Source organism: Drosophila novamexicana, unplaced genomic scaffold, assembly GCF_003285875.2.
Source record: "Drosophila novamexicana strain 15010-1031.04,08,12 unplaced genomic scaffold, DnovRS2.1 tig00000564-arrow-pilon, whole genome shotgun sequence".
Taxonomy (NCBI): domain Eukaryota; kingdom Metazoa; phylum Arthropoda; class Insecta; order Diptera; family Drosophilidae; genus Drosophila; species Drosophila novamexicana.
In genome coordinates, this window is record NW_020824810.1 from 4258256 (window position 1) to 4402434 (window position 144179).

Genomic DNA, 144179 nt, shown 5'->3' on the forward strand with positions numbered 1-144179 from the left:
TGTGCACATACAGGGGAAACTTCCACATTTCCAGCTTCTGAAACCCGATCTCGAAACGAGTTGCTTGCCCTTACTGTGTGCCATAAAATTAAAAATGCTGATTATTTTTGCTGTGGTTTTGGTGAGGACCTATTTTTGTTTGTTATGGTGGCTTCACTCAGTTAGCTGTTTTTTGCTTGGATTGACCATTTCAATCTCCTCGAACGGATTACCTCTAACATAGCCCTATCTAACGTCCTATCTAACGCCAACTACAACTTCACTAATAAGCGCTTAAATTACAGAGCAGTATGTATGAACAAACAACAGCACAGTAAGCATACGTAGAAGGATAAAATGTTAAAAGTCTGCGGAATGTGAGGAGCTCACAAGAAGTGGCCCAGCTTTAAAAGCTCAAACTAAAGCTGTCATCATCGTCTCGAACTCGTGCGTTGCTTTGGACATTGTTACTGTTGATTCTGTTGTTTTTGCTGCTATGTGCGTAGCAGCGTTTGAAATTGCACCCAAAAGGACAATTAAGCATGAAGTATTTATGTGCTGACTCGCTTCTTAGCCGGAAAATCAGCAACAGTGACAACAACAGCAGCAACGCAAAAGTGGCAGCGATGCGTCGCCGAGCCAGAGAAATAATTTCATTATGCTTGCAACTTAATGCCAACTTACTGTTTTACAGCCTGGCAGCGGTAGCAAAAGCAGCTCCTTCTCACTTCTCGGCACTCGGCACGCTTTTCATTACTGCCGGCCGCATGACTTTGCTTTTAGTTTTTTAGCCCTTTGCTTATGACCAGCTGGAATGGCATCAACTTGGAGACTGAGTCTGGGGCCAGAGCCTTCTTCTTGTCATGACTGACTTTATTATGCGCGCTCAGCACTAAATTTTATTGTCAGTTCATGTCATGCTGAATTATGTAGCGCGGCAGCAGCAATAGCAGCAAAAGCAACAACATAATCATTGTAATGCATTTTGCCTTTGCCACTCTGACTTGGACCCTTATTAAATGCATCATAGCTGGGAAGGCTATGAAGGGGATGAGGGTTATGTCATAATTAACATTTGTCACACTGCGAACAAAGCCGATTTTATGGGACCAGGTCAGAGGTCTCAAATTGTATTGTGCATTGACCTGAATCGAACTAAAACCCCCTGCAACATAATGAGTAACAGCCTCACAGCCTTTCGACCGCACAAATTCTAGCATATTTTAGTAAACAATTTTAATTAAAATCCATCGCCAATGCCAACAACAACTATGTACATTAATTTGCGGCATTTGTGGAAGCACGCCGTCAACTTTTTAATTCAATCTCAAGGAGGAAAGTTGCGTCCCGACTTTGGGCCGTTTAGCCCAAAATAACAGCAGCGCAACGACGACCTCTATACATGCAATTTAATTTGACAAATTTTGGTGCAAATAGTTTATGGGCTTCCACAAAAGTTATCCATAAAGGGACGAAGGAAGTGAAAAAACAAATCTTACATCCTGCTGTTGAATACCAGCTCATAAAATTTGTTTGCTCTGCAGCAAATAGCAATTCCAGTCCAATTCCATATTTCCAGTGGAGCCAAGAGCGAAAAGTAATCAAAAGTCAATAGCAACACTTAAAATGCAGATTTTGTTCCAATATGTTCACTGCTGATTTATTTATTGCACGACGGCAGAAAAGCTGACTGAGAATTAATCTTTGGGGACCTAATATGCATTAAGGCAAAACAAACAGAGTTCGTATACCCTGCTGCTATTTAATTGATTAATAAAAAGAATAAAAAATTATTACCATGTATGATCGAGTTCGACAAAGTAGGCAATTTTCATTGAAGCCTTGAAAACGACCGAATTGTTTGCTTTGGGCTTTTATCTATCTACGTCGACCAGCATATGTTTAAACTTATAAATTTGAATTGGTTTACATTAGATTACTAGATTTATAAACGTATCCTTACAATAATATCGGTTAAATAATTATACAAGGTAGTGTATTTCAAACCTCGATGCTCCTTAGTCTGTTGTCCACTCGTGTTACTTTTGAAATTAGCGTTAAAAGGAGAAATAACTATTTGTATACATATATCCAAAAGGAATAAAGCCTTAAGTTACATTTTTGGGTGAGACGATTTGCGCTTGCTGGTCACGATTCCATAGAATTTTTATATTAGGCTTTCGTTTATGGGAAAATTATGTGCAACGTCGCCAGGTTGCCCGCTCTGTGTGATATTGACACACACACACTCACATAAGGCGTTTGCAGCTGAGGAATTGTAGCCGAAAGTGCCAAAGTGACAAACCTGGGCGACTGACTGCAACTCTCCATCTTTTTGCTGGTTGTTGGTTTTCTGCTAGTTGGCCACGTACACCAGCGCTCAATAACAGCGCCTGGGAAGCGGCAATGGCGAACAGAAATCCAAGCACGTAATTTTAAATGGCTTTTACTGGCAGTGAACTTAAACTTTATGCTGGCGTACATTAGCTGTGTCTGACAGTCCGAAGGAAACATTCGTCGAGTGTTAAACGCAGCTGCCAACTGCCTGCAAACGCAGCAACATGATAGTCGTGACCACGCCTCCAAGTAGATATTGGCTGTAGGCACTGCGACTACGTAAAATAGACCTAGCCGCAGTGTGAAATGGCGTATTAATGCCACTTTTTTCCTTTATGTCTCGTCTATATATGTTATATGGACTGCTGATAGCCTGAAAAATGACTTATTCCAACAGTTACTGCTGCTTGACTTTAATTACATGCATCAGAGATGGAATAGCAGTACCCATCGTTTGGTTGCATAATTTGCAGTGCGACACGTTCTGCTGCGGTCATATTTAAACAGTTTGAAGCTCTCATTCAACATTACGTATGAGCATTATAAATGCCCCATTGAGAGAACAGTAAACAGATCTGGCGAAAGACAGAGTTGGCACTTAACATATACGAAAAAGTTTCTATCATATTTTATCTAAACTGGTTTAATAGATTCAGTCAGAAGTTGACTTATGTGTAAAAGCATAGCGTATCTGTATCTACCTGCAAGTATATTTAGTGTTCGTTTGATCCAATAAAAAGATGCTTCTAGTCTTATTGTAAACTCGTAAAACAAATACGATGATATTGAAAAGTTGGGTTGTTCATACGTAAATAACTAATAGTCATGACTACATCAAATATAATCAATATTTTTTTAAGCAAAGACTTAAATAAATTCTTCATAGAGATCTGGACTTTAGTGACTACTACTATATAAATCAACTTTAAGGTACGCAATTACGCTCGATGCATTTGCTAGTCTGTTTTCAATCGCAGCTCGCACCAAAATCCCCAGGATGTGAAACATGTCGAGTGCATCATTTGTTATGGCACAAACGTGGCCAGACAAGACAATGCCACGGGTCAGAGACTGCAACTGGGCTACAAATACGTGTCGTGCGGAATGCAAAGTGAGCATGTCATGAATTATGAAACGCGGGTTAAAAGCGCACGCCAAAAAATGCAAAACGAGCGGCTGAGATCGATGCTTTTCACTGTTTGCATTGAATACACCAGCTTGCCGAGGAATAGATAGTGACTATAATTTCGAGGCGATGATATCGAGCCGCATCCCGAATATACTGTATACTTGGCCGTCCGGCTCTTTGGGCAACGGTACGTTGTCTGGGTAACATATGCTCATCAAAAAGAAGTTAATTTCTGTGCTCTGTGTGTTTGTGTTTGTCTTGTGTCGACTGACATTAAGCTGCTTGTTTGCACAACATCTCAAAGGACAATGACAAGGCGAGCCATACAGCCAGTCAGAACAGCCAGGCAGTCAAGTTGTGTCCGTGCGACATCGTACATGTTTGTAATCCCAGTGCAACTTGAAGCCAAAGATGGAGGCCATAGGCAGAGATACGGGCGAGAGACGTTGAAGCTGCAAAAGTAGCAGACAGTATAGGGATAGTCAGCTGAAGTTGGCTTTTTTGTGTTATTCGTGTTGGGTGTGCACTGCTTTTATTATATGTTGCATGTATCCTTAAGGGAAGTTAATTAAATTTACTGACCATGCTATTAAGCAAACAGAGGCTGCAGCTGCATATCACCCACAGTGTCTGCTTTCCATTGGTGACTGTGTGCAACAAGGATAATACTCAATTAAGCATAAAGCAGTTGGGTCGCATGTGTTAAAGTGTCACTAGCAAATACGATGTGGGTGTGCTCACCAAACGCTGCTCAATGTTCAGGACGCCTGCCATATGGCCAGGTTAAAGTTAATCGAAAGAGGCAACGTCACTAGACATTGAACTGGATTTAATAATGATTGGCACCAACTGTTCAATTTAATTTACTGCATCGGTGGTACTGCATAAAAGCACAATCTTATGAGAATAATCAGGCTAATGTGATAGCTTAATTGCATCGACTAAGGGACTATCGAAGAAGACATTCAAGAAATTTCATTTGATTTGGAGCATCGCGTTGTAGTTTTGAACGAATTTCAGCTAAATATATAAACCATTCTATTTAACACAGGAGTAACTGGAAGCTAAGGTCAAATTACTGTGTTTGGTACCAACTTAAACGAAATCAGTTCACGTTGCAGAAAAAAATTTTTTATTTTCATTTTTTCTTGGCACTTTAAACTTTAGCCATGCAGCAACGTATATATTTATTTGTATGTTTTGTTTATTTTATCTATGCTTCGTTACACACCAGCACACACATATACACATACACAAGGCTTACACACATTCAGCACTTCCTCAAATTCACATGCTTGTAGTTGCAGTAGTTGTGCTTTAGATAGTTTCCCCCTAGTTATCCTTTTGGCAGTGGCACTGCCAACTGCCAAAAACCTAAACCGAAACCCGTTCAACGAAACGAACAAAATTCTACTTACGAGTGGAATTGGCCATTTGTGCAATTGCTTTGCCTGAGTGAACTTGCCTATTTTGGCATGACGATGGCAACGTAGGACACACAAAAGCCCCCGCCAAAAGGGTTCTTGAATGCTGTTATCATATGGCCAACAGTTCTACGGCTGCCCCAACTTTAACTTCTGTTCCAGCTCCTCGTAGCTGGCAAAAAGTTAACTGTAAGGGCGCAAGAGGGAAATGAGAATGCGAACTGACGCTGAATGCTGTTTATTTAAATGTGCTCACACACACATGCGCTCACCTGTGCCTCATGTGTTAGTATTGAGTATTTGTCTGGCACGCCCACTAGGTTGCTCCTCCTTTACATTGCTTCCATGAATTATTTAGTTTGCACTGCGCTCGAGTGAAAGTTACTTGAAAATTTAATTTCAAAATATTTTTACTTGCTTGTGAGTGCTCCCTTGCTCCGTGGCGCAATAGTAGCGTGTTAGTAGTGGAAAAAAGAAGCAAAAAAGCAAATGCATTTTTTGTAAATAAATAACCACGCCAAATGAGATTAAAAAAAAGAAAGAAATCAGTTACTTCTTTTGCTACTACTGCTGAAGTTTACGAAATCAATGAACGTGGCATGAAGCTGTTGTCGTTGAGTGCATAGACAGGTAAATGGATTTACGTTTGCAGATAATTTGGCCTGTGCATAAAAAGCCAAAGCCAAGTAGATGATAATCCAATCACTCTGAACTTTTTGCTAAATGGGCGCAACTTTCAAAAAAAAGAAACCTGCAAACTAAGAGGATACATTGTCTAGGCTCGTGTTTGGCTTAAAGGACACTGCCATGTCGAACTAAAAGACCCGACCACGCATGCTAAAGACCAAAACCAGAATGAGACAGGGACAACGATGAGAAGGACGACGGCAGCTCTTCTGTATTAAAATTCAATTTTGAAGTGACGCATGATGTAGAAAAGTGTTTGTTTTTGGGCTGACCAAACTCGCAGACAAAGCAAGAAGCAGATAATAGGCTAAAATGCATTTGTCTTTAAAATGATAAAAGTAGTAGTTAATTATACCCTGTGTCCATTAAAAATGGAAAATTAAGATATGAAGCTTTACAAAATGCAAGTCATACTGAAATGTCGTTGAACTGTCATTGGGATTGTGTGTTGTGGGCTTTTATGACCCTGGGCACAGCTATGGGAAACATCAAAAGGATAGGTAAACTGTTTTTCAAAATCCACTAGAGGATATTCTGACCGACAATCCTGGTTGCGGTTGCGTGTCACTAATGTGCGTCTTGTGACAGCATATGGATTATGCCGGAAGCATTATCTTAGTTGCTCATATTTCACAAAGTTGCTGCAATGACTTTTGCACATCCCAAGCCGTCTCATGTTTGGGATTTTAAATAATGCTGATACTGTGTCGAAAATAGGTTTAACGTTACTCAACACTGCCGTCAACGTGACGCACACTCCAGCACTGATTCCCAGCTGCTCCACGTGGTACATCGTCAGTAGGCAGTCACCACGTTTACTTCCAAACAAGGAAATAGCCAAAATACCTTCTGCATGGTCTTCAAAGTGAATGTTGCCAAAGATGAGAAAATATGTGTGCTAAATTATTTTAAATGTTTCTGGCATCACATCCTGTTAGTGAGCGCAGCTATTTCTCTTGCCAGGTCAGAATCCACTGTCTGCTGCATCGTTGACGGGCACAAATATTTAAAATAAATTTTAAATCCTTGCTGACTACACACTGGAAACCATCTGCACATAGTCTTCTTCGTCCTTAGTGCAGTCCACAGCTTCTGGCCATTGGCATTCCAGGTGAAGGTCAAATAGAATTCCTCCTGCGACTAAAAGGACATTTGCCGCTTACAACAGTTACAACATTTTTATACCGCTTAAATGCTAAGCGAACTCTAAGCGGCTATTTTGCTAATTTTTCAGCATGCTGTGCGGTGTCCCAGCAGCTGCTACCCCTTTCGCAAGTGAAGGACTTTAAAATCAATACAAGAAATGGTTAATGCTGGCTGGAAGCAAATTTATTAGGTTTATACAAAATTCACAAATCCACCCCTTATAATATTAAAAAGAGTAGTGGAAAAATGTTGGGAGCTGTAAATTGAATGCGTTCGAAAAATTGTCTCACGCGACCATCTCTAAGAAAGCAGATTTGTGGTTTCAAACTTAAAGTAAAAAGTTTACCTTAAAGGTTTGTCATAAGCTTGCGATGCACCTACTAAATTTTATCAACTCGTAAAATGTCAGTCAGCTCCTATCTTAATTGACCTGTTCAATTTTTGCTTGGTGTTTTCTATTCGTGTCGTCCCCTGGAATGCACATGTGTCGTGTTAAGCAACTACCAGTTGTGTGTTTTGCCAAATTCAACCACTCCAGAAAGAAAGAAAAAGGCAACTTGGCAAAGTAGCAAATTATTAATTGTGTGTAACAACGTTATGGGCTCATAGTTGCCCAACCTTTTCTCCGTGCCTGTTTGGCTTTCTGACTTAGCATGGTAGTGACTGGTTCTTCCTGAGCCTGTGCCAAGAAATTTTAAACCAGTTCAAATCAAACAAGCTTCAAAGCATGCTGAAAACGAAAAATAAAGAAAACTAATGCAAGTAGCCAAACATAAAAATAGACACATAAAAGGGAAAAAAGTTAAACCTATAAAGGACCAAATAATGGCGAGCAAGCTAAATACCTTATAGCTAAAGAAATGTAATTTAGGCAAAAAATTTTGTTTCAAATTTTAATTTCAATTCTAAATCGGTTTAGTTATGACAGAGTTATTTATAAATAGCATTGCAGTGCAGAGATATGCACACCCGCGACACACAGACATAGCTTAATCTGTTTATTAGCCTCTCCTTGTCTCTGATTCTCTTCCAATACCAGCAGCGGTAGGTCGCAGGTTTCTTTTTAATGTGTAGCCTGCTTATATTTATGCCGCTTTTAGTGCCAATGAGTGTGTGCTTAAATACGGTCCAGACATTGTTGTTGTGTCTGGTTTACCTGCCGCTTGTCGCCTGCTTTTTATTTGTTGCTGTAGTGCGATGCCTGTTGTTGATTTTAAATCTGTACCTAGGTAATGGTAATAGTATACTATATGGGCGAGGGCGGTGTTGGTCGTTTCTTTTTGGAATCTGTTCAACCTTAGTAGGCACTTTAGCAAATTGACTGCGCCAATCGAGTGCATCACCAATTACGGCACCGACACACCCCGCACTTTTACAAGTATGTCAAATAAGAATTATGGGCTTAAAGTACTTGTATACGAATCTGCTCTGGCAACAACAAAATATGAGGGCGTCAATTATTATTATTCTAGATAATAGGAAATAAATGTGTATCGTTATATATCAGTTGCGTATAATTAATTTATGAGTATTTTATTATTTCCTAAAATGACATTTTAATATAGAGCCCAAGTCAATTTTATGCTATATCTGATTATTTAAGCGCAACTCTACTCCTAACTCAACCTTAGCACTTTAACGCAACCACGAAGCTGTTAAAAGAATTTTATGTTATTTTTATGGTGATGACAATTGCGTTCGCGTTTGTTTGCCCCTCCTGTTATTCTTGCTTACTCAACATAGATTTATGCACATATCCACCAACAAACCATCCACACACGCCACTATCACACTTGCTCTAGTATTCTCCACACAAACTGCTTCTATATTTGGGGCTCTTTTGTCTCTGCTTCTGGAGCTTTGCTTCAGTACCACGAGCACGAGCACTGCAAACGCAAGTGTCAAATTATTGGCTATAGCGAAATCCATACAAATTCGATACACTTCAAGTGCACTTGCTGCCAGTTGCCAAAATGCAACCCATGTCGCGCCTGCTGCACGCTGTGCACCTGCGGTCGTCGGTTTGATTCGATGCGATTTAATTTGATTTCCTCGTTTTGATTTCCTTCTCGGGTAGCAAACATTTCAATGGGCGAAGACCGACAGCAAAGTGCAAATAAGCAATACACTGCATTTGGCCATTTAAAATGAGGGCCAATTGAAATTAAAAAAATTTACCTACTCTAACATTGTTGTCAATGCAAATATTGCGGATTTTGTGCCTTGGTTTAACATTTTTAGCCGTTTCATATGGGAATGGTCATATCGATGTTACTTGGCAATTGTAAATTGACATAACCGTTACCTTATGTTTAAAGATGAAAGTGTACTCGAATTTATAATAACTAAACTGCTCTCATCGCATGAAAACGATTTCTTATTTCCTTGGCTTCAAAAGCATGGTCTCGTGTTCTATGGTTTAATGCGCATGCGTGTGTACTCTAACAATGCCCAGACAGAACTGTCTCTTGAATTCATACCCAGTTTGTACTCTGTAGCCATTTTATTATGTGCCATTTTCTATCGTCTGCAGTTGATGTCATTGTCATTGACAGTTGCTGGCTGTATGTTATCTTATGAGAGTGTGCTTCTTTGAATATATGTGTGTGCCACTTGCCACAAGCGACACCCACTCATTTACCCCCTTACAAGACGTGTCTTTCCAGCACTATTATAATCCAATTTGTTTGACTTGACTCAAACTAAAGCGTTCCATACACGTTATACTGCAAATATTATAGAAAATGTCGAGCTGTGAGTTTTAATCATGATTTTTTATCGGTTTACGTCAAAGGAGACCGGTATACACATCAGCCACAACACAACATGGTTGGTATGCGTACAATCGTGTATATCTGCGTGCGTACAAGTATGTGACGAAGAAAACCGAAAACTTTTTAAAAATTATAGCCCCCGCGCGCCATTCACAAAGTGGTTTGAACTTTAGAAACAATTTTGATAAAGATGCAGCGGGAAACCAGAAGATGCGGCTTCATTGAGTGCTATCAGCCGGTTCTACACTGAGAATCCGTGATTAAAAAACTAGTACACTATGTTAGACGGGTAGAAAGGACCCAACTACATAGTTCTTTTAGGTATTCATGGTAATCAATGTAAATGTAGTGCTGCCACTTGAACGTTAAAATAGCAAACTGGTTATATATATATATATATATGTAAAACGGTAATTCTATACATACATACACCAGTAAGCTGTTATTTGAGATTCTCTAGTGTATTCATGCAGACACAGGCACATGTAGAGGGGTTGTCAACATGTCTGCTAGTCATGTACGCAATTAGAAGTTTTGCTGCTAGCAGAGAGTTAGCAGAACAAAATTAAGAATATGAAAACTTTTCTTGTCCATTTTGTTACCACAAAAACTCTTCGAAACGGGTAAAAATAAAGGGCTTTACGTCTGCTCTCTCTGCAAGGTGGCTAGAATTAAAGGGAGAATCGATCCGTAGGAATATGGTGGGACAGACAAAGTCCTGTAACTGTGGAAAGATAAATTATTATGTGGGAACCGAGACTTATAGTCGCACTTTCCTTATTAAGAAAGTCAATGAAAAATCAGCTTAATTTGACAAAACCAAAAAACAAGATTAACGCTGCCAGATTTAGATGCCAAATTGATATGGGGGTCAAGCCATGAACATAGAGCAAAACCTCGTAAAAGTCATATGAGATTTAAACGAGTTATGGGGGTGGGGAATTATGACCTATGTATATTCAGGATACAAGCGGGTATTCCCCGGCCTTGTCCATGGCACGTATTAAATAAATTTTTGATCGGTTGGTCAACATAAAACTTTCAAACATCCGTACCTTAAGTAACGTTTTCCTTACGTGTGCCGTCACGTTTTTCTTACTTGGGCAGCAAATTATACGAAAATCTATTTTTAAATTCGCCTTACTATGCAATTATCATTAATTAAATTTTGATTGTAAGTATTTTAGTATATTAATAAACGGATTTCTCGTCTCATACTATTATCTATCATCTTTTCTTTTTCGCATGCTTTTATTTTAAGCCGCTTTTTAATTTGTGCCAACTTCCGCACCATAATGGGCTTACGAATTGCATATATATAAATTGGTAGTATTATCTGCTGTGTAATTGCTGCCTGATGATTGCAGTAGTGAGTAGCTGATAATAAAGTTGGAGGGTCTCAACAGCTGGCAATTTGTAATTATTAGTACAGAAAAAATGAAAATTTACATACGTGTTATAAAGTAAAATTTATGCACGTGCAAATGCAGGTCGTCGAAATTGCATGAATTGCAATGTTACAGTTATTGTTATCCTTATTGCTGTTGCAAGCCATTCCTTCGGGGCTAATGATGTGAATTGTTTGTTCAGCGCCGCCTGCAATCACAAAAGTCAAATATACTACCTACCCCTATCGCTATTTCTCATTACCCAGACAAAGTCAACATTATTAAAATGCATCAACAATTTATTTGTTTTTCTTGTTTGTGTTAACATCGACATGCGTCAGCCCAGAATCGATATTTCCACTTATTTTTACCCATAAATAAATATCAATTGTTTTGTTTAAATTTTCTGCACAAGCGGTCAAGTAGTTTTGTTTTTTAATACGATAGCATTGTTCCTGATGCCATTTTACTTATTTACATGCATATTTATTTAAATTGTATGTTAAGTTTACCTGTGCTGAAACTTTTGAATTATGATATCAATTACGCGCCTTAAGTATCCAATTTAATTTAAATTTTGTTTGTATATGCAGAGGCTAACTCACATTTCACAAAAAAGCTAAATTAAGATCTTTTTAAAAATCTATATAAATCACCAGTTGCTGCTGACCAAACATACGCTTATAATGCGCAAGTAAAGACTGTATTTCGATGATTTATCCAGCCTGTATCTATTAACTTAGACGTTTAATACAAAATGCCTAGTCTTAATATAGATGCTTCGCATGCTTCTCCAACTCATCAGTTTTTAATTCTTATTTCCTAATACATACACAACATTTAAATATGTCCTTTGCCATACACTGTTTTACATATAAATACATTTATTGTGTTTATAATGGTTATTTTGATTTTCCATTCGAGTTTATTTAACATTAAACTATTTAATTTCACTAAACTATACACACAATGCTTATATTGCTATATAAGACGTTTACATTTAATCAAATATGGTATAGCAATATATATAGCTGTACTGCCATGCACGTTACAAGTCGTTTTTTAGTTATTCATATTAACTAAGTATTTATGTCGGTTTTGCCTAAATCATAGTTTAAAAATTTGCCAAGCACTATGCAAACAAAAATATAAAGAAATTATTTGTATTTATTTTCGAGTAATATTTACCAAAAATTCTACCCAATATTATTGCTAAGCTGTAAATCTATAGAAAATGTGTAGGGAATTATGCTGTGATCTTCCGTCTTGTCTTGAGTTTTGTGCTTTTTGTATATATAATTTAACTGTTAAATTGAGACAGTAATACATGTGTTCATAATCAGTATGTGTATGTTGGTTTTATTATTATTATTTTTGTTGTTGTTGTTAGTACTCTCTAGACTCACATTCAGCGTTTCTTAAAATTCGTACTTTATTAACATTACGGTTAGCTTTACGTATGTTTAGTATTAAACAATATATTAATACATATTAGCCTTTGCAAAATGGGTCAGTGGACTGTTTATGCAGTCAAAAATAAGTTACAAGCGCGCGTGCTCAACTTGAACTTCGAATCGATCAAGCTTAACTAGTTCAAATATGCGTTTGCTAGTGTATTTGATGGGCTTAGCAATACGCTAAGGATCTTTTGAATAAATGTTTTCATTTGGATTTGTTTTGAGTTTAATTCCCTTCTACTTGGTATTTTTTAATTTTGTTTACTTTTGTTGCAATTGTTGTATAAACGCGGAACACCTCGTTGACCAGTCTTTTATTGTGTTTTAATGCTTACTGAATTATGTATTAAAGTTTAGTTTAGCTTTGTTTTTAAAATACAATTTTCGTTTACGATTTGAATTTTGGATTGTAAAATACATTCATAATTACTTATTTATTATTCACATTTAGGCCCCCACGCATTATAATCTAAATGGTAGTTGTTGGATTTAGTTTTTATTTATAAGGATTTTCTATACAAAATATTCCATTTGGGCTTGGTTTTTAATCTTTCTCAAAAGTTGTAGTAAACTGATTGAAGTTTTTTGACACATCGTACACATTGTTGTTTTATTGGGTTTTAATAATATTTATAGTTGTGTTATCAACATCATAACCATTTTCAGTGCGTTTTCTTGGGTTTTTTTTTCGCATGGAAGCCGAAAAAGATACTGGAAATTCAAAGCCAGTATAATTGTACGTTTTTATTAATAATATGATCTTAAAGGGAACTTTTAGTTTGTAACTTCTTAATCATATTTGAAACTATAATTAATTCTTAACATTGAGATGACACATAGCACAAACCACACACAAACCTTCAAAAAAGTGATTAATCTCACTTCACAATCATTGAGAATTATGTTAGAAATCAGGTGTCAACTTTGAAAGGCATATATTAACGTATACCTTATAATTGAGTTCCATTACAAACTCTAGCACGCCTGACAGACGGCAACGCAATGTATATAATGATAGGTGACTTTTCCGTTTGTTTTTCATAGATATTTCTTGTTCTCTGGATCACAGAATATCTCTTCGCACAAACCATAATGCCGTATGTACAATATATATGCTCGATCATGTTGTATACCTTGATATCGTGTTGTTTTGTCGTGCAAATAAATAAGAAAAATAAGAGTAATAAAAATATATGAAAAACGTTTTGCTCTTGTTTTCAAAATATTTATTTTGTTACAAGTATTTAAAAATAATCAAATAATAAACGAAATAATTGGTTCATTATAGTATAGGCAGCAAATAAAAACGAACAAAAACATTAGCACACATTGTGGAAAATAAAAAACAATTCTACATGTTTTCCAGAAGTCATTTCCTCTGCATTTTCAGAAATTAATTCTTGGAACTTGTGTAAATACTTTAAGCTTTGTTAATTGTGACCTGCTAAAATTAAGCAGTGTTTTTTTTTTTTTGAATACGTCTAAATTTGTAATATAAAAAATAGTTTAAATTATTTATTTATATAATTATTTTAAATTAATGAGGCACATTAAGAAGAATTTGTAAAAAAAATGGTCAAAAATATATTCGTCACAAAACAGAAAATTAGCTTTTTGATTTTCTCAAATAAAAAATTCTTCGTAATACTTTTCATCACAAAACAAAAGTGTGCGATATAAATACAACTAAGTTAACAAAACTTCTTTTGAAAATATCAATTTGTAGTGCCAAAAAATTGTATTCATTAGGCATTTCGATTTGCTCGACATACATACTCACGTAATCAACCTTTACAACAGTTATATTACAAATTTAAAATATATTTAAATTAATGTAAGAAAATATAAGCATTTGATTTATTGTTTAAAACATATTTTGCACTTGTGTTTTTTTGTATTTTGTTGTACCTATGCCAGTACGATGAATATTCTTAACGTTAAATCTTTGTATATGTATGCATGTATGTTAACATTTTGTATTATTTTAATAATTATTAAATTTTTCGTATTTTTGTTTTGGCAGTGTTTACAATATTTGTTGTTTTTGCTCAAACAAAATAAAAATATATGTATATATATATATTTCATACAATTTTCATATATTCATTGTGCTTTATAAGTTCATTTATGACTGCTATTTTGTTCAGTTTTTTTTCTTGATGCTTTACTGAAAAAAATTATTTTGCTTTGGTAAATATTTTATGTTGAGAGTTTAAATGCATATGGAAGTTATTTTGATAAATGCTTATACGATAAAATGAAATTAAACCAAAAAGATATGGAAGCGAAACGATAATGAAATGGAATAAGACGTTAAGCACTAACAGCAACAAACACACAATTTTATATCGAATTTGAAGTTCTTAAATATTTTTCAGTTGCTTGTGCTGTTATGTGAGTTTTGTTAATTAGCACTATAGCAGCTTGTGATGGCACACAATTGCACTTCCATTTAGATTTCACCTCACATATGGCGCTTCATGTGGAGGGCCAGGTGATCAGAGCGTGAGAAGCAGCGATCGCAACTGCGGCACTTAAAGGGTTTGGCTCCAGTGTGTTTGCGATAGTGACGGGTTAGCTCATCGCTCCTAGCGAAACGCCATTCGCAGCCATCCCAAGAGCATTTGTATGGCTTCTCACCTGCAATGATAGAAATTTGTAGAAAAGAGTTAATGAAAACGCATAGAAAAACCGCAAGTATCTGTTTATCCAATAAGCTGCTCTGATAAAATTCATCAAATATTGTATGCAGTGTAAGTTGCTTACATTTCGGCTACTGCAGACAACGAAAAGATAAAGCACAGAAATGTGCGTACCAAGGGACGAAACGAAGGAGCTGGCGAAAAAAAGGTACAGAGGATAGTGTGCCATTACCTTCTTATATACCGGGAGCAAAATGCAAAAAGTTTTTCTTTATCAGCTAGGTAGGTTCGCACTGCTGCAGTGGCTCATAACCAAGTCCGTCAATTTGAACTTTTATTGATTAAATGTCGGGTTAACAATATTTAAAAAAATTCTCTTATAAATATTGACATTTACAGGAGCAATAATCCGAGTGCTCTAAAACTAGGTTTTATTTAAAAATCACATAACCTATTTTTTGAAAGCTAAAAATTATAGAATAAGTTTATGATCTCTAAGCTAGTGTGCAAAAGTTATAAAGTATTAAAAAATGCAAACGAATATTTAAAAGGCAAAAATTGAAGACATTAAAAAAAAAAAATGATGGGTTTGGAGTATGAAAAGTATAAAAAAATGTACGTGGAGATCGAATTCAGTAAAACTGTTTGCCAAATCGCGCATCGGTTTGCCAACAGTTTTTATGCGTGCCAAAAGCCTCAAAAGATGCGGCATAAACAGTAGCCATTGCGCCGAAGCCAAACAGAGCGCCAGTGCCCGTTACAGAAGCTCAATAATGGCATGCAGACAAAAAGGAAAAGGAAATGCAGAAGTTGTAATTTCACACAAAAGTGTAAAACCTAAGCATGCACACAGAGTCGAGCATAGGACAGTACAAAGTTGTGCCAGAAAAAATGATAAAATTATTTGCGTTTAAAAGACAAACAGGAGCAAAGGCAGGAAATTGCCGGCGTTGCCTTCGTAGTTAGTTGCCGCTGTAGAAAACAGCAGTGGAAAATGGAGCCAGATAACCTGCAAAGTAGACGACAGCCAAGAAAAATATATAAAGCTGAGTGGAAAACTTTGTAACGCACACCACAGCAGCTTAACATGTATGTACATATATATACAGCTTAAAACTTAATGCATGCGGAAATGTGTGATATTTCCGTGCTCAATTTCACATTATGCACTTGCGGCCAACTTGCTTGCCTGACGAAACAAACGAGTCACCACCGACCCACTGACCAGTGCTCTCTTAATTTCCATTTGTTTACTCTCTACCGATTGTTGAAGTGAGACGCCCTGTCCAGCGATGCGTCACGACGGTGCAACATGGGACATTTCACTCCTTGTTTGTGGGTGTCGTACTGCCGCTTGCACTTTGGCATGTTGTCAGAACTGTGAGCGAGCCATCGAAGTAACGGCTGTAAATAAAAGGGGTGCCTGAAAAACACTTACACCCACAAGAAGTTTGACTGTGTGTATGAAATGCTTTAGCATTGACTTTTGGCATTTTTTATTGGTCACTTTTTGGCTTTAGCCTGCGTAAATCAGCGTCAAGTGCACAAAGCACTGGGCGTACAATGCAGACAGGACCCAAGAGTCTCGTATTAAACTGCATTCGAGCGACACACACAACGCCATGACTAACCATAAAACCCACACACAGATACAGTCTCTGACACAAAACTGCTCGTGTTATCTGGTAAACTAACGAAACTTAATCGTTATCAAAAATAAAATGGACAGCCTGCTAGCTCGCTGGAAAAGCAAGTATAATTATATGTTGGACATGCCATAAGATTAATCAGTTTCATTGTTATATATGTTGGTATTAAGAGTTTTTAAAAAGTTATCACCGCGACGATGCTGACATGTCAAAAAGGCACCAATTGGAAATAGGACAGCGGCGGTTATTTCTATGAATTGATAAATAAATTTGCATACCCAAAAACACTTTGGAGTAATCCAATATAAAACGATTGCGTCATATAAAACGTAATTAACCGTTCGAGGAAATTTTTTCTTTCCTGTCGCCTCTGCTAATTTATAATAGCGAACTTAGTTAAAACTTAACCTTAGCTATATGTTTGTATATGTATGTGTACACAGACTCCTTTCTTTCCATATTTTTAGATTCAGTTTCAATAGCGCACATCTAAATTGTTAAAGGGAGGGGTGTTGCAATTGCAGCCAACAGCAGAAGCATGGTCAGCTGCCGCTTAACGCAGAGCCGGGAGCTAGTTAATATTTTATAAATTTTGCTGGCGTTGGTTTTTAATGTCAGCAGCCAATAGAAAGAATATTCCGGCGAGACATGCAACGTACGGGGTAGAAGTCTCAGCATTCCTTTCACTGCACGCCATTCCTTAGCTTTTCTTTTATGCGCTGTGCGCCTTCTTGGCTTTTGCACTCAACACAATTTTTATGGTCTGGTTGCGTCTATCCGCTTGATTGCACTAGTAATCTTTTCTTAACAGCCTTTCGTCCGCCAGCTATTTCAAACCTCAGAGTTCCCGCAAGTCTGTTGTTTTAATAGCCACAGCGTTTAACTAATTGAAATCTTTTGCGCACTGCGCACATTTACGTTTAACTTTTATGCGGAGCAGTGTAATTGATTATCAATTGTAAAATTTTCGCACGATTTTTATTTAAACCACCCCGTTGGTATTCTAATTAATTTAATTTCAGTTTCAATAATAAAGTTATTCCATAAAATGTGCTCAAATTTGTACAAAAATGTTAATGATTAAGATGTTTCTTCGTTTTCTATAGGGACCTTTAAATAATTACATTCTATTTAGAGTATTTTTACAACTTTGGGAAGAAATATCTACATTTTGTAAAAAGCTGTCTGCTTGTTGGGCAATCAAATGTTACAATCTTTTATCGCATGAAAAACCTTTCCTTTTGATTTATTCGGTCTATTTTATCCGTGTACCTTAAAAAAAGCTTAATTAATTATACATTTTTTTTCAACAACCTATTTTGCATGACTTAGTTCAGAACCATTAGATTTCACATTCACATAACATGTGTACACATGCACCATGTGATAAATCTAAACCTTATTTTGGCTTAATATTTTCTGGGTTAAGTGCATGCTGCCAAAACTCTTTAGTAACGCATTAATACAGACACACATACAACAATGCATATGAATACGCATGTGTGCGAAAGTTTCCATGGCGCAAATCAATAGATTCGACATGATTCTCTTCCTCTCAATCTCTGTTGCTGACTGTGGCGGCATTAAAATTACATTTCATCGCTAGGATTAATCTGTGTCTTAGAGCATGAGTTTGTGTACGTGTTCCCAATAATTCATTATTGAATTATGCGATTTTTATTGAAATTCAAGCCTCGTCTACTGTCATTCGAGACTGTTTTTGGTTTCCCGCTCGTTTCCCTGAACCCATTGAAAATGGGTAAAAAGGGTATAATTTTGCAAATATATGTAACAGGCAGAAAGAAGCATTTCCGACACCATAAAGCATATATATAGTTGATCAGTATCAACAGCCGAGTCGATCTAGCCATGTCCGTTTGTCCGTTTGTCCGTCCGTCCGTCCGTATGTATGAACTCAAGGAACTTAGAAACTATAAGAGCTAGAGACTTGAAATTTTAGCTGTAGTCGTAGTCCATGCGCAGATCGAGTTTGTTTCCGATAATCGATGACTTACTCCGGCTCAAAGCAATCGATAATAATCGATATCGAAATCCTGTTTTTTAAGAAAATTGGGTAAATAATAAAAGCTAGAGTCCACCTAAAGTGATATGTTTACTCTAGAATAGTATATATATATATATATATATATATATATATTCTAGTGCGGTTAGTTGCAAGTTCGAACCCTGCAAAGGGAACTTATTTTGACTTTTAATTTATCTTTGTTACTACCGACTAGATTTTCTCTAGTCTCTTGTTTGTTTTTTATGGTAATGGTCGTGGCTGTGAGGATATTGGGGCAATGGCAAAAAAACAATGCAACGTATCACTTGTGTCCTGTCCTGTGCTCTAGTGTTCAGGTCACCGGCGCTGTTGCTTTGATTAATAAATGAAAAGCAATACGAGCTAAGTTTATTTATTTTCAGCCAGGAAATTGTTGGCTTGGTATTAATCCTGTAGTCAACATAATGCTGTCATTAACTTTTGTAATGTGCAGAATCTGCATTGGATTTCATTTTCTGCGTTTACTACTTTGACGATTCCCAAATATGACAGAAAGGGCGTATTGGGTATAGTTTGTGGGCTGAGTACGTTATTCCTTCTTACCTGTATGGGTTCTTTGATGTGCCTTCAGATGTGAACTCTTCGTATAGACCTTTTTGCAGCCCAGAAATTGGCACTTGTGTATGCGTCGTTTGGCATCCGGACTGTGATCGCTATGATGCTGGCGCGGGTGATGATTTTTGCTGGAAGCTGTGGAATTAAGTTGATTACCCATCGGTGACTTGTTAAGATAGAATCTATGATCTCTAATACGCACCAGTTATTGATTTTTCAGGGAGCGACGTAACAACGGCAACTATTTGTGGTGTCTGCTGCAGATGTTGTGAAGCCGATTGCTGTTGCATGGATGTTGTTGTACCAGGATTGGTGCTGCTGTTGTTGTTACTGTTAACATTGTTGGCGGCAGCGGCGCTGAGAACGGCAGCAACATTAGCATTGCCATTGTTTTGCATTTGTATGACACGTGCTAGGCTAATGCCAGCGGCTCCAGGTGTTCCATTGGCTGTGGTCAATCGCACGATTGTACTGCGCGGAATGTTGTTATGGTTACTCGGGGACTGATCTGTGCTGCTGCTACTGCTGTTGCTAATGTTATTGTTGTTGTTGCTTGCCGAGCTGTTGCTACTGCTAGTTTTGCTAAGCCCCTGAGGCGATATGCTTAAATGTTGCACTGCTAACTGCTGCTGTTGCTGTTGCAGCTGCAACGTTGTGGCTTGCGTCAATGAGGAATTTTTGGTGCCGATCGTTTGGCTGCTGAAATGCAGAACGGTGGACGCGGGTGTGGAACTTGCTGCTGCTGAAGTCTGCTGCTGCTGGCGTTGTTGCTGCTTGAGGATCGCCGCCAGCTCACTGGCATCGATCTGCTGCGGCCGCTGGAGTTGCTGATGTGGCGGCTGTGCATAGTTATGGCTGCGAAGGTTAGATTCAGGTGATGATGGCGGAGTTAACGGGGGAAGCACAAAGTCATGCCCATGACCCTGACCCAAATGATAACGACGCTGACTCTTGGCCTGTACCACCCGCACTTTAATACCCGGTGCTGTACTGCTACTTGAGCTCAGGGTGATAGTATTGCAGTTGCTGCTGCTGTTGCTTATGTTAACGCTACTATTGCTGCTTGAGCAGTTGCTATTGCTGGTAGGCGTCATATTGCCGGCACTGCTAATACTTGGATTGGGCGATATGGCTGAGGGCGGCGCTGCAAATAGCACGTCCAATTTCTCATTACATGATAGTCTATGTGTTGCTTCTTCGTCATCCTCGTCGATGCGCTCTTGCTTAACTAACACTGCACAGCTAAGCGCCTGTGAACCATTGCTGTCCCACGATATGCCTGAACAGTTTGACGACACAGATGAGGTCGTCGATATCGTATCCAGACTCTCTTTTATTTTCAGTTCCTCCAGAAGGCGTGCGGGCGTTGAAAATATGTCCCAGGCTGTGTCCAGATCAGTGTGCATCTTTTTATAGCTCTGCAGCTTAGGCTCGTCACGCAAATAGCGCTCCAGTTCATAGCAGGTCTGCAAGATAGATCGAAAGCGAAAAATATAAGTAACTCGACAACGGATAGCGACAATATTTCTTCTTATAATAAGTACACAATAAATTAAAAGTCTTTAATATGGAGTCAAGTCCGCCAAAAACAAAGAAGCTATTTAGAATGCGCTAGCAAAATTCACTATATTTTGCCTTTTAAAATTACATTGAAGAATTCTCAATGTAATTAAATAATTTTTAGTGACCTCAGTCGGTGTTGTTATGTTGTGCTCTGTTATTGGTGTGCTCTGTACTGGCTGCTGGCGTCAAAGCGAAACCCATTAATTGTGAATTATCCCTTATGTTCTGAAGCAATTATATGTACAAATTTCTACAGAAGATTTATAAACATTGCATCCTTTTAGTTACACGTTCAGCAAAACTAACGTTTACACAAACGTACTAATATCTGACGTCCATACGTAGATTACTTCAAGGCATTACTTTGTTGTAAACTCAAATGAGTGCACTCCTTGACAAACAAGCCGTTAACAACTATAAACAAATATATTTTAATTCATCGCATCGATTCTAAAAGCAACATGTCATTTAAATGTCTTTATCAAGGTCTTAAAATTAGTTTTCCTTATCCCTTCCCTGGATCAGTTAAGATCTGCGAATCAGACAAGCACTGCAAGGCACCGCAAATTGCACACATGACCAACAATATGGTTTGTAAAGTTTTCCCAAAAAGGGAAACCCCTTTCTTTTAGCAAATCGTATTAAGTGCAACAATAGCGTAAAATTAAATGACCTGGAATAAATAGAATAGCCGCAGGATCGACACATTGGGTAGTTGAAGCTGCGCATTCCACATTGGCTAAGGTTTGCTATTTTACTTTCCGTTCCGACCCCTGCCATGCTCGGTAAATCACTTAAAGTGTTATATCAAGAAAATAATTGCAACACATAAATTTCTTAACCCTTTCAACTCGCCAAGCAAGTTGCGTGTGCGATTTACGAACAGAGCAAAAACAACAGAAAACTATAAATGGTTTATGAATCAGTACTGCAGCGTTGGCGTCTCAACACGTTTTCAGGGGGTGGGGATGAGGCGGAGAAGCAGGCCATGATTAATGTGCGGCCGTTGCACTTAGTTTCCATTTCCTGGCCAGCATTACTACTTCAGTCAGACAATGCAGCTCTATCTTTGTGCAAAAATCTAAATAAAATGTAACATGCATGCCCGGTGTTCGGAATTTGATATATTGCTTAAACACTTTCGACAAAACATACACAAAACACGCGAGACACAGTCAAAACAAATGCAAATGCCAGCTGAGCAGAGCTGAGACTGAGGCTGCAGGATGCTATCAGAAATGGCATTTTGAATTATGCGCTCTGCCACCAATGGCGTCGCAAACAAATCACCTGGTCAACGAAGAGCAGCACAAGGATTAGGACGCGATTTTCAAATTGCTCATGGCGGCCAGCCAAAGAGAAACAGAAGCCAAACGCGAATGGCTGCAGGCGAGTCACATAAGAGTAAATGGAGTACCTTGGGCCAATGATTGATGTGAAGTGGGTGCACAGTTCGGGCACTTGCCAATTAATATAACAGCCGTCTGCCTGTAGAAGTACTGAAACTAAGTGGGAAGCATTTCAAGTTAATTAGTTCCAAAAACAGTAATTTCAAAAAATACTTTCAACTGTTTTATTTAAAAAATAAACTTTTGTTTCATTTATAAATAATGTTATGACTAAAAAGGCATCAGTCCTTAAAGTTGTCCGATGTTTGGATACTTTGCGGTGCTCGAAATGTTTTAGGGTGTAATTCTGTTAAAATGCTTCAAGTTACGTTTTTTTTCTATTCTGGCGCGAGTAATAAACAAATGTGTATTTGCTAAGATTCGAAAGCTGGTGTCAATCTACAATCGCATAGATGGGGGACCCCAAAAAAGTCTGGGCAAAATAACTTTTGCGGTGCTCATTTGTATTTAATAAGAATTTATTGGCGGCGTTGATGGGTTGTATCTTTGCTGCTGAACTTTGCACACATTTTGATGGCAATTTATGGGCCAAGTGCACAATAAGGGCGTATCTGAACGAAGGATATGTCAGTGCCAAATGGCCTAATCTATGGCACAAGTTGGATTCGTAAAAAAATCGTAATTTCTTATGCGTTCATTTTAACGGTTTTTTTCTGTAACCGTCCGTTATTTTCTGTAACGTCGTTTTTGCTCTTATATTGCGGTTTTTATTTCGCATTATATAAGATACTGACTGTTTCGCACCTTATGTACGACATTGTGCCACATAATTTATTTTTTTGGCTTAGTTCTACTCATTTTTGCGATTTCTAATAGTTAAGAATATTTAAACAAATACTTTTTATTGAATGAAAATATATTCTGTTATAACTTCTAGTTTTACATTAAGCAACCACTCCTACCAACGCGGATTTCAAGTGGTTCAAAATATTGGTTAAATTTTTTTTTCTTTTAGCCCATACAATTCTCTAAAGCAATAAATATTTAGCAGCACGAAATAATTGCACAAATTGAAACTCTCAAGCTTTTCTTTACACTTAAAGCGTTTCTATTCAAATTAAATTGAATTCGGCCCACAGCAAATACAGTTTGAAAACAGACATGAGTAGAAAAGGCGAATGCTAATATTAAATACAATCATACAATTTAATTTAATTATCAGCATGTTTATTAAAATCTACAAAATGGTATATGAGCTAAGGCTGAGTCCATTGCACAATTGGGACAGATTTAAAGTATTTGCTGTCGCATCCGCATACGCACACTGTATGTAATGTTTACCTAGGCTGTCACACGCTTCCCGGGATTTAACGCCTACACATAGTGAGTAAGAGACAGACGGAACATATTTAATTATGTGTGTAATTGAAAAAGACGCTGCGGCAGTTAAGAGGCACGTCAAAGACGACGACTATGCCTAAAAATCTTGTTAAGGCTTTTATGCGGCATATGTCTTACGCTCCCTACTGTCTTTTTTTTTTTGAGCTCTGGGATTGTGCTTATGTATATTCACTGCATGTATGTGTATTAGAAAGATATACGCCAGCTAGCAGCGGCATCAACTGCGGTTTCTTTTTCTACCCTGAGAACCAGCTGCTTACTTGCTGGAAAGCATGCTATGCACAAGCACACAATGTTCCAAATTTTGAGTTTGTATGTATGTTCTTCTGCATTATGTCATTTAATGAGCCATAATTCCACAGGGTTTCGCTTCATAAGCCCCTGGGATGTGTTCAGCATTTCATTCCTTTAATTTTTGCGCCTCTTTTGGGGACTGCCATTTTGAAAGTTTTAATGAACGAAACGTAATGAAATTATAGCCACTGTTAATGTCATCGTGACCAGGAACTTTAAGCTTAACCATTTAGGAAGCTTTTAAGCAGAGCAAGACGAGCCGAACAATGCGAAAGGGAGAAAGAGACATACAAAAATGAGATAGACTTACAGACATTTCCAACTGTCTTTCCAGTCAGTTACTACTGGGTTACTTACTTACTTACTTACTAATCTGAAGCATTTTCCTAATGAGTAACAAATGCATAACAAAATAGTCGTTGTATAAAATGTAAAGTTTGAGGTTGGCAAAGTTTGTTTATTTGCTCTTATTTGTTATTATCATAGTAAGAAACTAGGACTCTATCACAGCAATTGATAAATTATGTGCCTTTTTGGATTATTGTAACAATTATTTTCATTGACGTCTTACTGTGTGGCTTCTACTTATTATCTGGCTGTTATTAACTGCTTAATACAAGTACATCATCAGGAGTTGCAAAACCAATATCAGCTAGCCAGTTGGTTTGGCAATAACAATAAGCCAAACACAAACGACAGCCGACTAACAACTAGAGCAGCATAGCAAGAGAAAGCAACACGGATAATTGAATTATTGGCATTATCAGAGCTTTGTGCAGAAGCGTATACATACACTCATACATCACCTCACCCCCTGTACCCACTGAAAGCCACATTACAAAGTGTAATGCGTTGATTTACTTCTGGGCTCTCGTCTGGACCTAGCTAACGCCCCCTGCTGATGTCGCGCTGTTATTGTTGTTGGGTTTGCTGCTGCAACTGTTGTTTGTTTTTGTGGCGCAAAGTGCACTTAAAGTGGCACAACATCAACAGCAGAAACAACTGGAAACCAACTTAAGTGTCTGACACAAAAGGCGCTGCATAATTTCAGGCATTATGCTAATTTAAAAAGTTGCCGACTGCTCAAGCAGCAACAGCGGCAACAGCCTCTCACATAAGTAGTTTCAAAAAAAGAAACAGCTGCGAGAAACTGAGAAATGAAAAACGACGTTGATCACTTTCGCCCAGGAACGGAATTCGCTCTTAAGCAATCGAGAAGCACTTTAATGCGAAAAAGTGTCGCAGTAGCAGTGCCAAAAAGTATGCTACACACAACAAAAGCAGCAGCAGATACTCGAGGGTTGCTGGATGATGTGTTGGTGGTTGGGTGGTGGGGAGGTAGAAAGCTTGACGCAACTACTGCTTCGTACGCGCCGTTGAATTTAAATGAGGAATTAATGCGTACATTATTTCTGGTCGCCTTTCGGCTCCAGCGTCACCCCTCATAACAGCTACGCCAATAGCGCCAAGCTCCTTCGAACTGTCCGTGCTTTTACTTTTGTTAGCTATACAAACAGCTTTGCCACTTGCCATATGCATTCAGTGTTCCCTTTTCGGTTCTGTTCGATTCCACCAAGGCTTTCCAGTCGTTGTATCCACGAATTCTGGGATCCGCCACAACGCCCTAGCCATTAGCTTTGAACTTAATGGCAGTCGTGCGCCTTACGCAAATTGCGACGTTCTCGGTGCCTGTTTTGTTTTACGCTTCGTTTTGTCATTTTGCGGCATGTTGCCTTCTTGTTTCCGTTGCCATGGTTGCTGCTGTTGTTTCTTTTACCTAAATGACATTTTGTGCAAATGATGATGCTGACAATGATAATATATAAATTGAACGCTCTACGAGGACGCAAGTTTCGACCACTTTGTGGGTGTGAAATATTTCCTATCCTTAGTTTTTAAAGTCATTGCATTTTTTCAGTGATGTAACTAAGACTAGGCTTATTGGCAATAAATCATTTTCTGGCTCTGATACATATACTTCAGTCTCAGCCTTTACTGAATTTACTGGCATGTGCGTTAGTCTCGAAGGTGAAAACATCTAAGCTTTGCCAACATATTGGTATTCAACAATTGATAGAGAAATTGAGCGTACAACTTCACTTGTTAAAGAAAAGTCAGTATATTATTAAATATTTGAGTCAATGCGTAAATTGCTATCGCAAAATTGTACACAAAGCAGGTTTCACTTTCCTTTAGTGTCTGAAAATATCTGAAAGGCAATTCAGTTGGAATATCAGTCCCAAAAATGGTCTAATTGCCTTCTACAAAACAACGTGTGAGTCAGGAGTTAGGTAGTTTAAGAAACATATTGCTTGTATGCATAATTTTTTGATGGTTTTCACAAATGAGCCTAAATTGCACAACGGGTTGTTTGCCTACAGACGTTAATATTAATGAGAGTTCCAGTACCAGGCTCCTGCCAGCCATAGCAGACACGCGGCAATCAATAAATGGCAATAAGCAGGATAACATTGCCGACACATAGCGGGTAACACAAATAAAAATAGGCAAAAGATTACATAACAACAATATAAAATTGCTTTAGTGTTCGTCTTCTTTGTCGCTCAGTGAACGCAAAAATTTGAGATAGACATAAAAACGGTTACATACTGGCCATTGTGTGTAAACCTAGAAATAGTTCCCCCACCTTAAAATTTGCATACATTTTGGGTTGCTCAGTTGTAACAGGAGGAGCAGGAGTGGGCGATAGCTTATGCTAGTGGTTGTTTTTCATCTAAAATATGATTTTATTTAACGCAGCTTGACATGAAATGTGTTTATGTATATGAAGCTGTTGCTGTTTCTGGCATTTCACACTCACATGAACATAAGAATTTAATTTTCCAGGTAGTTTAAGCACATACATACTCTTAAAAGGAAACAACAGACACGTCACCTATTCTTTTGGCAGATGAATTTTTGATAATAATTCGTTAGCTCTGCTTCGACTTTTGCCCATAAATATAAATATTGTTCTATGAACCAACAACCAATTCTGTATTTGTGCTAGGAAGAAAGAAGCTCGAATATCAGCTACGCTGATATTGACCGTCAAAGTAAGCAACACTAGTGTACTTAGTCACAGTAGAAACAAAATTGAAACCCCTTTACCATGCTGCGCCTTCATTTTGCTCCATTCTGCTGGCTACACAAGGGTTTAATAAATCGTAAAGATGAGTAATCGTTGAAAAAGTGCCGAAAGTCTAAAACGTCAACAGTTGGTTGCTGCTAAGGCAATAAATAGGGCAATGCAAGTAAGATTTACCTGATCTGTAGTAGTGGATGCATCAGCTGAAGAGTATTGTATTTGTTGTTTCTGGCGATGATATGCTGAGTAGAAGTTAGAAAGTATCAGCTTGCAGTTTTTCAGATTTATTTGCACCTCCGATTGGTGCTTTAACTAGAATTTAATTCCCAAGACAACAAAGCCATAGAAAAGCGTGTGAGCCGATTGTCACAATAAACTTAACGCTTAAATAGACATAGCAAAGAAAATGCAACTAGTTTAAATGCACGACAGAGTACAAAGTACCTGACGGTCAATGCTTATGCAATAATGTTACTTAGCTTCGACTCAGCACTTGGGCCTTAAAGACAGGTCAACAGCATACAACAACGTCATCCTATACAATAATACTGGCCACTTGTAGGCAGTTTATAGTTGTACAAAATATATGTTCTGTCGTAGTTATAAACTGGCACTAAGTATTTCAGCTTACACCAATAAAAGTGCAATCGAAATCACCTTTCAACTCAAGTACTGCCAACAGTAGCTCAACGGCTTTGCATATTCGGCTTTAATATAAATATGTATGTGTGTTTGAGGATGTGTATGAAACACTTAAATGTACCAATTGGTAGGCAACTGTCTCTGACCATTCACAACTGGCCAAGCCTTGCATACATTTTGCATTCATTTTGGCAACAGTAACTACTGGGAAAAACAACTACACTAAGCCTCTTAACAGCAACTGATAAGGTACCCAATTAATTTTTTAATTTTATTGTTGCTGTCGTGTGGACAACAAAACTCAATTGCAATGATGAGATTGAGCTAACTTCCTAGCTCTTATGCGTCAAAAATACCAATTTGACTCGATGGTTTGAATGGCGCAAACTATAACCCATGTTATTAATCAAAGCCCTTTCCTTGCTAGTAGGCTGTAATGAAACAGGTTAGTCACAAGATAATGGTATTCATTTTCAGTGGTACTCAGTGATATCGAGCTCTGCAATATATTTTTAAAATATGTAATCGCCTAGTACGTGCACAACACATTACAACCTTATAGTGTTCCAGAAATGTTATTCTGGTTTGTGCTGGCGAAACAATCATTTAATGCCTCATGTGAACGGATTCAGTTACTTTTACCTTTTTTTCGTACGTCATAGGATGTCCTATCATATGTTCACTTTTTTTTAGCCAACAATCATTTGAGCATAAAATGATCTAAGTGTCGTCATTATTTTATCATCTTTGTAGTGGTAGCGTGCGATTAAACATTAGTTTTTCAAAATTGCAACCGTTATAAAAATACGCCCGTTTTTACGCAAGGAGTCGACACTTGTTTATTATTGCAGAATGAAATACAGTGTCTTCTTTTCCCATCTCAACTATCTGCCCTCCGTACCGACCATTTGCTCTATTACAGCAGCTCAAAAAATAATGCAGCCAAACAGCAAACAACAAAGATTGCACCGAGGAAAAAACAGTCGAAAAATGGCAGTGACCATTGGGAGTTTTTGTTGTTGTTGTTGGTTCTGCCATATGGATTTGACCCCAATCAAACGTGTAGCCTTTTCTGTTGTGGTTTTTGCTATTGCTATGAGCTATCGTTACCGGCTCGCATTACACATTGCATACGTTACGGCGCATATAGCATGGTGAGGCATTGGACCAAGGCACTCGATATGCTCCGTGTATCTTTATTTATGCAGGGGCAAGCGACTACGCCACAGACTGACCAATTCGCTGACACTTATTTGGTTTTTGCATACGCACGACATTGCATTCGGTTATTTGGTTACAAGTGCTTAAAATTATATAAGTTTCACTTTAAGCTGGCCTTAAAGCTAAACAAAAAATTCAAGTTATAAATTATAAATTATTCTGACTATGCCAGAGTTTTGGGTCAATATCACAATATTTGGTATGCACAGTCAGTGCCCAAAGGCGCATAAATATAAAAAGTAAATATACATACATAAATGAAAAGGCTGCCTTTTAAAAATGTTAAGCCAAAAAAAAGAAAGAAATCCCGAAGCCAAAAGCCAACTCAGGGAACAGTTCACAGACCGAACAGTCCGTAGCACAATGTTGAAAAGGAAGTTGCTTAATTAAAGGCGGATATTAGTAATTACAAACCGCAGAACGGCAGAGATACAGAGTCCGAATCTCAGGATCCATACCAATAAAACGGAAGCTAACGGAATGGCATTGAAAAGCAGCTCTTGGGACGAAATTGAAAAGGAAGCAGTGATAAACGGTGTGGAAATTAAAAATGCGTATGCTTTGGATACACAAAAAAGTGGAATGGGATGCAAAGATGGAATCATTTTGTTGTTGTTGTTATAATGCTCTTTGTTTTGATTTAAGTTATTATGACTAACCCAGTAACATTAGCAGCATTGACTTTGGCAAAGTTTCCTGTATAAGTTGGATAAAATTGTTTGACAATTTCTTTTTGTATTTTTGTTGTAGCAGTTCCACTTAATTGTTATTGTTCTTACTTCACTGCCAAAAGAAAACGGACCATTTTCCATAAAGGCCCGAAACACCAAACCCTGCAATCTACATGGTAATGGGTCATACTTCTCTCAGCCTTTTTATTTTATTCAGTTGCATTGATTCAGAATATCTTATTTTAAATGAATATTATGCTGATTAGGTCTGTCTTTCAAACATATTTGCGGAGAGGGATTTGATAAAGCAAATAATTATTTACTGCAAATGTACGGCAATGAAATAGTGCTTAGGATTAACCGGAGAACCATTAATTTCTCTTCGAGATAAAAAAAGTGAAATTATAAATGATTCCAATATATTTATCATCAATCACAGTTTAATAATCTTGTAAAGGAAAAAGACGCCTAGTATATGCTTCAAGTCCCTCAGCGTTCAAAAAGATTATTGTGCTTAAGCCTTTGGCTCTTTCAAATATTTTCTAAACGGTTATATATTTTTATACCCTGAAATGTATGTAACAGGCAGGGGGAAGCATCTCGGACCCCATGAAGTACAAATAGCCACATAAAGTCGATCTAGCCATGTCCGTCCGTCCGTTCGTATGTATGAACGCAAGGATCTTAGAAACTATAAGAGCTAAAGACTTGAAATTTTAGCTGTAGGTCCTCAAAGCCCATGCACAGATCGAGTCCGATAATCGATAAATTACTCCGTTTCCAAGCCATAGATAAAAATCGATGTCAAATTCCTGTTTTTTTGAGCAAATTGGGTATATAATAAGAGCTAGAGTCACCAAAAGTAATATGTTTACTCTAGAATTGTATATATATATATCAAGTATCTTTCACTTTACACCTATGGCCACCTCCCCGCTATTGCCTTATAGCTATAAATTAAGTTAATAACCCAACTTATATTGCCCACCGATTTAAGCTACAATTTTAATACAATACACTTTTTAAGAATACACAAATATTCTAAGATATACTATAGATAATTTCAGGAAGACCGGTTAAGAAACACGTGTTTGTGGCACCAGCGCGAATTGCAAGAATTTCACGCGCGTATGCTTCGAATTATATCAACAGCATTGCAAATTCGATTGTTTTGTTTTCTGTGCTTCTATTTTAATTGTTTTTTTTTCTCATGAAGACTCAATTATTGGGGTGGTTGTTGAGTAGAGGCGGTGGAAAGTGGTGTTCTCTGTCGCGAGTTCGAGACCTACCTAGGACACTATTTGTTTTTGCAGCTGGTGTGGCTGTTGAGTAGAGACGGCGGCAAATAGTGCGGTTATTTGCGAGTTCGAACCCTGCCAAGGGAAGTTATTATTTTTTTTTTATACCCTTGCAGAGGGTATTATAATTTTGTCGTGAAATGTGTCACGCATAGAAGGAGACATCTTCGCCGCATAAAGTATATTTATTCTTGATCATATACTTTATCATATAGTTATATCATATAGCTGCCATAGGAACGATAGGTCGAAAATTAAGTTTTTGTATGAACAAACATTAAGTTTCTCAAGACATCTCGACCAAACTCGGCATTTATTAGTTTTACTATGCTCCTCATAAATAGGCGAAATCATTAAGATCGGACCAATATATCATATAGCTGCCATAGGAACGATCGATCGAAAAACGGCATTTAAAGATTTCACTATGCTCCCTTCATATTTACAAAATCTTATTTACATCGGACTACTAAATCATATATCTGCCATAGGAACGATCGGTCGAAAACTAGGTTTCTAATTAAAAACCTTTTTTGTTTATGAAGATATCTTGACCAAACTCGGCATTAACTATTTTCCCTGTGCTTCTTAGGTGCGGGCAAAGCACTTTAAGCATTATAAAAAGGGTGGGTCTACAAGGGTCTTAGATCTTCGGCATGCCGAAGATAGACTTTCTCGTTAAATTTATCTTTGTCACTACTTAAGCAAAACAGCGCGTAGCGAGAGCTGAAATTAGTGTTGGAATAAGAGGGTTCAGCGCATTGTCGAGAGCTCCCGACTATAACCTCTTACTTGTTATTAATTGTTATGATAGTTTTTCGACACCATCAAAAGTATTTTGTGCAGTGACCAACTCCACTTTTTCTTTCGCCGTACTTTCGGCAATTGTCAAACGCAAATGTTTTTCGGAGTTTTACTTTAGGTTAACCATTGCCTTCACCACCGGCACCACAAAACCGCCGCCAGAATTAGTTGTAATTGTTGTTCGCCATTTTTGCTGCTGTTGGACTAAAATTTCCCACTCGCAAAATTACCTTTTTGCGTTGCACCGCTATCGTGTGGTTGTTATTGCTGTTGCTTTTGTTTCTGTAGTTGTCGCCGCACTTAATTTATATGGCATTCACATTCGGTACACATGGGAAACGCTTGCGCGGCATCGCCTGAAAATTGTACAAATTTTTGGCACTCGCTTGCATGTAAAGTCGTCGCAAACGAATGCCAGCAACAACGACAATGACAGAGGCAATTCCCGCTGTGGTTTATTTTCCCACAACAACAACAGCTGAATAGACAGTGGGTGAGCTTAATGCTAACAATGAAATTTGCTCCAATGCCAACATGGTAAAAAGGTAATTACCGTAAAATTGTCCACCTGGAGAGTGTACGTGTGTGTTTCTGTTACCATGACTGTCTGCGATGTATGTCGGCAACAGCTAAGCACATTTTATCTGCAATTGGGCGATGTTTCATTGTGGTCGTTTTGACAGAATTTTTAATATTTTATTTAAGCGAACGTATGACACAAGAAAATAGTAAGTTAAAAATTTGTAACTGTTCACACCAAAAGCAATTAAAAAACCGGAAATTGAAAATCAATAGCCTCTAAAGAATGAATGGAATATTATATATATTCTATGTAGAGTCAGAGACACGCCCAGTTCCTGTTGTAAATGTGGATTTGCACAGCTAGATTTTTTTATTTTGTATATGATAATCATTTATATGATATAGTTTTATTCCGTTTAAAAAAAAAACAGTCAGTAAAATAGCAAATTGCAGAGTTCAGCACATACTCACACACACAACAAAATGCAACAACGAATACATATGTTTAGGTTGAGTGGATGATGCATACGTTGTTGTGCTGCTATTGGCCGTCCCATTTTTATACCCTGAACCCATTGAAAATGGGTTAAAAGGGTATAATGTATTTGTGCGAAATGTATATGTATGTAACAGGCAGAAGGAAGCATCTCCGACCCCATAAAGTATATAGATCAGCATCACAAGCCAAATCGATCTCGTCATGTGTGTCTGTCTGTCCGTACTCCAGAATAGTAAATATATATCAAGTATCTTTCATTTTATACCTATTGCTACCTTCCCGCTGCGACGCAAAATCCAGGAATGCATGTGCACACACACATTCATGCGCGTCTGCTTCCACTTCGATTGTATTGTTTTCACTGCTGCTATCTCAATTAGTTTTTTTTCTATGTGGCTGTTGAATAGAGGCGGTGGCAAGTTATGCGGTTAGTTGCGAGTTCGAGCCCTGCCAAAGGAGCGTTTTCTATTTTAATTTTCTTTATTACCACAAACGAGCGCGTAGCGCGTGCTGCATTTGGTGTTGGAATAAGAGGGTTCATGGTATCCCCTAGTCGGGAACTCCCGTCTTGAACCTCTTACTTGTTAAGACTAAAAAACCGCAAAATGTTGAATTTAATTTTCGCTCTCGGACGCATGCCAATTTCATCAACTCAAACCAGCAGCCCGTCCGCCCTCACTTGTAGAATTTGTTTCGCTAGCCAGTTAATGTTGCATATACGTTATATTTGTTAACTGCAATGAAAGCAGAAAACCAGGACTACGACAACCATATGTGATATGCAATTACACACATGCTGCTTGGGTAAGGATTTTAGATGACTCTGCGGCAGTCACGAATACCACAATAAGTAAATGACACATCATTTTCTCTCTTCCATATAAGCACGAGTTTAGTTCGCGAGTATATGAGCGAGCTAGATGTTTTGTAAATATAAATGTGAATTTTCTGCTATATAAGTGCGGCCTGCCTTGAATTAAAAACGGGCAGGCAACACGATCTCTTGCCCAGTGACTCATTTTTTGCTAATAAGTTTTTGTTTAAGTTACAGACGGGTCTGCGTACGTAGCTTAAAACAAGTTTTTTTATACTCTGATCCCATTAAAAATGGGTAAAAAGGGTATAATGTTTTTGTGCAAATGTATGTAACAGGCAGAAGGAAGCATCTCCGTCCCAATTAAGTATAAATAGCCCCATAAAGGCGATCTAGCCATGTCCGTATGTCTGTCCGGATGTCCGTCTGACCGTCCGTATGTATGACCGCAAATATCTTAGAACCCGTATTAGTTGTGCTGCTATTTTAATTCGTAAAAAACTCAATTATTGGTGTGGCTGTTGAGTAGAGTCGTTAGCAAGTAATGCGGTTTGTTTCGTATTCGAACCCTGCCAAGGGAACTTATTTTTTGTTTAATTAAACTTTATTATTTCAAACGAACGCGTAGCACGAACCGCATTTGGTGTTAGAATAAGAGGGTTCAGGGTATTCCTTAGTCGGAAGCTCCCGACTAGAACCTCTTACTTGCTTAGTTATGGAGAAACTTACAATTTTGGAGTTATTGTATCAGTGCAATGCCACTTGGCTCATATTCATCACACTTACACTTTGTTTTTTTTCCTTATTTAATCTTTGTATTAATGTACATCGATCAATTCAATAATTCCCTTTCAACAGCTCGTTGAAATTCATCAAAGTTCCTGCCTTGTTTTTGCTCGGATGGCTGCCCCATAGGCACTCTGAGAAGAGGCCATTGTAAAGGGAATTTCGTCCATAGCCATTTCCCTGAACAGCTGTGCGCCCCAGTTGCCCTTTTTTTTATTTAGTCCTGTCGTTTTTTCGTGTTTTTTTAGCCAATATTTTTTCCATATCGATACCGTTTGTGTGTAGTTGTGTCTATGTGTGAGTGTGTGTGTATGTAAGTGTGCGAGTTTTCGTTTCGATGTGTCCATAATTTATTTTATTTGAAGTGCCATCTGCGAATTATTGTAAGCGATTTGTTACCAATTTAAGGTATTAAATGGCTTCTACGTGTAAATCGTCGAACCGACAAACAAATTGTTGTTATGTAAAATAAAATAATTGTGCATTAATTATACTTGATGTTTTTAAAATAACCTATTGTTAGACTACTTTACTATAAAAGTTAATACAATGTGAATATAAGCTTGTCTGTGGCCAATTGTAAAGGGCAATTACAATGTGCAGTTCACATAAACTTTAAAAATTCGACAAATTCCAAGTAAAATTTTTCATTTACAATTGAAAATATATATAACTGACAACAATAAAAGATCTTCCACAATGTAGTATTCTAATTTTTTGCATACATTGCATAAAAATTAAACGAACTAACCCAAAAAGAAAATTGATATTGTACAGCTCAACCTGTTGGCTTCACAAATGGTATGTAAGCAATTTGCTCCATGACATCAAATATGCAATAAATCTAACTGCTAAACCAACAATAAGAATAACTACAATATGCAGCTGCGAATAAAACAATCTACAATTTTGCTACTGAAATTTTAACAGAGTTCAGCCTTTGGGTATGTATGAGTGTCTGGTGTAGAGCGCCCATAATCTGACTTACCATAAAGTAGAAAATTCTATTCTTTTTTTTGGGGCGTAAACAAAATTGCATAACCCAGGGCGTTGTCAACTGACAAATCGTCAAACGGGCAAACGGAGCTCTTATATTGCACAACGCTATATTTGCTTACATTTACATTTTTTTATATTGCTGCAATTGTATTTCTAAAATATGCTCATATGTTACAATTTGTTGTTCGTAAGTAAAACATGCTCTGTTGTAATAGTTATATTGTTATGTGACCAGTTTATTTTGGCTTCGTGTTTCAAAGTAAAGGAGCATTGAGATTTTATACAAATTCATTATTCTTTTTCATCTGCCTTTAGAACCAACCAATACTCTTAACATATTTTTTTTGGCCTTTTATAACCCGTTGATAATAGCCCATGTTTGTATATAATGATGATTGATAATCCCAACTTTTTGTCTTTATAACATTTTACAAATGGTGCATGATTCTGAGTCACCTGTGCAGTATGCAAGTGGAAATAGGAAAGACACGGAAAGTGGATGCAGTATCTGTTGTTGGATTGTTGTTGTTGCTGCCATCGTCAGGTAGCAATTGACAGCAATTGCATTTGGCAGTTGGCAGTCCATCAAGATAAGCACGACGTGCAAAATCAGCAGGGCTTATACGTAAAACAACACGAAACCAGAGCCCGCCCACACCGAATCCAAACAAAGTGGGCGTCATGTTGCGAGTTGCTGTTGCTTGTTTGCCTGTCCCCGATTGCCTGGCTGCATACGCATTCACGTGGCCGAGTGCAAACAATGCAGATTCCCTATTGGAGGGGGTAGGTAAAAGAGTCAAGCTCTGCGTGCAATTATTGCAAGGTCCTCTGGCGCTACGCTACCTCTCTGTATGACTGTCTTTCCTGGGACTGCTCATGTTTGTCTTAGGTGTTTCAGGCGATTAACAGTTTAGCTTGGCTTTGTTTGCATTAAGTGGGTTGCACTAATAAGCTAAGTGTGCCATTTGAAAAGCAAGCACCAAAAAACATTGAATAAGCAAACATGGTTTCCTGTTTCTGTTGCTCGTAATTTGGTTGAACGTGAATGATGAAGAGGAGGCACTTTTAAAGCTTTCTAAAGAGCGTACAAATTATTATGATATAAAAAATGTAAAATTATGTGTGTGCCGCGGGCACTCGCCTAATTACGGGTGTTGGGGTTTTGATTAAATGTTTAAATGATTCTTCTATATCAAATAAAACAATATAGGTCTAAATAAATTTGTTACCATTGTTGGATTTAATTGTTTTATACTAGCATATTGTTTGGCATAATAGGCTTTGGTTCTTGGCAGCCTGACCCACCGCCTTTGTTTTTTTCTGTAGATGATTTATAAAGCTTCAAGTGGTTTACATCTTTTGTATTCTATTACCTGCAATGAAACAGAATAAAGTATAAAGTTAGTCCCATTAAAAAAATGTTTATAAACTGTATATAACACCAACTATGAATGCTTTAGTATGCTCGATGGCCTATGTCTTAAAGCTGGTAAATAAATATTAAAAAAAAAAAAATTCATGAAAGCCAGTGGATGAAAACTTCATATCCTTTCAGTGAAAGAAAACGAACTACTTATGAAAGCAAAACATTATGCGTTATCTTATCTACTGGAATATAAAAAAAATTCATAAAAATGGTTGCCATTGAAAATTTGGTTGTGAAATATAGTTGCTCGCCTAGACGGGAGCTAAACAGCCCCAACAACGCCAATGCCACCAGTAGCAAAACCGGCGGAAACATTTTGTTGGGTGCGTTGTAATAAAATAACCACCATGTCTGATGCTAATTTACTGTGCTTATATGGCCGTTAGGCCGCCTTTTTCTCTCTAAGTAGGGGAGCCCTTTTATTTTAATGACCTTCCTAGTACCACCTGCCGACACAAAATAAATTGGAAAATTTATGCGGTCCACATTAAAGGTCTGCCCGGGGCGTTGCCTTGGTAGCCCCAGAAACTTAATTTGCGTCTAAAATGAGTACAAATTTGCAACATTCACCTTCATTTTTGTTTGTGCTTCAAAAGTTACGGACATTTGTTACGTGTTTACTTTTTGTCGAATTGTGCAGTAAATACCTGAGGAGCTTATAAATGGTTGAAGCAATGCTTGCAAATATTAAGCATTTCTACAATTTATTTTATAATTTATAAGCACTCTTAAATGGGTTGGTCTCGGGATAGTAAGATCATAATTTTTCACGAAATATTGCGATTAAAGAATAAATCATCAAGAAAATCGCTTTAGTTTTGACAAAGTTGAAAATGGGTATTTCTATGGGCGTGGTTTACCATGATTTTTACGGATGACTGCGCTTCCAAGCTTAATAATAAAAATTCTAAGCCAACTACATAAAGTCAACATAAAAAAATCTGTTAGGCCTTAACAAAATGGGAGTTTTTAAACATGTTTTTTACGTACTTATTTAAGAATTGCCGCCAAACGAGGCTATAGGAGGTACATTTAATTACAAGCAACTCACGCAACAACTGACCACCGAATTATTACAGCAGCAGCGGCGATGCCGGTCACCATAACTTTCTGCTTTTGAAGTTCGTCCCCATGTAATTTTTATGCATTTGAAAGACACTGACACGTACCAAGAGCCACTTCCCTCTCCTTTCCCAATTCACGGCCCGCCACGGACAATGACAATTAATCAAGCGATAACAAGATGTAAATGCAATGCATTGAATATTTTTCCAGACCTTTACCATGCATATTTTTTTAAGAGACTGTCTGAAAACAGGGAGTTATGCTAGCGGCAAAGCCCTTCTGGCGCATTGCAGTTTATTTGAAAATTAAATTTACGCCAAATTTGCGCAAACAGCCGGCTGCGTTTTCTCTCTTAACTCCCCCGGAACTCTTCACTGGGGCAACTTCTTGAATTGGATTACAGTGCGGGTTCTCGCTACGTTTACCAAGTCTCAAGCCATGCTATGCCCGCAGGCAAGAGACGTTGCATAGTTTTTAAGTAGCTGCGTAAATTTTGGTTCGCTCAGATTTGTGGGTGGGCCCAAAAATTTCAACAAAAATGTTCGCCAGCAGCAGAAAATTTGATGCAGCAGCCGCTACGGCGAGTTTCATAGACTAAAGGGAGGAACAACCTCTGTCCTTGCTTTTGTGTAACGAATAAAAGAGTTTAAGTGCTTTGGAAATCTTGACGCTTGATGATGTTAATGATGATGCACGCGCCATCTGATTATCTATGCAATATAAATTTGTTTTTGCAAAGTACTTATCAGTTTGATTTTGTAGCGGTACAGAATTCTGCCTTCAATTACCCCCGCGGGTAGGCCAACAAATTAATAAATAAGCCAAACAGAAGCAACTGCTTTTCCAAAAATGAATTAAGTAAAAACCAATAACCAACGGCGCTATATTTAAGCTGGCAACTCATTTTTAAGCACCAACACCCAACAAATTTATTATGGTCTTAAATTAGATTTTACATTGCCCTTAAGTCCCAAATGATTAATACACATATGCAGGTATATTCATATCTTTGTACATATATGTATATAAGTTACTCTGTATGTACATGTTCCCATATGTATTACAGTCTGCACCCGTTGGTAAAGATTTGTATTGCATATATTACAAGGCGCGAAAAGCCGTCGCATTAACGAAAATATTTAAGAATTGGCCAATCACCATTTGCCAAAAGCCGCTTAAGAGCCTCAAGGCTAGGCTGTATTCACAAGGCACACCAAAAGTATAGAATACTTAATAGGGCACTATGCTCACATATGCGACGAAGGATTTTTTCTTTTGTTTTATTTGCCGCAAAGCCTATTAGACGCTTACAAATACAAATGCACACAACACAGGAATTCTAAAAACATGGCGTCATATTAAATTTAACTTTTCCAGCAAAAGCATTCGTGTCTTTTATCTGCAGTGAGTCGACATTTTGGGCACAAAACGAAAGTTTCAGATCCTCTTTTAAGTAAAGATATAAAACACCATTCCTTCGATTATAAAAGTCCAATAGCTAACAAATTATTACAAATTACGAATACCATTTTAAATCAGCAATCCTCGTAGGTTGTTGTCATGGCAAATAAGTACGTCGAAATTTATTTTGTAAACAAGCTTATCACAACGGACTTTTAACAGCTTTTAAGCACACACAATTGCGACCTATATCTTAGGCAATCATTGAGCCGATATCTGCAGAACATTAATTTAACAACTTAAATTCTTTTCATTAAAAAACTTGAATGTGTTTTACTTCACATAGCAGCTTGATTTTTAATTATTGACCTGCTAGACAGTCAGGTTTGCAGTCTGCAGGAGAGACGGTCTATATTATTTATGTCAATTTTGATTTATGTTAAAATTTAATATGTATGCAGAGAAATATAAAAAGTAATTGAAAAGACATTTCCAGCTGCAATCGTGCAAAGCAAAGTTTAAAACTATATGGCAGGAACAAAAGAATTTGTCAATAGTTTGGGGAAAAATTCCAAAATATTTTAAACAATGGATGGGATGCTCACTAAAGTTAACTTCTATTTATTTATGAATTAATATAAAAAAAAAAAATAAAATGACAATATATTCCGTCGATCTAGATTAATTTTTAAAGGTCACCAATGGGCCAAAATATAAAACAGACGCCTTACGCACAAAGTGGCGACTACCAGTCTAACAATGCTCAAGTGTGAACAAAAACAACCTGCCCGTGCTGGGCTGCAATGAAAATCGATTATAAGGGATTTCTGTAGTAACAATAACCAACAACAACGGCTAAAAAATCATCAATAACAATTGTCAGGCGAAAAAGTTGTATCGAAGACGAACAGCTTAACAACATTATAAAAAAGAGGACAATAAAACAAACTGGAAAAAGAAAGCAGTCAACTAGGTATAGCAAAGAAAAGCCAATACAAGCCAAAGTGGAGAGTTGCGAGTGGCCAAACAAATGGGTAGAAGTGTGGAAATATTTTCACAGATTGTTATAAATACATAAAAATATGTCCATGTAGGAAACTTCCTACGTTGTCGCAAATGTTCGACTAAGTAGACACCCACTCATCAACTTTTCTAGAAAACAACATATTCAACAACTATTTTATTTTGATTCTAGTTGCTTGGTAATTTCGCCCAACTAGACAATGAATTCCACCAAGTTTGGATATGTCATCGATAATACGAATTCCTTTACGTGCTTGTTGCTGATATATAGCTGGTTAAGGTTAGTTTTTATATATATATAGGCAATGAATGTAAATTATTAAATGTAGAAAATGTTTTACGGATGGTCATAAAACCAGCAAGGCAGTTAAAATACATCTTCCATTCCACAAGACATGCATTTTCTTAATCAATATCATAATCCGAGTCAATCTTGGCATATTCATTTGTCAGTCTGCAGAACAAGCCGTGTCTTCAATATTTTTATTAAAATTGAAAACTTTTTCACTACACTCAAGTTCGCATAATCCAATCGAACTTTGCTTGGCAACATTTAAAGTTTCCTGAAGTTTGAAGGCCTATAAGTTCAACTAGCGCATTTAAGCAATCGAATTATCAGGCTTTTAAGTGGCCACGCCAATCTGATTAAGGTCACGCTAATTGTTTGCTCTGCGTCTGACAAATGCAAACGGCCTACTACAAAACGTTATATCCCAGATATATTCTCTTTCACTCGCATCTCTCTCACATTTCTTGTTTACTGTTTGCTGGCGCATGCAGAGCAAGATGAATGAGTTTTGGTTGAATGGACGATGGCGTAGGACTGCAAAAAAGCGCAACGTAAAGCTCCAGCACCCTAACCCTCACAGGCAAATAAAAGAGCATCCCTTGTGAGAGATGTGCTTTCTCTCTCTGTGTATGCCGCCTTCTCTAATGTACATAAATTCCAACATTTGCTCATTTTAATGGGCATATTTTTGTCATTTAACAAAAGTTTTCGCAAATGCAAAGAGGAAATATAGCATTCAGAGTGACTGTGTTTGTATATGTATATATATATACATGTGTGTTTGTATATATATATATATATATATTTGCGTGTATGTGTGAGTGTTTATACTGTGTGAATGTGCAGCGTACTTAAAAATATTTTAGAGCGCAGGGATTTGCCATAAGCACAAACATGCAGCACCGTACGGCTGCCGCTACACATGAATGCTGCACATGGGGTAAAAAAAAAGTGTAGGGAGGAAGGTGAGCCATACAATAAGGGTTGACTTGTGGTTGGGTGTATGTGTTTGCCACAGAAAGCGCTACAAAACCTCTTTAAGGCATGCGCCTCTTCCATACACACATATTTAGAGACCGAAGCAGACCTCAGACAGACAAACAGACTGAGAGGCTGAGTCAGACAGATAGGACAGAAAAACAGACAGGGCTGGCAGTTGGTCCATACAGTTTTCCACGGCTTTGTCTACTGCGCTGTATGTGGCTAGGGTGCGGCTGCGGATGCCTTTATTTAAAAATGTGGTTTTTATTTCAGTGCATTTTGCATTTAATAGGATTCGCCGACTGTCTTTAAAGGCCATAATGATGCTAGATTAAAAATTCCTCAACGAAATGTTGATTGAAGACTCACGAATATTTTAATAGAAAATTACATATTTGTAGGAGTCTAAAATTGTAAATAAAGACAATATAGAGAATAACTTTAATCTGGAATCCTTTAGATAATATACCAAGGCACAATCCTTTTATAAATCATCACATTTAATTCTAATATATTATGCAGAAGTTAGGGCTAAGCAACAGATGGCATATGGCAGTTGGCGTGTGCGTAGTGAGTGGCCTGTCTCTTATTAAATATCTTGTGGGTGCAAGCAATGTGCAGATTAGAGCTGCGACTGCTGTAAAACTGTTAGGTGCAATGAACGCACAATCGAGCGTGGAGCAAGGGGAGCATGCAGGTTTGTTCTCGGGTGGTGCTTGAACAAAACAACAAAACAACAGACAGCTACTGTACCGGCGCGGATCAGAGCCACATGGGGTTTATTTGAAAAGTTGAAACTGCTGCCAGTTGATAGCTCGTCGACTAATGATTTTTGTTGCTGTAGTAGCTGTAGTTACTAATGTTGTTGGTATTGACGCTGGTGTTGCTGCAATTTCATTTTTGTTGCGTTTCCATTGCTATTGTAGGCAGGCGTAATTATTGTAACGGCATTACTAGAACTTTTCTTTCTTTTAGATTTTGTATCTAGCTAAGAGAAGGAGTAATCGTTAATGAATGTGTTCGTATTCGCCTTGCATAAAAGCAACAGCATCAGGATGTGCTGCTAATACCTATGCCTCCCGTGGAAAAAGCGGCATAGTAGTTTAAAGACTGACAGGACCATAACACTCGATATATTCAATAATGTAAACAATATAAACCAAAAATATTGAATCGCAAATGAATATCTTCGTGTGTGTACGTTGTATATAAATTTACAATCAAGTACGTTGCATTTCATATTTGGTGATATTTGGTTCTTTTGAGATCACTGTTATTTTTTGTGTCCACTCCACCTACCGATAATAAAATGCACATTTTCAAAGAAATGTTGAATGACCGTATTGCTGAATTTCTCAATTTAAGAACGTCATTATTTACCATATTCATTTATTTTCTGTGTGTACACTTCTATTAATTGAACAAAGCAAAAACGATGAACAATTAAAAAATGCCCTCATGCAGCGCATGTAGCTGTAGTTGCCATAAAATGCGGACATAATTGAAAAGCCTGGTCACAATTAAAAGCCACGTACAAGGGAGTTATCCACCATCCAATAAATATTCAAATCGCATTTCTATATTCACAATATTAATAAATACTTTTTGAAAATGACAAAAATTTTACAATAACAGCAATAACAACTCTCAATTGGTAGTTGTATTGATAAATTGAAAGGACGGAATGCTTTGGGTTCATTAAACTTCTTGGACTAATATGGCTCATAGGCCGCCTACGCAAAGTCAGATATAAAGACATGGAAAGAGAGGCTTGCCATACACGCATACACACACATTCCACTTGCCACTTGACTTTGGCTTCACGACCTACTTAAGCATTCTACACATGATTTTTAGCTCGCGGCAAATTATTGTTGACTGTCTGCCAAGAGGCAACGCAGTAGCCGTATTAAGGTATTCGCTTCGGTCAGGCACGTATTTTAGCTGCCATATCGGCTGAACAACTTCCCTCCTTCGCGCACTTCTAAAGACAGAGAACATTTAAATTAAACAGGGGCCAAGTCAGCAAACGAACCAAGACAATGACTGGGTTCTGTGTCCATGTCAAGATATGCGTTTTGTATACATAAATACGACTGGATCGGCATTTGTATCGTTTTATTTTCTGTGATAGTATTGCCCTGCCACGACCCTTTTAGTTTAAGCGTTTGGAATTTAAATTGTCCACCCCAAACAATTATTTGAGTAGTATACAAAAATGAAAAGCCAAGTGCAAAAGAACATAACTTTGTTTTGAATATACCTTGTTTACTTGTTAATGTTTTAATTCAGCTAAAATATATTAATTTACAAGAAATAAAATTTTCAACTTCCCCATAAAATAGTATTAAATTAAAAACATTTTTAGAGTTATTTCTAAGCCAAGAGTAGTACTTCAATATACATTTCTATTTTCAAATATGTACTGTGTTAGGCTACAACAGTATGTTGATAGGGCTGTAATACAAATGAGAGGTTATGCCCTGACCATTACTCGAAATTGCGCACATTAATAATGGGTTGGGCTTACAAATAGGATTACAACCGAATTCCTCTTTCAACTGCAATTGCAATTTCAATAATTAATTATGCAAAATGCAAGCTGTCGTTTACGAATCTTTTAAAAAGGGGAACCAAACTAAAAAAATTTGTAATTTCGGAGCAGATTTGAAAAGCGTATCTTCAATGAATGTTATAGATTTCAGGTTCGTTGAGTAAACGAGTCAAAGCAGAAATCGAAAAGCATTTAAGATACCAAGTGAAGTATGGTAAACCTCAAAAGACGGAAGGAGTCGGCATCAGCCATCAGCCTGCCACGAATCGTATCGGCAATGCACAACAGATACAAATTTAGATAGAATAAGCGACCTGACGCGGTGGTACTTAACGATACCGTGCTGATTGATGGCGTCAAAGCGCTTATGGCATGCAAGTAAAACGCATTCAATGCAATACCAAGAGGCGTTTCCATTCAAGTGAACCGATGGTGAGTTCAGTATAAAAAAGTGCGTTGCCCCACCCATCTTATTCTATGATGAACGCCCAGCATAATAAATATGTACTTTCAAAATGTATTTGCATTGGAAGCCTTTTACTGTGGCACTCGAGAGTTGGAATATTTGCGGCGCCGGGTAAGCAAATACAAAATATGATGATAGATTGGGCAGGTTGGACCGCTGTTTGGCTCTGTGGGTGGCTGAGTAGCGAAAATGAAATTTAATATAAAATATAGTGGTACTTGCCAATCGCAGAATGATTGAAATATATCAACGCTAATTAAGGTTTGATCTAAGTAAAAATAATTTGATTGCTACAAAATATCAGTGTCAGTATCTCAAAAAAAAAAAAAAAAAAAAAAAAAACAAGAAAGCATAATACTCTCTTAAACCAGCATCCGTAGACGTACCGTACTTGAGACGACTGAGCAATAAATTAAAATACATGCAGGGAAATAACATTTTACTGCATTATAATGTGATTCGCAATTACAAGCCTCTCATGTTGATGACAACAGCAAAGGCAGCAGCTTCAGATCAGAGTACATTATAAATAGGCAAAGCGAAAGAACGGATATCCTTCTTAAGAAGCACCGAATCCAAAGATAACGAACTTGAAATGCTGCAAATTATTAACAGCACGAGACAAGTGGACTGCAGTTGCTTGGTCTGTTGATGATGACAATAGCCCAGCACAATGCAATTACCGTGCGGCCAAGCAATTGTCCGCCTCTGCCCAGCTGCAAATTCTGCTCTCTGCGTGCAGCCTTGAACCGACTTGCGGCATTTTTACATTCACAAAAACCTATAGGTGGCCTTAACAGAGACAGAAACACAACCACACACAGGCCTGCAAATATTTTTGCAATTATCGTTCCAATTTGAGTTTCACACGCAGCTACAGAAACGGAAATTTTTATTTATTTATTTTATTTATTTATTATTATTGGTCGAGACTTGGCTTGCGTGCTTCTTCATACTTGCATAGAATTGGGAATGGTAAATGTTTGAATGCAGATAATAATGATGCTCAAACTGATCTTAAAATGATGATGTTTGCATTTACGAAGCTTTTTATGTTGCAATTGCGGGCGTTTTAAGTCATTGATCTTTAAATAGGTTTGTGGGCCAAGTGTGAAAATGGAAGTGCAAGTGCCGCCAGCAAAACATACACACACCAGCTCAATTTCCCACCGCATCTTAATCATGTTAACACACTTGACAATGCAGCGTGAAAAATCTCACGGCCCACATCAATTTTCATTTTCTGGGTCGCCATTGTCGCCAGGTAGGACAAACAGCCTCAAAATGAGCGAATAAAGCATTGTCCCGAGGGCTGCAGTGTGCTGTGTGTTAGACAAGATGTATGTGGCACCGCGTGTTGCCGAAAGTCTGGGTGGCATAAAAAATTCAACAACTAATTTGTACTGCAACAACAATCCAAAAGCAAAAAAAAAACATTTATATATATATATATATATATATATATACAGAGGTCTACGACTAAGTAAAGCCCTGTACCCAGCTTCGGATGACGATAACGTAAACTCATTGCTTTTTTATATATGTGCAGAAACATTTGGTTGCTCCCCTCTTATAATCAGAATCAAATACAAACAGAAAAGCAAGCTGACAGTCACATACATACCAAAAGACTTAGATAGATAGACTCAATTTGAGCAGAATCAAGAATATACTTCATTTAAAGGACCAATTTTCATGCTTGTAGGGTATAAGCCCTTCTCCTAACATTATGACAAACGGCGAGACAGACATTTCAGCTGCTACGTGCACGTATCGTATAGTAACTTGGATATGGGGGAGCCGTCACAGCTAAAGAAATAAAATGTGCGTATGCCTAAGCATAGAGGGTACAGTTGCCTCTTATAATCTGTGACATGTAAAATGCCCAAATCGAATTTACATGTTAGTTAAATGTTTGTATTTTTTCACCCTGAACCAGAATGAACCTGAATGCAAATGGGTAAAAAGGGTATGTAACAGGCAGAAGGAAGCATCTCCGTCCCCATAAAGTCTATATATTCTTGATCAGCACCAACAGCCAAGTCGATCAGAAAAACAATGACTCTTTAAAAATGTTAACAACAACAATCGAGGGTAGCCAAAACAGAAATCAAAACAATGTGATAAACAGGCATTATTATATGGCTTAACTATTTTCACATTAACACGCTGACACCCACCAATCTAAGTACATAATATACCTTTGGGATTACTTGGTTTGGCTACAAGCAAATATAAAGTTTTCTTTTATTTTAATTAAGCCTGGAAAAGCCCTTACTTAAGGCTTCTCACTAAAATTAAAGTGATTGGTATCCATTTAGTAGTCACTGACGTACATTCGAATAATTGGCTCATTTAAATGCAATTAACTTACCAAAATGTCAACAATTTACATGTGTACAAGACAAACAACAAGTTTACTTTAGCTCTGCCTAAGTTCATCGGCAGAGGTTACTTTAGCTCTGCCTAAGTTCAGCAACAGGCTGCAAATCGGATAGCAAAGCTATATACATATATTAACTTTAATAACAAAAAAAGAGCGCCTCATATCAAATTTTTTATGTTCAGCTATGAATTCTGCAATGTTTATGAGCCACCCGCTATCTCCTATCTGCCTTTCGGTAGCATCAATATCTAAGAGTGCCCCAAAGAAGAGTAACAACTGGAAATTTAAAAAAAAAAAGAGTGCGCACATTTATGACGACTGGGCATAAGAATATAGTATAAAGATTAAAAACTACTCCCTTTCGAAGCACTGTAAGGAAAAACTGTTTTGCCATGCGCATGGTATTACTAAATTTAAAGCAAAATACCATTGAAGCCGAAAATTAAATAAAAATTAAGTACTCATTTTCGCACATTGCATGCTGTAATTGAAACTTTACCTGTTTGCGGCTAACATAACAGACAATCAATATTTTAAGATAGAATCACACACTTTTCAGGCACTTAAAATGTGCTGTAAAAGGTGAAAAAGTATTGAAGATAGGAAAGCTCCAGAGCCCCAAGGAAGCGTAGCGGAAACTGACGTGAGTTGACATAACATGCATTAGAAGCTATTAGAACGGTATGAAGAGATGCCGATGCTGCTGCTCGTGCCTGCTCCCTGCAGTGCCTGACGTGCAGTATCAAACAGGACCAACCTTACGCTGATGGTTGTTGTAATCGTCGGGGCATAGATAGCAAAGCTGTGAAAAGTGAACGGAAGAGCCAGAACCAACCCAGAGAACCAGCCACATGTGGAGAGGTTGTCAGACGAGTTGGAAAAAGTTTCCATGGCGCGCACTTTACCGTGTCATTGAACGTTGTAATGGCTTTAGCTGGTTCTGTATGCTATGGTCTATTCATCGACCCACGGATGGTGGAACATCTGTGTGGTAACTCTCTAACATCTGAGTGTGTGTGAGTGGGTGGAATTTAAATAAATTAATACACTGTATTAGACACATATTAGCACTAGGCGAGCGCCAGTTCCCAGGTTCAAAAAGTCGTTTCCTTACTAAAAATCATCTGAAAGTAAAAGGTGAAAGTTCATGTGCGCCATCCGCTGGAGTGTTAGTTACGGCTGAGCGCGCTGAAGTATGGTTCAGAAATTTTTAATGGTACATGTGCGAGGGCCACATAACTGACAGGGACGTGCTGACACCTGCTACTTAAATTCAATAACAAATGCATATTTAAGCATGCGGTGCTCAGTATGGAAACCATACAAGTGCATGCAGCAAGCTTACCAGAATTTGCAACCGCTTTTATTGACCCGCTTATTGCATGCAAAAGATATAAACTGTGTTGCTAGAAAATTATAAATTAAAAATTATATAATAGGTCTATTAACCGCAGTCTAAGCGTCTGTGAATGCTGTGACATTCATAAAGCTAAGAACACTTTAAGATGCCAGCTTTGAAAAGACTACATGAAGAACCGCTAAGCAACTATATTCCACGTTTTTAACGGTTAACTAAATATTTAAACATGTATCAAGAAGGACAAGCTTAACTTTTGACTCTTATATCGGTGGAGAAAGCTATACATAAATCGCAATTTAAAACGCCAGTTGACTAAAAAATATACATGCAGAGCTAGTTTTTTAAATCAATTTATTTGTATGAGTCTCCGCCTTAATAATTAACAAATTATTCTTGTTTTAAACAGCAAAGCTACGAGTTCTCTAAACTTAATGAGCTCGTCAGAAGTTTATTATGCGATATATTATGGAATAAAAAGGGTCCCATTTTTATGCGTGGAACTGCAATTACTAAACCATGTCTTCTTGCTGCTGAAGCATAAAATCTGCATTGAGATAAATATGCACAGGGAGCAAACCAATCATCAATAAATTCTGTGTGACAACAAGCTAAAGAGGAAGGTAAACTACGAAAAGAAATCAATTTCCTGTGACTCCCACCACTGCAAGTTGAAGTTCCGCCTGTGACTGCGATTATCCTCCTGTTTTTTTGCTATAATTCCGCCTTTTGGCCTCGTCCTTTTGACTCGTTTGGCAAATAAACTTGCCGAGCCACTCAAGGCTGCGACAACAAGAACGAAGTAAAACGGGAATATGTTTCATACAATATATTCAAATGTGTGCTTTTCACTTCCTATTACCAAGGTAAACAAAAATTTTATTACCTTTTTATGAGTTTGCCGGAGTCACAATGTCGCACAGCCAGTTGGCAGTCCTGAGCAATATCAAAACCTTTGAGAGCTGTACCCATCCGAGACACAACTATGCACAGACCTTAAAAAAATTGGGTAGTAAAAACGCAAAGTGCAGAGTGTAGCAAAAGCAAATCCTTGGGCAATGGGATACAGTTGAATAATATTTCGTTTGAACTGGATAAATTCAATTTGCAATGACATCAGTTGAGAACAGACAACAGAAAGTATGTCAAGACAATAACGTCAAGTAATTCTTAAACTATCTTCTTCCTTCTCTGATTGGTGCAGATTAGTCAGTATATATTATGGTGTTGCTGAGCTGTTCTCGAGTGAAACGTAGTATAAGCTACAGAAGCTTCCTCAAAACAGAGTAAACGGACATGCCTCTTAAGCGAAATAGTTAATCGAAATAAGGGATAATTTTTTACAGCTTAACAAAAAGTCTTAAAAACCTTCGTATGCAAACTATCATACTTATAGCACGCATTAAACTATCTTTTAACATTTTTAAATCATTAACCATGTTGCTAGTGCCACACACAAGACATAAAAATGTTTTCTATTCTCGCGTCAGAGGAACATTTTAATTTTGGAACTATCAAGGCTAAATGAATTTGCACATTTTCTGTATGTCTGTATATACACTGCGTTAGCCTGTGTGTGTATATATTTATATTTTTTTTTTTCCATCTGTGCGCAAATAATTTACTATGCGAATTCTGGGCCTATCATCTTTCTCTTTCCGATTTAACAATCAACCACTTGAGTACAAAAGCTAAGCTAAATGCTAGAAAAGTTTATGCGTCTGTGAATATGATGCAGTGTGTGGCTGCTTATATACAAACATATCTATACGACTATATCCAAGCTTTTTTTATCTATAGCTGGCTATTAGCAGGCTTCAAGGTTAGGCAAACAAAACGATGGTTGACTTGTTTTTTTTTTTTTCGATTTTTGTATTATTGTGCTTGCTTTGCTGCAAAAACAGGAAAAAAATAAAATTAAACAAATTGCTGCCTTAATTAGCTGTATACTTTATACAAATATTTTAATGGGGTGGCACGCGACACCCAAGATTCACCATTAAAATACACATTTTTAAAGTACAACAAATTTGCATATACATTAAAAGGGCCAAGAAATGACAGCATTTAATAATATTGACTTTTATTATATTTGCAGATATTTACAATACAAATATATTTGCTACTCAATGCATTTATAAATGTTAAGGAATTGGGTGAGTCAAGTTATGTTATTATAATAGATTTAAATTATATAACCATTTATATTGACATCAACACAAGTTCACTGAACTAGGGTATACGAAGAAAGTAAATTAAGTAAACCTTTAAGTCATCATTTTCTGATTTAAGCTTCTTTTGAAGCTTCTTTTTGAATTCATAAATGTTCAGCTACTATGCATTTTAAATTACATGTACAAACTGTGCACTTGACACATCTGCAGCCAAAAAAACTCATACCACATGGCCACAGAAGAAAGTAAACATCGATTTATAAACATCTACTTGAATGAGTCAGTTATCCAATTAGTTTGAATTTCATTCACAAATACTAGAGCATAGAGCATGTACATAAATATACTTTTCTATATAAAGTATAAAGATTTTCCGTGAACTCGTGCCTTACTCATGCCTTATAGCGACTTCTCAGACAGCCATTGAATCATCAACATTATCATTTCCATCAGCTGATTTCAGAAGTGCATCTACTCTGGGCAACAATTGCTGTGTGAACTTAAAATACAATTGATAGGGGCTACTCAATGAGTCAACCATTTACTGCAGTCACGTTGTCACGCAAAAGTTTAAGTATATATGTATATGTTCGCAGTCAGTATGCAAATTTAATTAGTAAGCCGTTCCGTCGTTGTTTTCTACTCAAGTATTGCCCACTTCAGCTAAACAAACAACAGCACGCTGTCAGCTGTCATTGGTATGTTAGTGTGCTCATATATTCGTAACAGACTTGCATCATTAGATAAGCGTTTACTTTTTATTCTCAACATCTCGAATATGATAAGTTTACGTTTTGAATGCAATAGATTTTAACGCATAGCAATATGATTCTTAATCTGTGGAATGTTCGCTGACCACACAAAGATGATGATGACATCACATCTAAATAAAAGCAGATTCATATGTATAGACACTTTGTTTAACAGTTGAAGCTATTCATGCTAATGTTTCCACCAATACAAGCTCGGAATGTTTAACAAAATTATGCAAACATATATAAGATTTTAAAACAAAAGCACAAAAACAGCGGAGGGGAAAATATTCTTCATTTTTTATAATAACCAAATGCCTTTCGCATTTGTATCAAAATTAGCATATTTCTGTGGCAAGGCAGTCTTCCAGTCCGTCAACTTGTCAATTTGACAGTCGTTCAGTCAACTGAAGGCAGGTAGTTAAAATTGAAATTCAATTTCGTTTTCTTTTCAAATTAAAATTTGTTTGTTTTGGAATTTGAATATCAAATTATGTCATTTATTGTGCGTCGCAGCCGACGCGGCTTGCTTAAAACTAGAGGGACAACAAATAAAAAATGCAAAAAAACACAAACCAACAATGAAGACAGAGCAGCAGCAAAACAAGTTAGAATACTGTACATAAAAGGTATGGGCTTGAAGACACCCTATAGAAATATAAAATACTTTCGATATATGTATCGTATTATTTAAACTGCAGCTTTTTGCAGTATTAAAGTGTACACATTATTGTCTTTTAACATACGACACGTGCTATCTTATCTCTGACCGGTTTGACAAGCTTTTTCCGCAGATTAAGACCGACAAGACTATACATATACCGTTTTCATGAATTTTATGAGTGCAGGGTATCAAAAATTGTTTATAAACAAAAAACTTGTTTTTTTAAGCGCGCCAAAAGCCGGCAACTGTTAAAATTTGCTTCGGCCTAGGGTTGAATGAATGTGCCAGTTTCAGTAGATGTTTCTTACTATATATAATCGAGTATCTGTGGCTGTCTGTGTGAAATTAAATTAAATTGCGAGTGATTTATGCATGACGATGTTCATAAAAATGCGCTTATACAATAACAAATATGTGTGATAGATCAAAACTGCTAACTTGCTGAGCGAACTGAGAGACTGAAACTTAAATTTAAACCGGTTAGACTCGGCCAGCGTTGAACACTTTTAGCTATATGCAATACAGTTTAACGTGTGCTGTGAGTGCGCTTATTTTAAGTATTTATGTTTTTACCATTTCGAAACTTTGCACACAATCATGAGAAATTTGTAGGTAATATAAAGAGATAACAGATTTTAAAATAAAAGTGCATGACGATAACTAATTTAATGTAAAAGTTCAACTAAACTTGACATGATCTAAAGCAAATTGATTTTCAAAATGACATAACCCGGCTGAATTGGATAAAAGCAAACCGTGGACGACATGTTCCTTCGTGAGCTGCAACGCTAATCAAATATTTGCTGCATGTTTCTTTATGTTAGGAGTACTGAAGCGAAAACCAAATGTTAAAAATGTAAACCGGCTTCACTTGCGTAACCGTTGGCAGCCGGCGAATGGCAAATTATGTCCATTAGAGAACGGCAACTGGCACCCCAACAAAAACCATTAGAATAAATTAAAAGTATGGCTTTAATAAATTTGGGACACAGTACGATGTACAATGTACATACATATATCATAAGAGTATCCGCGCTGAGGTTTCTGGCCCACAGACAACTAACACAAATAACAAAATGACTAGGCAGGTGTTTTTGACTCGACGAGCAATCACAACTAGGCATAAGCAAAGTATATAAATTGCATATATTTATTTATTTTCATATTTTCCTTTCATTACAATCAGTAATCAGTAAGTGTACTCTACTGCAAGCGTAACCAAGGCCCTATCTCTCAAAAATGTTGAATAATCGAAGTTGGGTACCTAAAACGTTCAAGCTAACAAAACTACAACTTCATAGACAAATATGTGCGGAATACTTTTGAATTTTTAAAGAATCCCTGACTCAAGAAGTGGCAAGGAACATATGTTTTTGTGCTTTACTGACTAATCTTAAGCAAATTAAAGTTTTCTGAGGAAGACAATTTACTACAATAAACTTCAGCGACAATAGTTTTTTTTTTCAAAAGCTGCCACTGTTGGCAAACATAAACTCTCATACACACGCTCAGTCAGCTGTAAATTTTGGTCGCATGCAATTTCTTGTATTAACGAAAGGAAGAATCGTATTTTTTCTTTTACTTTGGGTAAAAAGCCTGCGAGAACATGCAACGGTAGACCCTAAACACCATACCACTCTTTGGTGTATTTTTTTTTTTTTTTTTTTTTTGGCTTGCCGTTATGGCCACTAAACGCCAAAGCATAGTTTTAGGCGTCTGCTTGGCGCGCCTACATGGCGACGCACGCTTCCTGTGCCTGGCCACCACGCGAAGCAACAAAACAGCCCACAAAATAAAAATAGTAATAGTAATAATAAGAGCCAGCCAGAAAGGGCCAACGGCCGAGGCAGGCGGCGCCAACATAAAAAGTAAACTAGTGAATGTCCGTGTCGGGATTTGGACTGGACCCTACTGCCAACTAGTTTATGGAAAAGCAGTAAACTTCGCGCTCATTTTGTTTTTGTTTTCCACACACTGCGAGCGACGGCGTCGGCGACAACGGCCAGGTGTCGTCCTGGTCGATTGTTTTGCATATGCTTGAAACAGGCTCCTGCAACCCATCCGGTTAGGTTTTGTGCTTGTTTATTCGACCTCAACACTCTCGAAGCCTGGCCTCGAAACTCAGCCGCAGAAGTCGCTAAAGAGTCACTCCCCTGCCGCAGTGCTGGCCAGGAACAGAACCTGATAACGATCAAGGCGACCACCCGTTAAAGTTTTGCCCATTGTTTTGATGCAACGTGTGTGTTGTTGTTATTGCTTTGGCTTTTGTAATTGCTGTTGAATTGACATGGTAAGGCAAAGGTGGTACCATTTTTGGCCAGCAATTTGCAAATTGTTTTCGTGTCCAGGAGGCAGAGAACTGGATGTATATACATTTTAAAGCCATGCACGACTGCATTAGCTCTAAGCCTCGTTATGGTTATGGTAAGTGTGTGTGTACACTATTTTTTGTTGCATAGCCGCAGGCTTTGCGGCATTGCTCAAAATAAAAAAATACTTTAAAGCATTCAGTTTTTTTGATATTGTTTGCTGCTGCTACTGTTTGATATGGACTAATGCTATACAAATTAAAATTTAATTGTACGCGATATTCTTCAGAAATGCAGTGTTTATATCGTGTTTATGACTCTAAAGCGAGGTTGAACCAAGGCAAATCCAGCTGCCTAGATAAAACTGCATTCAAATCCGCGTGTAGTGCACTGATCATAAAATATTCGTTTGAAATAATTTAGACCTATTTTTAGAACGGAACAGAGTTTAACTGAATTAAGGTGTCACTTAAAACTTTAAACTTATAGTAAAACTAAAATTTGTTTCTGTTTTTTTACCATTTGATACTGTTTCTAATAGTTTCTGATATTTTATAACTACATGATTACAAGAATTTGCCAATTCTGCTTTCCTTTACAGCACAAGACAAGTCAAGCTTCTGTGTGTGTGCTGTTCCCCCTACTATTCTTTCATGCCCTTCACATTTCCAATATTTGCGCTGTTGTCGTACCCGTCTGAATGATTTCTTCCTATTATTCAGGCATAGCCACCGGTTGCTATTGCTTTTCATGGCCTTGATGGGAGACTGTTGACAGTAAAGATAACCACACCCTCCTAGAATAGGGGGCAGTAAACTCTTGTTTCTATCATGTTCTTTCCGTAGTTATTCTGTTTGTAATATAAAGTCATGGCTGTGACATGAATAAGCAGCGTCACCGCAATCTAGCCTAGGATTGCTTAATTCATATACAATCGTTTGTATTCGCGATCTTCTCTTACCTTTTGTCTTCAACAGTCGACCATCTTGATCTAGTTATGTTTTTCTTAAAAGAATTAAACTAGTATCTGGAGCTAAAACCTGTGAAGCTAATACCATTTAACATTCAGTCAATGTTTTGTCGAATCGAATATTCGATCCCCTTAGCCGTCTTATTTCTGAGTTTTTAGTTTTTATTGAATTGTTTTATACATAAGTATTTGCAATATATGCAATTTATTGTCAGAAATTACAAAACTGACTATCTCCTAAGTAGCAAATGTGTCCAATATGCTTTGAAAAACTTCTTCATATTTCATAAATTTTATGCTTAATCTGCTCCTGAAGGCAACACTCTCAAGTTATAACGAGCAAAGCACATTTGATGTTTTTAATTGAGTGCTTTTGTAGCACTCAAACATAAACACTCACCCGCACAGCCAAGGATAGAAGCCCATATATACTTAGGAGATGACGACGTGTTTGACATCTGCAAGGATATAAGTAGAGGCAAACACAATGGCACTTTTGAGGGTTGTTGACACTTTTTTGTAGCTTTTATCTTGCTTGATGTTTAGCAGCACCATTTACTCATTTCATTGCACTTAATCATGTCTAACAGCCCCGACTCGGCCCCGACTCTCAACTATAATGAGTTGCACTTTGACGTTCCTTCAAGTGCCGCCAAAGTGTTGAAGCATCAACAAAAGAGACGAGCAGACGAGCTTTATGCGGAAAACGGTCGGTGAAACACACACACGCAAGTTAATAAAACATCAAAAAGCCAGTGAGTTACAATTTGTTGGCCATTTAAAGGTCTCATATATCCTGAAAACCTTGCTTCATTTTTGCTTTGAATTATAGTGCTAATTCGTCAATATATGTGGTACAAAACAATTAAATGGACTTTTCTACTCTCAAGACCTAGCTGGACTTAGCTGTTTCCATTTTAATAACAGTAACGTCATTATAATTTATTTGCTTGCCGCCAAATGCACTTAATCAGAAGGTACGTACCTTTAAAGAAAATAGGGGTTTCAGAACAATACACTGTCGCTTAGCGTGTGGTGCAAAAACTGGCACGTCAAAGTAGAAAAAATAAAAATATGCTCTGTGGCACATATAATTTCATTATTGCGTTAATGAACATTTTCAAAAATAAATATCCGTATCCGGTAACCCCCTAGAACACATACCGAATAGACACATCAGAGAAATGTCATATGTTGTAACTTAACCGTGAAAAAACCAAGCTAAACATGCAAAAAACGCACAGCGGCAACAGAGGCTAAACATGAGTCACTCTAGAATCGAATGATGAGTCAGACGGCAGGGTCACTAGTACACACAGAGGACTCGCATAAAATGGTAACACGTTCAAAGGAAAGTACGAATTTGCATACGCTGTCATACACTTACTTGAGCAAATAAGAATTATTAGATCTAGGCGGGCGCGACTAGAGTATATCCTATACTTAGAAGTCTAGCTTGTTTTAGGCATATATATACAATTAAAATAAATTTGTTAGAATATGACTGTTCGTTAATTTTATTTTTTCCGTAAAGAAATTGGTAGGTACTTTTATTTTTACTTCTATATTTTGACTTTTGTTATACGGTTTATAAAAGAAATGTATTAATTTCACCTTAGCCAAAATCGTGCCGCAACAGAGCTTGCAGCAGAAGCAGCTGGCACAAGTGAAGTACCGTTTTTAATAAATTTTTTTGTGACTCACTAGAGGTGTGAGTATGTGGGGGTGTGTTTTGTACGTGTCAGAGTCTACCCTTGCGCCTCACTGCTTAAATCTAAACTGACGGCTATGGAGACTGTTGCATGTTTTTGGCTATGCCATTGCCGTTGCTGTTGCCGGAGGCAACCCCGAAGCGCCCACCCGAACGGGCACATAGTCAAAAAGGGTATTTCACTAAATGGCTACTAAGGTGGGGCACACATGCATATAGTTAGCAAAGTCTACTGTTTGCATAAATGCCAATGTTGAGGGCGGGTAAGGTGCCACACCCTCTGAGGAGGCAGGTGGTAGGCAGAAACACAAACATTTTTAGCTACGGTGGCCACAATAATTTTTCATTTGTTTACCGTGTGTAATTAGAATATTAAAGCCAAGTTTATATGCCACCACCAGCAACGCAGGCAACCATAACAGCAACATGGACATTAGCAAGGAAAACATTAGTAGCCACCAGCTGGTCACCAAGTGACTAGCAAAAGCAGCGTCTTGGCGTGGCCTTGTTTATGGTTTCACTCTGTGTGCCATTGTTGCCGCTAGGTTGCTTAAAATATTCAATAAAAGTGAAAAGTAGAAAAGCAGTAGGTGCAAAACCCTTAAATAAATTGTCAATCTTAAATTTCAAAATGTATAACTTTGAACTTTGGTGGATAACAGTTTGTACCTCACTTGGTTCACACCGGAAAAGGAGATCGTGGCAACCACATAAATATTTATTTTACAACTCCCTGCTTTTATGGCGCCCTGTTACACACAAAGGAAAATGGGAAAGTGCAAATTTTTATGCGTGAGCACGTCGCTAAAAATAACCACTGCCTCGCCTGCAAAAAAAAACTTGGCGATAGAAGCCAAATGTAAAATGCAATGAGTAATGAAAGAGGTCGCCTGACATTTGGAATACTTTTTGTATTTTTAGTTACTTTGTTATTTTTTCCGATGCAATAAACAACAAGCAAATAACGAGGTAAAAAACCACAATCTATAGTTATCAAAAATATGATATTATTTCGGCATTATTTATTATAATTTCTATCATCATTATTGTTATTTTTACCATTATCATTTTACTTATAATTATTATGTGCTTCACACTTCTCTGAAAATCCATTCCCCTTTGATATAAATGGGGCTCAAAAATTTTGTTTCACATTCAAATTAATTTCAGTGTTTTCGCAATTTTCTAGCTTTACGTTTCATTCAATTTTCTTGAGACTTAAAATAGGATACAATTTTTCTCGGGCGGGAACTGGCTGAAAAATGTATAAATAAATAGTTAAGTACAAAAGCAAGGCCATTAGTCATTATATGCTCTATAACTGCAGAGAAATACTATATATATATATGTATATTTATTTTTTTAATTCTTAATTCTTAATTCAAATCCTAATTTACCCGCAAAATACACTCAATACATAAATGAAACAACTAAATTTGAATTGCCTACAGGACAGCAAGCAGGAAAAGGTGTCGAGATTGTATATGTTCTTGCTGTCATCATCGTATTTTGGCAGCTTCCTCTGGTAAATACTCAAAAAATAAAATAATGTATAAGTCTCCCTTTCACTCTTCTTCAAGCCAATGGCACAAGTTTCATTTTATAAACATTTTACAAAATAAAAGTTCGTAAACTAAATATGTAAATGTACTCCAAATCTACTGCAATTTTAGGCTTTGGGCATAATAAGTATAAGTACGGTAACACATACACACAACATTTGTACTTTCAACGTTCCTTTTTTGTTCCATAAATGCTCATAAAATTTAAGACATGTTTATTGATTGCCGGAGTTGACATTAAACTGCAATTTGCTTAACTCCCAAAAATTCAAGATTCCAAGGCTTTTCTGTAGAAGTTTTGTGATATTTTTACGTAGCCATAAACTACAATGCATACTTTAATTCCTATGAGTGACAAAACTCTAAAAACTCTAACTTATTAAATGACACGTTAAAAAACTTCTTAAAGTTAATTCTTTCTATTTTCGTGCAGAAACAAGTTCAGTAAGGGTATTGACTTCGGACTTAACACTTTGTTAAAACTTTTTACACCAATGAATGGATTAGGTCAAATTCAATCAATTACCACAAAATAGGCGTATACTTATACACTAACTATTTGATTACAAGCATTGACACATCGATTGCCTGTTGGCGGCATTTTCTTTTTATGGTTACAACAAAACGCAAATATAATCATTTCGAAATCTAGTTTTGAATTACTGAACTTTGGACTGGGGTCATTGGAGCAGAAATATGACAGATAAACCAAATGACTGTATGACTGACTGACTGAGTGATTGACAGAGTGATTTTTATGCTGCAGTCACAACGAGTACAATAAACACAATACCAGAGCCAAACACCTACCAAGCTGGAAAAGAAACCAAAGTCTAAGTGGATAATCTTAGCATATGGCACAAACAACAATTTTATTATTTAATATTCAACTTTAATTTTGTGACATTGCATATGATCTAAGTCAAAATAAATGTCAAATTATCTATGATAGCGCATTTAGACCTTTTTATCGAAATTAAAAAACCGGTAATTAAAAACGTTGTACAGTGAGTGAAAAAGAGCTTAACAGTTACATCAACCCTTGATGAAGACGATGCGGTTCTACCATTCATATACCCACTATGCTTATAATGGTTTTTTCAATCCATACTTGGCTTTGTTATCCTAACCACTAATGTTGATCAGCAGTCCCTCTTAATAAAAGGCAAAGCCGGCGACAGTATGGTAGCCAACCCAAACAAAACATGAAAACTGTGTCAATGAACCTAATCGAGTTGTTCTTATAGCTCGCGGTTACTATAAAACTTAAATAACAAACAGCCAAGGTCTGTTAAATGCACGTTTTTGGCCTGCCAGCTCGTTAAAAATACTCACAACATCACAGAGCAACTACAGCTACGACATTTGAAAGTTGAAGGTTAACTCTATAATAAATTATATAAAGAAACTAACAGCAGCCTGAAATGCTATGCAGTCAGAATCGACTACTCAGTTCCACTGGCTCTACTCTTACCCTGCCCAAACCATCTCAGTCTCCATTAAGAACATGACACATAGCTAAGCACGTAGCTTTGACATTCTCAACAACACTTTGCCAGCTGCGAACTACCGCTACTATATAAGCTGGGCCGAGCCGAGTCGAGTCGATGGCTTTGCACACGATGGCTGGGAAAAAACAGACACGCCTACATACAGCCCCGCACAAGCAATAAGCGGATAAGCAATAAGAGTGTTTATACCCGACCACAGCAAATATTTGTTGCATACCAAACGACTTAGTAATAAATACAACAGCAACTCAGCGACGAAAATAACAAGTATAAAAATTAGCATATGGTTGAAAAAAGCAATATTAAATTCAACATTCAAAACAATATAATAAAATTGCAGTTGAAAATTCTATAAGTTGAAACTATGCAGCTGTTGGTTCCTGTGTAAAATATATCTACACATAAAACACTTACAGCATACAAATTTGATTTACCAAACAATCCATTAATATATTTTACTGTAGGGTATTCGTACAGATATTGCATACAAATTGCATGAATTTAATCAAGGTATCATCGGATTATTTCAAGTAAAAATTAATAATATATTTAAAAAAAGAAAATACTGCTCTATTCGATGCCAGATGCAGCCCACACTACCCGCTGGAGTGCTCAAGGAAGATATATACTTGAACTGTATATTCATGTAAAAAATAAAAATATAATAAAAAAATAAAAAAAACAAAATACTGCTCGATTCGATGCCAGATGTACGCGCTCGAGTGCTCAAGCTTTATATACTTGACTCTAGCACTTAAGCCTGAGAGATCTGCTCTAAGAACCCGATTTTTATCGATTGCGTAGAAACGAGAACAGCTATCAATGATCGAAAACTAACTCGTATTCCGTGAGCAAAATGTCTCGTTACTATTAATTGTTTATTTCATATACGGATAAGAGCCCAACTTGAAACGGGATCAGAAGCTACAAAGTATTCACATTAAAAATGATGTTGGCGGCACGTGTCGCAGCATAAACGTCTCGTGTCATATTATGCCAGTTCACGGTCATGTTAACAAATATTTGTGGAAGCGTTTGCTGAAACTGATGTGGCGCAGGCTCAGCTATCGTTGCAGTTGCGTAAGAAATGAACTCCTTGTAGTCGTATATGCAGATTCCTTAACAAAAGCCAGAAAAATACTTCGACACTCTCGCCTCGACTACGAACATGCTCTGCAATTTAAGCTGACGATATAATATACAAGACACAATTATTTTCAGCTTGCCTCTGCTCTGTCATGTAACTTAATTAGTTTGAAATTGTTTAACCTATATTCAATATATGCTGCGTTAATTTAGATTTAAAGAATACCCAAAAAAAGTAGCCGCGAACAAATTTCTGCGTTAGCTATCCACGTTAGCAAAGCCATCAGATGCAAGTTATGATGCAAGCTATTATGCTAATATGTGTGTTTGTACAGCTGCATCAGAGAAGCTGCATATAAATAATTCATGCGGTGGCCGCATTGCTAGTGGTCAAAAAGATTGTCCCGTCCGCTCTGCGTTTGTCTAAGTTGAATGCAGACCACCAGAGTCCAGCCCACATGTGACAGACCACGGAACTAAGGCTCCGGGGCCTTTCTGTTCAAGTGGGCTGCTAGAAAAATGATTTGAGCGTGCGACAACTCGCTATTGTTTAAACTCTCAACTTTCTTGAAAGTCGTATGACGAAAGTCGTATGACTTTCAATTATTGCAATTGCAATAAAAACTGCATGGTTAGGTTAGTAATTTTAGAATACGCTACGCATCCGCTATGAAGAAAAATGCTCCCTTTTGTGTGGTGTTTGACAAAACTGAGAACTGAATTTGTGTCGTCCGCTACGCAGACTGGAAACAGACAAAACCAAAACGAAAAATAAAGAAAAGACTTAAACAAAAAAAAAAAAAACAAGAATTCATTCACTCACAAGAGCTCGACCAGAAGATACCGTATACTTCATTTAATATATATAATGGCCTTAGCTTGCCTATCTATATATGTACATATTTATATGTGTATGCATATATCTACAAACATATGTTGATTGCATTTGCCTTTTAATCATAATACAACATTCTGGCAGTAATGTTCACCGATACCAAATCACTTTTCTATGCATGATCTTAACTTTATGACACTGTTTTAAGTATTTTTATGAGTACAGGATATAAAAAGCAATAAAATCAATGAGGCAGTAAATATGCAATTATGCAGCACCGACAACAGCAATCATTTTAGCATGGAAACGAGTTCGTCACTTGGGTTACTGGTAATTTCATAAGCACCAATAACAAAACAAAAAAAAAAAAACAGGTTACTTAAGCTAAAAACCTAAATTCCAGATATGATATTATGTTGAGCTTCGATTAATTTGTCGCAGTCTTTGTCTCCTAACCCCATTGCCCGGTTGCTGTGTATTTGCTAAACCTCATTAAATGCGAGTAGCTGCACAGCAGCGCACTGTTTCTTTTTACAGCTTTTATGAATGAAAACTGTAAATGTTTTTACTGCGAACAAAAAGAAGTTGCAAAGTATACAGAAAAACGACGTATGCGTATTCTGTAAGCAGACTAACAGACAGAAAAATTGCGAAACAAAAAGAGAAACGATTGCCGAGGCGCAGCACAAAGTAAACTCGCAGGTCAGAGAATTTAATAGATTTTACAGCATGAAAACACATAAATATCAAAAATAACTGCATTACTAAAGAGTGCTGTGGACGGTAGTCGTTAGTGTATCCCATAAGTATATTTGTATTTATTGCGAACTACATACTTTATCATTAAGATCTTTTCCTTCATTCAAATTTGACTTGCGCATCAATGTCAATGCAAAATCAACATGCGATTAAAAGGGTGATAATTTGCAACTTAAATGTAGGGTATACAGAATTCGCACATGCGCGGTTTGCCCGTTTATTGTTATTACTGCTACAATGTGCCGGCATAGTTCAATGAACGCACGCATATATGAATGCAGCCAGTTGCTGGCGGCCTTTGCAGTTGTTATTGCAGCTACTGTTGTGGCGTTTGTTGTTCTAATGAAAGTTAGATAAAAAGGAGCACAATGCGCGCATTGGGGTCCCGCTCTCACTCTCACAATAACATTTAGTCAGTCGCAAACAGAATGCCTGATAAACAGGCCACGAACTATAGCAATAAAAATAACATAGCAACAACATTGCATCCAATCTGTAAGAATAACATATCTGACTTGTATGCGACTTTACTTTACCTATTATTTTTGTTTTTTATTTGTTTTATATTTTTAATAAGAAACTTAATCAATTTATTTGTACTTTAAATTCGTTCTGTCTGACTTGTTTGTTTTGCTTGCATAACGCTTATTAAGAAAACAATTTGATAAATTTAAACAAGTAGCACACATTAAGTGCATAAATTATTTACATTAATTATTATTAATAATTTAGTAGGCAATAGTAGGCAAAATGTGTGTACTTCAGGCACAAATTTTTTAACATATTAAAAAGAAAAAAAAAAATTATCAGATTTAGAAAGCCGAACACTTTTTGTTTGGTTGTGTGCGTCCGTGACACGCTCTCAACTCCTCTGGACAATCTACTTAGGTGCTATATCGAGCTGCTTATCTGTACACTGACTTGCTAGGCTAAGTGCCAAAGTGCAAAGAAACAGGGAATTGCGTTTGACTTGCAAATAACTTAAGGCGAAATAAAACGTAATGAAAATCGAACCGCAGACATGAAAAGGGTGCGAAGCATAAAAAAACAGCAGCTGCAGTTTTTGTTGCTTGTGTTGATTATGAACCAAGGAGGGCAGGCGTACTTGCTGATGAGCAGCCTTAGCTTCAGCATATAATTAAGATGCTGCAACTGCGTTATGATGCTGAAGCAGAACACACACACTGCAAAACTACCGAGTGCACCTCAAATCAAATAGTGGAGTTTACATAGTTCATAGGAGCCCGTTATCAGATAACAGAATATATTTAAGTTTGAGACAAAAAAACCAAAGGTGCAGTAACAAATAACCTCTTTTAAACTTCTGACATTGACAGCCAAAATGCGTTTTGCACAATGCAATTTGCTGCTCTAAAACAGAAAAAAACAACCAAAATAGAATTCTGCAGATGAAAATGTCTGACTACACAACTGTACCTAAGACAAAGACAACTGATGTTACATTTAAAAGGTGTCGGTTGTTCTTCATAATTATGCAATAACTACAGAGCATTTATACTTGTTTTGTGTTACAGAGTAATGCAAAATAGCTTTTAATAGTACAGTAGCCCTGCGGCAAAAAGAATACCAAATACAATGAGAAAAATTTTTTTGGAGGTAAGAAGAGTCATTGTTGCGGCTGATGTCGTCGTGTTTTTGCAACAACAAGCGAGATAGCAGCAATACTTGCAGTCTCCGTGCTCATATTTCGTTTGAGTTCAGTCCTTATCGCGCCCCTGTTTTGTTGTTATGCTTAAATCGATTGACAACGTCGTAGTCGTCGGTGTCGTCACTCAATTGTCAATTTGTCGTTTCCACAATGCAGACCGTTTGCCCTCTACCTCTCCTTGCATATCGATGTGGGTAACAACAACAATTCCTTTGGTTCTGCTACTCTATATTCTCATAATCGCTGCACCAATCAACATCTTCAATGGATTTATCTCATTCAGCTGGTCGAACTATTGGTTAGTTGCTTAATCTTTTCCCCTTGGATTCATTAATTCGTACAAATTAATTGTTCCTCGTGCATTTCTTGATGCGCACTCCGAAGGGTCATTCATTCGGTGTGAGCGAGCCAAATTGAAAACCGTGCAGTGTTCGATTGCTCGTACTCTCCCCGGGCTGCAACTAATGACAAATAATAATTGCTTGAAATTTTTTTAATTCCACTTCAGTTTAATTACTGAATTGAATTGGACTGTAGCTTTACTTCCTCTCACACACACAATGTCTAGATAAAAATGGAAAAACTAAAATTTCGAACTGTAATGTCTTTTAACTGTTAATGTAACCAAGTGTGTTTTTACAAACAAAGCTAAAATTTCCATTTAAGAAAGAATAAGATGCTAAAGTGTAATTTGTGGGATATTTTTATTTTAATGGAAAGGTAAATTAAAATTGAGCTTTTAAAGACCATTGAAATGCTTAGGATCTTGCAAGTCCACACCATGTAGCTCAATGAATAAATGTATTTTTTACGTATCCGTTTATATGCGTTTAAAAATATATGTTGTGTATATGTACTTTTTTCGTTCTTATTTTGCATACAATGCGAGCTAACTGATTGGCTGAATGAATGCTTGCTGAAATAAATGACTGAGCAGCGTACAAATTAAATTATGCCATGTCGCGACAGACACAAACACATGGAAAATTTGGGGCTCCCTTCCTCAGACCCTTTGCAAGTATTGTCGACAGCTCACAGCTAATTGAATTTCTCACTGTCGCTTGCAATTTCCATTATTACATTTTTAGAAGAGTGTGGGTGTGAGTATGTGTTTGTGTGTGACTGTATGTGTTTATATTTAGTATAACGTTTTTGCTCATTCAAGCGGAAATGGGATATTGAATAGACAACTACACCGTGAGCTAACTGACCAAGTACTTAGTTAGTTGATGACTGAGTAACCTACGCACCGCATGCATAGCCAGCCGGAATGCGTTTTGTCCACTTTTCAATTGAATCATATTAAGTAGAAAAGCGTAACTGAATAAAAAAACCTTATACGGTAAAATGTTTATCTTATACCTTAATAAAATAAACCAGAAACCAAGCGTCGCAAGTAAACTGGTTACTGGTCTTAACAGAAGGTCGCCAGTTAGGGCAGGCAGAATACTTGAAATAATTAAAAACCGCAAGCGTTAAGGAAATTGTGAAGCTAGCTTAAGACAAACCACAGAAAAGAACCACACAGTACATACAAGAGCACAAAAGCTAAGAGGAAGCGAGATAAGTGCATATGTGTGGTGCGCAAAGCAAGACTAACCCACACCAGACAGGAAGACAGAAAGCCTGGCAACAGTCAAGGTAAAAGATACATACAAGTGGCATTTCTTCCCAGCAAGCTTCACAAAAAGGGTTAATAAACAAGCAACAGGCGCAACAGGACTACACACACTGAAACCCACACAGAACTGTAGTGTTTATTTATGACACAAGATGCTTCATCATAATCAGCGCCTGACACTTGTACAGAGCAGCAGGCAGTCTGAAGAGTAAATCGTGGGTTTAGATTGCTGCATTACAGCACGTGCAACTCAGCATATGCCGTGAAGTGCCTTAATTGAAGTGATGCTCAGGCGACAAACTTTGCCCAGACACATGCCCCAGCACATTCAAAGGATAGACCCCAACAGACACTTATGCAGCGTTAGCCAAGCTCTGAATTAATTAAGATCGTAACTTATCTGAAAAGGAGCAGCAACAGCAAAAAGGCCAACACCGTCAAGAGCATCTGGAAATTTTCGAATTGAATAAATTTGCTGCGCCTCGGATAACATTTTTGTTTCGTTTTATATTATATTGAAAATAACTTAAGCAATATCCATTAACGGACTGCTTTTAATCGTATCATAATATTTCATTTAATGTATAGACCTTTTAATTTTATTATTATGTGCTATAGCTATGTTGAATAAATATTTAAAGCAGTCGATAGCTGTAGAATTTTTAAATTTTGTAGTGTTTCTTAGGTGAAAAATTTAAACCGTAGGCCTTTCAATTGAAAAATAAGCGTATTTTTCGGAAGTAGGTTTTGTTAATGTTTGTTCATACTTATCGTTCTCGCCTTCAGTAGAGTCATAAGTTCCTATTTGTCCATTTAATTTCGTGCTGCCCTCATTTGCCAATTTGAAACTGAACTTTTGCTCGCATTAAATGCGTTGATGGTATTTTAAAAGAAATATGAAATATAAATTGAATATTTTTACCGATATCCATCTTGACTACACAAAAAATTAATATAACCATCCACAAGTAATCAATAGAAGCGGCGGTGGTGGGAAAGGCAACAAAATGTCAATAACGATGCTGGGATATAAAGAACAGAAATAAATCACATCGTAGCGTGAAAAAGTGGAAAGCGGCATAGTCATAAAGACAAGTATCAAAGGAAGGCAAGAAGGGTAGAATCCAGTAGCAATGGATGTCCTCTTGTGCCTTGATTTGTAAAGAAAAATGTTCACGCCTTTATGGCTGAATAAATTTCTATACATATAAAGTCGCGTGCGTTTGCTACAAGCCTCGAATAATTTGGGCAAAAATGTTAGTGTACTCAATTTGTACACCACCCCAACGCACCGAAAGTAACAAGCACGTACATGAGTCAAAAGTAGAGTCTGCGAAAATAAGAAAAATCATCAGCTAAGTCACTGAACATTAACCAAAAATTGTCAAAAGGAAGCAGCTGACGTTGGAAAAGTATGGGATATGTAAATTACGTATATTTTTCTTAGGAGGGCGAGAGCTTAACCAAATACCTTTCCACTGGTATATTTCTAATATGGCTAACCGAAACTAATATGTGTAAATTAGGAAAATATATATAACATCTGGTGCTGCTAGCACAAGCTAATTTGAGTTAAAGTCGCATAAACGCGTTCATTAGAAACAATATTTGACATAATACGATTTCTGGCGAAAGGTTTTAATCCTTAAGTCTCTCTGAAAGAAAAATATCCATTTTCATGTATTTAATCAACCCTCGAAACTAGTTTCTTTTTTGGTTGGCCTCCCAACTTTGCAGTCGCCAAGCGATTAAAACCAACAGCCGCAAGAGAGGAGTAAAAATTTTCGTTGACATCAAGAAGGGAAACTAGGGATTTGGTTAAGGCAAAAGCAATTGGGACAGGGATGACAGACAGGAAAATAAAAAGCCCAAAAACATGTCTTCTGACAGCTGCCGAAACTTTTACATGACATATATCATTGTCGCATAACAAATGAGCGACGGCAGCAGCAACAAAAACAAAAACAGCAGCAGAAGCATTGACAACAAGGAGTTTTAACGCTCTGACGAAAGTTTCAGCCACCGACACACACTGGAAGACAGCAAAGACAGGCGCATTGTTTTGTGAAGCCCTTGTATATTGGTAAACTTCAGTAGCTCAAAAGTATACCAATACTTTAAATGTTGCTTACCAGCCGATTTTCTAAAAAAACGAGTTTAAGTATTTAGGATGCAGGCGGTCTTTAAAAGATATCATCTTTTGACTTTAGCTCCTTATCTGTGACACATACAGATTTTATAATAGACAAAAAATCTATTTTTAATGCTGTGAAAGATAAAAATGTTTGTGATCGGTCAGTTTAGGGTGGGCACGGCAAAAAATGCTAATTTTTATTTTATTTTTTAATATAACTTTTATCAGTAATTTATATTATAACAACTCGATTTTGACCACGGTAAGTTCCCTGCTCCTAATACGCTCTATTTGGCACACAGTGCAATATACAAAATAAAATTTTTGACTCTGTTTAGCAAGACGTCCATTTTATCTCTCCTTTCATATATGTTCGTAGTACATATCAGAGCTGATGTTATAATAACTTTTATTTTGGTTATTTATTAAAAACTAAAGGACATTGTGTATCCTTGTGGAGATAACAAGGAAATAAAGTAACACGAAAGAAAAGTTGTCTTTGGAGACGATTTAGTACACGGAAGATTTAATACACCATACAAAAACATTTTCCCAGAAAAAAACTAGATTGCAAAACCAACATTTGTGACTGTCAAAATACTGAACCTAGTAATGCAGCCTGCAATAGCCAATGACCGACCCAAATGGGTTTGCTGTACTAAAGGCTCACTTGGCTCATAAAACCATGCGTAATTGACTACAATTGGGCGTGTTAAAGCTGTCAGACTTGCCAAATGAGAGAGCGTAAAATTAACAACTTCTTAAGTACTATAAGGGAAAGCAGTCAAAACAGATCGTATTGAACCCAAATTACAATACCCATTACTATGTGGTCACTCTGTACCATATTGAAAAATAAGTCCTCACAAATCTTATAGAGCCGCGGCAGTACTACGCGTTCGACTTAGAATGACTTTTATGTTAATGATACACAATTAAAATTTTGATCTACAAGTATTTCCCTAGTTTTTAAAAAGTAATCAGTTGCTACTAATGTAAATATTGGTAAAAAAAAAATACATAAGGACAATAGTATTATAAATTTAATAACTGTGCACAGTGTGTCAAGTTTCAAGTGACGTAAATGTTCTTCTCTCCACGGGTCTCTCTTTCGCTCACCGGTACTTGATACTAAGCACTTTGTCATTTGTGTGTCAAAAGCATGCCAGCGTGAAATGGCGATGAGACAGACACAACAGAACAAACCTGAAATGGTGTTTTCAAAATTATAACGTGTAAAGAAATTCCAAACTGAGTGACTGATTCACTGACAAGCTGACGGCTACGCATGCAGAAATGGGAAGTGAAGAGTCGCTGTGGTAGAAGCGTTTAAGTTACTTGCAATGCCGAAGCAACACCTGTCAGCAATGCTGAGAACCAGTTGCAATTTGCCGCAGGGCTTTAGCAGCTCTTTAGGCCAGCAGCATCAATAGCAACAACAAGCAACCCCCTCAAATGTCGATCCTACCGAGGTACTTCTTAAAACCACACGCAAACTGTCTTTGCTGCAATTGATCGTTCCCTGTCTTCTTAGACAAGGAAGCATAACACGTTACTAAGGTAATGTATATAAAACGACAGAGCTAAGTTGTTCACGTCACACTTTTACTTACAAATTCAAGATCAGCGATCTTAAATGTAGTGGTAAAAATTGATGAAAGGGAGAGTCACAATTAAATTCTGGTTTAATACTTTTGTTTTCATCGTGACGTACACGGTATTTTTCAATAACGATCTCAATTGAATGAGCAAAGTAAAATGCTATAGATACATAATACTAAGAGATTAATTAACGTGTGTATTCCGTCAAAATGTAAGCTTTCAGCTTTCATATTTACACCACTTTCATTGAAAGTATATACTGTTGTCTTGTTCTTTCACTTCGCTGCGGCATTGACCAACTTCAGTCCACCTAAATTGAATCAAGTATTTATCACTGGCCCAAGTTTTCTTGCACATATACATAACAATATCTTATCAGGAGAGCTAAGTGCAAACTTTGTTATGTCAACGCGTTGTTAGCTTCACTGTTGTGTGTGATATTGTGTTGTTTGCTATTTTCGTTTTCGTTTAGTTGCTTTCCATTGTTTATTTTGACTTGCCGTTAACACAATATTTTTATAGTTGGTCAACAAACTTAACTGATATTAATTAATTAAAAGCGAAAGTGCTCCTCAACGATGCGATGCAACATCATACTGGTACGCATTAAGAGTAAGGGGGTATAAAGTCCAAAGATGATAGCATTAAATATTAAATTCCAATGACTGAAGATACGTAGAGCATTAAACATTTATGGGAGTTTTGCCCAGCTTAGGTTAGGTTAGCTCATTTGAAATGTAACCGAAAATTGATGTCGCAGCGTGTCGCAGCGCATTAGGTAATGGCCACCGTTGTAAGGACCGCATTCTTCACTTAATATGGGAGAATACCAAGCAATATACTCATTCCAAACTCTCAACACGCGCGCACCCACTCGCAAAATATTCATGTGGTCCAGAGTCACGTCAGAGCTGCTTTTTATGATGTTGCAGCCTAAAATAATGAGGCATATATACAAGTAAAATCATTTTGGCTGAATGCTTATAATCGTTTATGTACGTTGATTATACTGTTTTAGGCCTGTCTCTTGTCCTTTTCATTACACAGCACCGTGCTCGTGTCAATCAGCATATTTTCCAAATTTTTTAAAAAAGGCATCTAACGAAAAATTTCGAAATCTCAGCCGCACATGGAAAATTTAGCAACTGCCAAGACCACGTCAATTTTTTGTTGTTCTGATGCCTTTGTTTTTTGACATCGCAAAGTATTTTTTAAGTACTTGAACAAATCTCTTGCAAATCGCATTATTTTCTTCATAACAACAACATCGATTGCAACTAAAAGTGGTGGTGCAATGTGGAAAAAAAACTTGAAACACAGCCTGCACTTTCATGTGGGAATATAAAATTTAGGTTGTGCTTTAGGTGCGCCTTTTAAGTACTGTCTTGGCAAGCTTCAGACAAAAATTATTTGCCGGCTAAAGATTACCTTGCGTCAGATCTATTAAAAACTAAAAATTCCCTTAAAGCACATACAGCATAAAAATGAAATACCTCATAAGCATTCAAAGTAAAGTTGTTTATAATTGCTCCTTGAGCATCTGCTTGACATTCATTTAAGCATTATTATATGTGACTAGAAATACTATACTGTGCTTGTCCAGTTTTACTACATCTCCCAATACCAGCTATACAGTTGTAATTCAACAAACCGTGTTCTCTCCTCACGGCGAAAGGAAAAGCTGGCAAAAAGAAAACTAAGCCGCGCTGCGACGTTTCATTTGTAGGGTTACAGTCGCTAGATTGACGAAAATTGAATTTGGAGACATGCTTTAAGCAAATAAACAACATACAAAAAGAAAAATGTAATTGAAAGGCACAGCCAACAAATATAGCAATTTTTCAGCAGCAACCATAACAATGACAGCGAGAAGCTGCCAACTCTCAGCTATGCACAAAACCCACGACCGCCAGCCAAGCAACAACAGTTACCACACCGAAAAATGACTACGTAGCATCAAAATGGCGGCTGTATAAACAGAAATCGAGTTGAGAACGACTTGCACAACAACGGGCGATGGCGCAAAGGCGACGAACGAACGTCAAAATAAACAACGGCAAGACACGAGGCGTTTCCGCGAGAGTGTATATGTGCGCTGTTTAGTGCCCCTACTCGACTCATACCTCTCTGTTACTGTCTCTGTAGCTGCATCGCTCCATAAAATGTCCTAGTTTTCCTTTTTTTAACTTTACGTAAATTGCGTGCGTTTTATACCCTGAACCCATTAAAAATGGGTATAAGGGTAAGCATCAATAGCCGAGTCAGTCTAGCCATGTCCGTCTGTCTGTCTGTTCGTCCGTCCGTCCGTCCGTCCGTCTGTCTGTCCGTCTGTCCGTCTGTCCGTATGTATGAACCCAAGGATGTCAGAACCTATAAGAGCTTGAGAAATTTTAGATGTAGGTGCTCCTAGTTCCCGCGCAGATCGAGTTTGTTTCCGATAATCGATAACTTAATCCGTGTCCAAGCAATAGATAAAAATCGATATCGATATCCTGTTTTTTGGGCAATTTTAGTAAATAATAAGAGCTAGAGTCACCAAACTTGACATATAGCTTCTAAAATAGAATATATATATGAATTTGATGTTGGAAGAAGAGGGTTCAGGGTATCCCCTAGTCGGGAGCTCCCGACTAGAACCTCTTGTTATTATGCTACACTATTGCTGAATCTCTCCCCATTTTCCCACCATACTCAACTCAAAAAATTACCCATAAGTGGTTTCCTTTTGGTTTCCTTTCACCCTTTTATCTCTACAACTCTACAATACATCCTCGGCACTTCCTGGAATTTCGCCTGCAATCTATCTAATTTTCGTGCGTTCTCTCTCTTTCTCGCATTGTTTCTCTCTGCTACATTCTTTTTTCACCTCTCGACTTTCCTACCTTTTCAATCGCCGATCGTCCTTTAGGGAGGGCAAATGATTTTGATTTATTTGCATGACAAACGGGTTAATTTCAACTTGTTGAAGCATCAGCGTATACACTGCAACCACCTCGACTACCAACAGCACAAACAAAACAGGATTTTTATAGGCAGAATAACTGCTGTCGGATGATGATGCAACCACAAGAAATACAGGCACGCCTGGCAGCTAGTTATGACGTGGGTGGTTTGTCGACGCTAATAGCAAACATTGTAGAATCCATTCCCTGTAAATATCTACTTTATATATTTTTTTCTTTTTGGAAGTATTTGTAGATTTTTTTTATTTTATACAGCTTCGAAAAACAAAATATGACAAGGCCCGATTCTGGGCAGTCGAGAATAATTTAATATAGTCAAGATATTAAATAAATTAAATTCGCATAATTCGCCCAGAATTCATCATCACCAATAATAAACTGCAAGTCTTAAATGCATAGGCCTTGACGGACGCTGACTACTAGTTAAGCTCAGATGGTTAGTGCAAGTAAAAATGAATATAACACTGAAATCATTTATGTTTGGAATCTTTAGCATTTTGCGGATTGCTTAGCAAGTCCAAATGCATTACTTTCAAAGAAAGCATGTACCACGCTGCAAGCTTGTTTGAATTGTGGTTTCATTAGCTAAACACAAATTGAAGTGACACGTTTTCTTGGGTCGAACCAGACAACAAAATGAATAATGCCGAGCTATGAGGGTTGCATGTCTTGAAAACATAACACTTAAAACAAACATAAAAAGGCAACGTAAACGTATGTGCCAGAGAGTAAGAAAAACCAATATTAACTTCTGTTTAAACATGGCTTACAAAAAATATCAACTGTCTATTATTGTCCACAAACAGTGCCCGGCGGCACCGAAGACTATTCAACAATCGATCTGCATTCCTCAGAAAAAAACATCTACATCTACAGAACCTTGAGCCAAAAGCAGATATTTAATCAATTCAATTGCAGCAGCTGTTACGAACTACCTACCTTTAGCTTTCACTTTTCTAACTGACAAAAGATGATCAGTATCCATTTTCATTTGCATCTAAAAAATATTAGATCACTCACAGAAACATTATCTTTAAAACTCAAAATATAATTGAAATAAATTCTGAAAAATAAAATTTGTCATCCAATATGTGCAAAAGAAATTCACAGAAACCGAATAAGGTATTAATATTGTTCCTCTTTGCATTTGCTATTGTTCTGAAATTGGCCATAATTATTCTGGAATTCGTAGTGTGAACTTACCCGAACAAATTGACAAATATAAAATATGGAAGAAGAAAAAAATCCAATTTACCTGCAATGAAAGAAAGGTTGAAGAAATTAGCCATTATTTTTGCTATGCTGTGTTTATATGTATTTATTAAGTAAATGTTAAGTAGAGTAAAACACAAGACAATTCTTAAGCAACCTGCTGCTGTACAAAGTAGGCAGATACGTCCAGAATGGGCACGGCATCTTTCAACGACCTTCTACACAACCTAAAATGTGCGTGCGTCGCACATGACATATTCGATAACAAAGGGCGCTTATTGGTCTATTTCATCATATTTGTCCCTTAACTTTTGTCTCGGCAAAAAATGGCAGCGTTAACCAAAAAAAAAAAAAAATAAATAAATAAATAAATAAAGACTGCTGGGTCGCTTATGAAGGCCGATTTCATATTGAAGTTTTTCAAATCCTCCGTCTATGTTAAAATGTCATTGGCATATTGCTTGAAGTATGAAATCAATTTTTTGCCGAATTGAATGGTCTAATGGCAAGCGTCAAAAGTTCAAGTAGTACTTTTAAGCACTCAAACAATTATTAAACATATTTTGAAATAAAAATAGAGTTTTTTTAATGAGCTAGGATTGCAAGACAAAGCATTTTGCTGTTCACAGTACACACACAGTTCAAAATTTAGTAGCTTTATGTAGTTAGCAACTTTAATAGCCAGCAATGCTTTTATTTCCAGTTTTATTATGTAGCCCAGAACACTAAGAGGCGATTCCGTAACTTTTATTAATCATTTAACACCAATACTTCTGCTTCTCCTATGTAAGGACCGCAGTTGCAGCCTTGGACATTAACTAATAATTGATTTTATTATACCCTTGCAGAGGGTATTATAATTTTGTCGTGAAATGTGTAACGCATAGAAGGAGACATCTCCGACCCCATAAAGTATATATATTCTTGATCAGCATCAACAGCCGAGTCGATAGAGCCATGTACATCTGTCCGTCTGTTTGTTTCTATGCGAACTAGTCTCTCAGTTTTGAAGCTATCGTAATGAAACTTTGCAGAAGTCCCTCTTTCTGTTGTACGCAGCACATATGTCAAAACCAGCTGGATCGGACCACTATATTATATAGCTGCCATAGGAACGATCGGTCGAAAATTAAGTTTTTGTATGAAAAAACATGTTGTTTATCAAGATATCTTGACCAAACTCGGCGTTTATCAGTTTTACTATGCTCTTCATATAAATGCAAAATCCTTTTAAGATCGGTACACTATATCATATAGCTGCCATAGGAACGATCGGTCGAAAATTAAATTTTTGTATGAAAAAACATTTTTTTCAAGATATCTCGACCAAATTCGGCATTTATTAGTTTTACTATACTACTCATATATAGGCAAAATCCTATTAAGATCGCACTACTACATCATATATCTGCTATACGAACGATCAGTCGAAAACTAGGTTTTTGATTAAAAACCTTTTGTTTATCAAGATATCTTGACCAAACGCGGTATTAACTATTTTCCCTGTGCTTCTTAGATATGGCCAAAGCACTATAAGCATTAAGAAAAGGTTGGGTCTGCAAGGGTATTAGATCTTCGGCGTGCCGAAGATAGCCTTTCTTTCTCGTTTTTTTTCTTTTTACTCCGAAAATCAACTTGAATAAGATTATTGATAAACGCTAGAAAATCTTGTCCTACACACTAATAGTTAAAGTGAAACATAAAAGTCAAATGCTCAGCATTTTTATGTAGCTTGTGGAATCTTAATTGATTTTGATTAATGAAAAATTTGTACTGTATATTTGTATAATGTGTTAGGTAGGATAGGAACTAAGAGGTCTGAACATGTAGCAAATTCCCAAGCACTGTGCCAAAAACCAGCTTCACAGTGAAGGTCTACCTTTGCCAGGACTCGCAGCATCATTAATTACAAAAACCAATAAATGTATTGGACACCGTTTTAGTTAGGAAAGTCAGCCGCAGGCCGAAAATAAGTTGTCATCATTAGTTTCAGTTACGCATACAATTTCGTCATAGTAACCAAGCAAAAACTGTAATACAAACGCAATAACTTCCTAAATATTGATGAATTATTGGTTATCATGAAAAATTGCGCTACATCGCCGTAACTCGTGTCAAACAGCCTGGAACAAATTTGAAAAAGAGAGCCCCAGAAGAATACTTGTGTGTCAGATGGTTGAATGACAAGCACTAAAACAACGAAGGCATCTCAACTGATTTAATGTTTATGTTTTTAAACACAAATATCAAAAACAATCTTTTTTAAAAAAGCTCTGCCATTAATCATTATTGTATAAACATCAATTGGTATTTAAAGTGTAGCGAAAACAGCACGCAAGAACAGTAAACGTTAGTCCTGGGTAGAACGCCTTACACAATCAATGGGGCGCTCCGTCGAAAAGACGTTAAATTGAAAATTAGATTTTCCGTGAAAAAAATGTTAAAATATAGAAATGCAAGCCTATTCAAGCCTATTCAAGTGAAGCGTACATACCTTGTATTTTGCAGGATGCTTTGATATGTTAATGCTAACTTAGTATAGTCAAGGGTGAAGAGATAAATACTATTCTACATATACATTTCATTTCCAAAACCATAATTTATCTCAAAGTTATGTTTTATTGTGGGTTGATTGGCTTTGTATCAGCAACGATTACAAAGAAGTCGTATCGTCCATTCAAGACCGGTCGCTTGCGACCATTAATCATTTTTAGCCTCAGATTTATCTTTGACTTAATATTATCCAACTCTACATTTTATTTATAAGTATATACATTGATCGTTTATTTTATCCAAGTGTTCAATGTTTCTATTCGCATTGGTCCGTCATTGTTGTTTTATTTTTTATTGCCTTATGTCTTTTATAATTTCCAATAATTCTAAGCTCTGCCTGTAAGCGTAATATTTTTTTACACATATTCGGTAATGTTAATTTAAAGTTTAGATTCATTGTGGTTACGTGGCGGTTAAATTGCGCTTTCATGATGGCGCACACAAAATTTTAAGGTGTACTTTTTATGAAAAATGTCGATTTAAGAAAAAATACCCACATTACTTGGGAGACTGCTCTATGAAAATTATCAATTTATTTAATGCCATTTAGGGCAGCTAAAAGCGTCGAGTCAATTGATGCTCTTAGGCACAAAATCTCGCACGAATAAAAGTTTCAGAAACAAAGGGTACACAAGTGGACAGACACAGTGGCGTGTGTAAATTGATTTTAGGGCACGCCTTTGCACCCAGCTAACAGTGTGAAATAACTCAAAAGTCGACATGATGGGGAGACAATCCCAAAAATATGTTTGGAACCAACATTGAGGGGTGCCACTGTTTCTGCTTTCAAAATGCATTCCCAGGCCAACAAATACACAACACACATTCTTGAGCTCGCAGTTTGGAGTGTTATGTGAGTTTGAAAATTCTGTTTAGATGGGTGATTAACATATGGTGAGGGCAACAACACACAAACACTTTGTTTTTGTTGCTTAGCTTATGTAGTCTTTTGAAAAATTGTATATAACACTAAGTGAGGGGTGCGCTGTTTTATAACAGGCAAGTCAAGTTTTGATTTGTTTTCTATAAAAAATAAGAAGTATTTTTACAACAAATTAAATGAATATAAATATGTATATATAATAAAGCGCAGACCGTGACGAATGATTCAGCCCATCTCTGAATCAGCCCAAGGAGTCATCGTCATTAATTTTCGTTTATCACAGCTGCATATTAACATATCAGACGCCGCAGGAAGTTAGCCACAGTGATCCTCGGTTCAGTTTTAATCTTTTCGTTCTGATAGCGGCTAATGTGGCACGCCCATATCATTTATGAGGCGTCGAATGGCTCACAACAAATATATGAACAGCCAGTGAAAATAGTGAGAAAGATTGTTGGTAGAAAGCAATATCATATCGCCAGCATTTGCTGATTGTAAGCAAGTGTCAATACAGCAGCCGCCATATGTTAACAGCCGGTTTGTTTTTGATTTCGTAAGTGGGTCTATTAGTTGAGCGGGTGCGTCTGCAAAACAATTAGCTTTTATAAAAGTGGGCACAGTATTTCCATCCATCGCCTTTACTATTCGCCCCTTTGTGCATGTTATTCAAAAACGAAAATCACAGCTTTCGCTCTTTTTCGCCTTTTTGCTGTGACATACTGAAAAAAGGCATTATTATTGGAAAATAGGTTTTCGCATAAATCGGTGACCACAGTATTTATTGATTGCAATCTTTAATTTTCCAAGATTTTCAGCACCGATTTGAAGTTCTGCACAAAGTATCTTCGAGTCGAGCACCATCCCGAGCACTCTGGTTTAGTTTACTAGTTTAATTTACTAGTTTACTCCGCCCCACGTCGTGGCTTAATAACAGCCAGTTAGGCAGGTGATTAAAGAACTAGCATCGGAAACATGTTGACAACTGTCAACTATTTTAACATTGACCTGCTGTTCTAAACCACAGCACACAAATAAACGCATTTCCCTGTTTCTGCCTTTGTCCCTCAGCATCCTCAGCACTAGTAAATAAGGACTGTCAGATGAGCAGGGCCACTGTCGCCGCTACGTCTAAACATGAAAAACAACCCCGTAGGTCCCCTTCTTATGCGTCTGCCATTAACCAGGCTGTGAGCCCCCTCGCTTACCATTCAAAGTACGACGCATTTACTTCTTGATAAATAATGTACACGATGTATATACATTTATATATTATGGGGTCGTATGTATGAGTACCTTTTTGGGTTTGTTTTATGATGCAAATTAGACAAAATGGTAAGTGTGCCAAATTTAAAATAAAAATTCTACATTTTTAAAGAGAAAAAAAGTTTGTTATAGAAGGCTGTTACGTGTTGTTTCTTTTTTCCCATCTCTTGCGCAAACATTTGCAGAAGACGCTTGCACAAGTGTTGTTTGCGCATAGAAATAAAAAACAATTTGTATTTACTTACAATTTACATAAAAATAAAACAATAAGTGTGCAATTGGCTGTGCAATAAAGTTGTCTATTTCTACACTTTTGTTTCTCTGTCTACGTTTTTCGCTTAAACGACCCGTATATACATATACACATACGTATGCATACGGTTGCTGTGAAATCAGCACGTGGCGCCTCAAAATGTACAAATTAGTTGTTAAACCGAGTCCGGTGTAAATATTCGTTAATTAAAAAGGATTAGTTACTGCCACAAGAATGCTAATACATTGTATCAGTCAGTTCTCGGCACATTTTGGGCCAAATAATAAATATTTTTAGTGTATAATGGCGACAAGGGAGAAAAGAGATAAGCAGATTCGTACGAGAAGTAAAAGATTCCATAAGAAATTGACTGTAACACAACAACATAGAAAAGGATTCATTAGCTACATATGCACACATGTATGTATGTATTCTATGACTGACTGATAAGAAAAATTGATAGAGGAAATTAGCAGCAAACCACTTAGGACACGCGTGCACAACAAAACCCCTATCCGCCTTGATTAGCAAAAAAAAAAAAAAAAAAAAACAATCTCTTACGAAAAAACACAGCTGTAATTAATACGAAACATATTCACTCATTACCAGGAGACTTTATCAACGAACCCAAATCCTTGAGCACGAAAAGAACATGAGGACAAACCACAAACGTTGACGGTGACTGCTGACTACTGATAAAAGCGATTTTCTCATCCCACCAGATATACATACCTTCTGCATCTATTTTTGTCCAGAAGAAACATACTAACGTAGCTGAATGCTCCGCATAATAAGGCGTGGGAGCTGTCAACTTGATTTATGACTCTAATAAATACAAGTTTATCGTCTAGCAACCGAGCATACATAATTGTACAACCAATTAGGAAAGCATATAATTCAAACTTAAAGCATTTATTTAAACAAATATTTCGGCAAAAAATCACATGTACACACATGTATATTTCTAGGATTTAGCTGAATCTCGAGGCTCGACTTGGCAGCTATAAATGCCTACCTATTCAAAATCAAAAGGATGCTTGTATGAGAGAAGTAAGTAAGAATCAATATTAGAAGTGTTAGTCTGTGTGTCTTTGTGTTCAGCTTAGCACTGGTACTAGATGACAGTTGCTGCAGCTCCCAACAGCCACTTTTGCATATGAGCGGTAATTGCAATTCAGTTTTGTGCAATTTCTGAGTTAACAATATGAAACTGAACCATGTCCATATTGAACTTGAGATTCGTTTTAGTTCAGTTGTAGGATGAATATTGAGCTTTTGTTGTAGCATAAGGGCTGTCGATCCGTGTGGGAATTGTGTGTCGCCCCAACAACTGTACAAAAGCGCGAATTTTTAAGTTGTGCCAGTGCTGGTGCTTTTGCTGCTTTTAAGTTTGTTAACTCAAACACATACCATTGCAAAAAACTGACCAATGTGGCGCAATGCTTTTGGTTTAATTTGCAACCCAGTTAATGAGTAACACAAATGCACATACGCACCTTAAATCTGCAAATAAAACGGAACGCTGCTACGTTCACAATAACTGCCTAGGCATCCACACAACTATAAAAGACAGGTCCCATACGCACAAGCACGCACTAACACATTTAGATAGTGTATATATGAGTGTGCATATTTGATGATTAATTGCAGCCAACATGATAAATGATTGGGGGTAATAAGAGTAGCAACGGCAAGCGCCACTCAAAGAAGTATATAGAAACTAAGGGTAGGCAGTAGCACGCGTGTTTGGAACTAGCTCGGGTATCTGGTTTGCTTCTAAGAGGTCGTAGCAGTGGCAATTCAGACTGCTGAGTTTAGCTGCCTTGCAAGTATTTAAGGCGCACAGGCGCATAGCCCTCACGTTTTGGGCCACGTTGAGAATATTTTTCGCAATTGCACGTATTTGGGATTGCCTTTTCTTTGTATTTGTTGGTTTGGGTTGCCTCTGATATTGTTCAAATAAAAAAAAAAGTTGCCTCGTATTCGTTAGGAACCAAAGGACTGCTCGACATTCAAGAAGGAATTCGTCGGCGACGTGTTAGTCAATGATGTGGGTGCTGAAGTTGTTACTGCCTTTAGCTTATTATCTTTACGCTTATATGTGTGTGTCACAGAATATGTGGGCATCTGTCTTCATGAATTTAACAATTCCAAAGCCCAGCATTTTTCTCTCCCATATTTTGGTTTCTTTCTTTGTTTTTTCTTGGTACGTGCTATTTTGAGTTTGTTACATTTTTGGCGTTTAAAAAGTTAACTGCTGATTGCATATTGTGTGTAAGGATGGTTGTTGGAGATAGGATGTCACAACCAATCGCAGACTGATTTCGACACTTGTCTGCGCCAAAATGGAAAATAAAAGAACACATAGTGAATTTATTTATTTAACATCGAAATGAATTTATAATAAAATCAGGCTACACAACTCTTACGAGATATTTCTAAAAGTTCACGGTGAAACAGAATTTTCTTACAGTTGTTGGCATATATTTAAATTGTTCCCTAATGTCTTGTTTTCTTGGATGCATGTGTGAACAAAGCATAATTTTACAGTTACACAAATAGGTGTGGATGTTTCTTTGCATACAGATAATGATACATATTTAGCTTACATTGTTTATCTTTGCCACAGTAAAAACAACTGCCAGCTGTCTAATTGCAGACAAGTGTCCGAGACAAATAGCTGCGTCCAAATATCGCAGCATACGATACCACCAACAATTTGAATAGAATACAAACACAGCAAACGCACCAAACGGAAGTACTCGGAAGTCAACGGGAAATAAACAAAACATCCGTCGTATGCAGTATTAATTACAAAGCGATTCCTTGTGGTAGAAATTGCTTCAAATGTTTTTAATTTTATTTTAATTTACAAATATTACCAAGCGGGTGAAAAATTTAACTTTGTTGCATTATTTACCTGCGTAGCAATTACGGATAGGATGCATGTAAACATATGATTTATACACAATCATGCACATAATTAGTCTAGATTCATATTTCAACTTAAACTCGAGAAAAGTATGTTCAAAATTTTTTGAAAGTATATTCAGAAATTTTTAACGCATCGAATTGTTTAAAAATAGTTGTGAATTCAATGAAGCATCTGAAAATAATTAAAATAAATTTTATAATCAAATAAAATGTTTGAACTATGTTACGAAAGTGCTATATAGAATGTAAACAAATGCAGGAAAAGAAATGTGGTACGTTGTTTGAATACCAAAATTTAAAAGCTTAACTTTTTATACCCTGAACCCATTAAAAATGGGTACAAGGGTATATTGTATTTGTGCGAAAGCCAAATGTATGTAACAGGCAGCAGGAAGCATCGAAGCATAGAACCTCTTACTTGTTTCGAAGATATACAACAGTGAGCGCTGGTGGAAGGCATTAAACAGTATCTGCCTTATCTCGTTGCATGCCAATGAATTACGACTAGTATTTGACATAGCCCACAAACGGTCAAGCAAATGCTTATGCGTCACATGACGATAAGGGAGTCAACTTAACATTTTTGCAAAACAAAAATAAATATAAATGCAAACAAAAATAAATATAACAAGCCGAACCGCCAAATCAGCTGTGGCTTCTGATAATTTAAAGTTTTAGTGATCGGCTTTATCACAGCAGGGATAAATGTTAACAGCGAAGTTAAATTCATACATAAGCACAATAATTCATACGTACATATATAAATGTGTATGTGTGTACATACATATTTTTTTATATTTTCATATAATTCAATATTTGCCAAATGCTTATGCACCTACGTATAATACACAGGCATAATTGTATATATACTCAAATGATAACCGACAGCCGCGGCGTATGTTTATTTATGAACACATCTATTTTTTTAATGATTTAATTTTTTGCATATTGTTGAAATATTTGTATAAAGCAAATGCATTGACTTATATAAATATTGTTTATACATTTTATGCATGTAATACTCTGTGCCGTATACACTGCTTTTATTTTTTTTTCATTTAAAGTAATTCCGTAATCATAATTAATGTTATTTTAAACTCACCCACAAGTAGACACAATTGCTCAACATATAATTCCCCTCGTAAAGACCTTCAAAACCAAAGATAAAATAGCGGTTCCTAAGGCATTTAATTTAGGTATGTATATAAATTATTAGCCACATGTAGGTTTGACGTCAATTATAAAAATATAGGAAAATCTCACTTATAATAGACACTTATTCATTACATTTATACGGCGAGCTTCTATAATTTGCAATTTGCTTAAGCAAATATTTATATATGGAGTTTAACGAGTCTCGCTAAAACGTATACTTTGAAATCGATTCGACTTTTTGCTCTTAATGTTGCATTGCTTATAGTTATCAAAAACCTGTATTTAGTATGGGACACACGATTGTCAGGCAAATAATATTAAATAACAATATAATAATCCTTTTTATTTTACATCTTCACTCACCTGTTGCCATTGATCCTCAATCGATGGCTGCGATGAGAAATAGCCAGTTGTGCAAATGCGCTCCAGTTCGTTGAATATATTCCCACTTGGTAAAATATCCATCTCGAGATCGTCGTCCTCAGTGGAAAAAAACTCCAAAGACTCCGTGATGAAGCCGTCCTGGTTTCTCTTTAGGGTACAAAATAAAACCAATATTGAGTACGCTATCGCGCTGACTCTGCGATTTTCTGTCGTTAATTATAAACGACGACAAATTGTTTTGCAATTATTTGATTCACACTCGATATGCTAAATATATATATTTTGAATATTTTGATTTAAATATTGATTTGATTAGAGGTATTTCTGCATGACAATTGGCTTGGCTTTTACTTGAGCTACACTTGACAGCATCTTAACACACGCACATACAAAAAGATAATGATACAGATAACAAATATTTTGACACCTATTAATATTATATTGAAGTTTTGTGTATTTTTTTATAATTCTTTTAGCAAATTTTTGCACATCATTTTTTTGGAATATTAAAGCGAAAACTTTTTTAAATTTATTTGTGCTATTTTTTAATACATTTTTTAATTGCACATAATTTTGAATGGGTGTTCCACAGTTGTAGTTGCTTGGAGCTGTAATATAAAAAAGAAAATAATTATAATATGTATTATTATTAATGATTAATATGCAGATAATATAAGGAATTGAAAAAAAAGTGTTAATTCTCTCAATCATATCTATTTAATATCTAACTTAAAAAGAAAACACAATTTGCTTCTAGAATATACATTTTTCTGTGTGTAAAAACCAAGTCAACGAAACCAATAGTCATTTTCCATGCCAATGAATTACCCTTGCATAAATTATATGAGAATACTGTTTACATACATATACATATAGCCCACGAATAGGCATGAACCAAAATATTAAAGTGCAGTTTTTTTTTTTTTTTTTTTTTAGTTATAGTTTTTTATATTTATTTAGTTTTATAGTATACTTTATATAGTTTTTATAGTTTTACCTATGCTCAACAGTTTTCACTATCATAACCAAATTTTAGGTCAATAACCCCATTGACTGGCATAAGCATACATATATAAAAGACAGTCAGTTGTTGGGACTGTCGCGTTGCGGCTCAAATTATTAGTGTTGTCGTCAACAGTACGGAGCTAGCACCAGGCAACGGCCTGAAACCCTGAAAGGTATCTGCTGGTTTATTAGCCTGGATCGAGTCGAGTCGAGTCGAGCCGTTTCGGTTTTGGTTTTGGTTTCGAGTTCGGTTCGAGTTCGGCCTCTTCTATATGTTGTATTTTACTTTAATTTCTAAGCGCTTTGTTCGTTTCTCCCTAGCTGAGCAACAAAATACGGCAACATTCGTGGCTCGTTTTGTTATCGACTTTTTTTTTACCTGTTTTTGTTCGCTCTTTTATAGCGTATCTCTCTTTTTTTCCCGTGTTAACTGAAAAAGAACGAACGCGCAGTTGAAGTGGCTAGCGACCGTTTGAGTTGATTTTAGTACAGTTTTGTGTTTTTATTTTGTGTCTGGTTTTGTTTTGTTTTGAACTACAGCGCATGGCTTACAACGCCGAACGGCTCTGGGCCTGGTCATTGAATTTGGGTATGGAACTTTAGATGCATTTTATGATCGAAAAGCTGATTTATTTACTGTCGGCGCTTTTTAAACTTTGTCAAAACTTGGGGAACCGCCGCTCTAATTTACACATTCTCCGGGTGAGTGCTCTCCAAAATCAAAAGTAAATTATTTTTCATATTTTCGTCAATTTTGTTTGTTACTAAAAAAAATAAAAAAAATCAATATTTTGCAAATATAAGGCTTCTACGTTTAGTTTTTGGGTCCATTTATAAGACTCGTCTTGCCATGTAGACCCTGTGCATTCGCCTTGTTGGTGGGATGACCCACTTTCAGTTTTCTTCAGCGAAATCAAAGAAAAGTATTCGTCGCCTATTAACTTTTTAGATGAAAGGTTTCAACACAAACAATTACTATTTCTAGAACTACTTACAACTTAACAAACATTTAAATTATCATACCCACGCGTTATCACCAAAGTATAGCCCACGTGTTTTAAACTTGCACGCAGACTTTAACAGAAGTTTTCTAACAGACACGTATACACAAACACTCACAAATGCAGCCTCACACGCAATTCGATGCTCTTCTCGTATACCCTTCAATCAGAAAAAAAGCGGCGCGACGGTGGCAGGGTTACGCTCACGTCCGCTTGCAGCCTACGTGCGTTTTAATATATTTTTCTTCTTGCTGCTGATGCAGCTTTGGCTATTATGATTGAGCAGCATTATCGTCAGCGACGTAGCAATTTTCACGAACCTGGACCTTTTTACACCCTTTGCACCCAGAATAGTAACCTTTACTCATTTTAATTTAAAGGGTTTTATTTTAATAGCACAATCAGACAGTGGTACACGTGATCTTGACGGCATATCCAACCATATTAGGTCTTCCCAACGACAACAACCGCATAAACGCCATCTACACGCAACGACAACTTTGTTTTTTCCCCTCAAAGTTCACAAAATAGTTTTTTTTATGTAAAAAAGTGGCAACACAACAGCAGTGACAACATTTGAAATTTGTTCTCTGAACTTGATTTGTATGGTATGCCACTGCTATGCCCACTTGCATTTGGACTCTCCTCTTATTTCCCTATGCATTTAAATTTTTTTATATGTTGTTCGCTCCAATATAACTCTTTCACATTGTTTCACCGCTGCGTAATATTTGCTGCTCAGCTCATTTTTACCCTGGGGCAACCCCGTGCTGTCCTCCCCCACACAACATACATTTCAACACTTTGTTCGTTTCACACGTGAATTGCCTTAAAATAAAAAAAAAAAACTAATGGAAGCAAATATTCATTGCTGCCTATTTTTACAGACCTTTTGCTTGTTGCTGACTGCCTGTTTGTTTGTTTGTATTGCATTATTAGTGGAATTTTTCCAAAGATAAACCATCCAACCCATAAAACAAGTCTTATAACCATCGCAATGTAAAATATCGGCTATAGTATATTATATTCCAATGCTATCTCTTAACGCGTATTTTTTCCAGTATTTTCTGACTTGAAATGATACCATTCATTCCTAAAAATGTGTTTAACCGCTCTAAAGCCAAATTCCTTTAAAGTTTTATCATTATATTCGATGTGAATATACATATCTTACAATTTTAAAATTGTCTACACAAAAGATATTCAAGAAGTGTGAATTCTGTCTGCAACGTGAAGAGCAATTAAACCTAAGACAACCCGGACATATGTATATATATTGTATAAAGTATTTTTCGCGTCATTTATTTGTAGCTGCCAAATTGTGTATGTTTATAAACAAAAGGTTATTTATGTTCTCAATTTTATTTTTGGTACAGTCAAATAAATATTAATAAAGACCACGCGTTAAATTAGGCGATAGTCGCTGAAGTCGCCTTCAAGTCATTAGTTATTGGACCGTGCTAAAGGGAGAGTTGCACATGTGCTGTTTCGTCAAGTTAGTTTGCGACAAGCGAATTATATTGGTATTATCAATTGTTATTAATAGTACCCAATCTGCATTGTCGCCTATAGCGCACGCTTGACAAATCAAACTGTTATTTTACAAGCAGGTGCAAATTGGTATCAGTATCTATATCAGAATATACTTGTAGTACCAGGAACCTCTGATATTATTTGTTATTTATTTTTGATTGAATGTAAAAAGAAACCGCCTGCAAGTTGAGCCCAACGTAAGCAACGTTCGATATAATCATAAAACAAATGTGGCACTTGTTTTGCCAGATATACCCCATATGCATTGTATATAAGCATATAAGAATATTACATATACATATGTACTTATTTATTTTACTGCGCTTCAACAGCCGCACAAAAATTGAAAAGAAAAAAACTGCTGGAGGCATGAATCAACCGCATTTTATATTTTCTGCCTTCGCTACGTGATTTAATATTAGCAAACTACCGAGTATTTCATGCAAATTGCAAAGTTTTTTTTTCTTACAACAATGAAACAACAATAACAGCTTGAGAAGTTAGTTATGGTTGTATGGCAAATGATTAAACGCTGGGTCTGAGGCTTCTAATATTTTAAGCGTGAGTTTCGCGGTCTATCCGCTGAGTCACTGTGCGGTGGTGGGAGGTTGTAAGCACTGCTGATGGAAAGAGATGCAAACACTAATGCATGCTCAGCTCTTTAACCAGTAAATGTGCCTTAAATTTGTACTCTTTTCATGAGATTTAGTTTTGCGTACCTCTTGAAGTTGTTGTTATTGTAGTCGTTGTTGCTGCAACACTTGTTACTTTGACGCACTTTTGCGCAAAACTTGTTTGCACACAAATACACTGCGGCACACACACACATCAAGGAGACGAAGATTTGACACAGCGAATGCCGAATGCCGACAAACAACAACAAACTCCGCGAATCGTTTACACTGCAGACTTTAAGCGAGCAAATGGCGATAAGAATTTAGTTTGCGTTAACTTTGAAATTATTATTTATCCATTTTGCCTTGCGACCCAAGTGTCGACGAATTTTTAGCTATTTATGTGATTTTCTATTTACACTGCAAACGTTTTCGTTTTTTATTTGCTTTTTACAGGTGTTACTCTTCTACAGTGGTAGTTGCATGTATCACCGTATAGTCATAGCTGTTAAAATTTTCGTTGTTTGCTGATTTATCAAAATATGTTGTCGTTCACTTATTTCTTATCAAAACTTTGTTTACACCACGCACACAAACAACCTATACGGGGCGACGCGTTAAGTACCGCTATAATTATAAAGCACTGGCTATTTTCCGATCTTCACGTTTCTAGCAACTGCACAAGTGTATTTCGTTTTGTATGCACTTGCTGCTTGATGAAAATGACGCTGCTGCTACTGTTGCGGCGACGGATGCGGCTGCTGTTGTTTGTGATAACTGCGCTTGCGATTCCGACGCACGCTGAACCGTTAACGTAACCGGTAAAAATAAGACTGTTGCTGCTGTTACTCTCAGAGAACCACAAGTGCAAGTTAAGCGACTATTAACAGTGGCATGTTAAGAACAGAGAGTAAAACTGTAAGTTAGCAGAGCCCATATGGCGCTCAGAGACTACAGTTGTACTCTTGGTCTCTCTACTGCGACGTACATAGCAGTGAGCAAACTCACCACAGCAGCGAATTCAATGTCGGACGTAATCGTCAGAAATAAAAATTCAAAAGAGTGAATACAAGCGAAGTGGTGAAATTGATAACAGTCAGTTAATATTAACATTCGCTGCTAAGAAAATTGTGCGTTATACATACAAATGGGACCTTTGAAAAAAAAACATAGCAGACCATGCTTTCATTCTTGATCATTTTAAACATCAAAGTCGATCTAGCCTTGTTTAAATTTGGCTACTTAGCTTAAATATGCTAAGGACTTCGTGTACAGCTTTCTTTCGTTTACAGCTTTCCTTGCATTAATCAGAACAACAAATGAATAAAACCTAATAAAATATCATCCACCAACAATACGCAATTAACCTAACACAACCAATCAACATAAATTAAATCATTGGTAAACATATATGGTTTACTACGGGAACTATATGGCCATGTGGGCTACGCACTGTCGTACATATCCTACACTCTCCAAAAACGATGACAAGCACAATGTTGAGGCAAATGGCAGCTGGAATTATTGCAAATAAACTATACGTGAACAGCGATTGGGGCAAGTAAAGGTGCATTGACGATTTGACATATTGTTGTTGTGCCCTTCTCGGCGGAAGTCGCACAAATCCGTAAATGGCACAAATTATGGCATGCCAAAGCGCTCAGCCATAGCTTCAACCCAAGAGCCATATAAGGAACAAACATCGGCGTGCAGAATTGTCTATTATCGGAAACGTGCAGCCGAGTTCCTATGCCTTATAACACGAGACCGGTCAAAATATTTATGAAGGTATTTGTAACATATGCGATAACGGTTTTGCTCTCACTTTGCCGGTGACTTAATATGAACCACAGTAACCTGACATTCTTCTGATCGAATGCCGATGGCCAAAATAAGAAATAAAAAAACAGTTATATCAATATAAAGATAAGCTATGTGAAAATCCACTTGCCTTTTAAATTAAAAGGTTTTGTTTCACATTTGTATATAAAGGAATTCAACTGCGCTTAAATAATGATTTAGCCGTTAAGGAAATTAAAAATTCCAGGAAAACAAAAAATAAAAAGGAATGTGCCAGTCGGATGCCATCGACAGCCCACATCAACAGTACTCTTGGAGTACTCGCTCTCAAGCCGAAGTTGAATGATTTTCCGATTTTGTGCGACTTTCAGCACTAATTAGATAAATATATTCATAAAACTGTGGGAATATCGATTTTCGTGTTAAATATTTCCCGTGGTTCTAGAACATTTAGACACTATCTCCAGCTACGATTAAGACCAGAAAATAAATGTGTTCACAACACACAACCGCATCCCTCTTCAGGCAAAATCAAAGGCCCTAAAGAATAAGATAATTCAAGTCTACATTTTTTAATAAAGATCATTTGTTTGTAGGCAATTGATTAAAATAAAGGGCATGCCATTTTGGTAGAAATCAAACTGTATACCATTTCTACAATAATTAAACTAGTTACAGGATGTCTCATTCATTACCTACCTACTTTTTTTTTTGTTTTAAAGCTGGTCTTACGGGCAAAGCGAAGATATTTTGATGTATTCATGGAAACAGTTTATGCATGTAAAGTAACACACAAATGGACGGAAACTTTTGCATGCCAGGGACTCACCGCAGAGCGAGAAGTACAAGGAAAAAATGGCGAGCGTTAATACCATACCTTTCAATTTATTTATTATTTACGTGGTAATATTTTTGGACCAAAAAACGAAGCAAAGACCAAAAGGGAATAGATGAAAGCATAATACATCCAAGTGGATGGCGGAAAGTGTAAAAATGGCAGAGGCAACATAGCACAAACAACAGGCAGATCACAACGGCAATGAGACGCATATAAATTGGAAACTAATCGTGGAATATGTAAAGAGCATAATTATTATGCATCTCACAATAATCATTATGGCTATGAGCGCATAAAGTAGGCGAGGGAAAGAAAACTAAATAGAAATATGCCCGGGAACAGTTTCAAATTTATTTACATATATGTTTATGTATTTGGTGGAACGTAAAGATATTATGAATCCTTTTATTCTGTATACCTTACAACTTTTGGTTTTACTATTAAATGTATTGAGAAACATCACTCACTAACAAGACACTATGATGACCTTGGATAAATTGAAATTATGAGACCATGCACCCCAAAATTGTTTAAAATGGGAGACAAAGTCCCTGGATACTAACCGGGGGTAACCAATGTCAAAATGCCAATACCTTATAAGTTTTAAATATTTAAATATTAATTTTTGATGTTGCTGTATATTTTATATCAATGCACCATGTCGATACATGCAACCTAACCCCCTCATTTAATAACTAGACTATTTTTTATATTTACCCAAAATTTAGAGCCTTAATTACTTTTAATGGCCATTAATTTATTACGTTTGCAATGCCCACACTCAGGGTGTTCTTTCGCCGTTGTGTTTGATGTTTGTTGTTGAAGCCCCTTCTGCTAGTAAGCCTGTAAGTCATATCCCCTAAAAGAGAATACTCAACATGAGCGTTTGCTAGATGTTACACTTTCTTCTGTCTTCACTTATATATTTCAATTAGGATTAGTAGGATTATATATTTCAATTAGTAGAAATTCAAGTCTAGAAACAAGAAATTGTTCCTAACTTTTTAAAAAGCCAAAACCAACCTGCTTTTAATTGAGTGCAGTTAGATGTCGCGAACACAAGCGAACAAAATTTAAAGGCAACACATGCTGAGGACAGCAAAACAGTTTGCAACACCTAAGGACAGTAGGTGCATGACTTTGGCAGCTCTGGTAACCCTGATAGCATAATTAGGAAGTTAGCTATGTGACAACTATTGGGTCATTATTTTGCGATTTTGTTATTCGAGTTGCAAAAAATTTCAACAGTCGACATGTCCAAAAATGCAGTAAAGAAACGATGTATAAGAATGGAAAGGTCAAATGGAATTTTAATGATATGAAATAAGAAGAAGCGTGCCACCTATCAGAATATTGTTAGGTAAATGAAATGCCCCCTGCGTAGCACAACCGGCACTTGAAGTTCACTGTATGCTTATTTTTCACTCATTCAATATATTTTGGCTTACGGCGCAGGCGGAGTACCACGAAGAGAGAATTATAGAGAAGAGCGCGTGCTAAAACCGGCAAAGAAGTTAGAGGATAGAATGTACACAAAACAGTTTTTCGAACCTTTCAGCCCACCGAAAATACCAGATATAAAACGTTGCTTAATTTTCATAGCGTATATCACGTGTTTGGAGGCTCAAAATTATAAACAAAAAAAAACAGCTCAGCAGCTATGCACACTCACTTATACAAACTGCTGGGCCCACATTGTTTGATTACGGCGCCTGTTGGTATGCAACACAGTGTATGTGGGCTTAGCTTGTTTGTTTGCATGTGTTGATTGGTCAACTGAATGCAATGCACAGCGCAATGACCTGACCCGACGTATTCAAACGCTGACTCGTTTCTGTTTGGTGTAAGCTCTGGTCGATAGCTGATGACGACAGAAACACGAGAGGAGGCAATCCACGAATGTTTTTACAGATGCTGGCCATTGCCGATGACGTTGTTGGCAACTCGTTATATTTTGGCTCGAGTTGGACACTCGCAGTCACTCTACTTCGCTCTCATTTTTGCGGAAGCTTAATTCACCGCAAAATCCTCAATATGAGCAGCAAAATTACGAGTTCCTTCCTTAATTGTATACAGGAAGATGCAGGAGACTGTTTCGAGTTGAGTTGCTGTTTCAAGTACTCTTTCAAAATATCTTGTATAACAGTCAAAGTCTCTTTAGTATATCTCTCATATAACTCTCTTAAATGTTTGCGATTTTTTATGGTACACACCGCGAGTACAGGTGACGTCACCTGCATGTTGACGCGCACGCCGGTAGTGTAAACAAAACATAAAATATATCAATGGGTGAGTGAATTGTGGATAAAACAATAAGGACGGGTATGTGTATGTAATACTGGCGCGCTTGATGAATGAAAATTTTGACAATGTTACGCTTGTTACTGGCTTTTTACTATGTGTATTAAAAGCTACAGATTAGAAGATATTTTATCAGTCGTCCTAATATTTGCGAAAACTTGGCTATGTTGGAAAATTCAGATGAATCATATAAGTTTCCTTTTGTGTTTCAATACGCTAGTTTACCGCAGGTTTTTGTTATTTTCTATCTTATTAATATATAATGCTTTATCATGATATCATAATATATACCTATATATATATAAGTAAAAAAATATATATAGAGGGTATACACGGGGCTTTGCTTGTGATACGTATAAAATAAATTCTCTGAAAGATTTTTGAGAATCATTAAGTACTTAAGTAGAGCTTTGAAAATTAGTTTGAAGCAAATCGGGCAATACCTTAAAACAAGAATAATATTGCCAGACTTAGATGTCAAATTGATCGAGAGGCCTAGCAATGAACAATGACCCAATCCTCGTGTCTATATAGTATATTTGAGTTTCCCGTTTCCACATGAATTTTGATTATCTAAAGGGTCAACCCATAACAAAAAGCCAAACCTAATAAAAATCAGATGAGATTTGACCGAGTTATGAGGGTGGGAAATTTTGATGTACAACATTAAAGTATATTTGAAAGTACTATTTTGACATGAATTTCGACCAAAAATAATGTTGCCAGATTTTGATACCAAATTGATATATAGGCAAAACCATGATCAAAAAGCTAAACCTTACAAAAACCGGTTGAGTTTTAACCGAGTTATGGGGTGGGAAATGCTGACCTGTGTCTGTATAGGATATTTGAGGGTACAATTTTCATATGAATTTTGACTCAAAATAGTGTTTCCAGACTTAGATGCCGAATTAATATAGAGGACAAACCATGAACAAAAAGCTAAACCTTATGAAACTCGGTTATTTTTGACCGAGTTTTGGGGTCGGAAACGTTGACCTATGTCTATATAGGATATTTGAGGGTACAATTTTCATATGAATTTTGACTCAAAATAGTGTTTCCAGACTTAGATGCCGAATTGATCTAGAGGACAAACCATAAACAAAAAGCCAAACCTTATCAAAATCGGTTGAGTTTTGACCAAGTTACGGGGTGGGAAATGTTGACGTATATCTATATAGGATATTTGAGGATACAATTTTCATATGAATTTTGACTCAAAATAGTGTTTCCAGACTTAGATGCCGAATTGATCTTGAGGACAAACCATGAACAAAAAGGTAAACCTTAAGAAAATCGGTTGATATTTGACCGAGTTATGGGGTCGGAAACGTTGACCCTATATCTATATAGGATATTTGAGGGTACAATTTTCATATAAATTTTGACTCAAAATAGTTTTTCCAGACTTAGATGCTGAATTGATCTAGAGGACAAACCATGAACAAAAAGCCAAACCTTTTGAAAATCGGTTGAGTTTTGACCAAGTTACGGGGTGGGAAATGTTGACGTATATCTATATAGGATATTTGAGGGTACAATTTTCATATGAATTTTGACTCAAAATAGTGTTGCCAGATTTAAACGCCAAATTGATCTAGAGGACAAACCATGAACAAAAAGCTAAACCTTATGAAACTCGGTTATTTTTGACCGAGTTATGGGGTCGGAAACGTTGACCTATGTCTATATAGGATATTTGAGGGTACAATTTTCATATGAATTTTGACTCAAAATAGTGTTTCCAGACTTAGATGCCGAATTGATCTAGAGGACAAACCATGAACAAAAAGCCAAACCATTTGAAAATCGGTTAGTTTTGACCGAGTTTTGGGGTTTGAAATGGTGACCTATATCTACATAGAATATTTGAGGATACAATTTTCATAAGAATTTTGACTAAAAATAGTGTTGCCAGATTTAAATGCTGAATTGATCTAAATGCCCAATCATGAGCAGAAAGCCAAACCTTATGAAAATCGGTTGAGTTTTGAGCGAGTTATGGGGTGGGAAATATTGACCTATGTCTATATAGGATATTTGAGGGTACAATTTTCACATGCATTTTGACTAAAAATAGTGTTGCTAGATTTAAACGCCAAATTGATCTAGAGGACAAACCATGAACAAAAAGCCACACCTTTTGAAAATCGGTTCAGTTTTGAGCGAGTTATGGGGTGGGAAATGATGACCTATGTCTATATAGGATATTTGAGGGTACGATTTTCATATGAATTTTGACTCAAAATAGTGTTTCCAGACTTAGATGCCGAATTGATCTAGAGGACAAGTCATGAACAAAAAGTCAAACCTTATGAAAATCGGTTGATTTTTAACCGAGTTATGGGGTCGGAAACGTTGACCTATGTCTGTATAGGATACTTGAGGGTACAATTTTCATATGAATTTTGACTAAAAATAGTGTTGCCAGATTTAAATGCCGAATTGATCTAGATGCCCAATCATGAACAAAAAGCCAAACCTTATGAAAATCGGTTGAGTTTTGACCGAGTTATGGGGTGGAAATGTTTACCTATATCTATATAGGATAATCGAGGGTACAAATTTCACAAGAATTTTGACTTTTTACCAAGTGCTCTTCTCCTCGATTCTCAAGAATTTAACTAGGCTTTGCAGGTTTTCATGATGAGCTAGTAGAGTATGTGTAGAATGTATGTATTAATGTTTGTGTTTATTTTGTGTTGTTTTTTATCGTGTATGTATGTATGTTTGTGTCTATTTTGTGTTGTTTTTTATCGTGTATGTATGTGTGTAAGTATGTATGCATGTATGTTTGTATGTATGTATGTATGTTTGTATGTATTTATGTATGAATTAATGTACGAATGTATGTAAGTGTGTATTAATGTATGTATGTTTGTATTTATGCATACATACAGACATGTATGTATGTATGTATGTATGTATGTATGTATGTATGTAGGTATGTATGTATGTATGTATGTATGTATGTATGTATGTGTGCATATATATTCGAATATTCATTCATACATGTACGCATGCATAACATAAGAAAACTATATTGAAAGTTTCAGCTTCCTAACTCTTACGGTATGAGCTGTGCGTTAATTACCAATCAGTCAGTAAGTCAGTGAATCAGCACAATATACATATATGTAATATATATATACATATATATATTTAGCTACAAAAAAACTGTTTGTGTCTATATATACTTATATATAATATATATATATGCACAATATTTTAGCAAAATTTAAGTTTAGAAGCGGTAATCTAAAAATTAATTTGTGCCGCCATCTTTCGCTTTTGAGAGATGGCAATGATTCTCTGTGAAATCGACATAGAAATTAACTTTTCTACAACAATTTTAAGAATGGACAAATGTTTGTGGGAGGGATTCCACACTTCATGAAGAGTAAATAGCTATTGAAAGCAATTGACAGGCAAGTCAAGAAATGGTAGCATCGCATTTAATTTGAATTCTTTGTATTTTAGGCACAAAGTCAAACGCATATTACCATCATGAATTAAGTTTTTTGACAAGAATCCGGTTGAAGAATTTCTATTTTCAAATTTGTCATGTTTTCGCCTTAAACACTCCAAGTCGATAAAATATATTATTAGGCTGAGTGTGGGGTATCACAGGGGCAGAGATGTGCAAATATGCGAAAGCTAAACGTCAGAGCAACCCTTTTTTGGTGTAAAGTTTTCAGCGCTTATCTTAAGTCGCGTTGACAGGCAGCAGTCAAGACAAGGAAATACATAGAGAAGTACAAGTTGAAGATGAGCCGAGGCTGGACCAACGACAAAGGACATAGCAGTCGGGCAAACGTCAAGCAATAGAAATTGCTGCGGGTAAAAAATAGCGTAAAAAAATTAAAGACCATGCTCCACTCCTTCCTCGGGAGTCTGGTTGACAGTGAGTGATTTGACCGTACCCTCATTTGCGTGCAGCCAGCAGGCAACACAGCAAAACTAGCAGGATGAAACAGCACCAAATGGATTAATGTGCAAGGATGCGGATCCACGGAAAGACATCCAAGAAAATTACGTCAACTACGCACTGGGCAGGCATGAAAATATATATACTGAAAAGCAGTAAGCGTAGCTCATTTACGCGCTGCACTCGAGTTACACGCAGCATCCAGAAACAAAGCAAAACTTTCGAGAGCTATTTTCTGCGCCCAAATGGCAGCGCAATGTAATAATGAAAAACTTTTTCTTTGTCAATTTGATAAGTATAAAATTTTTTAACCAAAAAAAATAAAAAACGAACCACCGTTCTGTTATGTGAGCAAGAAACATAAAACTTTAAAGTGTGAAAGCGAATAAACCTCAACGTGATTCCAAAACCTTAAATACTAATCCATATAGCTCTATGCGTTAAGAAAACAAGTCCAACACCAGTCTAAAAACTTTATATACTTTCATATGAATTTGTTTTAAGTTTATTTAAATTAGTTCATTGAAAAGGTACAGGGTACAAGTCAATATATATTTGTATATAATTTTTATGTATAATATATACATTATATATAAGAATTATATATAATTCTTAGATATAATATATACATTATATATAATTCTTATATATAATATATACATTATATATTGTTTTAAAGAGCCATTCAACAAATGTTTTGTGTTCCACAGTTGTGGTTGTTACATTTCATTGTAAGCCCGGCAGGCTGCCCAGTACCAACCACACGTTCTACATTTTTACTTTGTTCACTATAGTGCTTGGGGGACACTGTAGAAGCAGGCCCCCAATAGCTTCGAAGTCAGCGGGAATTGTGGAATTCATAAGCTATGTGTGTTACACTACCACCGTAGAACACTCTTTGTGCAAAAAGCATTTTTGCTGCGTGAAACGCTATCCCGAATCCACCTACCTACCTACCCCCGGCACAGGCAGGCATCCCATTAACCCACTCACAAAAAGTGTAAAATCGCTTAAATTATTGTTACAAGCTACCTAGCCGTTACCCACAAGAGCAACAATCGCCACTGAGCAACTGGGAAACAACAACAATGTTCAACCGTTTGAGCTTTGCCTCGCATTGCTTTGAGTACTGGTTAGCATAACTCCAACAGCCGCAAGCGAAATTTTCTGCGAGCGGCTCTGTGCAAGCATACTGTGTATGTATATGTGAAAGTGAGCGCATGTGCGTGTCAGTGAGGGCTGGAAAGATTAAGAAATATTTACAACTCTCCTGTGAGGTTACTCTCTATGCATGCAACGAAAAATGAAAAGTGTCCTTTAGCTGCATGTTAAACATGTGCCAGCCAAGGCAGTAAATTGTTTATATGTAGATAGGTTTGGAGTCTTGAATAGTCAATAGATTTGGTGTTTGCGGTTTCGGGTTCAAGTTCATTTCCAAGCATCTTTATAATTAATATAATTAAGCTCAGGCTTTAACCCGCTATTTGCAGAATCCGAGCTTGGGCGAAAACTAGGGCATTAATATCAAAGTTCTCTTATAGTACCGCTTCGTAGATGCCAACATCGATACTTCGTTGCAAATATACATTAATAATGGTGATCAAGAAATATAATGATAATATATGCATACACGTATCATAAAGGGATGCCTAGTGAAAATGTCTTAAAAGTTGACAGGCAAATCAAGTGCTTGCCTTCGACAAAAAAGCCCTCGACATACCTGCACCACCCCTTTTAAGACCAGTGAGAACATATGTGGTTACGGCTCTTTTTCCACGCCATGTTAGTTCTATGGGAAAGTAACGAACAAATTTCGTCTCATGCTGCGGTTTCCAGCCATCAAATGCAGAGCTAGTCTAGAACAAAAAGTAGATTGTCAAAATCTGTCACCGGTGAAATTATAAACATACAAACACATTCACCTACTTTAACACCTAAGCCTCTCGACCCCTGAAAAGCTTACAACTCGACAAAGAGCTGTCAACAACGAGTAAACAGCAACTGGCCTAAAGCAGCCACAAGATTATATCGACATTTTGGCTACCTGTGCAGAGTACTTTGACGACCTGTATCCAAGGGTCTGTTAATATTAAAGCACAAGGTTAAGAAGTGAAATATTCTGGATCTGTGTATACTATAAGAGAGTCTACATTCCAATATTAGTGTCTGTAGCTATTGTAAGCTAGATGTACGCAAATAACGGTATTGAGATATCGATTTTTATCAATTTCATGGAAACGGCAAGTTATCGACGATTTGAAACAAACTCGTACTGCGCAGGCACGACATACGACAAACAGTCATAATTCGTATGGTTTCCGAGATCGACCCATTCATACTTACTCACAGACTTGCAGACGGGGAAACAGGGACATGGCTACATACATTTGCTCAATACCATTATACCCTTTTTAACCACTTAAAATTGGTTTAGGGTATAAAAACAGGAACAAGTTGCCCGCATAATTGACATGTTAGATAAGCAATATACAGTTGCATTGTGATATTAATTAAATTTTAATAAGCACTAACACTCAGTCACTATGGTAGTCCCGTATAAGTCAGCAATTACAATTATGCTTTGATGACCGTATGACCAGCACTCATTAATTTTTAATTTGTTGAAATAATAATTGCCAAAGCCATATCTAGTGAAACTTCGTACAGACGCTCAATTGGACCAATATATGCCGCATGTGGCATATGAAGCATTTACATTAACGCCCCGGAGACATGACTAAGCCCAGGCACAGCACACAAAATTAACCTCTTCAATTGACCGACCAGTCACTGTGTAAAATGAGTATGTGTATCTCTTTGTTCAAATATGTTTGTGTGTTGACCTTCATGACGTCAAATGCATGTGCCACATGTGTGAAACGGGGGACTGGCAGCGTATTGTTGCCCGCATACCCTGTAGGGGATGACAGTCATTTAAATTGTGCAAATTGAAAAACCATTCTGTTTTACCTTATACACCTTTAAATTCAGCATCATATGATGCTGTTTAATTACTTAAAGTCCAATGCTAAAAAGTACTTATAATATATATAAAAAGCTCAAAAGTAAAAACTCTTATATTGGCTATTTTCTAAAATTTTCTAAGTTTAATGAATAACGTAAGCCATGTTGTATATAATAAAAACATTTTACAGATTATATTACAATTGCCTATAAAACAGTCCAAAAATGTTAGCCCCAGCAAGTTTAATGTCATTGAGGTAATACATTTATTGCCAGCTCAATTTTTTAATAGATTTAAATGCGTTACTTCTGATGCATAAAAGTCGAAACAATATAAACTGAAGAGACTTTATAATTTAATTTGACATTTTCTGATTAGGCGCTCTATATTTACTAGAAAAGAACAAGTTAAGTTCAAATGCCAATAAAGCAAGAATGTTTTGAATCAACGATGGAGCTGCCAGCAATTTGTGGGGCTCAAGTGTCAAGGGCCAAAGGAGAGAGAATTTAATTAATTTACGACACAATTTCACTTTTTACCATTAATAGGGCCTGAAAGGGTGAGCTGACACATGCAAACACGTGTGTCCCATTGCCCGTTTGGTTATTATTCATTAACAGAAAAGCCACAAACTTTATGAAGCTCCTCCTCGTTGAGTGGTACTTGATTACTGGGCGGTTTCATCAATCAAGGGCTAATAAAGGGCTCGCCCTTACTATTGAAGCCCATTTCAGTGGTACTCAAATTTTTGGGTGTGTTGGTTAATTGCATTATTTCTTTAATAAAAGTCAAATTAATTGGCAGCAATGGGTCGCTTAAGATCTATTTCAAATTCCCCAATCTTTTACCCTTTGAGTCATGACCAAAATATTTTCTACTTGAAATACAAGAGCTTATTATTGTTTAATGGCCATTTTTACTTTGATGTTTGTTGTTTCACGTTTAAAGCAATTTATAACGGACATTTATTAAAATTATTAAAAGTTACAATATTTAGTTGTGGCCGTTGTCAAAATGAATTCCAGTGAATGCCGACGAAAACTTTTGTGTCATAAACGTAGCTTGCTTCAAATTTCACAGCAAATAAACATTTTCCTCGCAATGAGTGTCTGCAGAGTCTTTGTTTTATGCACAATATTTTCATAGTTTTTCATAGTTTGTTTGACATAAATTACAGCGACCGGCAAGAGCAGCACACGTAAATTCAGTTTACCCATATTTCGCCACGAGGTTTATTTTTAGATGTTTGCAAACTTTTGGCAAATTTGCATTCTTAGCTAGCAGTAGCAACAACAAATAGTATATTTTCCACCTACGCATATATAGACTTGCCAATTTTTTGCTAAAAATGTTGGTTACTTCTGGTTTGACCCCAAGCTCCTGGAAATTGTTTATATTAAATAGTTATTGTCACCCATTCGCTTAGCTTTGTACATGAGAAAGATGAGCTATAACTGAAAATAGTTTATAATCGGAACGCCAATGATTAAACACATGTTAATATTATATAGTAACGTGAGCATTAAGACTGTGCACTTTTAATACAAAACCATGATCTGTATTAACTGATTTTGCAAAGAAAATTTAAGCAAACTTAAACGAAAACAATTCACATATACACACGTAGTGCTACTACTACTAATCCAAAGCGTCCAACAATTTATGATAATAATATACGTTGAATAAAGGTAAATTTAACAGACTATGAAATGTCCCCTCATTGTATGTTGGCCTCTCAATTATTAATGTTTAATAAATTAAGTTGTTGGCGTCATCCATGCAGATTTGTTGCAACAATATCTTTACGGTTACTTTATGTGTGGTTGCTCTTGCTCCACATTGCCGTATGGGCATGGGCTAGCGAGTGAACAGTCATTTGGTATACGTGACTCCTCAGAATTCAGCTTTTTCCACTACTCCTCTTGTAAGTCGCTTTTTTATGACCTCTAGCCGAGCAAATGTGCGTATGAATTGTTGCCCAGGCATTGCTGCAACGGCTGAAGAGTGGTTGAGTGGCGTTGCCTGCGTAAATCATATTTACAGTGGTACAATAATTAAATTAGGCGGCCCTAAGCACCAAGAACTCTCACCCTGCATCCACAGTTTCTTTTTCATTCTCATTGACTACAAATGAAATTTAATTAAGCGCAAATGGCCTTTTGAACTTTTATGCGCATCGCGCAATCTTGACTAAAAGACGCTTTTCAGGCCCTCATACTATTCTTATAAATTCACACTTTAAACCAAATATTGGTTTTCCCTATTTATTTTGAAAGAATGATTATGGTAAAAGTGCTAATTTGTTAAATTTAAATTTGAAATATTGGACAGTAAATGAAATTAAAATTTATCATTTTGTACGCGTTATTGTAAAAAGCTGGGACAAAAGCCTCATATTTTTAAGAAATTCTAACAAAACATTTTGATTTACATTTTTAATTATTAAATTAGTGAAAATGTAGGCAAGGCCCCATAGAGTAGACATATATTCGTTATCAGCATTAATTACCGATTAAACTAGTCATTCGTATGTTCGCTTCAACCTCAAACTATAAAAAGTAGTTAGCTAAGGTTCATCGTAGTGGAGCACTCTCATTCACAACATTCATAATTGGATTTTCAGTTTTACATTTTGCTTTTGGGCGATAATTCCTTTTTAAAAGATTAAATACTTAAATTGTTAACAGCACTTGTATAAAAATCGAACTAAAACGACCAATGAATTCTTTGTAGAACAAGCTTAAACATTCAATAGATTATTTATATAGCTCTTTTGTTATACTTATCTATACATAAGAATATTGGTAATATTTTTTTATTCTGGTCTTAGATCAAATATTCCAGTACACATTGTGGTTGTTGCACAGGCTAAAATATTTTATATCACATTACCGTTAAAGCAAGGTAGTAGAGCAAATTACATAGTAATTGCACAGACTAAACCGTTTCATAACATTCAGCGTTTGCTGACTGTCTGAAATGCCCTTTTTAATAGACCGAGTAAAATATTGTTTTGCTATAGGTGGCGCTTTACAGCGTTGCTTCAGCTGTAGAGCGCTGCAAACGATATTTTTAAGAAAAAGTGGGTACTACAACCTTTAGCTAAGACAAAAAATGTATTCATTTTTCAAAAAGTGCACAAATGTTGACAAGTGGAAGAAAAAATAAATTAATTTTTCAAGAAAAATATTGAAATATTGAAATATAATTTCAATATATAATATATAATTTCAATATTTTCCCCTTCTACGACTTAGAGACTTTACTTTGAGTCCTATTTTTCAGATTAACTTACCTCAAGACTTAGACAACTTATCTCCTTAACTTTTCAAGAAAATTTGTATTTTTATGTATTATACATTTTTATGAAATGAAGCACTACCATTAATACACAATTATGTATATACCTAAATTCATCTGGATGGCCTTATCAAAAAACAAATACCTTATAGGTCCCGAGAGTTCTCCTTTTGCAGTTATATACCATTTTTTAATGAGTACAGGGTATAATAAAAACGATGAGCACGTGCTTCCCTTCGCCAAACATCATGATAAGAAAGGCGCAAACAATTTGACAATTTAATGTGGCGACATCACAACCTGCAACCGCAAACTGGCCACGAGACTCGCTGACAACATTAGCCAGTGCAGAACAGCGAGCGAGGGAGCGGAGTCTATAATTATAATTCCATTACCATTACCAGGCGAAGGAGGCGCGAGTGTACGCCAGCATCGGCGCAGGACTTATAAAAAAAGGAAAAGAAAATTAACAGAGTGCGATTTGAAAGGTGCAGATCCTGTGTAGTCATGTCAAAGACAATTGAAGTGGCGTAATTGCTGAAAAAGCGAACGAGCTAATGATGGGCACTTGAGCACTTGCCGAGAGCGAAGGATAATGCGGGCTGCAGTTCCTATGCGCTGCTAATGTGCGCGCGTCAAGGAGCAGGTGAATCAGTTGCCCTTAGTCGGATGCGGAAGTATGCGTTACTTGTTTGATTTGACGAATTGTTCACAAGCGCACCGCTGGCTCTAACTTATTTACAGTATCTGTTCCTTATCCTCTTTCTCCCTCCAATGTCTCCCTCTCGTAACCCATGTACCAATTATAAGGACGCACTGCAGCTGCAGTCAGACTTAAATCGATCAACTTCGGTAGCACCAAACAAAGTGTACTCTTTGGTATTGCGTTATGTTCTTTTTTTTTTTATTTTGGGCACACCTTTTGCACGTTGGGTCGAAGTACATTCTAAATTAAAGTGTCCTAAGACAACAGTTAACTTTTCAACTATTAAGACATGTAACCGATTTTGATTTTATGTTAACGAGAAACTAGTGTTAAAATCGCTGCTGCCTTAGGTAGGGGTTGTGATGATATATGTAATTTTAACCATTAGTTTGCGCCCTGCTTGTAATTCACCTTGTGCTGACACTAGCGCACGATTCCTACGTCCTGAAGAATTCCATTGCCAACTCGTCAAATCAACGATATTGATGTCCATGTCAGTGCTTTACCAAAGTAACCTGTGCCTAGTGCGTTGGTAGCTGTAAAATTGTTAACTTTACTTTTATGACTACAGTGTCGCCTACTGATTTTCATTATACTCAGACACGGGATTCAACCTAAGGGCCACGTCATTTAATTGGAGTCAAATGCAGCCGATACCCACATTAATTTTAATTATTGTCTGTTTTTGCAGAGGCAACTCACCTGTTTACACAGCTTACTTTATTTCCGCTTACAGAGATTGTGTTCTTGTTCCATAGATCTTGCGCTTATGCAAGCGATCAACTAACAATAAAAGCTAATTATGTAAATGTCACAGTTTTTAGACACAATCGAACGATATTTCTGGAGCGCTACTGTTTCGTTCAGTGGCTATTCATCGATCCGCAGGTTTACTATTTTAATGAGCAGCCCCATGAGGAAAGCAGGAAAACATTTTAAAATTTTTATTGCTTCACATTTGGGCTTAACCTGTTGTCGAGCGTTTTAAATAAGAACATAACTGCTTCTGTTGCCGGTGGCCAATTAACCCTTTCCCATTGTTCCTCTTGTTGGGTTGCCGCTTTTTACGGTTTAATTGTGCGCACAGCGGTCGGAGGTAGTCACAAGAAACAGAGAAATCAATCTCGAAATGTGTTGACAAGCCAGACTCGTCTCAGAGATCTCGAGCTCAAGTTCGGTAGGGAGTATTTAAGTGAACCTTTAGGAAATTACCCATAAGAAATGGCCTTATTTAACAAGGGCAACGCCGAATAAAAGCCGAGCGTACAAACTAAACAAGCGAAATGCACAAAATGATAAAAGTAAGAAGAGAAAACTACAAATGTGAACTCATTAAATTTTGTCAAAGGTCAATAGTTTAGAAAGCGCAAGACGACTAGACTTTCATATTTACTAATATAATGAAATATAGTTTTCATAAAAACTATTATTACTTATAGTAATTATAAAAAATAAACAAATGCTAGAGGCAGAGTGCTTGGTTTGAGGACCTATTAAAAAATAAATTAGTTGTTGAAGTTATAACATTTTCATGATCAACATCAATGACCGAATTGTTCTAGCCAAGATCAGCAAATATCAGCAAATTTGACTTGCAGGTTCCGTGTACCATCAAGTGTATTTTAAATATAGATATATTTTATTCTGTTGTAATCCTTCCACAAGAACGCTGAAAATACTTTAGATAATAAGCACAAGGGATATTAAAGAGTAAATTACCCATTTTTTCCTTAGCTGAGAAAAGAAGAAGCAGACGAATACTTTTTGGACAATACTTATATTAGCATCATTAAAGCTAGGAAGCTGAAAATGCGATCAGCCGTGTCTCTTTCTTTATCCTTTCCTTACTCTACCTCGTTCTCTATTTTGTTTTGTACGTGCATTTTTTGTGTAATAATATATGTATTAAATATATAAATATACATATCTCGAAGTCTATTAATTTGTCTGTTAAAGAATAAATGATATTTTATAGTGTTAATGAATATGCCTCAAGAATCTAATCAAATTAAAATCAAGCCGCTAATCGTGTAAAACAATACTAATTCCGTCAGTAAAATATTGGTCGCATCGGTCGTTTTCTCATACACTGCAAGATATGTCGAGGTCACCTTCTCATCTTGTCCGATTCTCCGACAATATCTTGATTTATGCCGAAAACGTGCAGTAACCGCAAAAACCAAAACACAAATCAAATGCTAACAGCGCATCGAAACATTGCAATAGTTCAGCCTATACTGAGAGCAGGCTCAGTACCTTGAGCAGGTTCAGTTCCTACAGCTAACTCAGAAGCTGTTGCTCATATATCTGCAGGTAACCGGTACAAAAACCTCAAACGAGCGCGAAATCCAAATGCTCAGCAAAGTGAACGCGCGTTTTTTGTCGCGCAAAACTTTGCGAGCTGTTACAAAAAGGCTTTGGATCGGAAATCGAGAGATCGAATGGAAGATGGTTACGATCCTGATGTTCCTGCTGCTGCATGCTTACCTCATTTATATTTCGAACGCGAGCGTATAAAAATATTCTGTTGTCCCGATGTGGCCTGGCCCAAAAGTGTCGCCCCCGGCTTATGATCGAGGCGATCAACGAGCAACGATCGATATGTGCGTTCAACGTAAACAGTCCAGCGTAGCAATCTGTGTTTGTTCAAAGAAGAAACTTTTTTACAAAGCCAGGCATCCAGCCTGTCAGTCATAGTCATGCCTGATCATTCCGAAGTGGGACAATCAGGCTCAGAAGTGAAGCTTGCTTCTACTGCGCTTGCGCCTGCTGGCTGGGGTGCTGGCTACTGGAAATAAGGCCTTCACACTGTGCTGCATTCCTGACCACCAGTTTTCTTGTGCGAATCCTCAACGCCTTTTAGCATTGTTTATGAAGTGCAATGCCCCTCCTGCTTCAATCCTTGCACGTGATAAAATTATGGCAACTTTTTTGCTTATGTCTAAATGTCTTTCTTTTTTCAGACTCAAGCAGCGAAGCATACGTTTCTTGCATATTTTACGCAATTTTCGTACATTTATACTTTTCTTTAAGGCCTATCCTCTTATTAGATTTCCTTCATCCGATTGTCTTTTCCGTACTTTCAAAACAATTGTTCTTATATGTTTCAAAAATCTTCTTGTAAGCTCTAAATTCGGAGAGTCTTTGCCTTTTAATGCAGCAACTAAAAGAAATGATCAACAAATTGAAATTTTCCTTTAAACTTAATGAAATGTAATATTCAGAGTTAGTCGGAAAACTACCTATCCTGGGAACGTTCACAACAGGCTCTTCTGTGGTTTCATATAATGAAAGCACTTCTCACCTCCGGCCTGGGTTGTCTGTCCCCCCGATAGCACCCCTGATCTTAGTTTTCTGCTTATAAATTCAGATCACAATGCAGCTACAGCAACGCACACTACAGTAGCTCATGACAATTTCAATGTCATTGTCGCCTTACTAAGGAAGCAAGTCTCGTACAGTGGGCCAAAATCAAACTCCATCATCAAAAAAATTCAGCCTTTTTCAATAATCTGAAACCTGCACAAAACATCAGATGAATTTGGTATGAAGCAAAGCGGTCACTGAAAAGTTATGAAAGTCGATTGTTACCAGTGTTCTGCATTTTGATAAGATTATCCATTATTTATCCATTATACAAAACCGTAAAAAAGAGGTACAAAAAAAATGAAAATTATCACCTAAATTTACTTTTGCCGCATGAGTTGACTGTCGGTTCACAGTGTGTTTGTCTCGCCGGTTGAGAGATGTGCGAAGAAGCGGCAGTTGCCACCGCGGGCGATCGATAGTTATGGTTGTGTCAGACATCTTGTAATTTTGTACTTTGCAACGAATTGTTGTTCTTGTTGTTGGCAACTTGTTGACACTTCATTGGTGCGCAAGTTAATTAAAGAGCGCCTGGACGACGTTGCAAAAGGACAGCCCAGGGACCACCAGGTAGCACATTGATAACTAACACAAGTACAACACACTTTATTGTGGAAATTATAATTTACGCAAGAATGTTTCAGTTTAAAATGCCCGACACGGAAATAACTCGTTCAAAGTAAACAAATACGCTTATAGAGATTATGGAGCAGCAGTAGCATTGCTTATTCCCAAGTAAAGTGTATAAGAACTAACATAAAAAAGTTATCAAACAGGCAGAGACGGGCGGACATGGCTATATGAAAGAAACTTTCCCTTATACTTACAGGTACTGGAAGAATTGAAAATAATAGACAATAAAATTACACGCCTAAAAAATGATTGTTTTAAAAAAATGGGTAGACACAAATAGTATTTTTTCACACTAAAATCGAATAGAATTTGTACAAGAAAACAAGTGGGTATTAATTACATTTACATAGTTCGATTGTATTTTATTTCGATTAAATAGTTATCACGAATGAGTAAACTAGCATAAACACATTAATTGTTTTAAACTGGGACTCTTACTAAACTAAAGTGAAAGCAAACATGTCGTCTTAATTAACTACCTCAACACTGCAATCTTCCTCGATATCAGCTTCTTTCAGTTGTGACCTTGTCAGTGCCGTATCTTCAGAGCTTAAGTTGCTGCTATTGCTTTCACTGGAACTGGAACTTGAACTTATGCATTCAAGATTATCACGCTTAGCCGTACATCCCTCCAAAGTCGCCTGTGATTCGCTACTGAGTCGCAAACGCTTCTCAGGCTTCTTTAATAACTCCTCAATGGAATACGGATTCCGTTTGCGACTATTATGGCTGTTGTTCAGCGTATCTGTCATAGTAGCTGTAGCTGCGCTTAACGACAGCGCCACCGGTGAGGATTTTCCCGAATCGCAATCACTCAACGGATCCCCCATGGCACAGGGTTTGGTTAGATCGATTGAGCTTTCTGATTTTGTGAAACCGCCACTAACTCCACAGCTGCTTGCCGCAACAGCAGCAACAGCCGCCATGCTGGCTGCACCATGTGGCATAAAGGCGCCACTATAAGGCAAAATCTGACCGCCCGTTGCTACTGCCTGTGCTGCTTGCATATGTGCCTGGGTATAATAGAGAAGCGACGGATTCCATAGCCAGTGCTTGTGAAGTGCCGAATAACTTAAATCCAATCCACCCAACTGGCTGGACACGGCGCTGGCCATTCCATGACTATGACTGTTTCCATGATTCGAAGGCAGCTTCGGCGCAGGTTTGAGAGGAAGCCCATCGCTCAGCAATGCCGGCGACTGCAACGCCTTGGCAAAGCGTGAGGGCAAGCTTGATACTGTCGTTGTGGGCGGCGTGGCAGAGGCGGGTGTAACTCGTGAAGCTACGGCTGCTGCATTGCTGGCGCCTGCGTACAACTGCGTAGGCGTGGCATAACCACTTTGAGTACCATTGGCAGAAATTTGGTGAGCCGCTGCCACTGCAGCAGCCGCAGCATTTTGTTGACTGGATGTCATTTCGTCTGTCCAAAGACCACTATTACGCAATATACGATTAATAGAGCTGATCGACGGAACTGAGCTAGGGTCACAGACACGCTGCTGCTGCAACTGCTCACGTATTTCCCAAGCGAACATGCCACTGTTCTCTTCCTTTAAGCGTATAATCTTTTTTACCACCGTAGGTGTAGCCACTTGCTGTTAATGAAATTTAAAGCAGAGAGTTTCTGGGTTAGAGACTGGGAAGTGCTTGACATGTCCTGACCATTAAATGCCGTGAAATTCTATTGTATAATGCAATGCACCTGCAAACAATTTCCAGATCGCCCATAAGTATAAGGCGTTAGTACCAGCCGAACACCTCGCGCTTTTGCTGTTATTTTAATAGATATATATCAACTTGCTTTTTTTTTTTTAGCTATATCTTTACTTGCATATTTGCTGATTCAAAAGCTGCCCAACGGAGTCGCCGCACTTAACGTTCACGTGTGACGTGGCAATTCATTAAAAATTCATAAATACTTGAATATTTCATAGGCGCCCCTAAAAGAGCCCACATTTACATCAGAGATCTTATCGAATCGTACACACGAAGGCGCTTTGTATGACTGCTCAACTAACCCCTGCTTTGTTCTCGACTATTGTTACGCCCTCTCCTCCCTCTTTCTCCAAGTATAAGCCCACGTCACATCCCCTGGGTGACACTTCTTTATTGACATGGTGTAGGTGTTAAATGCACGTTTTGTTAGGGCAAATGAAGGCAGTTATTGAATCGCTATATCACGCGCATATTCTATGTGAAGTACACTTTACTTAGAGGTTAATTGCGAGTTATATTTGAATCTAGTGCCATCGGAATACAGTACGACGCAGCTGAACATTTATTTTACCTGGAGCCCATGCTGATATGTACCTGTCCTAGCTTCCTTCACTGTGCTTTGTAATTCTGTCCACGACTTTTTATCACAGCGTTAACTGCTGCTGGCGCGGTAGCCCACAGTAGCTTTACGTCGCTGATTGAGCGTGTGAAATTAGGCAACTGACTAAAGGCAGGTAATGTACCGACGGTGACAAAAGCGTGTTATCCGCTTATCAATGCTAGCAAATGAGATTGATTTGCTGCGCTCTGCCCACATCGAACTCTCCCCAAACAGCCTACAAAAGCTGCCATCCAAAGAACATGTAAACTAGCTGCTTTATCTTTGATACTTTATGGATTTACTGCTGTGCGTTTGATTTTTATACATATAATCGTTTGTTATTTCACGGCGCACATATGCCCATATCCCACGAAGCCCACTTCCAATCCCATATCTACTTACCTTCGTTTTGCTACCACCAATAGATCCCGGTCGAATGGAACCTGTCTCATAAAAGCGCGTCAAAATTTTGGAAACGCAGCCTATCAAGTATAATAAAGCAGAAAATCAGTTTAGTTTATTTTATATAAAATCTACTCCTTGACTGCACACTTACCATGGGAGACTAATAGTTGTCTGGATATGTCACAGGGCCTTACACCACACAGCGCCAAATCTACGATTCGTCGACGCACACAGTCTGGCAAAGGGCGTCCGTTAACAAACACCCCGCCCAACTGATTGACACCCGCCTGGCCTGCAAACAATTAAAACGAAAAAAAAAGGTTTATTATAAACAAATAAATATATATTATTTTAATACAAAATACTTTCTACTGCTTTTTTCATATAGGACATTTATGCGTGAATCTCAAGCGCAGAGCTTCAGCATCCCAAAGTAAACATTAAAAATATAACATATTAAAATAGTATTACTAATAATCTTTTATAAAAATTTTCTTAACAATCAAATCGAAGAGTAATCAGCTTGGTATTTCGGTTTTAAGCTGAAAAATATGCATTGAAAGACTTCGATCAATTCACATTTGTAAAATAAATTATTTTCCTTTTCCTTGGTATATGCTATGCTTATGAGCTTGCAGATAAATGTTGTAAAAAACGAGTATAAACAATGAAATCATGCTGCTTCGCTCTAAACGAAATTAGTACTCAAACATATGTGTAATTGCAATTACCGTCCAGTCAGTGCGTCTTTTCTGTTTTAGTATCACACTTTTTACCTCATGCTATTGCCAACTCCTCGGGGCGGTATTTTCGAGTTTAATGGAGTGCGAATTTTATGTTTGCTGTCTCTTATATGAAACACAAAAGAGTTTTGCTCAAAGGGCTGCGACTACCTCTTAGGTTCATGATTATCACATTCAAATAAGTATTTTCAATTTTACTTTTGGCTTATATTTTGTTGTGATGGCATTGAACGCTTTCATTGAGGCAGTTACTGCTCATTAGTTAACCAAAAGAGGTCCGAAACTCACCTGTATGTGGCATGGTAGAAACCCGTGTTAAACTCCAATTGCCAACTATTTGAAGTGAGTAGCGTCGCCTGCGTCAGCTTTGTGATAATGTTTATGGGTTTGGCTTAAAGTTTTGCTTAATCGTGGAATTCTAATCAAAGTTTAGGCAAGAATCCCATTAAACCACGCGTCGAGATATTGCTCTCTGCTGCCGAAGGCGCTGCAGTTGATGGATGTTGCTGTTGAGATGGTGCAAGCGATCTCCTGGCAGAGCTAGTAGCTGGGCAGATGGGTTTTTTACGGCTTCTCCGAAGTCTCCGCACACGCTTGTCAGTCGGGAATCAGATCGGTGAAAACTAGTAAGGAAAATACATAAAACTTAATTATTTCATAAAACTTGCAAGGCAGCCACAAAAGACAATACATATGTGGTTATACTCCTAGTTATAAAATATTCGGCGTTTCGGGGGATTTAATGTTTAGTGGTTTATGTGCTGTGCCCAAATGCAGCGTGCTTGTATTTTTGTTGTATTTCAAATTAGCTGCTTATCAAGCACATTCTTGGCGCAGCGTGAACTGGCCTATTATCAGCGCTCTGGGACTACTTAAACCACATTGCATGTTTAGCTTACTGAGGCAGACGTTGAAAATATGCAAATGCTCAAACTGGGCAACAATTAAAATAAATTTTGGCCAATTGCTCATTTGGTTAAAAACATACTGAAAATATGCAAATGCAAAGCTCGGCTACAGAAGGTCACCCCTACTTCGGTTTCCGTTTCCTGTCATTAGAATGAATGGGCAGCCAGTTTAACAGTGTACTCCCTGGTTAACCTGTCGCCAGCTTGTCAGAGGCATGAAAATGCGCGCCGAAGAACCGTATAAATCATAATATGTAACTACCCCTTAGCTCCAAAGCCTTTGCACTTGGTCATGGCCATGTTATTATGGAATTCACATTAGATTTAATTGCCTATAGACCTAAGGATTTGACTTTTCGGTTGCTTTTCAGCTCGTAAAATTCCGAATCGCGCGTGTGGACAGCAGCGCTGTTTTTCAAATGCACAAAATTAAGTTGTTTTTTGTTTTCTTGTTACTTTGTTTTAGTTTAGTTTTGGAGGTACTCGACTCGTGGCAGCCGTTAAGGTCATTAAGTGCCACAGGCTTATCCACATTAGGTAGCGATAAGCATTTTTATTTGCAAGCTAAACTCTTTTAAAAAAAAGAAAGGGTTACTTTTTACTAGTGTGTTTTGGCGTGTTTCACTTTATTTTTCTTCCTTAAAGCAGTTGGAACTACAGAAAATCGTTTTTTTAATAAATTTTGTGCTAATAAATCCAATGACATCGTTTATGAAATAAAAAAGTCTGTGCTTTAAGTTGCAATGTGGTTTTTTAAAAGTCTGATATGGCCAATTCAACGGCTTTCAAAAGTCATTGGTAACATTCTTGAAATTTGTTGTGCAAAAGAGCTAAATAATATGAATAACGATACACTACTAGGGTGGGGCATATGCGATCTTACAATCTTTGTTAGTATTTCGAGTAGATCAAGAAAATTATACGATTGCAGAAAATATAAAATAGATAACTAATCATTCGGCTCATTTAAATACTGATACACTTGTCAAGCGTAGCAAACATAAAAATTAAAAGAAAAGAGTCAAACATACAATAATTTAAATGGGTACGATAGCCTAAAGTGGAACCGACAGGTTCGTCGAGCTTCTGTTCAAGCAAAGAAACCCCACGGCGTTTAATCTAAACGTAGCTAATTAAAATAAAAAATTATATAAAACATATGCTTTACCATTTGAATGTATATAGGCGTATACCTTCTGAGTGCTGCGAGGTACAAAATGATAGACTAAGAATGAACATTAGTGTAAAACAGTGGTCACCGTTTTCTTCTTTGCAACTTAATATGAAAACCAGCCAGAAACAACAACAAGATCAATATCGTTTTGGGTCTGATGACCACGCTTATATACGTTAAATAAGTTGTTAAGCGGCTTGTTTGGGTAGAAAGCTTTCAAAATCAATGGGTCATAATGGAAGACGGCATGCTATAGAATTAATTAACATACGATTTTTGAATTTTGTCGTTTGTTTCGTGGGAAAAAGTAGTAGCTACATTTATGAGTTATCAGAGGCCGGCGGAAACACAATTTCAATACGACTTTTCGCGAGCTTTGCGATGCAAATTTGTTGATCTCATAAAATTAAAGCAACATCCGTTGTTTATTTGTATATTAACTTTAAATGAATAAAAGATAAGTGAATAAATGTAATCCCATTACATTGACTCACATTTGGATAATAACGGTTACCTTAAGGCATTAATTGCTGTGTTCAACAAAATACAATAATACAATTTATAAAAATATCTATCTAATGTCTTGCGCCAAAAGAAATTTGTAATTTCTTGAAGTAATTATGTACACAATTTAAATATATAAGATTTGCTGAGTTAAAGAGTTGACAACATATTAGTATCACGCCTAGTCATGATTACGGGTTTGCTTCACTAAAAAACAAAAACGTATTCGCCCTTACTTAAAGTACTCGAATTACCATTGTCTCTCTGATAAAAGTTGCTAAGATAGAGTAGCAGGATAACAGATTTCGCAATTAATAAAATATATATTAAAAAAAAAAAGAAAAAAAAACTCAAATTACCATCGATCTGTAAGCCGCTCTTACGACCTAGATACTTAATCTAGGCAAAATCACTTTTCTACCCAATTTTACTGAAAGTTAGTATATTAAGCTAAAGAACTGTCCATTATATATTTATTTCTCTTGATACTTATAGACTAGATCTATTTACAACATTTTTTCACATTTTACCTTAGCTACTTGTCTTTTTAATATCGTCAACTTTGATTACAATTCACTAGCACAAACTTTTAACTGTAAGCACAACACACGAATTTTTATTCAGCAATTTATTACGTGGGGCGTTAGTTTTCCGAAAAACTACGAATGGACTCGAGACGGCTTAAGCTTACCGATCGCGACACCGCTCACCTAGTCACACGACCGTCAAAATTTCAACTAATGCCTGCGATTCGCGCTGCCAACGCACAAAGCATCAATGATCTGCTTTGCTGTTCCCGTGTCCGGTTCCCTGCCGTGTTACATCCAGCAAACTGTGGACTACTACCGCCACCCGAAAAAATACGCACTCTGGCAAACGTTCACGGCCCTCTCAACGGCCACAAGGCAGACGAAACGTTTTTCTGGTGTAACCGGTTTCACGGAAACAGCAACAAACAACCGTTTGCAATAGCAAAAACAACAACAGCTGCTGCGACAGCCCCGGTTAAGCGGCTCACGACCAATCAACGTTCGCTTGATAATGCGCATGTGTTGTGCTAGCATAACGCGTCCTCTCATTGGTCAAAACCATGTCTGTACATTTGATGCCCTTAAAGGTATTAAACAACCGCACCGTGGAACTACATACATCCTGCACTGCCGTAACGGATATAGTGGAGTTAAAAAATTAATTTAAATGCAAAGGATCGGATCATACATCTATTGAAAAAAAAAAGTTTCGGATGTTTATATTTTTAGTGCTAAATGTTAGTACGTATCACATAATCATTAAAGAGACAGTAAAATATAACTCGAGCAGCTATAAGCCTATAAGCACACGATATCACAAGCTGGCAAGTTTGGATAAAACGCAATTAATATTCAGAAAATATGAACCCAGCCTAAGAGCTTAGAAACCTACTAAGTCAGATAGTATTTAATTATGAATTTTTGCCATCGTACAACTACATATGTTGAAGCGTTGCGGCAGCCGTATCCGTAGCCGTTGCCGTCGCAGTCGCGTTCCGGCCAATCGGCAGCGTCAACGTAGCACGCGAACGCTTCTTCATGCCCACCACAATGTGGCAGTACCATAGCCAGTAATGTATATATATGGAAGTGGGTGTGTATGGCGTAGCCGTTGCCGTGAGCGAAACAACGACGGCTGCAGTCGTGCTTCGGTCCTACCCACAGCGTGGCTACCTCTCGCTCTACTGAAGCTTCTGGAGTGGGCTAATGGGTTTTGGGTGGCGGAATTAAGAAACGCTTTGGTGGCGTAAGCGTTAATTGAATATGACAATTGTCGGTTGGCATTTCAATTGAAATTAAATTTTAAATGGACAAGGCTGGTAACGAAAGATAAAACTGTCATATTGGCTATAAAAGCACTGTTGCCTACACACGGAAAACTGCTGATTTTGAAATGTTAAATATAATTGAGACCAGAGTCTTTATGTCATATACGAAAAATCAATGAATTATAAAGCAGTACTATTCCCAAATGTCCTTCAGTTGAAGAAGTGCAGTACCTTTAACTGCGTGTCAAATGCAAATCTACTTGGTGCGACAAAGACCTATATATTAAACAAGCAATGTTCTTAGAACTAATATCGGTAAAAATATATATTTATGAAGTGAGACTGCTCTGAGAAAAACACCCGTCACCGAAACTTCTGCAAGGTTGAGATAAAACTGTCAAAAGGGCACAAGCCCAAGTTGGGTGTCCCACACAATGCCGCTTGCAACTGGTACTGGTACTTACATATCCAGTACTACCAGCTCACAGCTGCCCCGTATTTTCTCATTCAACCAAGCGCGGAGTAATAAGATCAACTGAGTCAGCCAGGCGTATGGAAGCGACGCCCAACGAGTCCGTAGTCACCAGCCCACCCAGCACCCACTTAGCTTGTTCTGCTGTCTGTTCAGCACACAAACAACGCGATTATGTGACCATGAGCTTTTCAAGTGGTTGCAATTACCCAAACCCAGCCCAAAACACGCCCCAAATTAAGGTCGGGACTCAAATCTGTGTGGGAAGTTCAGTGTTTAATCCATTCAAAGCACAAAAAATGAGCAACCAGAAGTCAACTAAGCGCAGGGCGCCTTGCAAAAAGGGCGTCAAAGCGGCTTAACTTCTTCCAATTGAATTGGTTTTGTACGCAATGCTTATCGCGATACATATCTTTGACATTACATTCGCTTATATTGTAATAGAAATTAAAGCCACTGTCTTGCCTAAAGGATTCCGTATACGTAAAAGTAAATATATTTCCGATCAGTAAAAAAATTCAATTAAATCCGTCTCTAAAATTATCAGACTCAGAGCTACACTGCCCCTTCATAAAGAGATAAAACTATAAGGTTTGCTTGAATTGCTTCAACCAATAAAGTATATTTAAAAATATACATATTTCATTCAAAAGATATAGAAAAGCGTGAAACATACCCTTAATGAATTTTCACAAATATCTTTGAAAACGAGTTTGAGAGCGATAAAACGTCAAACACAAAAGTATCACACAACCGTTTTATTCGCTTTTTTCACACCGTACTATCTCGAACTGCACGTCTGAGTTTATATTTTAAATAGACTTTTGAAAATGAATTCCATCGAAAAAATAGCTAAATGTTGATATCAACGTGTTCCTCCGCCTAGTCCAATCATGTGACCCTTGAAGCCGAGAAATAAACTTTCGTTCATACAAGAAATTCATATCAAAGAATGTTACAAAGATCTTTAAAACTTAATTAATTAAAGCCAATCGAATGGTAAACAAAAAGTTTCACTCAAACGTTTCTTGCGATTTGAGAATTTCCCAAAGGCCGTCATAGCATGCCCCACCATCTCATCTCAGTTCGTGCGGTTTGGACGTTGATCACCAATCAGTCGGTTAGTCTTACAGTCAGTCAGGACAACTTCCTTAATAGATATGTTTCTTTGCATTTTAGCAACTACAGATATATTCTAGATTGCGTGCTTATCGCTTATTGCTCATCATTAAAACCTTAGAATGAAAGCAAAGTACTGCAACCCAACGTTTAATTACATTTCACATTTCTATTTTCATTTAAGAACTTTATTCAAGAATGCTCTATTTTTTATTTGTATTTGATATATACAAAGTTATTCTGACCGCTATCATTTTAATGTATTTTTTATTATATTATCTTTCATATTCAGACTCAGTGCCTTCAGGGCTCCACCCATTAAAATTATTTTGGAAATTTTCGAACGAATATAAAGAAATGTAGTCTACCAAAATGACTCCAAGGCAGATTTCATGGTCATTAAAAAGAAACTGTGCGCTACTCTCGCTACTGTTAGTGGTTAGCTGCGCTACAGGGTCAGCTACTATGCAAGAATTTGCAAATTGGTCACTGTGTGAGCCGCAAAAAGTTTGCATTTGTTGCGTGGGTGCCTTAAAGCGGTCGACCAAATTAGTTGACTAGTCAGCTTTACATTTTTTGCGACCGTCACATAAAGAGCAGGCAGACACTACACAATTTTAAATTGCAGGGGCGGTCTAATTGAGGGTTCCGTTTCGGGTTTGTGCTGGAGGTTGCAATCAGCAGATGCACACACAGCGTTTCGGTCGAAACAAAGCCGGGACGCAGACGACGACGATTATGTGCGGGCCAAATTGGCGCAGGTTACGCATGTGCCTGAAATCATGAACATGAGGTTGCCGTTCCCTCGTAGTTGTAGTTTACACGCGACGTTCTTTTGATGGATGCAGCGCATGCTGGCAAACAAGTTGCAGCAGGCTCTTCTCTGCACCTTGCGCCAGAGACTAAGACACGCGCCCTTACAGCAACAACACTTTAGCAAAAGAGGCAAGGGGAAGGAAGCACAAACAGACAAGCATTTGAACAATTAGGTAATCCAGAATACTATAGCCGACAAACGATAAGATAAAGTTGCAGGACCTACAACCTATGTTATGTGTTAGGAGCTGCGCACTTACCAAAAATTATATTTTTGTGATGTCCGCCTACACGCGATTTTCAACTGCAATAAAAACTCAAAAATAGGCTGCCCATATCCATCGCATTGTCTCTATTTCTATCTACTCCAAATAGCCAATTAATAAAAACGTAATTTCCACAGAGTTTTGCAGGCGACACCTGCTCGGGTAGGAAGGATGGGTCAGCAAATCTAGATAAGAAAATGAACAATTACAAAGGACTTTGACAGCACGTCGGCAAAATTGTAACATTCTCTCACATAAAAGGACGAAACAGAACGCACCAATAAGCACATAAAATGGCCGCCCCAGCCAAGGGTGAGCGGCTGCTTGTTTAGACAAACTTTGCGTGTGTAAAAGGGCACTTGCGATAAATTAAATGTCTGACATAATTATGTCTTAATTGAAAACTTGGATAGAGCAACTTGCTGAATGACAAAACCATATTTTTGGGTAACGCTATAAAACGAACCTTAATAAAATATTAAACAACAAAAATATAAATATCATTCACGATAATAACAATGCAATATCAAACCTATATATATATGTATATATATCAAGTATCTCTCATTTTATGCCTATCGCCACCTCCCCGCTACCACCTCCTAGCTAACCCAACTTGTATTGCCCACCAATTTAAGCTACAATTTTAATGAAATTAACTTTTTGAAAATATACAAGTATTCTATGGTACAATATTATCTTATTGTAGAACATTTTATAAAGATCAGTTTTTGTTTTGTGTTTCGGTGTTTCGACGTCGCACGTGTTTGCACATTCGAAGAGTTTCTGTATACATGTACATACAAATATTCATGCGCGTCTGCTTCGACTTCGGAAGTATTGTTTTCACTGCTGTTATTTTAATTAGTTTTTTTCTCAACTAAATTCAATTATAGGTGTGGCTGTTGAGTAGAGCCAGTGGCGTGAGGCGCGGTATGTCGCGAGTTCGGGGCTCGGGCTCGACTACCGAGGAAACTTTTTTTGTTGGCTGATGTCAAAGGAATTTTTTTTTTTTAATTTATCTTGATTACTACAAACGAGCGCGCAGCGCGTGCTGCATTTGGTGTTCGGATAATAGGGTTCAGGGTATCCCATAGTCGAGAACTCTCGACTAGAACCTCTTACTTTTTTTTTTTTTAATTTATCTTTATTAATTCAAACGACCGTGTTGAGCGAACTGCATTTGATGTTGGAATAAGAGGGTTCAGGGTATTCCCTAGTCGGGAGCTCCCGGCTAGAACCTCTTACTTGTTTATATTTTCAAACACGAAAACTAACAATAAACGTAATAAAAAATAAAAAAACGACGCAAAGCTTCAATACAGCGCACCATATAAAATTCTTCAAGGAGGTACCAAACGCCACTACTTCCTGCTACTAGTAGCTGCTGCTGATGGTTTTCGATCTTGCGCTGCCGTAATTGAATTTTAAAGGCTCGAACGCCTCTTTAAGTCGTTTAGTGCATCATAGAAACGAATCTAATTTTACGCTTACCTATGACAAGGCGGCCAGAAAACTTCGTCCCCCCATCAAAGTGTTAAAATAATCGTAAAAGTTTGCCCTTTTGGTACAGCATCGTAAAAGTCAAACAGCGTTTGCGCTTGTATCTTTTGCTAAACGCAATATTTTAACGAGCCGCGCCTTTTCAAAATGCGAAACCGAGTGAACCAATCTTCCTTTGGCTGGGCATCAGTTCATTAGCCTGTCTTTGGCGGCAAAAAGAAACAGAGTCGAATGCAGTAGCTCGACTAATTGAAAAATTAAAGTTGAACGACGACTTTAACATATCTGAACTGGCCATTGAGGCTTAAGGCAAACATACCCCTTTATGTCCAACTATTTATTCAAGTTTAAGCATTCCGTACTCCTTATGCTGAAATTTGGGAGATTGCCTTTCTAGGTGTTATTTTATGACTTTTTGCAACGACATATTTAGTATTTTGTCTGGAAAGCATTTGTTATTTTTGGGGATCCGCAAAGGAGAAACGCCAACTCTTCGCAATATCTTAAAATCTTTGCCGGCCTAAATCCGGCTTAATATGTATATGCACATAAGGCCGGCCTTCACTTAACGCTATCGACTCAGTGCTTGAGGAATTCACTCCTCCGTTTGTATTGAACTAATGTGCCAGTCTGCACACCTTTGCAGACACGTTAAAAATGTGAAGAAAACGGCTTCGTCGGGAATCCAAAATAATCGCATCAAGCTAAACAGAGGTTTGCTGGCAGCTGTATATTGTTACAGCCGAAAATCACTTCTGGTTTTTGTCGAGATCAATAAAAAGGTGGATCACTTGTTTACAATCTGGACACACGCGTTCATCGTGCGCAGCTGCTTCGCTCTCGTAATTTGCAGCTACACTTCCCCTACGGCTGGATGCCCTGCTTCTGCACTAACTCCTTCGGGTCAGAAGATCTGGTTGTTCTACAGGACTGATGTTGATAAGCCATCAGTTGCCCGTTTGTGAGGTGTGCAATCAGCCTGGACGATCTGTTAAATTTGACGAACTTATTTTGGAAGTGAGACCTTTACAGTGTGTACCCTGGGTAAGAACGCAATTTATTTGACTTTAGATTACAACTATAAAAAAAACAAGATCAACGTTTAACTTGAGAGGATTTAAGAATATCAATCCGAAATGTATTTAGATCCTTGAAAATGTGTATCCTCTCCATGTCAATCTTAAGCTGCAAGCAATAAATTACTTGATTAAATAACTAACAGCTTTTGTGAATATACAAAACTATTTACAACGTTTTGAAATTTTCTAAATTTATTGCCTTATAAACATAATCAAAATCACATCAAAACAAAAGCCAAAACAAGAACACGCACGCGACATGCTGCGGTGATGATGACGGCAGAATAGGAGGAAAACAATAGATCGAGTGGACCGCAGTCAACTAGCTTCACAACCCCTAGAATCGCTTGCCATTTTTGGTCCGTCCTTGCTCCGTGGTTTACGCTTGGCTGAATTCAGAAGGTGTCAGTATAGGTACAGATTGATATTATTAGAATGCGCATATGCTGCGGTGACATCCCTAAATGCATGCGGTTGTGAATTCTGATTTCATTGTTATTGTTTGCAACGTTACGTCTCATTAAATCGAGTCCTATTGTTGACATAAGCGCTGACATTTCAATGATGTGGTGTAATTGATGCGCCGAAGTTAAAAATTCGCGACAGGTGTCAGCTTTGCCAAGCTGACAGATTATGATTATAAAGTAGTAGTGTAAGACCCATTGGTAGTTATATGTGGCATCCAGAAGCAGAAGCGGAAACTTTAATGTTCGCACATTTGCAGCTCATCAGTTTCACTTATCCTCCCAGTATATAAAGTTCATTCAACTTGTTTGGTCCATGCTTAGCGCCATGTTGTTGCCTTAATCACGATCAATTTGTTTTGGCCCAAGCTTTACAGCTTAAACGCTTGTCGCCCAAGCATTATGAAACTTTTGCTACTGCTGGACCCGCTGACCACCACATTATTAAGCCATAAAATTGAAAACTTAATATAATTACATAAACGTTGGCCTCAACGCCCCAAGCGTTTGTTCGAAGCCAAAATAACAGCCGATTTTCGGGTACATTGTGGTACTTTGCTCGGTACATATAATGACCAGAGCAAATTTTAACAGTCCTCAGCACGGCGGACAGCCAACGAGCCTGGTAACTGCCCATGGCGCAAAATGGACATAATAAGAGACTCACACACGGGTCCGGACATGCTGCAGCAGGTTCATATTACTGTCATCGCGATCAACATTAGGTTTTGCTTTATTATTACGAAAATGTTGCATGCAAGTTAATTGTTGATACTTACATATAAGAGATATTGCGAAATCATTTCTCACCTGTCTTAAATATAAATGATAATGGTATAAATATACATATATAAATAAAATTGTTGGTCCTTACTGACTAACTGATTAAAACACTGCCTAGCTGAATGATTAATTGATTGGTTGGTCCTCAACAACTGAGCTGAATCAACCAAATCGTATATATATATTTATATTTATATTTTATTGTTTTGAATATCCTCCGTATGAAAAACTATGCTACTTATCCGACTGTTATGTAATTTCTTAAATAATTATATCGAAATTTAAGTTGAGATATAATTCGAAATTGGTATAAAACAAACTAGAACAGCAACGTTAATTATTGATGTAGCTCATATAACAAAAGATCCGGCAAATCAGTTATAATTAAATTCCTTTATGAATATGTGCATATTTTACTTTGTATGTATCACAGCATTAAGCCATCGTTTTCAATATGAGTTTGATAATTGTTTGACCGCTTCTCGTCAACGCGCAAAGACCTCTTGCATTTCGACTTCGACAGCTCTCTTCTGTCGGCCGCCAGTCCGGAACTGCTCCTCGATCTCCAAAAGTGTGCGTCTTCGCGTTTCAGGCAGCGCACAGTAGATGAATATCATACCCAAGAATGACATTATACCAAAGAACACAAAGGCGTTGCTCATGCCAATGGTCGCTTTTAAATCCGGATATATTTTAATGCACAGAAAAGCAAAGAACATACCCACAGCTACAGTAAGACCTGAAGCCGGACCGCGCACTTTTTGAGGAAATAGTTCAGAAATCATAAAGAAAGGCAAGGTGTACAGTCCAAGCGTGCTAAGTACAATGAAGCCCACTATAGCAATGACAGGTAGATATGGTACGCTTTGAAGGATCTCGAACCAACCATAACAAGCCAAAAGAAGCATGGAGACGGTCATGCCGAACGTTGATATGATTCCAGCACGTCGCCGGCCCCACTTTTCGAGGACATAGCCCATGGGACAGGTTGTGAGAACTCGTGCTGTTCCAATGAGCACGGCGCACATAAACGGGTCAATGGAGACGCCTGCTTCGGTGGAGATTTGCACAGCGTACACTATGACCACAAATATTCCCGACAGCTGTTGGAACGCAAACAGAGCCATCAAAATAAGCAGCGGCTTGTAGACCTCAGGCAATTTAAGGCAGCTTGAGAATGAGGGTTTCCTCTCACCATCGCGGAGTTGCAGCGACTTTTGTAAAACGTTAAACTCCTCCAATATTTCGGGATGTGTGATGTGTGCTATATTTTAAGTAAGACGTACGCAAATGATCTTCTTTTTTTTAATATATTGACTTACGCGACTTGTCCAGCCCACGAAAATAGTTCAACGACTTCTTAGCCTCTTCCACACGTCTCCTAGCTAACAACCAGCTATGCGACTCTGGCAGTGGTATCACACACAGTAGCGCGGCTATCTGATAACCACAACAAATGAGCGCAATTAGTCGAAAATCATCCCGTATAAAATAGCCAATGCTATAAAGAACCGTAATGCCCAAAGCCACTGATATAGAGGTGCCAAGTATAAGACTTCCACGTAATTTGGGTAAACTTATCTCCGCCGCATAAACTCCAGATGGTGCACTGGCTAGCCCCATGGTAATGCCTGCAAGGTCAAAAAAGTAAATCTCACAACTCTGATTTTGTTTGTTTCTCAAATGAAGTGCTCCTAAAAATGTCATTGGTAAAATGTTGAACAATATGAACACTCGACATTCAAAAATGCGTATAAAGTAGTTGACACTTACCAATAATAAATCGTGACACAAGCAACTGCCAGTAAAAATATACTGAACTTGTTGCACTTGGTGTGGCAAGCAGTGTCCAGGATGTGATACCCAGAATATTCAACACATAAAGAGTATGTTTGCGTCCAATCCTATCTAGCAGCAAACCCGACAATAGACCGCCCAATGGACACGACAATGTGTTGATAGAAGCAAACCATGATGCTTGTGTGGAATTCAAATACACCGTCTCCATTTCGCTTGTCAGCTGGCGCAGTACAATTGTGGGAATAGCTAGTGCCAAACCAGTTGACAGTACGCCCATATTGGCCAGTATAACCATCAATGCCTGTCGACGTACTGCACGTGATTGCTCACCCAAGGGCTTTCTTTTCGGTAACCGATCCAAATCACTAATAATATGTGGATTTTTGTAATCCCTTTTCTTGTGATGACCATTGTACAGCTGCTGTTGCTCCTCCTCTATTTCATGGTCCATTTTGCAGATCCTCTGAAAAAATATTTTAAGATCTTCCCATTATTTCTTCACTTGTATGACCTGTTCATTTTTAGAGTTCATGCTGACTATGCTAGAGATACTGAGATACTAAAGATCATCAAGATGTTTTTACTGTAAAAAAAGAAGGTATTAAACTAACTGTAAATAGATAAGAATTTAGCTCCCAATATTTGATATAAGAGAGCACAAAATCTTATCAGTATTTATTTCAGATAGCTGCTATAGTATAGGTATATCATATTGTACTTTTCATGTCAAATCTATATTTTACCCTCTGCTTTTATACAATTGCAGTCATGCCTCTGAGTCATAGAGATGCAATATACCGACTGATAAAACTGAGGAGCAGCTTCGGTGGTCTGATATTTTTCATTCTATTCTATTTATTTATATAATGAGTATGAGGAAGCACGAATGCGTACTAAGACAGATCAGACCTGGGTATAGGGTAACTGCTGGTTGAAACCTCTAGACAAGTTTTTTTATTCGTAATATTATTATCGCTCTCGCTTGAAAATCGTTCAAGGTGAGTCGAGCCGATTAAGTATTTAATGATAACAAATTCATCAAATAAAGGTTCTCTTGTCGAGAGTGTCTGACTGGGACATATCCTGTTCCCAGTTACTCGACAGAAAGTATTCCAAATTTATACATACGAGGCACCTGGACAAATATATACAAATACAAATACCGGTGATGCCACTTGCTGACTGTAATGCTGGCTGAAGCATACATTTGAATAAGTTCATTATACCTTTTAAACCTATATTGAATAGGTAGGGGGATACAAGATACATGTCCGATAAAATCAGTATAAGTACTGATACTTCTACACCTGATACACAAGATACTTTTAATGTAATGGATTTTAGTTGTTTATAAATAGCCATGGAAAAAAGCAACAATTAAAGAGCCAATCAACTTAATAAACACTAATAAATAATAGATTTGCGTAAGCGATTCTCTTCCGATCACAATTAACGGACACTCCAGAGCGGCATGAGTCCCAATAAATTTTTTTTTTCATATGTAAAAGCCATTCAATCCAAAAGAATATCACGTGCCTTATATGAAATAGTCACTTTCCAAAAATCTTTAAAAACTTGTTCCCCTCAATAAAATGAGAGCTAGAAAACCGGCTTAAATATAACAACGTCACGATTACACGGACCGCACAAAAGATCACTCCAAACAAACTATTTTAAACATACTTGCCTGACTTTTCTGTTTTGATAAATGGCGCAGACGCAAACGCTGGCGGCAGCAAAGTATTGGCTATATCGAAAGCGCTCCTTGGCAATCCAACATCAACGAGACGTTACGAACAACTAAAATTAGCTTGCCACGTTAAACGTCTCGCGAACTATAAGTAAGATCCCTCAAATCAAGAGTATGTGGCCACAAAACACCCTGCATAAACTAGATTGCCGCCGATTACACAAATATATATTATCTGTTCACAAACATTTTTAGTTTTACAGTTGAGAATTTTGTTGTTAGCAAGGTTTTTAATGTAAAACAATGTACAGATTTACTTTTTTGGTGGAATTAATATAGTATATAGATAAATATTGAGATTACTTTATACCGAATTATTTCTCCCCATTGAATCCACTTGTACAATACTATTATGCCGCTTCATGCTTTTAATGTAGAGGGTATCAAATCTGTCGGATTTGTATGAAAAGTTCTCTGATCCTCTCTTTATCTCTCGCGGTCTCTCTTTCTCTCCCCTACCGCTATATCTCTCTCCTTCACTCGACCACAGATGCTTTGCAGCAAGCAATAAAGTAGTGTAGACGTCATCAACCATTCGATTTTTTATGTCATGATCGTTTCAATCGTCGACAAAACGTTTTATCAAAAACAAAAGTTCAATCAATGTTAAAATAAAATGCTATTCTGTAACTCTGACAGCTTTTAATATATACATGTGTATGATCCAACATATAATTGTATAACTATTTGCTTGTGCCGGCTTATCAAGTGAGTAAAAGCTGCGACCCTCACAGGCAGTCCAAATTATATGCTAATAAATATAAAATAGACACACAAAGTAAAGTTTCCTTCATGTTGTAATATAGTAACTCACGTTATCTATTCAAAGTTATACTTAATCTGTAATAAGTTTGTATATTACACACTTATTCTTTTTCAACCTAGGCTGGCAGATGAAAATTGACTTTAAATAAACGAATTCGCTCTTTTCTTTTAAAAAATAAATATAAGTATACATTTACTTCAGCGTAAATATGATAGCTAATATTAATAAAAAAAAAAGGCCTGAACCTGTCAATCAACCTGTATTTTTAGTTAGATTAGATAAAAATTATTCAATTGGTCATATAATTTTCAAGTTGATTGAAAGAGCCGTTAGAAGGGCGAGTGTCATAGCAGCGAGAAAAATGTGCGTAATTCTGTTTTAACAGAGCTGTATTGAATGTAATCGAATAAAAATACTAACTAATGGCATTAGACAACACTAAAGCAAGTGAAAATATTGGATGCAAATTTCCTTTAGTAGCCAAGAGAATTGCATTTTATTGAAGTCTGTTGAGCACCGGGAACGTGTACACAACGCAAACGCCGCGGACACTCGACGCCATTCCAACGAATCATAAACATGGGAACCTTATCAATTCCTCTTGATAATTGCCTATAAACGTACAGAGACGTGTAAAATTATTAGAAAAATCATCATGTTGATTTGTTATGTGTCACAATATTAAAATATTTCCACTTGGTGTGTAAAGAAATTTTGTTTATGTGCGTTGTGTGTACTCGTAAGCGTGCGGTATATAAATACATATGTATATATGTTGTACATGCGTGTAGTCTCGCCTTGGCTCTCTGTTTGTGTCTGTCAGTATTCTGCTTAAAAGTTTCAATACAAAAGCAGCTATAATCATATTTGCATTCTCTGCAAATATATTTCGTTATTTTATCATTAAAACTTAATTCAATCAGCGCCTTAACTGGGGCGAAAATGTGCAGTAAATCAAATGGTGTATTTTTAGAGCTGTTGAATTCCAGGGCTGAGCGCATGCCTTCGTCGCCCAAATAGTACCCCATAAAATCACACACCAGCACACCAAAAGAGATTACAGTTACTTAAATGAATAATATGTATTGCATGGCTTGAGGCTGTCAATTTTTGTTATAAGTTAGATTAGATAGAAATGATTAAATTAAGTGTTACTCGTTTAATGGGCGAGTGGTTGAAAACAGAAGGCTGAGTGTCACAACAACGACAGCAAGGGTGAGTTGGCCCTTGTGCGCAAAACTCTTTCAACAGCACCGCAAACGATATTATCGAATAGTCTCCAACATTTAGGTATTAGTCAACACTAGATAAATAGAAAATATTGGTTGCAAATTTCCCTTTGAAGTTGAGAGAATTGTTTTCCTCAAGTCTATGGAAACCCGGGAACTCGTGAACAACATTTAGGCCTCATACGCGCGCGTGTGAAAATCAAACATACACATATATATACACATATGAACCCTAACCAACCAAACTCATGGAGGTTTATCAACTGTCTGCGAAAGTAAACATCAAAACAACATAGACGCGTTTTTTACTGAGAGAGCGACTCTGCAGTTACGGCCGCTGTGTTTCATAAATAGCAAGCGCCTTATTATTGTGTTAATTTGTATGGCACTGTTCAAGTGTTTAACAATATTAATATAACTTTAACGATGTTAAGAAAACATCTTCCATAATTCGGTTCATTGCGTGAGTGTGCTCTGCTGTGTATAAATACCTGTATGTGTGTGTGCCCCGCGTTCGGTCCTCTGTTTGTCTCAGCATCCTGTGAACAAGCTTACGCTTAAAAGCAATGCAAAAGCAGTTACATTCAAACGCAAAAATCTTTTACTGTCAACAATCTCCGAATTTTTAATTTTATCATCAAATGGATTGCCGACAGTGCTAAAACTGAGCCATCCTACAAAACCAAAAAAGAAACATTGTAGTGGTTGACAAACATTTCATGGCAGGCTCCATCTAGAGCATTCGTCACCCAAATAATATAGCCCATTAAAACCCACACCAGCACAACACAACGAACTATACTTTCAAGCGCGTTATACAGTGATTATCCCCTAGTAATTTTAAGGTATGCGTGTGCAGTGAAAATTCCGATTGACAATTTAGGTGGCATTCCTCGTATATCAGCAACAACAAATCTAAAACAATAAATAGAAACCAACAACAACAAAAAAGAAAGCTCACTGACAACGCATCAAAATGACTACAGATTTTTTATTTCCTAAAATTGCGGATTGCTCCTATGTGTCCTGTTACTGGTTAGTAGTATTCTTATGCTGCGTCGGCAGCCCAACCACAACAAAAAAATAAATATATATATAAATGCTTAATTTCTTAAAATTCATTAACAATGATCTCTTTTATTACAAACAAATAAAGTAAATAGTATATTTTGAACATTAGCCTTCTTCTTACATGAACATATGTTTGTATAATCTACAATATATACAATGGCATATTTTAAAATATTACGTATTTTTTTAAATTAAAACGTACGTCCATTGTTTTTTACTGGGGGAAGTTTTTGTGTTTTCATTATGTACCTTGTTTTGTGAGTTATCTGAGTTTTGGCATCAACATCCCAACCATCCGCCTGTTCTATGAATACTTTAATTTAACCCGTGCTCGTTTCGTGCTTTTTGCTCGTTGAAATTACTTGCTCTGCGTTTTAATTTACTCATCACTCGAGTCTAACTCTCTTATTCTTCCTATCGCGGCGCCGCAACCAGCTCCAAAATTAGGTCAAACGGTCATGTCCGTTAACAAAAGCAGTGTCAACGTATGAGGGTTGCGTGGGTTGTAATATTGGCCTGGCCACGGAGGGATTTCTTTTGTTGCTTTTTTATTATCGCGTGTAAAAGGCGCGTTTTACCTATAAAAAGGCTACAAACGGCAACAGGAAAAGCAAAAACGAATCAGTACACATACATATAACACATTACTTAGTATTATGCATAGTAGTGTTCATATTACAATTAGAAATGTCAATTGCAAAAAATTTGTTGGCAGGCTACAGCGGGCAACAAAATACTGTGAAGCCTTAAAACCTGTTATACATTCTTATACATACATACATATACTTAGCACTACATAACTATTAACGAAAAACATCAATAAAGTAAAGGTGTAATAAGGTTACATATGTATGTATATTAACATCGAATTTTCCCTAGCCCGCAAAAACAGTTTGTTAATTATTTTGTGAAATGCAAGTGTACTAACACTCAGATTTAACAACATTTTTTGTGTTTCATGTACAATGTTGCAATAAAATAAACACTTGCGCACTGTCCTGCTTGTTCTTTCTCTGTCATGCGCTCTGCCTTTCTCTCTGCGACTCTTATGCTCTCTATTCAGCTGATTTGCTCTATACTCTGCTCATTCTCTCTCTTGTTCTCTCACTCTCTTCTTCGCGCTATGTAAATTAGGGAATCATCTAAATAACTTTTACAATGTGTGCTAACCATTAAACACAAGGTAAGCATGTAGTAGCCTTCTTAGATTCAAACTAATAAGTTTAAACGTCAGCTTGTCATATTGATTCGATAACCCATCCAACCCATCAAAATTGACAGACTATTTTGATTCTTATCGCGAAAGTAATTTTTAAACCACAGGAAATTTAAATAGCTGATTATATTACATATCTGTATTTATGTAAAAAAAACTTTTTGTATAGGCATTGCGCTATTTTGTTGCTCACCCCCATCCAACTGTTGCTCATTAGTTTTACATTGGCAAGCATACAACGTCTCAATTTATTGAATATATTTGTAAGTAGAAAATATTTTTTTTTGTTTTATACCCCCGCCCCTAATCCAAATCAATAGCGAATTCTTGCAAACTTTTGTATTCTTTACCATCAAAAGTCGTGTTCCTTTGGCGTGTCTATTGTGTGAAAATAAAAAAAAAATTTTTGAATTATTGGAACCTTAAATGTAATACTAAAATGTACATGTTATACATTTTTACTAAAGAACCACTACAAAACTTCTTAGAAGTGAACGCACTGAAATGCACACACACAATGTCGTCATTATCTTTGCGTATTCTATAACACGAACACACACTGCAGTGTGCTTATCTATATTATATAAGGGTTCATTCGTTTACAGCGAAGAGAACGTTTGGAAGTTATGTGAGCAGGTTAAACGCACGCGCCCTGAGGAGTTGAGCAAATGCTATGCAGTATTTGTGTCGAATGAGGGGCGAACTGTACCGCTCTGGCGCCAAAAAGCCGGACGTGGCGATGATCAAGTTGTGATATGGGTAATTCGTCTTGCAAAACCATGCATATACGTTTATAAACTGCACGCTAATACTTCATTTTATTGACAGGACTATCATGTCTTCTTTATGCACAATCCCTTGCCAAACCGCTGTTTGGTATTCGATTTGGATACCACACTACCATTTCCCACATATTTTCATAAATACGTTACAGAGACTTTCCGGTCCGATCTCGCACTGCGACCGGAACATCACAGGTAAATAATGCATAAAACTGGTGACACTAGAAGCTTAAATTTCTTATTTTTCCAGATTTTTCAGAGTCATTCCCGCAGATACATATCTAATTGAGTTCTCATCGGATCGTCGACACATGCGTCGACCAGATGGTAGCTGGATTAAGCCGCCACCGTCATATCCACCCATTCTTTCGAACAGTAAAATAATGTTACTGTTATCACTTACACATTAATTCTAATTGTTTTTGTTTTTGTAGCTAACTTGCATTGTTTGGGTGACTTCATATGTATGAGCGCTGGCAAAGGCCCAGGTGCCGTTTACAGCCTCTCCGAGTTTGTGCAAAACTTTTATAAATCGCCGCATGTTGGCGTGCAGCAGAACAAGTAAATTATCAATAACCACATATATACATATACTGACATTAGCTTAAAAAAATCATAACTATGTTAGAAAGTTTGTGTTAATGTCAAACTCGATGTCACAAACGATATACATTCAATCACAAAACAGTTAATTATAAATTGCATACATATTATATATACTTATATACATATATAACACACATATATATATAAATATAATATAATGTATTTTTATAGTCAGGTTAATATTAAATAAGAAAAATCTGTAAGTAAATAAACATTTACTCTTCCGACTCCTTAAACACCATCTGTAATCAAATTAAATTTTACACAGATTAAATTATGCTTATACGTATTTTATTCTATGTATGTATTCAAAGTGGCGAGAAAAAACCTAATAGCTAAGATTTTTATTCGTTTCTTTTTTTATGACATTCCAACAACAAAATTAAAATTAAAAATAAAACTCACCATTACGATTAAAATTGAAATGTTAACATAAATGTTCATTCATATATTCCAATTCAAATTGCATATACACACTAACTTACACTTTATAAATCAGAAATAAAATTTGACTAATCTTAAAGTAAACGCAAAGCATTGGTAAACGTACCCACTAATTAAATTACCCACTAATTAAATTTAATGGTAACTCATTTTATATTTTTCAAATGGCATAGCAACTTAAATTTAAAATTATGCAAAAAAAAGCCAACTTAAACAGTTTTTATACTGACATACGCCACGGAACATGACAGCTCAAGCATCAATTCGCGATGCCTTAGTGTATAATTTCCTTAGTCATTTTTATATACTTTGTTGTAATTACATATTGCATACTAATTTAATATTTGTGACACGCAAAGACTGATTCATTATACGCTCTACGGTACTAGTAAAAGGTAGGCAGAGCCACCTCAATTTACAACGCGAACACCCAGTAGTGGTAAATTCACATCATCAAATCGGCAAATTCTAATTTTTTACTTTTGGTTTTATTACTCTTAAAATAAGAACTTCCAACTCTGTGCTTAGCAAGCTTTACCCTTAAACTGTTACATTCAATAAGTTAACGATGTTCGTATTTTTATTACAAAGTAATTTTTACTCAATTTTATAAGACTCAACATAAACAAATAAAGATTAATACAACTTATATAAAAATATTAATGTATAATTCTTACATAAAATGCTGTGCAAAGTCTCAAAGTTAAACCTACACTTTTAATTATATAACTTAAAACAAAATATTCATTAACAAAACTATTAAAAGTTTAAAACGTCACTTGACGCTGGCAAAACTTTTTTTGCCTATGCTATGTATAAGTAACATAGGCAATGTTTGACACTTTGCTTAACTTGCTCATCACTCTCCTATAATAAAACGATGCAATCTTGTACAGCTTCTTTATTTCTAAATAAAATAAAAGCACAACAAAACCTTGAAAAAAAAATATGCATGAATACTATAAATAAATGCTTGTATGGATTAGGCAAATTTGTAAAGATTCTTCTCTTCCCGGTTTTCAAATCCTCCATAAAATATAATATTGGGAAACTATTATGTTAATATCGTTATGAAATATTATAAATGTATTCATACTATAAGCAAACAATATTAAATTGATGCGTCTTGTTACTCTTTTTATAATAATGTATATGGCATAAAGTACCGCATTAAGATGCTGATGAATGTTTACAAAGTCAACATAGCCAATACTATTTTCGATCATATCAAAATCACATGTATTTATTACATATAAATTGATTTATATTGTTTTTGGTTGAACTTTTCGTGTTAGGCAACGATCAGCTGAACCGGTACTTACTACATTATATTAAAACAAAGCGTACACATATATTTGTAATATAAAAATGCATTAAAATTGTCTTACACACTTGGTTCAAATTTGTGTACACCAAATGCATCCTGTAGTTAGATCAATTTTAATCCATATTTTAGGGGAATAAATGAAAAGCAGGTAAGAACATTGGGTCAAATGCAACCCATTCGGGAAAACTGTTGAAAATGGTATATGTAAAAACATGCAACTTAAAGGCAGTAAGCAACGTACCGCAAGTTATAAATTTTAGAGCGGGAGTTAGCGTGAGCCAAAGTACCGATAAACAAACTGACAGCCAACAAACATTGTTCAAAACCTGCGTACATGCGTACATGAATTAAAGGTAAACATGTGTGTAAAAATGTGCAATGCATGCTGTATTATAATTCGTTTGCTAAATATGTGTATACACACTTTTAACATAACATAAAATTAATAGCAATAGAAACGGCCGACTGTATTAAATCTTTTGAAATCGAGAAACAAGAATCTCAATATTTCAATAAAACTGAAATAACCAAATACATGTATTGGCTCTAGTCTTTGTTGTATTAATTATATGTATTATCTTACAAATTATCTATCGAACAAATCAATTGTACTATCGTATTATTTTTAAATATTTTTGCAAATCTGTAGTATTTATACAATTTATACTGAGTCAATGAAATAAAATTGTACTTTCTAATCTACGAAAATGTGACGCGAAAAAATGATAATAAATATAATTCACATTTTAAAGTTAACATACTTAATTTTAACCTTTATTTTAATATGTTTAGCTAGAAAATCATATCGTAAATAAGTAAGTTGCTTTTTAATAGTAACATGCGACGTGTGGCAACCAATCCTGCACCTGGGAAACAATATTTTGTGGTTTCTTTGGTTGGTGCAATTGTCAATTTGGCATGGGAAACATACTAGCAACTAAACAGTTTAGTTTATTAATTCTCGTTACGTTCGAATTAATAGTAAGACCTATTCTAGATGTATATAGTTTGTCCTGACAACCTCACGAAATTACTATCGTACGAGGTTTATATTCCGATATTTTCCCCATCGAGAGCATTCGATTAGTTTTGATATCGATAGTTCAACCGGCATTTAACTAGAGAAATGTATGTAATTAGCATCTCTAATTTTAATTATATTCAGTTTCCCTGCCAAGGCCGGAATTTTAATAATAATGTGTACCACCTTCAAGTATCAATTATTCTTTCAGTTTTCGATTATTATTATACACATGGACTCTTACTATTTCCGCCTAGACAAGTAATGGCATCGATAATGCTTACTACGAAGATATAAATAGCGTCCCATCTTGGACATTGTGAAATTTAAATAAGGTAAACTTACGAGTTCGCAAACATAGTTTATAAATAAGGCGGTCTCAAAGCCGTTTCCCTGTGTCCAGGCCGCTTACTATGACGACTGGTGCAAATAAAAACGCCGCTGCTGCTGTTCATCAAAGAGCTCTTATACTGTTTTTGCCTAGACAAACAATAGTATCGGTACTGCTTAGTCCGCATATATAATTGGCGTCCCATCTTGGTCATTGTGAAATTAAAATAAGGAAAGTTTACGAGTTTGAAAACAGTTTTTATAAATAAAGCGGTCACATAACTGTTTCCTTTTTGGCATAGGGCAGGCCGCCATAAGGCAACCGGACACATTTTTCTGTGACGACGGCTGAAAACACAAATTCCACTGCTGCTGTTGTCGCCGTTCTCGCCAGAGGTGCAAGGGAAGCATTTGAAGCAACTTCAGCTTCATGACAGTGCTGCCGCAGGAAAGGCTACTGCTATTTCATTTTGCTTTTACATGCGTGAGTAAGCTTTTGAAAATATGTATTACTTAATGTTATAAACATCTTATTTTGCCTTTAACAAGTGATGCTGTAGTCTTCCGCTGATAATGTCTCTGTTTGGTTGACGATAACGGCTTAGTCTGTTTGGATGGCGAGAATGGCTCAACAGGCTCAGGCTTCCACTGCTGCTGCTGATGCTCCTGAAGCCTCCCTTGGAAGGCCGACTGTGATGTAGCTGCTGACCACCCAGCCTATAACACCTGTTGGATGTCCGAAAGTGCTTACGGCTGCTGATGCATTTGTTGCTGCTACTCAGGCTGAAGCTGAAGTTTGAGTGGCCTCTGGGACGCATTTGATTACGTACAGGTCGATTTTGAGCCCGCAAAAAAACTAATTTTGTATTTAACAGGTGATGCTGATAATGCCTCACCGCTCAAAGTGTTCAGGCTGCTGCTGTCGCTTTAGGCTGCTTTTGTTACTTGGAATACGCCTCCATTTTCTTCTGCTGGTAAGTTAGAACTATAATTTTGTTTATTAATGGTTTTAGAAGCTTGACATACTGCATTTGAGGCAAATTGGCATAGTCTAAGCAACTACTTATAGAAAAATTTTGCTATATTTTATATATTTTTTAACAGGACGTAAACTTTGTTAAAAGCCGTATCTGCCTGTCAGCTTAGAGGATTTTTATGCAAACAAGCTTTGCAGTTTTGATGGTATTCTGATGAAGCTTACCTTAGTTTCATACATTCCCTATCGTTGGTACGTTTTGAAGTTTTATTCTGAAGTCGAGGTTTTCTGATTTATAAAAAATATATTTAATAAACTACTCTTTCTCATTTATTCTATAGATACAACTGATAGTATAGTATTAGTATTATCTTGAAGGTCGCTGCTGTTAACGCAGTCTTAACTGTTTGTAGCGATGACGAATCTTCTGGATGGGGCGATGCAGATATGATCATCCCCAAAAGAAATTTTTGTGTTCCATGGTTTGTTGTGGCACATTTGCATCCGGAAAGCAACATTTAAAATTTTATTTTTGATAATATAGCGCCTATGCGCAATTTATTTATACAGCTGAACCTTGACATCCCCAATGCTCGAGTGCAACCTGGATAATATAAAAAGCGTTTAAATTAAATCCATTTAAATATTAAAGTTAATGAATTTAATTTTAACTTTACGAAAACTCAATAGTACAATATTATTTAATTCCTATAAAATATTTCTATAATTTTGAATAGTAGTTATTCGTTGTTTTTAAACTTTTCTGTTACCAACAGAGATAAAATGGTAAAATCCGGCTGATAGAAGTATAAGAGCAACGCCCTACTTAACAAATTCTATCGGGTAATAATTTCAAATAAACGAGGTTCAGCTGTATATTATGTATCTTTTTTATATTTATATATTTGAGTACAAACGTGAACAGGTCGACAAAAAGACTCGAAGAAAGACAAATTTAAAATAGCAAAAAACTTTACTTAATTTTGTTAAGCTTTAACACTTAGACCAAAAATTTCCTGATAAAACACCGCATCTGACTTATTTATATATATATTTGAAATGCATGCATATTAACATTTTTCGCGAAAAGCGTAAGAAAGACAATTATAAATATGTTGTACGTTTGTATTATAATATCTTGAAAAAGAAGCTTAGACAGATATAATTGTGTGGGTAGACACAAATAGGAAAGGAAATACAATTTTATATATATATATTCTTATATATTTTATAATTTTTATTAATATTTACATAGAAAGAGACAAAAGACTAGGACAGAGGTAATGATAATATAACAGGCAACTGTATCGTTTTTGTACGTATGTGTATATATTGATATCTTTCGAACACGGCTTAAACATACAAAAAATAATCCTGGATTAAACCATCGATTTGGGTCAAAATTTAGATTTTCTATTTTTTGATGCCAGTCGATAGTACTGATCCTTTCGAGTCCAAAATGGTATAAAATTTGAAAATCGGATACTATTTGGCCGAGATATTCAAAAAAATCATCAAAAAAGGTTTGATTTTCGAACCGAACCCGATTTTGATAAAAATCGTGATGTAACCCCTTGCCATTTTGGTCGATTTGGGTCAAAATTTAGATTTTCTATTTTTTGATGCCAGTCGATAGTACTGATCCTTTCGAGTCCAAAATGTTATAAAATTTGAAAATCGGATACTATTTGGCCGAGATATTCAAAAAAATCATCAAAAAAGGTTTGATTTTCGAACCGAACCCGATTTTGATAAAAATCGTGATGTAACCCCTTGCCATTTTGGTCGATTTGGGTCAAAATTTAGATTTTCTATTTTTTGATGTCAGTCGATAGTACTGATCCTTGCGAGTCCAAAATGGTATAAAATTTGAAAATCGGACATTATTTGGCCGAGATATTCAAAAAAATCATCAAAAAAGGTTTGATTTTCGAACCGAACCCGATTTTGATAAAAATCGTGATGTAACCCCTTGCCATTTTGGTCGATTTGGGTCAAAATTTAGATTTTCTATTTTTTGATGCCAGTCGATAGTACTGATCCTTACGAGTCCAAAATGGTATAAAATTTGAAAATCAGACACTATTTGGCCGAGATATTCAAAAAAATCATCAAAAAAGGTTTGATTTTCGAACCGAACCCGATTTTGATAAAAATCGTGATGTAACCCCTTGCCATTTTGGTCGATTTGGGTCAAAATTTAGATTTTCTATTTTTTGATGCCAGTCGTTAGTACTGATCCTTACGAGTCCAAAATGGTATAAAATTTGAAAATCGGACACTATTTGGCCAAGATATTCAAAAAAATCATCAAAAAAGGTTTGATTTTCGAACCGAACCCGATTTTGATAAAAATCGTGATGTAACCCCTTGCCATTTTGGTCGATTTGGGTCAAAATTTAGGTTTTCTATTTTTTGATGCCAGTCGATAGTACTGATCCTTACGAGTCCAAAATTGAAGATCGGACACTATTTGGCCAAGATATTCAAAAAAATCATCAAAAAAGGTTTGATTTTCGAACCGAACCCGATTTTGATAAAAATCGTGATGTAACCCCTTGCCATTTCGGTCGATTTGGGTCAAAATTTAGGTTTTCTATTTTTTGATGCCAGTCGATAGTACTGATCCTTACGAGTCCAAAATGGTATAAAATTTGAAAATCGGACACTATTTGGCCGAGATATTCAAAAAAATCGATAGTACTGATCCTTACGAGTCCAAAATTGGAGTTATGTCGTTTTCAAACGTTATATCTTCCGCGGATATATGTCGTTTTTAGAGCGGCGGAGTTATGTCGCTTCAAAACGACATAATCTCGCCATGATCAGCGGTGGAGTTATGTCGTTTTCAAACGTCATAATTTCGCCAGAAAGCATACAAATTCAAAAAGGTATAATATTTGAAAATCAGACACTATTTGGCCAAGATATTCAAAAAAATCATCAAAAAAGGTTTGATTTTCGAACCGAACCCGATTTTGATAAAAATCGTGATGTAACCCCTTGCCATTTTGGTCGATTTGGGTCAGAATTTAGATTTTCTATTTTTTGATGCCAGTCGATAGTACTGATCCTTACGAGTCCAAAATGGTATAAAATTTGAAAATCGGACACTATTTGGCCGAAATATTCAAAAAAGTCATCAAAAAAGGTTTGATTTTCGAACCGAACCCGATTTTGATAAAAATCGTGATGTAACCCCTTGCCATTTCGGTCGATTTGGGTCAAAATTTAGGTTTTCTATTTTTTGATGCCAGTCAATAGTACTGATCTTTACGAGTCCAAAATGGTATAAAATTTGAAGATCGGACACTATTTGGCCGAGATATTCAAAAAAATCGATAGTACTGATCCTTACGAGTCCAAAATTGGAGTTATGTCGTTTTCAAACGTCATATCTTCCGCGGATATATGTCGTTTTTAGAGCGGCGGAGTTATGTCGCTTCAAAACGACATAATCTCGCCATGATCAGCGGTGGAGTTATGTCGTTTTCAAACGTCATAATTTCGCCAGAAAGCATACAAATTCAAAAAGGTATAATATTTGAAAATCAGACTTTATTTGCCCGACATATTAAAAAAAAAATCATCAAAAAAGGTTTGATTTTCGAACCGAACCCGATTTTGATAAAAATCGTGATGTAACCCCTTGCCATTTTGGTCGATTTGGGTCAAAATTTAGATTTTCTATTTTTTGATGCCAGTCGATAGTACTGATCCTTACGAGTCCAAATGGTATAAAATTTGAAAATCGGACACTATTTGGCCGAAATATTCAAAAAAATCATCTAAAAAGGTTTGATTTTCGAACCGAACCCGATTTTGATAAAAATCGTGATGTAACCCCTTGCCATTTTGGTCGATTTGGGTCAAAATTTAGGTTTTCTATTTTTTGATGCCAGTCGATAGTACTGATCTTTACGAGTCCAAAATGGTATAAAATTTGAAGATCGGACACTATTTGGCCGAGATATTCAAAAAAATCGATAGTACTGATCCTTACGAGTCCAAAATTGGAGTTATGTCGTTTTCAAACGTCATATCTTCCGCGGATATATGTCGTTTTTAGAGCGGCGGAGTTATGTCGCTTCAAAACGACATAATCTCGCCATGATCAGCGGTGGAGTTATGTCGTTTTCAAACGTCATAATTTCGCCAGAAAGCATACAAATTCAAAAAGGTATAATATTTGAAAATCAGACTTTATTTGCCCGACATATTAAAAAAAAAATCATCAAAAAAGGTTTGATTTTCGAACCGAACCCGATTTTGATAAAAATCGTGATGTAACCCCTTGCCATTTTGGTCGATTTGGGTCAAAATTTAGATTTTCTATTTTTTGATGCCAGTCGATAGTACTGATCCTTACGAGTCCAAATGGTATAAAATTTGAAAATCGGACACTATTTGGCCGAGATATTCAAAAAAATCATCTAAAAAGGTTTGATTTTCGAACCGAACCCGATTTTGATAAAAATCGTGATGTAACCCCTTGCCATTTTGGTCGATTTGGGTCAAAATTTAGGTTTTCTATTTTTTGATGCCAGTCGATAGTACTGATCCTTACGAGTCCAAAATGGTATAAAATTTGAAAATCAGACTATTTGGCCGAGATATTCAAAAAAATCATCAAAAAAGGTTTGATTTTCGAACCGAACCCGATTTTGATAAAAATCGTGATGTAACCCCTTGCCATTTTGGTCGATTTGGGTCAAAATTTAGATTTTCTATTTTTTGATGCCAGTCGTTAGTACTGATCCTTACGAGTCGAAAATGGTATAAAATTTGAAAATCGGACACTATTTGGCCGAGATATTCAAAAAAATCATCAAAAAAGGTTTGATTTTCGAACCGAACCCGATTTTGATAAAAATCGTGATGTAACCCCTTGCCATTTTGGTCGATTTGGGTCAAAATTTAGGTTTTCTATTTTTTGATGCCAGTCGATAGTACTGATCCTTACGAGTCCAAAATGGTATAAAATTTGAAAATCAGACTATTTGGCCGAGATATTCAAAAAAATCATCAAAAAAGGTTTGATTTTCGAGCCGATCCCGAATTTGATAAAAATCGTGATGTAACCCCTTGCCATTTTGGTCGATTTGGGTCAAAATTTAGATTTTCTATTTTTTGATGCCAGTCGATAGTACTGATCCTTGCGAGTCTAAAATGGTATAAAATTTGAAAATCGGACACTATTTGGCCGAGATATTCAAAAAAATCATCAAAAAAGGTTTGATTTTCGAACCGAACCCGATTTTGATAAAAATCGTGATGTAACCCCTTGCCATTTTGGTCGATTTGGGTCAAAATTTAGATTTTCTATTTTTTTGATGCCAGTCGATAGTACTGATCCTTACGAGTCCAAAATGGTATAAAATTTGGAAATCGGACACTATTTGGCCGAGATATTCAAAAAAATCATCAAAAAAGGTTTGATTTTCGAACCGATCCCGAATTTGATAAAAATCGTGATGTAACCCCTTGCCATTTTGGTCGATTTGGGTCAAAATTTAGATTTTCTATTTTTTGATGCCAGTCGATAGTACTGATCCTTACGAGTCCAAAATGGTATAAAATTTGAAGATCGGACACTATTTGGCCGAGATATTTAAAAAAATCGATAGTACTGATCCTTACGAGTCCAAAATTGGAGTTATGTCGTTTTCAAACGTCATATCTTCCGCGGATATATGTCGTTTTTAGAGCGGCGGAGTTATGTCGCTTCAAAACGACATAATCTCGCCATGATCAGCGGCGGAGTTATGTCGCTTTCAAACGTCATAATTTCGCCAGAAAGTATACAAATTCAAAAAGGTATAATATTTGAAAATCAGACTTTATTTGCCCGAGATATTCAATAAAAACCCCATCAAAAAAGGTTTGATTTTCGAACCGATGTAACCCCTTGCCATTTTGGTCGATTTGGGTCAAAATTTAGATTTTCTATTTTTTGATGCCAGTCGATAGTACTGATCCTTACGAGTCCAAAATGGTATAAAATTTGAAAATCGGACACTATTTGGCCGAGATATTCAAAAAAATCATCAAAAAAGGTTTGATTTTCGAACCGAACCCGATTTTGATAAAAATCGTGATGTAACCCCTTGCCATTTTGGTCGATTTGGGTCAAAATTTAGATTTTCTATTTTTTGATGCCAGTCGATAGTACTGATCCTTACGAGTCCAAAATGGTATAAAATTTGAAAATCGGACACTATTTGGCCGAGATATTCAAAAAAATCATCAAAAAAGGTTTGATTTTCGAGCCGATCCTGAATTTGATAAAAATCGTGATGTAACCCCTTGCCATTTTGGTCGATTTGGGTCAAAATTTAGATTTGCTATTTTTTGATGCCAGTCGATAGTACTGATCCTTGCGAGTCCAAAATGGTATAAAATTTGAAAATCGGACATTATTTGGCCGAGATATTCAAAAAAATCATCAAAAAAGGTTTGATTTTCGAACCGAACCCGATTTTGATAAAAATCGTGATGTAACCCCTTGCCATTTTGGTCGATTTGGGTCAAAATTTAGATTTTCTACTTTTTGATGCCAGTCGATAGTACTGATCCTTGCGAGTCCAAAATGGTATAAAATTTGAAAATCGGACATTATTTAGCCGAGATATTCAAAAAAATCATCAAAAAAGGTTTGATTTTCGAACCGAACCCGATTTTGATAAAAATCGTGATGTAACCCCTTGCCATTTTGGTCGATTTGGGTCAAAATTTAGATTTTCTATTTTTTGATGCCAGTCGATAGTACTGATCCTTACGAGTCCAAATGGTATAAAATTTGAAAATCGGACACTATTTGGCCGAAATATTCAAAAAAATCATCTAAAAAGGTTTGATTTTCGAACCGAACCCGATTTTGATAAAAATCGTGATGTAACCCCTTGCCATTTTGGTCGATTTGGGTCAAAATTTAGGTTTTCTATTTTTTGATGCCAGTCGATAGTACTGATCTTTACGAGTCCAAAATGGTATAAAATTTGAAGATCGGACACTATTTGGCCGAGATATTCAAAAAAATCGATAGTACTGATCCTTACGAGTCCAAAATTGGAGTTATGTCGTTTTCAAACGTCATATCTTCCGCGGATATATGTCGTTTTTAGAGCGGCGGAGTTATGTCGCTTCAAAACGACATAATCTCGCCATGATCAGCGGTGGAGTTATGTCGTTTTCAAACGTCATAATTTCGCCAGAAAGCATACAAATTCAAAAAGGTATAATATTTGAAAATCAGACTTTATTTGCCCGACATATTAAAAAAAAAATCATCAAAAAAGGTTTGATTTTCGAACCGAACCCGATTTTGATAAAAATCGTGATGTAACCCCTTGCCATTTTGGTCGATTTGGGTCAAAATTTAGATTTTCTATTTTTTGATGCCAGTCGATAGTACTGATCCTTACGAGTCCAAATGGTATAAAATTTGAAAATCGGACACTATTTGGCCGAGATATTCAAAAAAATCATCTAAAAAGGTTTGATTTTCGAACCGAACCCGATTTTGATAAAAATCGTGATGTAACCCCTTGCCATTTTGGTCGATTTGGGTCAAAATTTAGGTTTTCTATTTTTTGATGCCAGTCGATAGTACTGATCCTTACGAGTCCAAAATGGTATAAAATTTGAAAATCAGACTATTTGGCCGAGATATTCAAAAAAATCATCAAAAAAGGTTTGATTTTCGAACCGAACCCGATTTTGATAAAAATCGTGATGTAACCCCTTGCCATTTTGGTCGATTTGGGTCAAAATTTAGATTTTCTATTTTTTTGATGCCAGTCGATAGTACTGATCCTTACGAGTCCAAAATGGTATAAAATTTGGAAATCGGACACTATTTGGCCGAGATATTCAAAAAAATCATCAAAAAAGGTTTGATTTTCGAACCGATCCCGAATTTGATAAAAATCGTGATGTAACCCCTTGCCATTTTGGTCGATTTGGGTCAAAATTTAGATTTTCTATTTTTTGATGCCAGTCGATAGTACTGATCCTTACGAGTCCAAAATGGTATAAAATTTGAAGATCGGACACTATTTGGCCGAGATATTTAAAAAAATCGATAGTACTGATCCTTACGAGTCCAAAATTGGAGTTATGTCGTTTTCAAACGTCATATCTTCCGCGGATATATGTCGTTTTTAGAGCGGCGGAGTTATGTCGCTTCAAAACGACATAATCTCGCCATGATCAGCGGCGGAGTTATGTCGCTTTCAAACGTCATAATTTCGCCAGAAAGTATACAAATTCAAAAAGGTATAATATTTGAAAATCAGACTTTATTTGCCCGAGATATTCAATAAAAACCCCATCAAAAAAGGTTTGATTTTCGAACCGATGTAACCCCTTGCCATTTTGGTCGATTTGGGTCAAAATTTAGATTTTCTATTTTTTGATGCCAGTCGATAGTACTGATCCTTACGAGTCCAAAATGGTATAAAATTTGAAAATCGGACACTATTTGGCCGAGATATTCAAAAAAATCATCAAAAAAGGTTTGATTTTCGAACCGAACCCGATTTTGATAAAAATCGTGATGTAACCCCTTGCCATTTTGGTCGATTTGGGTCAAAATTTAGATTTTCTATTTTTTGATGCCAGTCGATAGTACTGATCCTTACGAGTCCAAAATGGTATAAAATTTGAAAATCGGACACTATTTGGCCGAGATATTCAAAAAAATCATCAAAAAAGGTTTGATTTTCGAGCCGATCCTGAATTTGATAAAAATCGTGATGTAACCCCTTGCCATTTTGGTCGATTTGGGTCAAAATTTAGATTTGCTATTTTTTGATGCCAGTCGATAGTACTGATCCTTGCGAGTCCAAAATGGTATAAAATTTGAAAATCGGACATTATTTGGCCGAGATATTCAAAAAAATCATCAAAAAAGGTTTGATTTTCGAACCGAACCCGATTTTGATAAAAATCGTGATGTAACCCCTTGCCATTTTGGTCGATTTGGGTCAAAATTTAGATTTTCTACTTTTTGATGCCAGTCGATAGTACTGATCCTTGCGAGTCCAAAATGGTATAAAATTTGAAAATCGGACATTATTTAGCCGAGATATTCAAAAAAATCATCAAAAAAGGTTTGATTTTCGAACCGAACCCGATTTTGATAAAAATCGTGATGTAACCCCTTGCCATTTTGGTCGATTTGGGTCAAAATTTAGATTTTCTATTTTTTGATGCCAGTCGATAGTACTGATCCTTACGAGTCCAAATGGTATAAAATTTGAAAATCGGACACTATTTGGCCGAAATATTCAAAAAAATCATCTAAAAAGGTTTGATTTTCGAACCGAACCCGATTTTGATAAAAATCGTGATGTAACCCCTTGCCATTTTGGTCGATTTGGGTCAAAATTTAGGTTTTCTATTTTTTGATGCCAGTCGATAGTAC

The 144179-nt window shown here is 36.8% G+C and overlaps 4 protein-coding genes and 1 long non-coding RNA gene across 13 annotated transcripts; 2 read left to right on the forward strand and 3 right to left on the reverse strand.

The window, feature by feature from the left end:
* Positions 1-14382: 14382 nt before the first annotated feature.
* On the reverse strand, positions 14383-83598 carry LOC115762293 (Krueppel-like factor luna). The gene is made up of 4 exons (XM_030704459.1): positions 83070-83598; positions 19435-20698; positions 19221-19367; positions 14383-14961 (listed from the first exon to the last, which is right to left on the reverse strand). The coding sequence occupies exons 1-4, from the start codon at positions 83169-83171 to the stop codon at positions 14786-14788; spliced, it is 1689 nt and encodes a 562-aa protein (XP_030560319.1). The 5' UTR covers positions 83172-83598; the 3' UTR covers positions 14383-14785.
* Positions 83599-107425: 23827 nt separating this feature from the next.
* Positions 107426-110104, reverse strand: LOC115762384 (paired box pox-neuro protein; the record flags this gene model as incomplete). Its single annotated transcript, XM_030704563.1, has 3 exons — positions 107426-108678; positions 109803-109882; positions 109957-110104. Coding segments are annotated over 3 exons (1356 nt in total), but the record flags the coding sequence as incomplete, so codon positions are not given.
* Positions 110105-121446: 11342 nt separating this feature from the next.
* LOC115762172 (facilitated trehalose transporter Tret1-2 homolog) lies at positions 121447-127548 on the reverse strand. 3 transcript variants are annotated; one of them, XM_030704292.1, is made up of 4 exons: positions 124918-125012; positions 123208-123697; positions 122757-123065; positions 121447-122698 (listed from the first exon to the last, which is right to left on the reverse strand). In XM_030704292.1, exons 2-4 carry the CDS (start codon positions 123683-123685, stop codon positions 121920-121922), a joined length of 1566 nt encoding a protein of 521 aa, XP_030560152.1. In that variant the 5' UTR covers positions 123686-123697; positions 124918-125012; the 3' UTR covers positions 121447-121919. The 3 variants fall into 3 exon arrangements, with proteins under 3 accessions (XP_030560152.1, XP_030560150.1, XP_030560151.1); XM_030704290.1 differs by lacking the exon at positions 124918-125012 and adding an exon at positions 127471-127548 and having other exon boundaries at positions 121451-122698; XM_030704291.1 differs by having other exon boundaries at positions 121451-122698; positions 124922-125012.
* A 391-nt stretch (positions 127549-127939) lies between these two features.
* Positions 127940-130787, forward strand: LOC115762174 (protein N-terminal glutamine amidohydrolase). Its single transcript, XM_030704293.1, has 5 exons — positions 127940-128014; positions 129872-130025; positions 130095-130243; positions 130299-130423; positions 130483-130787. Exons 1-5 carry the CDS (start codon positions 127956-127958, stop codon positions 130611-130613), a joined length of 618 nt encoding a protein of 205 aa, XP_030560153.1. The 5' UTR covers positions 127940-127955; the 3' UTR covers positions 130614-130787.
* A 2797-nt stretch (positions 130788-133584) lies between these two features.
* Positions 133585-135396, forward strand: LOC115762135. 7 transcript variants are annotated; one of them, XR_004017795.1, is made up of 6 exons: positions 133585-133781; positions 133850-134260; positions 134326-134750; positions 134881-135004; positions 135094-135234; positions 135297-135396. It is a non-coding gene; the product is annotated as an uncharacterized LOC115762135 (long non-coding RNA). The 7 variants fall into 7 exon arrangements; XR_004017791.1 differs by having other exon boundaries at positions 133832-134260; positions 135094-135396; XR_004017792.1 differs by having other exon boundaries at positions 133850-134264; positions 135094-135396.
* Positions 135397-144179: the final 8783 nt, after the last annotated feature.

Excerpts from the sequence above, each read along its gene's own strand:
- LOC115762293 (XM_030704459.1), bottom strand. The coding sequence starts at position 83,171 with ATGGATATTTTACCAAGTGGGAATATATTCAACGAACTGGAGCGCATT. Across the intron at positions 20,699-83,069 it reads TTGAGGATCAATGGCAACAG|ACCTGCTATGAACTGGAGCG; the intron begins GTGAGTGAAGAT and ends TCTATCTTGCAG. Across the intron at positions 14,962-19,220 it reads ACATCAAAGAACCCATACAG|GTGAGAAGCCATACAAATGC; the intron begins GTAAGAAGGAAT and ends CTATCATTGCAG.
- LOC115762172 (XM_030704292.1), bottom strand. The coding sequence starts at position 123,685 with ATGGACCATGAAATAGAGGAGGAGCAACAGCAGCTGTACAATGGTCAT. Across the intron at positions 123,066-123,207 it reads TGTGTCACGATTTATTATTG|GCATTACCATGGGGCTAGCC; the intron begins GTAAGTGTCAAC and ends TTGACCTTGCAG. Across the intron at positions 122,699-122,756 it reads TCGTGGGCTGGACAAGTCGC|CACACATCACACATCCCGAA; the intron begins GTAAGTCAATAT and ends CTTAAAATATAG.
- LOC115762174 (XM_030704293.1), top strand. The coding sequence starts at position 127,956 with ATGACTACAGATTTTTTATTTCCTAAAATTGCGGATTGCTCCTATGTG. Across the intron at positions 130,026-130,094 it reads ATGATCAAGTTGTGATATGG|GACTATCATGTCTTCTTTAT; the intron begins GTAATTCGTCTT and ends TTTTATTGACAG. Across the intron at positions 130,244-130,298 it reads CTGCGACCGGAACATCACAG|ATTTTTCAGAGTCATTCCCG; the intron begins GTAAATAATGCA and ends TTATTTTTCCAG.